This window comes from Rhamphochromis longiceps, linkage group LG1, assembly GCF_057381845.1.
Source record: "Rhamphochromis longiceps isolate RC_006_pf linkage group LG1, R_longiceps_female_GT1.1, whole genome shotgun sequence".
NCBI classification, from domain to species: Eukaryota; Metazoa; Chordata; class Actinopteri; order Cichliformes; family Cichlidae; genus Rhamphochromis; species Rhamphochromis longiceps.
The window spans coordinates 42,189,143-42,333,321 of record NC_140557.1 but is presented as its reverse complement, the minus strand read 5'-3'; the positions used below and the strand labels follow the sequence as shown (position 1 = coordinate 42,333,321).

Genomic DNA, 144,179 nt, shown 5'->3' with positions numbered 1-144,179 from the left:
TCGTTGCTGCAGCGTTGTTCGCTCCCCACCTGCGTAGGAGGCGGGCCTCTAATCCATTTGATTGGTTAATGCCGTGAAGGGCTCTATTCGACTGGTCTAATGTGTAAAGGGGTTTCTTTGATTGGCAAATTCTTTAAAGCACGTGTGTAAACATTTTAAGGTACTCCATTATCGCAGTTTACGCTGTCTTTTGCGATGGGCCCATCGCGCAGGCTGATATCGTGATGACAATATATTTTCGATTTATTGTGCAGGCCCAATCAGGATGTCCTATAAAACTCCCGCAAAAGCCTTCAGTTGGTCCAAATTGCTGCAGCAAGGTTACTGACAGGGAGAGCATATTTTCCCACACCGACTTTTCTTCACTGATTCCCTATTGAATCCTTAGTTATACTGCAATAGGACTAGGCTAATTTGGGCTTCCCACAATTCACAATTATTTCTTTTTCACTCATACTTTTTTACTCACTATGTGGTTGCAATCTGCATTTAATCATTATTTAATATTAATCTCTGGCTCACTTCCAGTGTGTCTTTTGTCCTGTCTTCCTCCCCTCACCCAAAACAGCTGAGGCAGATAGCCGCCCCTCCCTGAGTCTAATTCTGCCGAAAGTTTCTTCCTTTTAAAATTGAGTTTTTAAGTCCCACTGCCGCCAAAGTGCTTGTTCATTAGAGGTCTTCTGATTGTTGGGACTTTCTCTGTTGTCTCTGTATTATCGTAGGGTCTTTACCTTACAACATAAAGTGCCTTGAGGCAACTGTTGTTTTTATTTGGTGCTATAAATAAAATTGAATTGAACTGAATTTAATTAAAAGGTGAACTAGAGGGGCAATAATTAGACATTTTACAGGTGGAGGCCACTAATAATGCCACGTCAACCAAACCCCCAGACAGTTTTAATTTGTTTGGAATACTAAAAACAAAAAGTTTTATTTCTTGTTATCTATCATCCACCTAGCCCTTACTCAGAAATATTTTCTTAATTCTCAGACTTTTCTAAGGCACATCAACAAATCTACAGCAGAACTGCTGAAAAAGAAGAGGTGTTGAAATGTCCCAGTCAAAGTCAACCTCAACTTGATTGGTATACAATGGTAGAACCTGAACAAATACAATATTAAATGAACCAGACCAAAGTTGTAAAGAGTAATAACCCAAAAATCCTCTACAATGATTTGACAAACTGACAGTTATACAGAAAACAATCACTTGAAGTTATGGTTGGTACAAGTAGTTCCACAAGATATTGAATTATGGTGCAAACTTTGCATTTGAAAAAAAAAACGTGTGCCCCTTCACATTATAGCAGGGTGCAAGATGCCAACAGGCAGGGCCATACATGGAAATATCAACTTCCTCGTTGTATACTACCAATTTTCTGTTCTACAGTTTATCTGAATTATTATGTGAACACTGTTAAACAAAGCGTATACAGAAGGCTTACATGTAAATCAGATATGCATAAGCTCCACTGACAAGTTTGACAGCACTGTTTAGAAGTTTGCCACTGTTAGACAAATGTGCCATGATAGAGGCAATCAGGTTTGGAGCCATTAAATTCCAATAAACAATTGAAAACATTAAAACTACAACTGTTTTTTAATTACCATGAGTACTCAAAGTCACTGAAGTTTTTGGTAGTTCCAAGGTAATGGTTTCAACTATTTATTAACCTGTTTTTAAATAAACGTATGTTTTGTGTTATATTATGCAGTTTATCTTCACATAAGTGTGCAAGGACCTACATTTCCCTGCTTCAAAATATCAGCATCTAAGCTGGTTACTAAGTGAAAAGCTATCAGCATGCCTACCCAGGTCATGTTTTTGCTTTGCTGTACAAATGATTACAAATCAAATTACAGATGAACACGTTTTTGTGATTTTTTTTTAACTAAAGTTTCATTTTTAGTGGAATTTTGAATTGAATCCCTGACTTTGGTTTCCACTGACCATTATTATGTCATTTTGTTATCAATGTACAGAAATTTGAATATTTAATTCATCGAGATGCCATAAGTATTAGAGCATATCCTTATTTCTTTGAGTGGGTTAGTTTTAGTCACTAAAGCCTTTTCATAATATTTTCTATGAATACCACAAATACCACATTACAGAAGCAGAAATGTCAGAGATAAAACTGATCAGCCTGATTGGAAACCATGAGAGAAAGAGCCCCGAGCACACATGGTGAATATACTCTGGCCTATGGATCACCTGAATCTGAAAACAAATTAAAAAAAAGAGAGAAAACTGTAAAAGGAAGCACTGTGTCAAATAATTTAGGGGTGACTGTCTGGAATGAGTCCAATGCATCGCAGAGTTTGACAGATGAGTGAGTGAACATTTGTCATTGATGCTTTCAAAAAGCAGCAACAAACACACAAACTGTTCAATTCAGGCTAAATGAAACATTCATGAATGTTCATTACAGACACCAAAAGGCCTAAAATAGAACAGGTACTAATGAATTCATGAATGTTTGTTCATCAATAGAAAATATGTCTGTTTTTTAAGAAAGATGCTGAAATAGCATTAAAGTTAGTTTGCAGTCTCACACAGATAATATTACACAATTACTTAAGTCAGTTTATCTGTCTTTCACATATTAAACCTGCTTTCATTCATTAATGCAGTCAAAGGGTGAATGTTTCATCTTAGTGATTAAAAACGATCTACCTTGAGTGTAGCCATGGTCAGCTTTACCCTCGGGTAAGCAGCATGTCAGTCTCAAAGTACATACTAGCTTGCTCTTGCCTCCTGTTTCATCACTAATGGAGATCATAATGTACAGACTGAGAAGCTGCAGTCTACAGCTCTCACAGAGATAGCTTGCACAAAAAAGTAACCGAAAATGTTTGGGTTTTTTAGATTAAGTGAATAGCCGGATTTTCAAAAACATTTTAGCCACAACAGCATATAAGAAACATTTTTAATAGATGAAATAAATACTCCATTACATGCATGGTCAAAACACTTGAAAATAATATGGGGAAGTCTGGTAGATAGTGTAAACCCTAGGGCACACACTCACAGCAGCTTTAAAAAAATTCACACACACTGAAAAAAAAAAAAAAAAGCATCTTGACACTCGGCTCACTCTTTCCAATCTCACAAAGCCCATATAATGGAGCAGGTCAGCCAACTATAGGTTCATACTGCGAGGCTACATCCATCATCGAGGCTGGTGTTTTCACTGCAACTGAAAACTGAGGTAAACTTTTCAGGTCTGAAAGCTGCTGTCTGTTGATGAAAGCACATTGTCTGCTGAGCCCAGTTCATACCCAGAGTGGGTGAAGTGGTCCGTTTTGAGCATGGTTTAAGTTAAGTTACATCCAGCGCAACCTCAAAAACCCTGCAGTGGTTGTTTTAGTGCTTTTCTGCATTCTACACACAAATTTTAACCACAAGAACAGGCCCACACAGTGTTCTTCGGATGTTACTCTACACCTGATGAATAGGGATTAACCCAAAGTGAGTCTCTTTGGTACATGAAACAAGACACTGAACCTACATAGCCCCTTCCTAAACTAATTCACAGAATGGGAGTTGACTGGTGGCAGAGTCCTTGGAGAGGAGCGCTCTCTGAGTGCCTGAGTAAGCAGAGTGCAACCATCGGACACGGCGCACGCCGAGTTACGCAGACGCTCACGGTAGTCTGCCATTTTGGAGCTGCTCTCGGGATGCTGGGCAACATCCCTGAGGCCCTGAGTGAGAAGGACACAGGCAGAAACCACACTCATGGCCCCACCTAACACTGCCGTTTGCACCCCCTTTCCTTCGGCAGAGATGCTCGCAGCTCTTCCCAGGAACTGTGGCTCTGTAGCAAACCCAACAAGGGCGCCGACAGCCTGGACGAGAGCAGCACTGAAGAGGATGCATCGATTCCTGGTCAGCTCACTGGGCTGGGTTTTCACCTCCTTCACACACGCCAGGAAGGCCGTGCCACTTGTGCTCATGCTCTTGACGCTCAGCTTGAACTGCTCTTTTGCAAAGCGATCCCTGGACCTCTCGCTGGCCAGTGATGAGATGTCCGTTAGAGTCTTGAGGTTGGTGGAGATGTTCTGAGAGAGCTCGAGGAGGAGCTGTGGGGTGAGGTCTTGCAGGTGAGTGACTCGGAAAACGCTGCAGCTCTGTTCTACTTCATGTCGACAGCGGGTCACCTTGTAGCGATCCACCAGACCCGGAAGGCATTGTTGAGAGCCAGGCGTCTCCACAGATGCCAGGTAGGCAGCATGAGCTGAGCACTCAGTCAAAGACACCACAAGGTTAGTCATCTCCAGGAGGCGGTCCCCTACTTCCGTGAAGCGACCCATGTTGAGCTGGCTCTGGATGTCATGGGTGAGAATGGAGAGCTCTTTAGTGCGGGCAATGACCGTGTCACGGCACTGGTCGAAGGTGTCAGCCACAGCCACACCTTCAGATGTCATGACAGGCCTGGTCTCACTGGACAGCAGGAGGAGGTCAGCCACGAGCTGCATCTTGCCCTTACATGTGTCACAGATGAAGGAGAGCCGCTTCCTCTGCTGCAAACTGCCACCGGGTGTGCTGGTTGATCCCTCACTTGCTGATTTGCCAGAGCCACCACTAGCCATAATAATGAAGGGAGTCAGAGGAAGGGGGAGAGGGTCAAATGGCTCTTATATAAGGGTTCAGATATCTCGTTTTCTGCTGCTACAATGCATTTTACTGTTTAAGACACTTCTCAAATAAAACTAAACTTTTAAATAAGAACTGGCCAAACAGTCTTCCTTAAGTTCCTTCAGAGTTTAGGTTATTAATTGTAAATTACATGTTAAAACACAAGACACGTACGCTCAGTGTAAACATGCGGAAAGAGCAAAACTCAATTACTACATTTACCCCAAATAGTTAACGCATATGTGTCTGTATAAAAGCCTTAAGAATAGGAGTACATGTGAATATATTCTCAGCATTATCTGCCGTAGTTTGTTAGTAAATCTATTACACAAAACACCCAAGAAAAAGCCCTACAACTTTAAAGTAATCAGTGTAACAAGATATACGCTCTTATTTGGAAATGTTAACTTAAATGCCCTGAACAACATAGTCACTATTCTAAGTATAGTCCCAGATTGTTGTGGAGAAAAGGAATTCACAGGCTTCTAAATTAAAAAATACAAACAAAACACACAAACAGCAGTGCCACCAAGGTGCCTTCTAAACGGGAAAGTACACACTGACAAGCCCCTTGTCATCAAGAACATTCCCAAAGTGAATCTCTGCTGATCAGCAAACGTCAAATTTCCTTCCTTGGTGCTTTTTTTTTTTTTTTCTTTCAAAGAAGACGTCACCTCAGCAATGAACGGGTGCCTTTTGAGTTTTCTCTCTTTCTCGCTCTCTCTGTTTTTTAACTTCAGGATATCATTTTGTGGCCATTCGCGTCACAGCAAATAGCCAGAAAAAGCACCGAGATCTTGGCCGACTTGTTCCCACCGAGTGTGGCGTTCTCATGCTGGTTACAATCGGGGAACCACCCGGCAAGCTGTTCTGGTCAGTGGAAGGACTGGAGTTATCCTCCAACACCATCATTTCACGGGTCCTCCCGAGTAAAATTCACCGAAAATGCCACTGTCCAGGAAGAAGAAGCCTCTCAGTCCACTTTCAACCTCTTCTTTTTCAATCCGAGCGCTGGGTTATAAGATAGCGACTGCTCCGGTCCTCTCGACTCCATATGCATCGTCCGTCAGTCCGCCCTCCACGTCCTCCTCCGCGTCTTAACTCGGGACTCGAGAGTGTGTAGCCCCGCATATCCTCTGTGTGCGCTCACTTTTCATATCCATAACAGCCAGTGTTCTCTGAACATATAAATCACTTGTTTTGTAGGTCCACGACACCGAATCCAAACAGCGCAGCAACAAGAAGTGGCCGTTATTCCCAGCGACTGAAAGTAGAGCTGCGCGCTCCCACTACAGTACTATCAGGAAGCAAGGAGGGTGTGGTCGCTTCTGAACGGCTGCTGGACTGAGCAAACTTGTAGCAACGGAACAATACCGGCAGTCCTTCGCGGTTAAGTAATTTAGCACCGTTTATATTTACTAACCTAATGTAGTTTAACATTAACGGAGTCGCGAAAAAAGTTCGTAGTTATACAGTGACCACAGAGTTCCGCGACCTGTTTTACTCTCAGGACTGGCGACTGCTGCCCTGCCATAAGACACCCCTATAAAGTCAAGTGAGGCGCTAGCGCTAGCATAGCGAGCTTCCGAGACCGGAAGCCTTTTATTAAACAAATAAAAGCACAGCTTTTATGCAACAGCATGCAGCCATGACGGCGAGGCCATGGCGTTTGCACTTGTATGGGATAAATAGCTGATTATTTCCTTTTAAAAAAAAGATGCTTCTTTTATTTTAGTTAAATTACATGTTTTAAGTTGGTTTCAATCAGTGAGTGATTTTAGTTATTTCAATTTATTTCAAGTTATTTTCAATTTTGTATTTAGCATCATTCATCCCAAACACTGAAACTCCTCTGTTGACGCATATTGCTGATTAGTAGAAAGAGGCATTTCACATCTGTTTAATCATAAAAGACAATTGAAAATAAAACATAGCCTCACCAAGGCACAGCAAACTGCACTGAACATATGACAAAAGGCTAATTTCATCATAATGACAAATGCAGACAAACTTTGCTGGGATAGAGAAGGCTCTAAACAAGACGTTTTGAGAAAAATGAACAACATAACTTTTTTAAAAATCAACGATTACAAGGAAACTTTACTGTAAAATTAAGACAGCCTCTGTTGAGGTGCATCGGCCTGTACCTCAACAGCTACAGGCCGATGTCAGAGCCACTGGCCTGTAGCTGTGGAGAGCATCCTCACACAGAACATGACATCGTGGTTTGGGAACAGCTGTGTGAAGGACCAAAAAGCTCTCCAGAGAGTGATCCGTACAGCAGAACGCTGCTGCAGGATTGCTCTCCCCCCGCTTCAGGACACCTACACCAGGAGATGCCGGACTAGAGCAGATACTGAAGGACCCGTCCCATCCTGGCAACAAACTGTTCCAACTTCTGCAATCTGGTAGAAGGTTCCGCATCTTCCGGGCAAGGACAGAGAGACTCAAGAGGAGCTTCTATCCCCAAGCCATCCGTGCCCTAAACACACACACCCGCCCTCTCACATCATCTATAATTGACTGAGTCAGGACTCTTCCAGACACTAAACCAAGGCACAATGTACATTTCAATTCCTTTAATTTTAAATATGTTTATATTGTCTATCCTGTAAAATAGTCAGATGTCTATTCTTATTAATGTACAGAATTCACCTGCTTGCTGCTACTACTGCACATTCACCCAGTGTATATACTATATGTATATATATATATATATATATATATATATATATATATATATATATATATATATATATATATATATATATATATATTAGGGGTGCAACGATATTCGTATCGATATTGAACCGTTCGATACAGTGCTTTCGGTTCGGTACGCATATGTATCGAACAATACAACATTTGTAATTTATTTTATCAACTTTCCTTCTGACGATGCTGTCTGTGTTGAGCGCTCAGTGAATCTGCGTTCGACTACTCCGCCTAGGCTGCACTGTCGAGCGCAGATCCACTGAGCGCTCAACACAGACAGCATAGTCAGAAGGAAGAGCGCAGGGCAAGCTAGCGAGACAGAAGTTAAGCTCTCCTTGCAACATTCAGATCTGGCGTTTGGAATTATTTTGGTTTTCATGTGACGTATGACCCTGAAGGTAAGCGAGTCATGAACTAAAGTAAAACAGTATGTTGGATGTGCCACGCAATGCTCAATTACATGGGTGGGAACTAGTGTGTTAGCGCAGTTAGCTCGTTAACGTGTTGGCCGTCTAGCCCCATGCACGGGACGATCGGCGGTAGCTCGTTAACGGAGATTTGCCGTGTTGTGGCGTTAAGGTCATTTCAACGAGATTAACCTGAAAGCACTAGTGGGAACACAACGAATATGACTGCACATTTACGCCGACATCATCCTAGTGCAAAGACAAAAACAACAAGCATGCTACTAACTTTAGCCGAGTCATTTAGACAGCTGTTAGCACATGATTCTCCTTATGCTGCTGAGAATATAGCCCAGAAGAAGCGGATAGTATAGCTTTTATTTTGGAAAGAGACATTTCTCTGTAATAAACTCTCTTTTCCAAAGATGAGTGATTCCTCAATCAGATACAGGGCTCGCAATATCGCTAGCCCGACGTCCCGGAGCTAGCGATTTTTTCAGTCGGGCTACCAAAATCTATCTCTTCCCTGCCCGTCGGGCTATTGTAGGAAAAATATATGTCAATGCTTTTGCATTCTTTCAGAAATGTAGCTGGGTAATTATGTCATTGGCATCGGTGAGCCACTGTCAATATGTGACATATTGAAGTCGCGTTTGAATTTGCGCTTGTTTTTTTGCTTTCACTTTGCAATGACAGCACTGATCTGTGAGTGATGATAATTTGTGCACCAATTCCTCTGACATCGTCTTATTAATCGTTAGCTTACTATGCAAACATGACAAGTGAAATCTCCCGCAGCTTAAACATGTGAGAGGTTGATCGCGCAGAGAATCGCTGAGCTTATGTGAGTGCGTGTGTAAAAGCAGCAGGATATATATTTTAGTTCTGCTGAGCCAAATAAGACAGGTCAGGGTGAAGAAGTGACAGCCAAAGAAAAGCTTACCACAAAACGGAGAAGTTATGACAAATCAGACTATAAGGCAAAAAGAAAGTGCAGCTTTATGGTTTCATGGACAAAAGAATTTCTGTGGCTGCGATATGACGAGCTAAATAACCAGGGCTGCACATAAGTGGTCCGCAGGTGCGCATTCGCTGTCAAAATAAAAAACACGCACAAGGGTTAGGGTTAAATTTAAAAACTGTACTTTTGAGTTAAAATATATATTTATAATTTTAATAAATGACAAATTAAAAAGGCATGAACATTTTTTTGTATCGAAAAAATATCGAACCGTGACACCAAAGTATCGAACCGAACCGAACCGTGAATTTTGTGTATCGTTGCACCCCTAATATATATATATATATATATATATATATATATATATATATATATATATATATATAAAATGTTCTTCCTCTACCCCCCCCCCAATTTTTTGCACATGTCAAGGAGCGTGTCAGGCTACATTTCACTGTGACATGCATGTGACAAATAAAGAACCTTGAACCTTGAGGTCCTTGGGGCGTGAAGTCTTTGGCACTGGTACAACACAGGAGGTTTTCCAGAGCTGTGGGACTCTCCCCAGCCTCAGACTCAGGTTGAAGAGGTGCTCCATCACACCACACAGTTGGTCTGCGCAGGACCTGACGACCCTTGCGCTGATGCCATCTGGGCCCGCTGCCTTCTTGGCTTTAATCCTCCTCAGTTCCCTCCTAACCTGGGTGGTTGAGAGGGACAGGCTGGAGCCTTGTGTTGAGTGTGTATTGGATGCTGTTGTCGGGGGTGGGGAGGAGTAAACAGGGTGATTAGAGGAGGTGTAAAGTCTCTGAGGTGTCAGAGGTGGAACAGCAGCAGTGGGGGTGGGTGAGTCTGCAGCCGGTGTTGCAGACTGCCTCATGGCTGAATCAAATCTGTTGAAGAAATGATTCAGTTCATTTGCCCATCTCACATCCCTCCCAGGCAGAGAGTTCTGCTGTTTGTGGCCAGAGATGGTTCTGAGGCCTCTCCAGACTTCACCAACGTTGTTTTGCTGAAGCTGGTTCTCCATCTTCTGCCTGTAGCTGTCCTTCCCATTCCTTATCAGTCCCCTCAGCTCTCTCTGCACCCTTTTCAACTCCTCTTTGTCTCTGGATTTGAAGGCCCTCCTCTTCTGCTTCAGGACAGCTTTAATTTCTGGGGTAATCCACGGTTTGTTGTTGGAGAAACACCGCACAGTCCTAGTAGGTACGGTGTTATCCACACAGAAATCAATATAGTCAGTAATGCATGTAGTAAGGCTGTCGATGGCCTCTCCGTGGTCGTCACAGATCACCTCCCACACAGTCGACTCAAAACAATCCTTAAGAGCCTCCTCGCTCTCCTCCGACCATCTCTGCACTGTGTCGGTGGCTCCCTGCGCACTAATGTCCTGTCTGGCTGCTTTTGCAATCAGAATTTTGATCTGAATGCATTGTGGTGCCAAATACATTTTTCTTTTGCAAGAACAGCTATGTAGAATCTCTATAGGCTCCTCTTGTTCATGTGAATATTTTATCTGTTTATTTATTAATTTTTATTTGTGTTATTTCAGTTATTACAATATATGTGATATAGTATGACGATGTCTAAGGCAAGACAGGCAAGAGAGAAAAAGGAGGAGATGGGGGATAGACTAAAAGGATGGAGTACAAATAGAAATGCACAAAGTATTGCTAACTCCTGCACCTGTAAGTGACAAAAATCCAAAAACCATACAGCACCTGGAACACAAAACCTTGGATCACAAAAATGTAAAAATACATAAATCAACAATCTTCTTACCGTGTGTGCGTGTGAGAGAATAAGTGAGTGTATGTTTGTGTGAGAATGAATTCATAATAAAGGTGGGAAGCTGCAGCTCACACCGGTAACGGGTAACTGAGGGAGGAGGCCACACCAGTACATCCAGCCACGCACCCCGGGACCAACAAGCAGCCAAGGAGGGGCAAAAGAGTCCAACGTGGAGCGGTGACCATGTCCCAACGGGACCAAGGTCCAGCAAGCATCACACCCAGGCTTGCACACAAACAAGCCATTTGCTCACTTACTCACTCATTAGACACCCATTAGAGCACTTTGCCCTCGGACTGCGGCCTTACTTGTGGTTCCATGAATTTTATTTTTTAAATTTAATTTATTTTTTGCCTCTCCAGCACTGTAACAATCACAATTATTGTCTGATGGCCAAGAAAAATGCCAGACTGATTTATTTTTCCGAGTGGACCATTATGGCTTTGCCATACTGGAAGTGAGGACACACAAGGAACGCAGCTGACACGAATAACCATAACGAGGCAGGGGAAGCAAGACTGAACAGAATGAACATGAAAACACAAGAGCTTCACAATAAAACAGGAAGCATGATGCAGGAGTGGAGCAGAGGCTGACAAGAGGGAGCGAGGGAACACGAGGGAAAGAGCAGACATGACAGGCTGGGGAAACATGGATAAACCACAAGAAGGCAAAACAAGACAAAGTAAATGGCCTGTATTTGTATAGCGCTTTACTAGTCCCTAAGGACCCCAAAGCGCTTTACACAACCTGTCATACACACATTCACACACTGGGGATGGCAGCTACATTGTAGCACAGCATTGTTTTTCTTGTGACATTACCAATAGATTTGATGTGTCACATGGCCCTCTTCCTATTGAGAAAACAAAAGTTGTATCCAAGATGGCCGACTTCTAAATGGCCACCGTGGTCACCACCCATCTTGAGGAGTTTGCCCCCTCACATATACTAATGTGCCACAAACAGGACTTTAATATCACCAACCATTCCCATGTTATTACGCTGTATCCATATAAATGGTCCACCCTGTAGTTTGGAGCCCAAAGCAGGGTTCAGACGTCATCACCTAAAGAAATTACTTGAACTGCTTTGACTGTTTTAATGCAGTACAGTTGTTTATTTTACTTTACTTTAATGTCGGTCATATGGGTGGTACTTTAAGAGCCATATATTTTATGTTGTTGTTTTTTGTTTATGTAGCTTTAACTGGTTAGTAAGGAATTTTCCAGATTTAGTACCACATACAACGTTGTCCTAACGCAACCTTTGCATCAGAAATTTTGTTCTCTGGTTAAATATTTCATTTAATTCTAGTTATCGTTTTCTCAGGTTGTTGATTACATGTTCTTGTGTGGCAGCATAGGTAGATTCCAATTATCTTTTGTTCTAGTTCTGATACATTTTTTTTCACATTTTACATCCGTTCTCAAAGTGGTTAACAAAGTGTTAACCATTCTAGAGGGGATGGTGAACTAATATCATCTGAAGACTTTTGTGGTTTTAAAAGGGGATTTATGTGGTCTGAGCCCCATTCTGTTAATGCTGTGAGATAAATTCTTTTTGTGTGTGTGTGTTACGACTTTGAGCCCTTCTAATGTAAACCTATAGTTCATCATAGGCTCATCATCATCACATTCTTATGTAGCGCTTTCCTACTCTCCTGGAGTACTCAAAGCGCTCTATACAACACGCCGCATTTACCCCATACATACAAGCAATATTATCTATACGGTAAGTGCTTTTCTAACTATCATTCATATGCATTCATACTTCGATGGATGCATCGGAGAGCAAGTCGGGATTAGTATCTTGCCCAAGGATATTTGGCATGCAAACTGGGGGACCCAGCGATCGAATCACCAACCTTCCAATCAGCATCTGACCTGCTCTACCTCCTGATCTACAGCCACCCTGCAAATACATAACTTCATATATACCCAACCACTAATGGGTTTCATGATGAAGAGATTATCAGTGTTATTCGCCTCACCTCTAAGTAATCATAATAATGTTCGTGATCTGCATGTAAAAGACAATACTATTCCCTAAAAGAATTAAAAACTGCCCAGATGTAAGCTGCCTTGGCAGAGGTTTGCACTCCCAATACTTATTGTTCCATTTACAGCCATCCTATCTCCTTATTTCTTGTGTGTTGTATGAGAGAAATGCAGACTTCCCTATTACAACAGGGTCACTACTTTCACTGGTCTACCTGGAGGAAAACATGTTTCCTTATAAAGAGAAAAGGGCAGCATGCAGATTGTATGGAGGCTGTTTATTCTGAATGATTCTGAATTACTAACATACACAATGTGATAAGAATAAAGTAGATTCATATTTCAGAATACACATGAAATACAAATCTATCTCCTAAATCTGACAGTATTTTTTGTGCAAACCTATTTTCTTGCATAGGATGAGAAAATTTCCATGCAAGTAGTGGTAATGTTACTCTATTTTCTAATTCTCAAAAACATACATCCAAGAATTAAGAATTGTGTAAACAGAAGACTTAAGTTCCTTTCTGCAACTGTCAACTATTTGTCACCAGAGAAATCCAGAGAACAAATTATATAATTAATAAAGTGGTCGGCTTCTGTAGCTGCAAGAAAAGCCCAAACCATCAACTTTCCCTTATCATATTTGGCAGCTGGTATGGAGTTTGCGCTGACATCCAGTGTTTGACCAAATCTATGATCTGACCTTGGAGTGAACTTCCCAGAATGTCCACTCCTGGGAAGATTGCGGCTTAGTGTTCACACATACCTAAAAATCCTCCCAATCAGCAAAGGGTCAAATCTTCTCTTACAATGGTGGTCACATCAAGTGCATTTGATTAGCAAGACCTTTGATTAACTGCTACTCAGTCTAGTCTAATGCCTATTCAAGGTACTTAAGTTTTTCAGAGAACTTTATGCAGTCCTGTGAAAAGTCTCTTTTGATATGACTATATAGTTTAAATGATGATAAAAATCCTTTATAAAAGCCATCCAAACCTACCTGACCGTATGTGAAAAAAAGTTATACCAAGCTGGTATAAAGTGAACCTCAATCTTTATAAGCTTATTGGTATGGCTCTCGACAACAGTCCTATGACTATGTCCACACATGCACAGGGATTCTTCAGAGTTTATTTTGAAAAACCTCAGTTCACATCGAAATGCAAAAACCAAACCCAAACACTGTCAAAAGCAGCTCACAAACATGGTGCAAATTGACCAAAACAAGTAAATGTGCACACTTTTGACATTGTGTGGCAAAATCTTAGTTTTCCCTGTCCACGTCTAAACACAGGATAGTGTTTTCGAACATCTTTACCCTGGCAGCTCCTTCTCCATCAATTGAAGCACCTCATTTTTAATCCAAAACTCCGTTTACATGTGGATATAAATGTTTGTATCTACATTTACCAAAATACCTGTGTGCATGTGGACATGGCCACAGTTTCTCACGCAGTCCCTTGAGAAAATTACAGTGGAACCCCGACTTACGAAATTAATTCGTTCCCGAGGGTCTTTCGTAAGTCGAAAGTTTTCCTAAGTCGAAGCACCCATCGCGCCTTTTGACTGAGGCGATGCTGAACGACAGGCTATAGGCTAATTGCTAACTAGAACAACAAAACGTCGTTCAAGTGGAACAGCGAAGCTCAAGTACAGAAGCCAAGGGGTTGTCACATGATTCGGAAGGAATTGTGGGCATTGTAGGCTCAGCCAATCAGAGCCAGCGGATTTCGTTACTCGGGCATTTTGCTGCAACACGGTCAAAAATGTTGCCGTTCAGTGCCTTTGTAACTTGACTTTTTCGTGAAACGGGGTATTCGTAAGTCGGGGTTCCACTGAAATTGTATAGAGGAACATTGGTGCTGCATATTAACCTACTAAGACCCAAACTCTTTCATGGTATGCATTTTCAATTTCTATTTTGCTATTTGGGCTGATTGGAACCTGATGAATGTAAAAACAAAGAATTACGTGATTTTTTAAAAAAAATTTTTTTTTTTACCTGATTTTTGTTTCGGAGAAAAATGAGACTTGCTTTAAATTTGATAGAACAGTTACAGTATAATGTCCTCGTAAGTGGATGTCAGGCCCTTATAGAGCAAGATTTTGTATTTTGGTCTAGACAACCCAAAATATGACGTCCACATATATGGACGCCAGGTCCTAGGAGGTCGATTAGAAGTTCCCAAGACGAAGGTAGTCGAGAAGGTCCCAAAAGTCTTAGATCCTGAGGGACTTCCAGACAGACAGTTTTATACTTGGCACCAGCAGATTACAGGCACATCATCAGATATCTCTGTTCAGAAGAGTGCAGCAGCAGGAACATTTAAGATTCTGAACAAACTGACTGTCATTCAACAACCAGAGGAGTCAGTGCCCCCCCAACTGCCTCTCAACTGCATGTGCCAATGGCTCTGCACATATAAGTGCCACACTATGTTAAAAATGAAACATCTGTACACTTGTACCACTTCACATAACATACTTCCCAAAAACCTTTTACAGGAAAGACATTTTTTCCTTTTATTTGGGTCAATCAGGAGCTAAAGTACTTTCATTTTTCAGAGTCCACCCAGACCGCTCTACACATGTCTCAGTGTATATACTTCAGAAACACCACCACCACTTGTCCTCACCCCCAATTATCTTTACACATGCACTCAGAGGTCACCTTCAGAATAATTACATCAATACAATACCAGATGAAAAGAGATCCCATATGATCATTAACGTGGCAAATCTTAGACATTACCAAATGCATAAAAAACAAAAAAGAAAACATGAAGGGAAAAAATCACATAATCATTATGCCAGCTTTAGTTTTTGTAAATGTGGAAGTAGAAAGGCAGTTCATATTTTAAAAACATGTCACTGTCTTACAGCTCTGCCCTTTAATATTTTTGTCATTTCATTTAAACAATCTTTCTGCAGTTAACTAAAACTGTTCAGTTCCTAAGCTGGCAAGCTGTTAAGGAAAAAAAACTAATTCAGGGCAAACGAATGCATACAAAAAGCTGACTGTCCAATTCCCAAATCAGGCAATATTGGATTTTTGTTTTATTATCACAACTATGTTCATTTCAGCGCTCCTGAAGCTTTAGAAAAATCTCTTCTGGTCGACTGCGTATGTCTTTCCTGCTGGAAGCTTTCGGAAAAATAAACTGTTGCCTCTGCTCATGTTGCCCTGTAATGAAAAGAGGTAGGAAGTGTTAGTAATAGTCAGTTTACACATAGTTTAATTATTTACATAGCACATTTAATTACAACAGGAGCGTTGACCAAAGTGCTGTACAAGAATAAAACATACATAATGCATGACCGAAAGACAGAACTAGAAAAGAACATTTCTGAAGAAATTCTGGGTGATGCTGCTGGGTCAGTTGTCATCAAACAATCCATGACTGACTCACTACCCTGGCATCGTGATTGCAAATCAGTCGGTAGTACTTCAGAACAAAGGTGCTGTTTTTCTCACCTTTCTTGGAAAGTAGTTGTAGAAGTTAAATGTGCATTAAAAAGTTGACTAATGACAAAAGAAAATTTGGCCACAAACAAATCTGAAAGCCTTTATTCTTGAAATTACTTGAAGAGTGAAATTATGTGTTTTAAATGTCTAAATTCAAGAATCTCAAATAGAAACAGAACATTTGCAAAATATCTGTTGTGTGTCTGTGACAAAGAAGGGAACTGGCATCAAATGAGCAGAAAAAAAATATTTTTAATCCTTAACTGTTATGTAGGTTTTATTTAAAGACTACATGTTAGTGGTAAATGGCCTGTATTTGTATAAGGCTTTACTAGTCCCTAAGGACCCCAAAGCGCTTTACACATCCAGTCATCCACCCATTCACACACACATTCACACACTGGTGATGGCAGCTACATTGTAGCCACAGCCACCCTGGGGCGCACTGACAGAGGCGAGGCTGCCGGACACTGGCGCCACCGGGCCCTCTGACCACCACCAGTAGGCAACGGGTGAAGTGTCTTGCCCAAGGACACAACGACCGAGACTGTCCAAGCCGGGGCTCGAACCGGCAACCTTCTGATTACAAGGCGAACGCCCAACTCTTGAGCCACAATGGCCTAGTGGGGAGATAAAGTGTTAGGACTCCAATTTAAAATAGTGGATGCATATAGGAGAGGGACAGGGAGGAGTCTGTGCTTTGATAGCATTTGTGAGAGAACCATAAATCCCAGCTCAAGAGGAATTACACTGGATGAAAGAGGGCAACAACAGCTACATTTTAAAGTATATATTATACATGTAGACAAAAGGTTTGGGTGGGAAAAAAAGACATATTTTCCAAACTGTTTTTAGAGCAGGTCACATGATCGTGCAGTGGTGGGAAAATTCCATGAAAAATCTAATTTTTCATCAAACTTAAACTGCTCTTGTGGAAAAAAAACATAAAACATATCAAAATATGGCTTTAGTCAATAAAAGTGCAAATTCTTGTGGCCCGTATAATGTTTGAATGACGTCCATGCAGATCCGCACAGAAAGGCCCCGGTGAGATGCTGCAGCCGAACTCAGGACCTTGTTGCTGTGCGGCAACAGTGGTAACTACTAGAGATGGCACGATACCACTTTTTTATGTCCGATACCGATATCATAAATTTGGATATCTGCCGATACCGATATGAATCCGATATAGTGTTTTTTAATAAACAAAACTGTTTTTTAATATCTTGCTGCATTTTGTATAAGTTCATACTCAAGTTTAAAACAACAACTACACTAAAGCTATTCTGTTATACCTGTATGCAAAAAAAATGTTTCATAGTTCAGCAATACTGATCAATCTAATAAACTTAGACCTACACCATCCTCCCTATTCTGGTATTTTAAAGAGTACTTAGCGTAAATATTAAGCAACCTAACTAATAGGGTTCCAACTCCCAGCAACAACAAAAATAAATAAATAAAAAATAGGGAACCACCCCTCACGCTCCACCTCATGATGCTTAATCGACGTAGTCAACCTTAATTTGATGCAGTGTGAAAAAAAATGCACAGAAATCAATTATTTTTCAAGAAATATTAAATAGATTCAACATCTTTCTTCAACAGAGCTGCAGACTGCACAGATGGTACCTTCCCAAAGGAAAAAGTACTATAGCTTACTAGGGTATATATATTAGACTTAATAGTCACTATATACAGTAATGGACTTCTATACATTTTACATCAAATTAAAACTTTGGGTGTCAGATAATTATTTATTAAAAGCTCGACATTTTAAATGAGAATAAGAAAGAAAAGTATGTCTTTGTGCCCCCTTTTCCCTGTTAATGCCCTATCGGCCCCCCTGGCTAAACTTTGCTAGATCCGCCCCTGCACAGTTACCAGCGTCAGCTACGTAGAAAAAGATCCTCGAGTAGAAAGTAATATTAAATACATTCTAACAACAGCTTATCAAGCTTAAACGTGCTGCTGTTGTTCAGCCGCTGGTTTCCTCTTTCTGGTGCAAAGTGGGCCAAAAACAAACCAGAGACACGGACTCACGACAGAAAAGCCGATCAGCTGATCACAGATCAGTTTCATGATTGAAGTAGCAGCAAGAAGAGGCAGTCGCTCCATATATCGGTTGTTAAGCTTAACCCAGGAATGCTTTACAAACATTCAGAGATGGACTTACACACTTGCTTTACTTCTCTTGGGGATAACTTTGTCGGAGATGAAATGCCGGGTTGCTAGCGAAGCTCCAAATGCTCAACCAGACCACCGACAGGTCCCGCATGCCACAGCTGCTCTATCACGTGATGCATACTGCTCCGACGTGCTAACGTTCTGAGGTGAGTTACGGCGTGTTGCAAGTTTTGTCAGGTGCTTTCGTGATATTTAATGGATCGGATTACATTTTTTATTTTTCTCCGATATCCGATCCAGTAATTTAGGTCAGTATCGGACCGATACCGATACGTAATATCGGATCGGTCCATCTCTAGTGTATACTGCACCATGGTCCATTCCAGTAAGTGCATTGTTGAATAGGCACACTTCATAACATCAAGAGGATAATAAAAAGTGTGCTATTGAATTCAACTGAACTCAGATATTTATACATATATAAATATGCTCTGGCAGAACCAGGCTCAGGGAGTGGCAGCCATCTGTTGGTTGGGGGTGAGGGGAAGAAGACAGGACAAAAGACACGTTTCGGAAGAGACAGAAATTAGTAATAATTAAATGCAGGTGGTGTATAAACACATAAGTAAAAAAAAGTGTAAAGAAGAAGGAAGAAAGAAAAAGAAAACATCAATTTCACAGTGAATTACAGGAAGAGTTTTCACTACTGTGAACGATTCATGTGGCAACGGCAAAGCGGCACAATGTGGAGAGACGTTTCTGAACGTGTCACACAAGCTGCCATGCTAACTACCCGATGGGCAGAAACAGCCCGCGAGTTAAAGGCAGGTTTGAGCAAACAGCAGTCTTTTTTCATGAGAACTGTGGAAAACTCCCAAAAAGCCTCATTTAGAGCTACACATTTCTTAATTAAGAAAAAGAAGGCATTTTTAGACGAGAAGGTTTTCAAAGAAGCAATCATGATAATTGCAAAGACTGTGCTTAAAGAGGAGAAATATGGAACTGATGTAATCTCCATTCTCTCCAATGTCCAACTGGGGGCAACTACAATAGTTAGAAGAGTGTCGGCTATGTCCGGGAACTTGGCTGATCAGCTGGACTGGGATCAGGCAAAGTGCAGGTGGTTTAGCATCCAGTGTAACAGTCTGTGGACAGCAGCAGCACAGCTGATGGTCTTCATCTGGATGGTATTTGACGATTTCTCCACAAAAGAAGAACTTCTGACACTACTGTCACCAAAGACAACTATGAGGTCTATGAGGAGTTGACATCTATAACGCTGTGAAGAAAAAGGTACCGGTGGAAAAGCTGGTATCAGTGACCACCGACAGGGCCCCTGCTATGATCAGCCAACATACAGGATTCATCCCTCACTGAAAAGGTGACACGGAGTTCCTAAACTTTATGCTGGGGTACACCGAGTGGACACTTGACCTTTCATTTTAAAGGACATTACTGGGAAACTGAAAGCTGCAAGGCAAAGGTAAGACTGTTGCTGACATAAGTGCTTTAAATGCATTTAAAGCCCAGAGGGACATTTTTCTCTGTGCATTTACAGAGAAAAAAGGTGCTCCACTTCCTCTCTGTGCTGAAAAGATAATGCCTTCTGCATCTGAGACTTTTGACAAAGTTGCAGAAAAGTACTCTTAAGTCATAAACAGGCTTGGACAAGACTTTGAGAACAGGTTTTGGGACCTTGATCAGTTTAAGCCAAGTGTGATGTTCATTTCCAAACCTTTCATGAACGTGGAAACAACGTGCATTGCTCAGTGCGATGCTCAGCTTGGATGCTGGACGGGTGGAAATTGTAACACTGCAAAATGACCTTTACCTCAAAGCCCATCAGGATGAACCAAACTTTCGGTGCCTCGTTGACACAGAAAGTACAGTGGTGTATGCACAGCAGCTGAGAAGGTTGCCAGCCTGTTTGGTTCAACCCATCTTTGTGAATCGTTACTACTGAGCAAATGTTTGAAAGGAGCTGGATTAGTTATATACTTGCCTCTCTGCTAAGATGCATCCAGCAGTCCACCCAGGTGGGATATACTGACGCATAGGGATCTCTGCCTCCAGCAAGCCTAATGAGAAAGTTATAATATGAGTCTGCTTGAATTTAGCAAGTTTGACAGCAGAACATGACGAGCTAACTTACCCACAGTTATTGACAGCCATTATGTTTGACACCAAAACAAAAGGATAGGTGAGCATGCTGGCAAAGAACTGCAAGAAAGAGCATGAACAGCATGAGACTGAGCCACAAACAGCTGCACTGACACTGTCTGTTACACTCACCCCTGTCATCGCCTGAGAGCAGTTCTTGATTTCTCCTGTGTGACTCATCTGTTCAGAAGAAGAGTCACTATTAGTCTGTGTTAGAGCCTCAATTTAAGACTGCTTGACAAAAACCCTCAAGATCTATGTCAGTGCGATACAAAAAAGTAGTTACCTAAACATACAATGAAAAAAATCTAACAAACAAAAGATGGCTGTTGCGTTTTTGCATGCACAAACTTGAATTTCAGGTATTTAGGAAAAAGGTATTTAGATTACAGAAGCCCCTAACTGGAGGACATAGTATACCGAGTCATCAATGGCATATGTATTGATGAGGTGAGCCAGCAGGTTACAAATCCACAGAGAAAGGACATCACCCAGCAGGCGAGGAATCAAACCACTAGGAAAAAGGAAACACAAACAAATAAAGATACACACGCCTTAGATAAAAGAGAAAAAGTAGAGATACTATGATCAAACACTGGGTTGTTTGGAGACTGAAGCCTAACACTGGCTGCAATGATGTTAGCTTAACTCACTCTTTGGCCTGAAGAAAAACAAGAGATACTCAGATATGGTGCTGCAACAATTCACTGAGTATTTCGAATAATTCGACTACAAAAAGTTCTTTGCTTCGATGCGTCGTTAAGGGACCCCTCTGCAGCGCCACTGTTACCATGGAAACTCGAACACGAGCATTTCAGCCACATTTACAACTAAAAACAGACTCAATACAAACGTATTGATTAGCAGTGTGTGAATAATGCCCGACACACACTGATACCACAACAGCAGCAGTGATGATGACGACGCTGGCACAGTCTAACAAAGAGCTGGAGTCTGTTTTACACACTGCGAGGAGCAAAGAGCTCAGCTGAAGAGAACGGGTTTCACATATTCAAAAAAGCAGCGTTGTTTGTGTAATCAGAGTCCTGATCAGCAAACTCTGACGTGATAAAAACAAAGAATATGTGTAGCTGCTTCATTCAGCGCCGTTTGTTTCACACAGCGAAAAATCGACTGTAGCCTCCAGAAGTTGCACAAAAACACGCAGATGAACTGTTAGCTTAGTTTCAGTTGTACAACTTTCTGAATGTTGACACCAACCTTCCTATTTTAAATGAAAGCGAGTACAGGTGGCATTATGTAAAATTAAAGCGTCTTTCACAAGCCAGTAAACTCAGAGCCACTGACCTGAAGGTTGTTAGGTCGTACACCCAATTATCGTTAATATTAATTAATCATAAAATCTTGTTTTCAGCAGCACAATAACTTTACGTCAAAGCACAAGGCAAACTTCAGAATGCTAATGTTTGCTTCACCACATCAGCCTTTAAAGGAGCCACTGAAACCGATTACAGATGAAACAAAAACACTGCAGTTTCTAAAATGAAAACCAACGAGAAATTCACTGTGAAACCTGTGCTTGATCATTTACTATCGCTCGTTGATAAGACAAAAATATTTCTTAGCCAATTAATCGATAGAATAGTCGATAGATTCATGTAATACAAATCAATACTGAGCTGAATAGTCCTGTGAAACTTTATCCAGTGCTGCCTTTGACTCCTTCAGCTGCTACACAACCTCACACAGCACCGCTGCAAACAGGATGTCACACAACTCTCCCACTTACTGAACAGATGAAGTAGTTAATGTCCAGAACACTTTAGGAAGGATTTAAGCAGCCAGCAAGGATCAAATCTGAATAACAGGAAATATTTCATATTGTATCAAATATGGGATCCAGTATTTTCCAGGGGATCTGTTTTGATTCAATTGGATTTCAAGTTCTAGCACTGTGACAACTGATGATCTGCTAATAAGTAACTGCAACAATATCAAGAATGAATGAGCATTTCAGTGCATATGTTGGGAGCCCCGACTTCAGGAAATGAGGCTCAAGGTGCATCAATGCAACAATTGTTGGAAGATGCACTTACATACAAGTAATTTATGTATATTTATGAGAGCAATATTTTTTCAGATTAAAAAAATATATAACAAAAAAAGGCTATAGAATAAACCACTATATAAATGTATGGTTAAAGTCTGAATGCCAATTGTCTGATCATAACGGCGATCTTTCATCTCAAGACGTTAATATGCAAACGGTTTTGTTTTTTTATTATGATCAATGAAGAAAGAAGAAAGAGAGAATTGCCCGTGAACCAAGTTCTCCTGAGACTTGGTGCAAGATTCACTGCAGTGCCGAACACCAGCTAGAAGGCAAGCAAAGGTCTGATGGAGCACCTGATGGATCTTTGTTGTTTTTCATCCATGAACTCGCTCCGTACTCCTTCACGTGATTCTTGCGTAGGTGGTAGAAGAGTTTTCTGGTCCATGTCAGACGGACCAGAAAACCGTACTATGCAAATTATTTCATAGCCAGACCCTGTCCATGCTACAGAGGGAGCCCCTCGTCTAGGAATAAGGTCCTCAGTTTGTTTTGACTGGTCTGTTTGAGCCGCCTGCTTCTGCCTCAGTTTTACTGGCCATGGTTGTTCTCTGTGCCTGCATCCACACGGGGACTATAGCACCATTTATAATTACCTCAAAGAAAAAACAGGAATTTGTTTGATGCATATTCTAAAACTTGATGTTGGAGGATGATGTATATTTTCATTATTTCACATTTATTTTTATTGTGAAAAGGTTTATGTGGAAAATAAACACGCGGACGGCGGAACCACACCCTGGGTGTGTTGCTAACAGCAATGCTGTCGCAGTATTTTCAACCTAAGAGAAAGAGAGAACTTTTAAGAAATAAATACAGCCATTACACTGACCATCAAAACCATGCAAAAAATATGGCTGTAAACAGTTTCGAGGTTGTCCAGGCAGGCAGCGACAGACACAGAGGCAACAGCTGAAGCTACAGGATACTGATTAACAAAGCTGTCAAGGACGACACAAGCTCTCAGCATGTCTGTGACAGACCGGACAGGATGTATCTGAAAGGAATAACTCAACATGTGGCCAAACCAGCTTCCCCAAACACTGACTCGTCTCTCTGACAGCAAATTTCTAAATCAGTTTTCCACTCAAACCTTCACACGGTTATTATTAATAATATTATTGTGCAACGTCAGATCTACTCAACACATTCCAACTACCAAACAATAATAAGAATTCAAAAATAGGGATTCACATCTGAAATATGTCATTTTCAGTCTGCACCTGCCCGGCATAAGAGTGCATACCTACTGGAAATCTCACCTTCTACAGCAATGTCGTCTATTTTTGTCTAATTTTATTTTATTCAGGACATGAAAACTGAACCTGTTTGGTTCTAGTTATTGAAAGTAAGCTTGGCGTGGTTTGCTCCTTCAACTCAACCAGGTTCACACGTCTACAAGTCCCTAAAGACTGTCGACATCTACACTACAGAATGTTGACAGTACTGTGGGCGAGTTATTACTGGATTTACTAAGAGGAGGGAAAATCAGTATTAACTGTCATCTAAGCAATCCATGCATGTGCCAGGTGCCTTAATGTGGAAAAAGCTCTTTTCACTGCATTTTCAGACAACCTAAAATACTCCAGACTAGAGCTTTAAAAAGCAACAAATGTGAAAGTCAATTTGTGTTATTGGGGAATTCTGTGTGTACAGACGTCCGAAAAGAACTGTGACTAAAACCTGAAAAACTAGAATATATATAACTTTTCAGTTTGTCATACATACACTACTCAAATGTGTAAAAGAAATGAAAATCATCATCTACAGGACAAAGAACAATGTACAGCATAATGTTATTCACATAGCACTTCCCCTGGCATCCCGAATCATGGCTGAGAGAGACAGAGGTGTATATGGAGATACAATCCTGTCACAAACATTTTACTACCAAAAATAACAATTTATTGCCAGCAAGACAAGATTTAGATTTTTCTGTCATTGTTATAAAAAAAAAAGGAGATAATAATATTACTAAATTACTAATAAAACAGTTTCGGCAACTCCCTCTTTGACGACACACTGAAGGAAGCTTCTTTAGTTTCTACTTCTGCAACAATCTTTTTCTCTTATTGCCCAAGTCATCCACTTAATGTCCAACACAAGTGTCTGTTGTCCTAAAGACTAATAGTGTCACACTTACGCAAAGAAGCCCAGAATGCCTTCTTCTCTGTAGACTGTGATGATGGAATCAAACACCCCACTGAGAACACAATTTTGTAAACGCTTAATAAATCTCATGGCTCTTCTCATTTAGTGTCACAACTAAAATACTGAAATTACCTATATTTGGTTTCTCTTCCAATGAACTGCACCATACATCGCAAAGTGATCACTGAAAAACAAGTCAAGAGAAACATTTCAGACTTCCTAAAGGTATGCAGGCATTATACTGTGCTGAACCACGCTGTACCATGGAAGGGATGTGTGACGATGGTGGCACAGGAGCGGGCAACCATCTCCCTGGTTGTCTGTTGAAAACACACAACAAGTCACTAAAGTTCAAGTATTGATGAATTGTACTATTAATGCATCAACAGCACTATAACAATAGTACTGTAAGTGCAGCTTGTTATTATCATGACTAACAGTTTCCATGTAATATCATCTGTACTCAATTGCAACTTAACTGTATTATGTGAAACCTATATTTTCAGTTTAGTCTAAAGCCTTTGTTTTCAAATACAATACGATTTAGCTTCAAAGTACACTTGTAGTGATCCTTTGTTGTTGTGGTCGCAGCTAGAAAAGGAAAGCAGAAATCATTTTTTAAAGATATTTCCTGATGTAAATAATCGACACATCATTTGGTTTGAAACAAATATGGTAACAACCAATCAGCAGTGAGCTCAGGCTAATACTTGACCTTGATCACGCGACTTGCAACACGTGTTTTCACATTTGTACAATGTTGTGTCACCGAAGCATATTTGTTGGAATTGATTGTGATGCATTGGGTAATCTTCAGAACTTCATTCTGCTCAGTGGCGAGTATGAAAGCGTTAGCAAGCTAACGCTGGTTAACATCAGACTAGCAGCATTTAGTGTGTGCAACTTCAAGTGCTTTACGTTGAAGTTGTGTCCATTCTGTGTATAATTAACATTGTTATTGCCTGAGTTGTATTTGAGCTGTAAATAAAATGCTGCATTTTTCAAAACAAGCCTCCACTGAAGGATGGAGATGCCACAGTTCCAGTTGTTGCTGAGGCAACACACGAGGTTGATGAGATTTTGTCAACATCTTTGAAACCGGAGCTTTGTTCCCACATCCATCACTACAGACATTTTCCACTGTGGTTAGGCTGACAAAGCACAGGCAGGGCCACAACGATCAGTCTGTATCAGACATTCATTAACACACTTGACTAAGACAAACTGTATGTGCAAGCCTTTATGTGCACACTGTAACTGCAGCTGTTTTTCACTATTGATAATTACACCTTGGGCTTCTGCTGCTCCCAGTTCTTCTGCTTTTAGCCAAATGAAGTATTCTTTACGCTTATTAATTAAATATAACCAGTCTTACATTATACTGTGTTGACTAACTGTGTGCTCAGTTTCTTAAAGTATTACTAAAATACTTACTTTATCTCTTTTTCCTTAATAACAGTATTTTGTTTGCCCTTATTAGGTAAAGTGCTTAGACCAGACTTGACTGAAGTCAAGTGTGGCTGTGTAGTGTTGTGATTTAGCTTTGGGATTGCATAGGTCTTACCTCGTTAACAACCTGCTGTAGAGAGCTCTCTTTATCCTTCTGCTGCCCTCCCAGTATCTGGAAATCAGAGAAACCTCAGCGTCACCATCCTGAAAATTATTTTGACACTTTATACCCTTATTAAGAAATCGTGTACAGATGGCCTGAGGAGAGCGATGAGGAGCAACACACAATTCATTTGTTAAGTGGGGTCAGTGTGGGCCAAGGCCAGCATGTTAAAAGTAGCGCTGCATCTGGAGATTATTTTAGTAATAATGTGTTTAACCGATTACTCCAAAGATGAAAAAACAAAACACAGGTCTTTGAAAAATGAACCGTGCATCGGTTTCCATTACAAAATCTGCCAAAACAAACAAAACAAGCCCTGAACCCAGTCATTGAATTTATGTCATAATAAAATTAACGTTTTTGAAGAAAACACTTTCCTAAGTGCAAAAATTGAAAAAAAATCTCAAGTACAGTAATCGTAAAATAAGGTGTGCATGTAAGTTAAACAGAGGTAATAAATAATATTCCCTTTACTCCCTTTAATAGACCCTTTACTGTGTTACTAGGGCGGGGGTCTCTTAAACTCGTAGCATGCAAAAGAGTTGTAACAGCATTGCATCTCCTGATCGAGGTTTGGTGTTTGTTCATGCGTATGTGCTTCGTGTCTTTGCCTGTTTAAGTGCAAATCAGTCAGTTATGCACCTGCGAGCCTTTAAAGGAGTGCAGGGTGGCTGCAATAATGAAAAGCAAGCCTATTCTGAAGCTTGCCTTGGCTTTGATGCAACAGTCTGTGGTTCCTAAAGTGCAGTTTTATTCTTATTAATAATAATAATTAAGGTTCCAGCCTAACAGGTTAGAGTTTTACTGGCCCAGGTACATTTTTATATTGGTATGCTGAAAATACCAATGTTTATATTTTTGAATATTAACACAATTTTATTAATATCATATAATGTTATTTCACTTTGTATCTGAAAAATGTTACACAAGCCTTACAAATAAATACAGTGCACCCCACACCCCCCTTTAGATTCACCTCTGCTTCTCGTAGGCGTCACTGGCTGGCAGTTACGTTCTTTCTTTAGCGAGTAACGACTCGTCGCAGTGTGTATGTGTGTGTGGGCAGACGTATGTTAAACTATGACAGCTTCACTGTCACTTCTGCTGGTGTTATCAGTCTGTTTAAAAGCTGGGGTCTGCATGGGCTTAATGTTGTTGTGCTTTATATTCCTGAATACGATTCTATGGCAAGTCTATTTGTTGTCAGAGATGTGGGTGGACTGCTCACGTTTACATGGTGATGAATACGAGCGGGTCACAAACAAAGTATCAAGACAAAGAATTTTCAACAAGGATATTTTTGAAATAATCGAGTTACTTGAGTTATTCAGTTCATTGCAGCATTTGTTGAAGGCAGCACACATCAACGCAGCGACTCTGCTCTGCCTCAAACGTTTTATTGTAAATTTGTTTTGCTTGTTTTTCTGACAGAATTTTATTTTGAACATGCAAATTTAACTGAAATAACAAAGAGAAAAGAAAAGAACTTAAAAACATCAAGTTTTCATATATATTTCTGTCTGCAGAACGTGTGTGTTTGAAAAGGAGTAGGATGAAGTTTATACTTTTCCTGTTCCTACCCCCTTTTTCAAATGTAATTATTTACACATCAATACTCTGAATTCAACCTTGACTTGACCTCAGCAGCGATGGCGTGCTGTGAGACACCCTGCTTATGCAGTTCAGCAACCTGATCTCGTTCAAAAGAGGAAAACATTTTTGCCATCAGAACATTATAACAGTGTGACTGCCTGACAGCGATCCATATGATCCATGTATTCTAATTTTTGCCTCATAACTTTTGCACTGTCCACTTCCTGCTGTGACAAAACAAATTTCCCACGTGTGGGACTAATAAAGGTTATCTTATCTTATTTTTGCTTAGATTTGGCCTTTTAAAGGCATGTGGACCTAAACCTTTGATCAGCTGTAAAACAGCTTGTTTCAGTTTCAGTGCTGTTGTCAATAAATTGCATGCTCAAAATGTTGTTTTGTCTTACTCCCATTTCCTCTTGTTGCATGTTGAAGCTCTACTTGAAACCTTTTTAAGACCCAACCATGAAAAATATTGTAGGCGCCATCAAGTGGTCAAACTTTTGATTGGGAAAGCATAAAAAAAACAAGAAACATTTAGTGATTTATGGATTTTTCTTGCTATATAATTCCATATATCTTGCTTCATAGATTTGATGTCTTCAGTATGTATCTACAACGTAGAGAGTAGTGAAAATAAAGAGAAACCATTAAATGAGGAGGTGTGTCCAAACCTTTCACTGGTACTGTATATGCATGCCTATGTGCCTGTTCAGAGGTTCTTGGAAAGGACATGTGAGGACTTATCTACATAGTTCAGCTGCTGTATTCCAACCTAACCCCAGCTGTGCATCATTGGGGACATAAAGGAACTAGATATGCACATCCCATAGACTCCTAGTATATGGGATGTGCATATCCATAGTGCATTTCTGCTTCTTCAAAATACCAACTGGATTAATTTGTTTCCTTCTGGCCCCCACTGATCAATCCCATCACTTAGTGGAGGGGGTCGGCTGTAGTCTCGTCTCCCATGCTGCCTTGTAGGACATAGAAGCCTACACACCCACTGCCCTGTTTTACATCCACAACTGCACAGAACAACGATGGACAAAGGAAGCAGATGTTATCAGAAGAGACTATGGATGACCAGGGATGTCCGTTTATGAGAGACCGTAACACTGCCCTTATGTTTAGAAGAGAAGGAATTACATTAAATATAGACAGATAGATAATTATACATTATGTATTCTCTTCCTACATAAGTGCTTTCTAACATTCAAACTCCTTTGGATGCATCAGAGAGCAACTTGAGGTTAGTATCTTGCCCACTGACATTTGGCATGCAGACTGGAGCACACAGGGATCGAACCACCAACCTTCAAATTAGTAGGTGACCTGCTCTACCACCTGAGCTACCTGAGCTACAGCCACCCCTGTGCCAAATCCAACCTAAAGAAAGATATCAAGAAAGATATCAGAGGCAAAAGCAGAATATCGGAGGAAGACTGAGGGACATTTCAGAGAGAAAGTCCCAACAGCATCAAGATCTAAAAGTGAGCAGTGATATGCCAACTCTGGGCGTTCTGGCTATCAGTGGTTAGGTGCTATTTCAGGGTGGTTATGTTGCATCCTTGGACAGTCAAACACTGCCATGAGCTGGCACTGAGTCAATCACTTCTCATAGAACTGCAGGCACCTGGTCTACGATGGCATTCAGGTTGTACATACAACATCAAGGCTTTTGATCTTTTATTGCATAACTGTCATGTTAACTTCATCCCCATGTGAATGTGACTTTCTGCATTCACATTTGTTCCATGTCACGTTCAACTTACGTTAACCATACTTAATAGTCACAAATATTTGTATGTATATGACAAACTTTTGATCAAGTGACTACTAATATGGAATTAAGACTGAAAAAGATGCGGAAGCCTGGCAGAAACGACCAGTTAAATGTAATGCTTCCAGCTTCCAGTCTGCTCTTTACCTGCCCTTCGTACAGACAGCAAACCTTTAAAATATAAAAGTTTAAACAAACTGGTTAAATGATACATGTTGCTGAAGGCTGATGGCAGCTGTCCTATTTTTACATGGAAACGATACTTTCAGTAAACAGAGGTGAACCATGGGGTGTAGCACGGTATATTAACGTCCCGGGGCTAGCGATATCTCCGGTGGGGGACCAAAATCTATCTCAGCCCCGCCCGTCATGCTATATGACAGCCGGACGGGCGATTTTGCGAGCCCGGTTGAATAGTGCATTCATTAAATTACATTCATATTTAAAAAATAAAAATAAAAGCTTTTTTCACAAGCCAATAAAAATGTGTATCGGCCAGTAAACTCTGAACCACCGACCTGCTGGTTGTTAGGTTGGACACTTAGTTATTATTAATATTAATTAATGTCTGCAGCATCATAAGGCCTGTTTTCAGCAATATAAAAACTTCTTATTAATGTCAGTTAGCCTTCAGAATGACAGTTATGGTAAATATTTTACGCGTTAGTTTAGATTGCGTATATATCTTATTTTATTTGACTTTCACTGTACTTTATTATTATTTATATCGATTATTTATATATTTTTGCATTTGTGAAAACGCATTATTTAAAAAAACAACAACAACAAAACCATATGACATGTAAATACAATCAAAGGGTTTAGTTTTTGTTTAGTGGTGTCTTTTTGACAGATTGCTCATTAATACGGCAAAAGGATTTCTTATCTGATTACTCGATTAATCAATGGAATAATCAATCGATTATTAAATTTACTATATTTTACAAATTTTTCTACCACATTTATTTTCAAAAATAACCTGAAAACAGTATTAGATGCTCTGCTATAAGTGATGCAGGCAATACAGTGCACATTGTCTGTTAAAGTTCTCAGAAGTGAAAGAACAACAGATTTTAACATAGAAATGCAGGAAGTGCTGCTGCACAGGAAAAGGATGAAGGGGCCAAACTGCTGCATTTTACGGGGAGTCAGTGAACTTATCATACTGTGACTACAAACAAGATCAGAAACAAAAACTTACCTGTGGGGTGCCTTGTTCTTGACATTTCTGGAAGAGGATAGAGGTTATCAAGCTGCCAGAATGAACAGTTTCAGTTACACTTACAACACAGATGGCAAGAAACTGAGTCCCAGCACATAGCTCATTTATGAAGGCCATTAGTATGCATCACAAATGATTGAAATAAATGACCACCTAAAAACATTCAAAGAAAAGACTGGACAGAAACTGGCTGTTTGATCACATCTTTCTGTGGCAAACCCATCTATTCAGCTTACCTGTGCAACTTTGCTGTGTACGAGTGTGCCAATGGTGCCTGCACAAAGCCTCGGACCAAGTCCTTTGAAAAGACCAGCTCTTCCATCAATCTTAATGATGTGTTTTGCTGAAACATTTAGTCCAGAGCAGGACACAGTGTAAATAGTGGTAAAACTACAAAGGTAAATATCCACATACAATCGTTCAAAGCACAGTAATACTATTACCAACTCCATTTATAAAAATATCAAGAATCAAACTTGCCATAAGCAAACAGTCCAGGTAGCTGGTAGACTTGTCTTCCAAATAAATTCCTACCCAGGGTGGGACGGAGTGGCTCATGTCCTACCTGATAACACACACACAACACCAAAAACAATGAGAGGGTACCATAGGAGGGGGCAAGCATTGACTTTATGTATCCTAGAGAAATACAGCAAAACACCAAAAACACCTGGAAACACTAAAAGCAAGTCGAGTTGCCCGAGGTTCACAGAATTTACAGAAAAATGTTACATTTTTGTGATTTATATCGTTGTCAGAACGGTAAATATCTTAGACCGTGATATGAGATTATGGTCATAGTGCACAGCCCTGAGCTTGATATCTGCTCTGGTGCCTTTTACCAATACATACAGACTTGGATTATTTGCACAGAGCCAGGAAGGACTGTGTCCAGTACTGAATGGTGCTGTGGAGAGACAGACCATGGAGACAGACAGAACACATCACATGCTTTATAGCAAGAAGACAGACAGACAAATCTTTATTTTTTTTACTGATGATGTTGACTTTTGATTCACTTATTTGGTTATTTTTCTTTTACAAAACTATGTTTCCTGAGATCACATAAGTTTGACAGGGCACCAGTGTGTGCGCTGTGCTGCATTCATATATTTAGCACACAGTTGATGATTAGCCGACTGCCACAAATATGGACACGGTATACACAAGGCAGACAACTGTTAGCGTCTAGTAAAACTGTCGCTCCGTATGACTCATTCTGTCATTAAGATCTACATGCAGCTATTTCTGGTTTTAAGCAAACGTCCCCGGAGCTCTGCTGGTGCTCGTTATTTTCATGTTTTTCAGGAGCTAAAGGCATCGAGCTAGCAGTATTCGTAACTGAGAAGCAAACAGCATACATTTCTCCCGATGACAAACTTGTGAATATACACGGTGTGTTGAAGACATCAGTGTAAAACACTACGTTGGAGCTAATCAGCTGGCAGCTAACTGGCGGTGATCTCTAGCAGTTCAACAACTTAACGCCGCTGGCTTTCTTGGAAAATAAGCCATGTATGAACTGTGTACAATTACGTCTGTAGAACACAGATTGTTTTTATTCAGTCTGCGCACAGAATATAAATGAAGCAGGGTAACATTGCAGTTAATTATTAACTTTCGATTAACACACGGATTCCGCCTATTGCACAGCAACGAGGAAGCAGAAGGTCACAGGGACAACAGACGGGACAACCATGTGGCTGATCCTATTACTGGGACAGTTCCTGCTATATTCTCAAATAAATAGTTATCAAGACTTATTAATGTCTCTGTGTGTGCTACAAACCTACTAATCTACTGGTAAACGAGGCAATACACTGTGAAAATGAATGACAATTTCCTCTTCTAGTAAGATACTAGCGAGAGTTACAGTATTTACAACGATAAGTACAGAGTGTCTGAATCAGGCCCGGGAAGGAAACGTAACAGAATCTGTCCAAACTCTCACGTCTTACCTGGATCAGGACTTTAATGTACATCAAAGGATGGGAGAGCACAGTAAGCCCTGATCCCAATAACACTTGACCACAAACATCCGCCATTTTTGGAGCGTCGATAGAGACCGGAAGTTCTCCTATTTCGTTTTGCTTCTGAGAGCAGATAACGTCCGTGGAAAAAAACACTGCCATCTAATGTTTATAAGAGATATGACAACGATGTCCTTCGTTCTGAGACCATGTTCAAGTCTGAGGCAGCCCAGTGTTGCAGGCCAGGTCCGTTGCGTCTGCTATGAAAGGTTAGTGAGAGTTAATACTTGTACAGCTGCAGTTATAATGGATTGCATTTATATAGCGCTTTTCTAGGCACCCAAAGCGCTTTACAATGCCACTATTCATTCACTCTCACATTCATACACTGGTGGAGGCAGCTAGAGTTGTAGCCACAGCTGCCCTGGGGCAGACTGACAGAAGCAAGGCTGTCATGTTGGCCATCGGCCCCTCTGGCCAACACCAGTAGGCGGCAGGTGAAGCGTCTCGCCCAAGGACACAACGACCAGGACAGAGAGCCCAGGGATCGAACCGGCGACCTTCCGGTTACAGATGCGATTCCCAACCCACTGAGCCACGGTCGCCCACGGTTATTGTGTGTGTGTGTGTGTGTGTGTGTGTGTGTGTGTGTGTGTATATATATATATATATATATATATATATATATATATATATATATATATATATATATATATATATATATATATATATATATATATATATATATTATTTATATTTACCCTTTTTAATTTTTCATATTTATTTCCTATCTTATTCATAGCTTTTTTCTTTAGGTCACGAGCAGTTGTCTAAGCATTTCACTGCATATCGTACTGTGTATGACTGTGTACGTGACAAATAAAATTTGAATTTGAATTTCTATAGACGTGTGTAAAACTGGCTGGTGACGATGAGAGAACGTGAAATTCATGTTTGTAGAGCAGTGGGAAGGCTCAAAAAAATACTGGGAAGCCCCCACTGGAGGTAGAAAAAAAGCACACCAAGCCCAGTGTGTTTTTACCCAGCTCTGTCCTAACTTTGCTATCAAAATAAAGGCCCTAAAAATACATACATAAATAATTTTGTAATGTGGAGCTGAAGGGAAATTGCTACACATTAATTCATTTTGCTGTCCCGGGTGCCTGGGACAGTAGAAAACAAAATCACAAGGGTACAGCATTAAACAACATACAAAATATACAAAGAATATAAGATATACATTTCAACCATGGAGATCTCTCATGAATGTACTCATCATATACTTTTCAACAGTATTAATAACAGTCTGTCCACTTATGGGTCATTAACGGGGTCTAGACTGCTCTTTATCACACTCACTTGTCAATAGCTGACTATGGACAGGGACATTTGGATATACATTTCTGCATTCACCATTTGTGCTAGAAAAAAGGAATTTCTTATACTCACTATAATACACTACCAGTCAAAAGTTTGGACACACCTTCTCATACAATGTTTTTACTACTTTCTACATTACAGGTACATACTGAAGACATCAAATATATGAAGTAAGATATATATAGAATGTAGCAAAGAAAACATTGATAAACAACTCTAAATATATCTTATATTCCTAACAGTAGCCCCCCTTTGCTTTGTTGACAGAACTGCAAACCCTCGGCGTTCTCTCGGTGAGCTTTATGATGTAGTCACCTGAAATGGCTTTCACTTCACAGGTGCAAAGCCCGATTTGACAACTGTTACAATTCATATTTATGGCAAGAACCAATCAGCTACGTAAAGAGAAATGACAGTCCATCATTACTTTAAGAACTGAAGGTCAGTCAGTCTGGAAATTGCTAAAACTTTGAATGTGTCCCCAAGTGCAGTAGCAAAAACCATCAAGCGCTATGACAAAAGTGGCTCACATGAGGACCGCCCCAGGAAAGAAAGACCAAGTGTCACCTCTGGTGCTGAGGATAAATTCATCCAAATCACCAGCACCTCTGGTTAAAGTCCAGATACAGTGGGGCAAAAAAGTATTTAGTCAGCCACCGATTGTGCAAGTTCCCCCACTTAAAATGATGACAGAGGTCAGTAATTTGCACCAGAGGTACACTTCAACTGTGAGAGACAGAATGTGGAAAAATAAATCCATGAATCCACATGGTAGGATTTGTAAAGAATTTATTCGTAAATCAGGGTGGAAAATAAGTATTTGGTCAATAACAAAAATACAACTCAATACTTTGTAACATAACCTTTGTTGGCAATAACAGAGGTCAAACGTTTACTATAGGTCTTTACCAGGTTTGCACACACAGTAGCTGGTATTTTGGCCCATTCCTCCATGCAGATCTTCTCGAGAGCAGTGATGTTTTGGGGCTGTCGCCGAGCAACACGGACTTTCAACTCCCGCCACAGATTTTCTATGGGGTTGAGGTCTGGAGACTGGCTAGGCCACTCCAGGACTTTCAAATGCTTCTTACGGAGCCACTCCTTTGTTGCCCGGGCGGTGTGTTTTGGATCATTGTCATGTTGGAAGACCCAGCCTCGTTTCATCTTCAAAGTTCTCACTGATGGAAGGAGGTTTTGGCTCAAAATCTCACGATACATGGCCCCATTCATTCTGTCCTTAACACGGATCAGTCGTCCTGTCCCCTTGGCAGAAAAACAGCCCCATAGCATGATGTTTCCACCCCCATGCTTCACAGTAGGTATGGTGTTCTTGGGATGCAACTCAGTATTCTTCTTCCTCCAAACACGACGAGTTGAGTTTATACCAAAAAGTTCTACTTTGGTTTCATCTGACCACATGACATTCTCCCAATCCTCTGCTGTATCATCCATGTGCTCTCTGGCAAACTTCAGACGGGCCTGGACATGCACTGGCTTCAGCAGCGGAACACGTCTGGCACTGCGGGATTTGATTCCCTGCCGTTGTAGTGTGTTACTGATGGTGACCTTTGTTACTTTGGTCCCAGCTCTCTGCAGGTCATTCACCAGGTCCCCCCGTGTGGTTCTGGGATCTTTGCTCACCGTTCTCATGATCATTTTGACCCCACGGGATGAGATCTTGCGTGGAGCCCCAGATGGAGGGAGATTATCAGTGGTCTTGTATGTCTTCCATTTTCTGATGATTGCTCCCACAGTTGATTTTTTCACACCAAGCTGCTTGCCTATTGTAGATTCACTCTTCCCAGTCTGGTGCAGGTCTACAATACTTTTCCTGGTGTCCTTCGAAAGCTCTTTGGTCTTGGCCATGGCGGCGTTTGGAGTCTGACTGTTTGAGGCTGTGGACAGGTGTCTTTTATACAGATGATGAGTTCAAACAGGTGCCATTCATACAGGTAACGAGTGGGGGACAGAAAAGCTTCTTACAGAAGACGTTACAGGTCTGTGAGAGCCAGAGATTTTCCTTGTTTGAGGTGACCAAATACTTATTTTCCACCCTGATTTACGAATAAATTCTTTACAAATCCTACCATGTGGATTCATGGATTTTTTTTTCACATTCTGTCTCTCACAGTTGAAGTGTACCTCTGGTGCAAATTACTGACCTCTGTCATCATTTTAAGTGGGGGAACTTGCACAATCGGTGGCTGACTAAATACTTTTTTGCCCCACTGTAAATGCAGTAGCAGACAGATCTTTGCATTAACTGTTCAGAGGAGACTGTGCGAATCAGACCTTTATTGACAAATAGCTGGTAAAAACCACTACTAAGGAAAACCAACAAGCAGAAGACGTGCACATTATTCATTTTAGGGAAATATTGCAATTGAAAATGCAAGTACTGTGGAGATAATCACAAAATAGAGCATGTTATATTACCCTTTCAGAAGTATGACTAAGAAAGAAGACAAAACCTAAATAGAATTAAACTGAAAGTAGATTTAATTGATTTACTTAGAAATAACTCAAGAAGTAACAGTTATCAGGCAAATTTTAATAACGTTAGGCAAGCACATTTATATGACAACATGTAATCCTTAAGTGACATTCTGGTTCAACCACAAATAATTACCACTGGTTTAGCTCAGTGGAGTGAGAAGGCAACAAGCTTCAGTCATATGGTGCACGGCTGAGAGCACCATACGACCCACGTCACTTTGCTGAAAAAGGCTGATAAAAAATAAAAACAGTGAGAAGAAGCACCTGGGTACAGTGGCACAACAGCACAAGCTTCAGCATGAGGGGTTATTGTTGGCATTGCTGTGATTCTTATACATGGTACACTCTTATGCAAACTGTTTTTGTGCCTTCTTGCAGTTTAATTCGAGGTTTATAAACTGTCTTGCTAGTGTTAACCTAGCTTTCGTATCCCTGATGCTCTGTGTGCATAATGCTCCCTTTCAAACCCTGTTGTTTAAAAAAATAAACCCTACAGCTTTAAAACCCTATAAAAGTCTCTCAGTGAAATTTACTGTTGCTGGTTTGAAATGGAAAAGTGACAAGAAGTGCATTTTCTGGAAGTTGCCGCCTTGTTGCCACTGTTAGGTGGTGTTGTGTTCTTCTTTAGAGAGAGAAGATGAATATGCTCAAATTATAAGTTTTCACAATTTATTATCAAACATTTTCAAATTAGTTTTAGATGGCACCATGGACCGCCACCTTTCAGAAACATGAGACAAAGGATGCCTCATGCAAGCAGGAAACACTTTTATTGTATGTGGTGAAATACAGAATCCCAAAGGGTTGACTCTGTTCATCTGGACGTAGCGTTTTAAGTGGGAGAAACATTTTGTCACTCATGCAAGTGACTTCTTCGGTCTCAGCTGACTGAACGTGTACATGGAAGAAATGGAGGCTATGTGGGCTTCATGGCGACATCATGATGGGTGAAAATCAAATCTCAGGACGTACCGCAATTAACGGATCACATTAACTAGGAGGACCAACACATCAAATTCACCAGGGATGATATGAAAAGTTGCAGTTTGCCTTCTTAGACTGTGAGATTTTCCATTTAAATGTTAATGTATACCATAAACCTATACACATACAGATACATACATACATACAGTATTTAAGGTTTGAGTGTAAACATCCACTGGAGCACAAACTGGGTGTCATCAAGATGCTACAACATAGAGCGAACACCATCCCCATTACATCGAGAAGGCCCTGAGTAAATGTGGTTATCCCAACTGAGCTAAACCGGCGCCCTCTGTGGCATTTAAACTCCAAAACACCATGAGTGCCATGTTTTATACATCAGGGAAACCAAATAACCTCTGGCTAAGGGGATGGTGCAACACAGAAGAGCTAACTTGTCAGGCCAGGACTTTGAAAGCCTGTGGAGACGCTTTCAGTGATGAGGATGTAACATCCAGGACAGGGAGGAACACTGGTTTGAGTGGGGAGTCAAGGAGGCCAGTTATGTGAAAAGGGAAAGACCATCTCTGAATCGATGAGGGGGCCTAAGGGTTCATCTGTCACCATCTTACAATGCTGTGATTGCAGCCATTCCCCAACTCTCTGTGAATGGGACTCATGGCCATTGATCAGTGGTCTTTGATCAATGGTTGTTGATCAGTGGTCATGACAATTTGCATATTAATGGTCAAGGAACTGACATCACACCTCATTGTTCCTTCAGTGGGCTGGTTTCAGTCATTGTGCAAATGTGCTGTTTATAAGTTTGGGGAAACCTGCAGTCAGCTGAGACTGAAGAAGGCAGAGTGACGAAACGTTTCTCCCACTGAAAAGTTACGTTCAGATGAACAGAATCAACCTATTGGGATTTACTTGGATTACTGAGCATTCATGAAGACATAAAATACACAATGTTAATGTGATTGGTCAGAAAGTTGGGTGAAAACCGCAGTTTCCCTTATTTGGTTTGAAATAAATCCATAACCCAGCTGAAAGCCTCTTGCTGCTCCTTGGTATCCTTCACAGGTGTGATGCTGGACCAAAAAGGTCTTTCTCCCTTAGACCTGTTTCACGGGTCCCAAAAAGTTGATAATATTCTCCCATGTCTCTAATAATAGTAGTTACTGGATGTTACAGGCCATTAGCCTTAGGTCAGTGGTCAACTGGAAATGATGACGCAATTGTTACAGAGGGAAAGAAAACAAAAAAACCTTTTAACCCATGGGAGGAAATCTCCTATGTCAATATCCTCCCTCCAGTTTCTTTGATCTCATCCTCACTTTCCAGGACCCCCACCATACTCCAACAATGGCATCTGAAGTTGTGTATTTAAGAATGAAAGTGGAGCACAAAATACCAAATACTGAACAAAAACTTCCCCTCAGGAGCATGTCTAAGAACTTCCTATTCTATATCACCATCAGTGATGTGCCATATGTGCCTTATCATGTTCCTCTTTTGCTTTTTAATGTAGGACCTTTATTGCGTCATTATTTAGGAGTTGTGCTCCTGGGATATGTGGAGACCAATCCTCCTTTTCCCCACATCTTCCAGACGTAATCCAGTGTTTTTCTAATTTTCCCCTTTTCTCCTTAATAGTAATTGAGAAACTTTCTGGCAGAAACTTGGTCTTGTTAGGAGAGATGTCATCCATTTCTAGAAATCTGGTTAAATTTATTAATCCCTCCAAAACGGGACTATTCAAAGTTGAGACCAGGAAGCAGATGTTCAGTCTTACATGCCTCTCTGCAGCTTCTCTCCTCCTGTTATCCCCCAAAAGCACCATCCCATTAGAAACATACAAAAACAAACTAAAAACCAGCAAAAAAAAAAAGTGTCTTAAACATAAAAAAATCACAAAGAACAATACAGCATCCCCAGCGGCACCAAAGCGTAAAACAGTGAAATGTGATTTATTAAACATTAAGTCTCTCTCTTCCAAGTCTCTGTTAGCACAGGAATTAAAAATTGATCAACAAATCAATTTACTCTGCCATACAGAAATCTGGTTACAGCAGGATGATTATGTTAGCTTAAATGGATCAAGACCCCTGAGTCACACTATCAGAATCCCCAAAGCAGAAGCTGAGGGGGTGGTGTGGCACCAATATTCCACACCAACTTATTAATCAACCAAAGACCCAGACAGACTTCATTCATTTGAAAGCCTCTACCACCACCCTAGCTGCCACCTATCATCCACCTGGGCCTTACGCGGAGTTTCTGTCTGATTTCCGTCCACCTTCTTATGCCTCCACTCATCCTCCTTCATGTTTGTGTTCATGTTTGCTGTTTAGTAGTTTAGTTTGTCCCAGTATAGAGTCGTTTTTGTTCCATTTTGCCATTTTTCACATTTTGCTTTACTCTACAATAAACCACCTTCACATCTCAGCAAGTGCCTGCATTTGGATCCTCATTTATTTTCTCCACACGGCTCATCCCATTCGCTGTGACAGTGACGGTGTTTTCAGATCCAGTGACAGTATGCAGTACAGTGCAGCCATCTGAAAAGAGGTATCAGAGAGGCCAAGGCAGTGCACAAGAGGAATATTGAAGACCACTTAACAACAATTTGCGACAGGTATGGCAGGGAATTTAGCACCTAACAAACTACAAGCCTGGCAAAACCATGATGACTGAGGGCAACATGGCACTTGCAGAGGAGCTGCACAACTTCTTTGCACACTTAGAGGTGAAGGAATCAGAGGCAGCCGTAGCTCAAACATCGAACGGCAGCAGCAGCCCAAGCCTCGTGGTGCAGGAATATGAGGTGAGGTGCACACTGAGGGCTGTGAACGCATGGAGTTTTCTCCAAGCATGACATCCCAGTGTATTTCAGACCCAGCAACATGCTCAGACAGAGACTGGTTCACCCGAAAGACAAAACGCCAAAACACAGACTTAACAATGTGGTGTATGCTGTACAGTGCAGCGAGGAATGCCCAGACCTCTACATTGGAGAGACCAAACAGCCACTTCACAAGCGCATGGCACAACACAGAACAGCCACCTCCACAGGACAAGACTCAGCAGTCCATCTGCATCTTAAGGATAAAGGTCACTCTTTCGAGGATGCCAATGTTCACATTTTGGACAGAGAGGACAGATGGTTTGAAAGAGGAGTGAAAGAAGCATCTATGTCCACTGTGAGCGACCATCTTTGAACAGAGGCGGGGGTTTACGACACCAACTCTCTGCCATCTATAATCCAGTTTTGAGATCCTTCCCAGACGCCTTAACGCCCACTCACATCCTGGGCCATCTGACCTCAGGAATTCGCATGATAAGGTGGGGCCAGGTTTCACAATGAACACACCCGAAACTCTGGCTGATTGGGACCCACACCCAGTTTCCCACCTTGGCTCAGGCGATTAGAGGATCATCAGGGGTCCTTTTGTCCCTCTGTGGGGGGAAACTCCCACTAGGTTTATATCTGGGACTCTCCACCATTTGACCTTAGAACTGAAGAAGCTTCTCGGATGAGAGGTGAAACGTCTTCAAGCAACTTAAAGAAGTCCAGACGCTTTTCTTTCCAAGCTCCTTTGACCAGCCTGATTAATATAAATGTCACTGACAGTTGCTAATATATTGGAAAACCAAAATACTTACCACTGAGTTGATGTCTTTCTGTCCAACAGCAGGAGTGCTGGTCCCGATACTCAAAGACTGTCATGGATCGCTGCGTGGCAGGCGGGAGGAGGACCCAATCGCAAGATTCACAAACACGGGGATGAACTCAAAAGCAGCTTTATTGCTGACAGGCAGAACATAGGAAATACAGAACTCAACTAAACTGGGAATCAATAAACTAACACTCGTAGGGAGACACAGGGAATCCACACAGCAATGAGGGAGAACGCGACGCCGAACAGAGGGAGACGCAGACAGAAATACACAGAGGGTTAACGAGGAAAGTGGGAACACACGGGGAACACAGCTGACACAGATAACCATAACGAGACAGGGCGGGGTGAACATAACACTGACGGGAGACGGGCAGAGTCAAACAGGAAGTACAGAGGTTCAGACAGGAGGAGAGAGAGCACGGGGAAAACACAGACATAACGGGCTGGGGAAACATGGAATAAAACATAAGGAGAGACGAGGGCTCACAGATACACAGAGGGGCACACAGGGGGTAAAAACCACGAAGGGAAAACACTTAGGGAACAACACAACAGGGCAACTCAGGAAACATGGCCTAAATAGGGAACAAAATACAAACATACAAGAAAACTAAGAATACTGGGCCAACATGGCCCAGGACCATGACAAAGACAGTAAGAAGCAAGCAGAGGGAGAAAAAACAGAATTTTTTTATAAGCTGATTTGATCCTTAATGTCTGTGAAATCATAATAACTTACAACACAGAAGGTCAATGTAGACCCCATACAACCAAATTAGACGAACACAGGGGTGGGCAATTCCAGGCTTCGAGGGCCGGTGTCCTGCAGGTTTTAGATCTCACCTTGGGTCAACACACCTGAATCACATGATTAGTTCATTACCAGGCCTCTGGAGAACTTCAGGACATGTTGAGGAGCTAATTTAGCCATTTAAATCAGCTGTGTTGGTTCAAGGACACATCTAAACCTGCAGGCACACCGGCCCTCGAGGCCCGGAGTAGCCCACCCCTGGACTAACACATATAGTATTAAAAACACCATCTACTACTGTGTCTGAATGTGCGGTATTAACACTGTCAGTTTAGGCCTAAAGAGATATGTGTTTAAAAAAAGACCACCTAATTTAAATATAATCATTACATGCTTGTTAAAAGCTAACTTCCAATATATAAGGTTTCTCATAAGCAAAATGACCAGATCTAACATATGGCAGGGTTTATATGTAACATCTGGGGCGATCGTGGCTCAAGAGTTGGGTGTTCGTCTTGTTTCCTTGGGCAAGACGCTTCACCTACCGCCTACTGGTGTTCTGTCAGTCTGCCCCAGGGCAGCTGTGGCTACAACTATAGTTGCCTCCACCAGTGTGTGAATGTGAGAGTGAATGTAAAGCGCTTTGAGGGGTCCCGAAAAGCGCTATATAAATGCAATCCATTAACATAATGTTTCTAGTCACTCCCGATACATGCTCGATAAAATGGGAGGAGCAAAAACACATCCCGGAATTTTTCGCGTTCTCGGCTTCATGTATACTTTGAATTGAAACAGTAGGTCTCCGAGGTATCACAAGTCCATGAGAACACAAGTACAACAATTATACGCATACACAGGCTCCGACAACTGCGATCCTACTTTTCCCCAGATTACCCTTTCTGGGTCACAAAATAAACTTTTAAGATATTTTCAGGCAAGAACGTAGCTGTGTAATGCTCAAATATCTACTTAATTTATCAAAATGTGGCTCAGGAAACAGATTTTATGTGGTACACGGCGCTCAGCAATCTGTCAAAAAATGTTTTGGTACGACTTTGGTAAGCGACGGAGCTGCAGCGCTTGATGGATTGTTGGAGCATTACGGCTACTGTAGTCTGGAGCCTCGCAGAGTAACACGTACTCTGCTTCAACGTAATATTACCGTACTGTGTGTATAAGGACCACAAATGGCACCTGTTCAGAGACACGGTTACGAAGCAGATTTCAAACTCCAGGCTGTCAGTCACACAGTGGAACTTGGGAACAGAGCAGCTGTGAAATCTGTCTCTTTGTTATTATGCTCAGCGTCTGTTAGTTTACATTTTGACTGCACAATTGTGAGCTCTTTGTTATGCACAAAAACAACATTGTTTTCTTTTATTTATGGAGCATTATTATGTAATAAATGCTGATAATTTATTTCTGAGTAATGTTTTCATGTACATCTACGCTGTATGTTAATAAAAGTGCCTGTGTGAGATCTGGGACACAGCTTTGACTAAGAACTCTCTTAGTGACGTGGCATTTTCAAAACACATCTTTCATCCTTCTGCACTGAGAAGCTAAATTTCGAGCTTACTTGGTTTTTCTAAGTTAAGACAACTCAAATAAATTGAGCTGATCAGTGTTTTTGCATAAAAAGTACTGGTAACTTATTCAAATTGAGTTCTAATAACAAATTGATAAAAAAAAATTGAGTTCAGCCTATTTAATATTTTTAATTAAACACAATATTAGATTTTACAGTGTAGGTGGAGTTTGCATGTTCTCCCCGTGTTTGCATGGGTTTTCCCTGAGTAATAATATCAAAGTGCAATAAACATTCACTCTTTATTTATTTATTTATTAAGTCATTCCTTTACCTTTCTTTTTTGCTCATACATTTCTTCCACTTAAAAAAAATCCCCTTTAACTTACTGTGTTGTTTTGTTAGTGTGTTGTGTTGTGTTTTGTGGCGTTTAGTTGTGCATATTGCTGACGCGGGACAGTTTCCAAGTTTATTGTACTATTGTACTGGGTATGACTGTGCAATGACAATAAAGAGTTATCTTATCTTGAAGGGTAAAGTGTAGTTATGGTCAGTAAGACTAGAACATTGCAGTATAATGCAGTTGATAAGGGCGACATGGACAGTTGCCCAGGGCGGCATTGTGGTGGGGGTGGCATCACGGGAATCGGCAAAAAACAAAAAGTTGCTCGTACTCATGCTGCCCCGACAACATGCCAGCGCATTTGGGGGATATCATAGGCACCGATTGGTTTTCTATCGCCCATTTGCTGGGAGTAAGGGCGCCCTCCATCCAAATTTAGATAAGGTGCAGTTTTTTAAAATTGTGCATGAAGTCGCAGGACTTTGTGATCACGGGTGAGGTGCGCCTGCTGCTTGCGGCACAGGGAGGAGAGGGGCAGGATGACGGGGGATTCTCTGGATGGCTGAAGCGGCATCCAATAACCAACTCGTGAAATAAAACAAAATAAAAACGAACCAACAAACACGAAAACACCAGACATTATGATACACACTTATAATTTGCACTAATGTTTTTTCAAATTCTATACGCGAAAAGAGAGCACGAGAGCCCTCGGTGCGCCTGCTCGCTGCTGTGCTGAAATCAAAGTAAACTTTATTGTCATCTCTGCTATATACTGCTATATTGGGGTCATCTGAAAGCAATTGTCTATAGTGTGAAGATACGAGATGTGCAGCACCTGAAACTACGGATACTGGATGCCTGTGCTGGCATTTCTCCTGCGGTGTTGCTATCAGTGTGTGAAGAGTGGGAGAAGAGGGTTGCATTGACAATCCAACACAATGGGCAGCACATTGAACACATTTTATAAGTGGTCAGAAACTTGTAAATAACTCATGAAAGAATAAAGTTACATTGAAACCAAGCACACCATTGTTTTTCTTGTGACATTACCAATAAGTCTGATGTGTCACATGGCCCTCTTCCTATTGGAAAAACAAAAGTTGTATCCAAGATGGCCGACTTCTAAATGGCCACCATGGTCACCACCCATCTTGAGGAGTTTGCCCCCTCACATATACTAATGTGCCACAAACAGGACTTTAACATATCACCAACCATTCCCATGTTATTACAGTGTATCCATATAAATGGCCCACCCTGTCTGTCTGTCTTGCATATATATATATATATATATATATATATATATATATATATATATATATATATATATATATATATATATATATATATATATATATATAGGCAAGAATACCAGAGGCGAAAAACACCAGCTACTGGTAGACAGAACAGTCAGCCGAGACTGCAAGACCAGACTGACCAACCTGTGCACTGCCTGGATTGATTACAAGAAGGCCTATGACTCAATGCCCCACAGCTGGATACTGGAATGCCTAGAATTGTACAAGATCAATGGGACCCTAAGAGCCTTCATCAGGAACTCAATGGGGATGTGGCGTACAACACTAGAGGCCAACTCCAAGCCCATAGCACAAGTCACCATCAAGTGCAGGATCTACCAAGGAGATGCTCTGTCCCCACTGCTGTTCTGCATAGGCCTGAACCCCCTCAGTGAGATCATTAACAAGACTGGCTACGGATACGACTACGGAACGGAGCAGTTGTCAGCCACCTCCTGTACATGGATGACATCAAGCTGTATGCCAAGAGTGAACGAGACATCGATTCACTGATCCACACTACCAGGATATACAGCAATGACATCGGGATGTCATTTGGGCTGGAGAAGTGTAGTCGGATGGTAACAAAGAGAGGGAAGGTAGTCAGAACTGAGGGGATTGAACTACCAGAAGGCAACATTGCAGACATAGAGGACAGTTACAAGTACCTGGGGATCCCGCAGGCAAATGGGAACCATGAAGAGGCCGCTAGAAAAGCTGCAACCACCAAGTGCCTGCAGAGGGTCAGGCAAGTCCTGAGGAGTCAGCTGAATGGTAAGAACAAGATCCGGGCCATCAACACGTACGCCCTGCCCGTGATCAGGTACCCTGCTGGGGTAATAGGCTGGCCAAAGGAGGAGATAGAAGCCACTGACATAAAGACAAGAAAGCTCCTTACCATGCATGGAGGGTTTCACCCCAAGTCCAGCACCCTGAGGCTGTACGCTAAGCGGAAGGAAGGGGGCCGGGGACTGGTGAGTGTCAGCACCACAGTCCAGGATGAGACAACGAACATCCAAGAATACATTGGGAAGATGGCCCCAACTGACCGAGTGCTCAGTGAATACCTCAGGCAGCAGAAACCCAAGAAAGAGGAGGGAGACGAGGAACCATCATGGAAGGACAGGCCCCTGCACGGTATGTACCACCGGCAGATAGAGGAGGTGGCTGATATCCAGAAATCCTACCAGTGGCTGGACAAAGCTGGACTGAAAGACAGCACAGAGGCACTAATCATGGCAGCACAAGAACAAGCTCTGAGCACAAGATCCATAGAGGCTGGGGTCTATCACAGCAGGCCAGACCCCAGGTGCAGGCTGTGTAAAGATGCCCCAGAGACAATCCAGCACATAACAGCAGGGTGCAAGATGCTAGCAGGCAAGGCATACATGGAACGCCATAACCAAGTGGCCGGCATAGTGTACAGGAACATCTGTGCCGAGTATAACCTGGAAGTCCCGAGGTCAAAATGGGAGATGCCCCCAAGGGTGGTGGAGAATGACCGAGCTAAGATCCTGTGGGACTTCCAGATACAGACGGACAAAATGGTGGTGGCTAACCAACCGGACATAGTGGTGGTAGACAAACAGAAGAAGACGGCCGTAGTGATCGATGTAGCGGTTCTGAATGACAGCAATATCAGGAAGAAGGAACACGAGAAGCTGGAGAAATACCAAGGGCTCAGAGAAGAGCTCGAGAGGATGTGGAGGGTGAAGGTGACGGTGGTCCCCGTGGTAATCGGAGCACTAGGTGCGGTGACTCCCAAGCTAGGCGAGTGGCTCCAGCAGATCCCGGGAATAACATCGGAGATCTCTGTCCAGAAGAGCGCAGTCCTGGGAACAGCTAAGATACTGCGCAGGACCCTCAAGCTCCCAGGCCTCTGGTAGAGGACCCGAGCTTGAAGGATAAACCGCCCGCAGGGGCGTGCTGGGTGTTTTTATATATATATATATATATATATATATATATATATATATATATATATATATAGGCAAGAATACCAGAGGCGAAAAACACCAGCTACTGGTAGACAGAACAGTCAGCCGAGACTGCAAGACCAGACTGACCAACCTGTGCACTGCCTGGATTGATTACAAGAAGGCCTATGACTCAATGCCCCACAGCTGGATACTGGAATGCCTAGAATTGTACAAGATCAATGGGACCCTAAGAGCCTTCATCAGGAACTCAATGGGGATGTGGCGTACAACACTAGAGGCCAACTCCAAGCCCATAGCACAAGTCACCATCAAGTGCAGGATCTACCAAGGAGATGCTCTGTCCCCACTGCTGTTCTGCATAGGCCTGAACCCCCTCAGTGAGATCATTAACAAGACTGGCTACGGATACGACTACGGAACGGAGCAGTTGTCAGCCACCTCCTGTACATGGATGACATCAAGCTGTATGCCAAGAGTGAACGAGACATCGATTCACTGATCCACACTACCAGGATATACAGCAATGACATCGGGATGTCATTTGGGCTGGAGAAGTGTAGTCGGATGGTAACAAAGAGAGGGAAGGTAGTCAGAACTGAGGGGATTGAACTACCAGAAGGCAACATTGCAGACATAGAGGACAGTTACAAGTACCTGGGGATCCCGCAGGCAAATGGGAACCATGAAGAGGCCGCTAGAAAAGCTGCAACCACCAAGTGCCTGCAGAGGGTCAGGCAAGTCCTGAGGAGTCAGCTGAATGGTAAGAACAAGATCCGGGCCATCAACACGTACGCCCTGCCCGTGATCAGGTACCCTGCTGGGGTAATAGGCTGGCCAAAGGAGGAGATAGAAGCCACTGACATAAAGACAAGAAAGCTCCTTACCATGCATGGAGGGTTTCACCCCAAGTCCAGCACCCTGAGGCTGTACGCTAAGTGGAAGGAAGGGGGCCGGGGACTGGTGAGTGTCAGCACCACAGTCCAGGATGAGACAACGAACATCCAAGAATACATTGGGAAGATGGCCCCAACTGACCGAGTGCTCAGTGAATACCTCAGGCAGCAGAAACCCAAGAAAGAGGAGGGAGACGAGGAACCATCATGGAAGGACAGGCCCCTGCACGGTATGTACCACCGGCAGATAGAGGAGGTGGCTGATATCCAGAAATCCTACCAGTGGCTGGACAAAGCTGGACTGAAAGACAGCACAGAGGCACTAATCATGGCAGCACAAGAACAAGCTCTGAGCACAAGATCCATAGAGGCTGGGGTCTATCACAGCAGGCCAGACCCCAGGTGCAGGCTGTGTAAAGATGCCCCAGAGACAATCCAGCACATAACAGCAGGGTGCAAGATGCTAGCAGGCAAGGCATACATGGAACGCCATAACCAAGTGGCCGGCATAGTGTACAGGAACATCTGTGCCGAGTATAACCTGGAAGTCCCGAGGTCAAAATGGGAGATGCCCCCAAGGGTGGTGGAGAATGACCGAGCTAAGATCCTGTGGGACTTCCAGATACAGACGGACAAAATGGTGGTGGCTAACCAACCGGACATAGTGGTGGTAGACAAACAGAAGAAGACGGCCGTAGTGATCGATGTAGCGGTTCTGAATGACAGCAATATCAGGAAGAAGGAACACGAGAAGCTGGAGAAATACCAAGGGCTCAGAGAAGAGCTCGAGAGGATGTGGAGGGTGAAGGTGACGGTGGTCCCCGTGGTAATCGGAGCACTAGGTGCGGTGACTCCCAAGCTAGGCGAGTGGCTCCAGCAGATCCCGGGAATAACATCGGAGATCTCTGTCCAGAAGAGCGCAGTCCTGGGAACAGCTAAGATACTGCGCAGGACCCTCAAGCTCCCAGGCCTCTGGTAGAGGACCCGAGCTTGAAGGATAAACCGCCCGCAGGGGCGTGCTGGGTGTTTTATATATATGGACCGGCTGCTTCCAAATAGAGCCCATTTCATTCATAATGTTATGAATGAAATGGGCTCTAATCAGCTAATCAGAAGGTCGGTGGTTCGATCCCAGGCTGCATCCTGGCTGCATGCCAAATGTCCTTGGGCTAAGATACTAACCCCATGTTTGCCTACTGGTGGTGGTCAGAGGGCCTGGTGGCGCCTGTGTCCGGCAGCCTCGCCTCTGTCAGTGCGCCTCAGGGTGGCTGTGGCTACAATGTAGCTTGCTATCGCCAGTGTGTGAATGTGTGTGTGAATGGGTGAATGACTGAATGTAGTGTAAAGCGCTTTGGGGTCCTATGGACTAGAAAAGCGCTATACAAATGCAGGCCATTTACCATTTACCAATGTTATAAATCCAAGCCCATAATGTATTCATGATTTGAATCCTGGGTTGTGCGAAATCCCAGAAATAAACCCTTAACAAAGCAAATCTGTGAACTAAGGTTTAGATTTATAAGGTCATGTTGTGGTGATCCTCGGGTTGTGGGATGGGTGTTCATACTGGAGTGCAAAATTAAAACCAATGGAAAATGGACAAGAAAAGTTCAAAGCCATCAGGTTCTCAGTTTAGAAAAAAGAGAAAAGAAGAGGAGGAGAAACGAGCAAAAGATACAGGTAAGCAGATGTGTCATTGGATAATGGCAGGTCATCTATCCTGAAACAATCAGAATCAGAATCGGAATACTTTATTAATCCCTAAGGAAATTATGTGGGTTACAATTACTCCAAGAAGAAATTGTAGAAATAGCAACAGTAACAGACTAAACTCCAAACAATACATTATGTTACAGATTTTACACATTTAAGAAATAGCACTAATATATACAGATCACTCAATTATAAATATCAAGGATTAACAGAGGTGATTATAAATAAATATCAAGAAAATTTACAAGAATATTACAGAATAGAAAAGAACGTGTATAAAAAGTGTATCTTTTGCAGTGTTTACAGTGCATTAGATGGAGGAGTGGTACAGGGAGATGGCCACGGGCAGGAATGATTTCCTGTGTCGGTCAGTGGTGCTTTTTGGTAATCTCAGTCTCTCACTGGACGTGCTCCTGTGAGTAGCCAAGCCTTCATGGAATGGGTGGGAGGTATTATCCATGATTATCCTTATCTTGGACAACATTCGCCTCTCAGACACCACCCTAACAGAGTCCAGCTCCATCCCCACAACATTACCGGCATTGTGGATCAGTTTATTTAGTCTGTTGGCATCTGTGACCCTCAACCTGCTGCCCCAGCATGCAACAACATAGAGGATAGCACTGGCCACAACAGGGATACAAGAAGATAACATTAATTAGTAGTGATAGTGAAAAAAAAAAATTAGTAGTGATAGTGAAAACTTTTGTTTACGTTTGTTTGCCACTTTCCTTTGTAGCTTACTGAATCTTTTGGACTGTGTTCAGCACAATATTAATTAGTCAGTGTCAATTGTTGATTTGTCCTATTCTCATTGTATGATGAATTATGATGGCTGTTTGTTAGTCGTTTGCTGTTTGTTATGGGGGGAGGGGGGGGGCAGAGAGAGTGCTCGCCCAGGTCGCCAAACAGCCTTGGACCGCCACTGAATGCATTCCATTCATTTGTGGATCAGGTGTGACTCTTCACCTTCTGTAGTAACTGAAAAATCTTGAAGGTGGTTTGGCTAGAGTGGGTCTATTGCCCACTCCAACGCAGTAGGTGGCGGTAAAGCACTGTAACACTGGTTGTCACATGACATATATAAAAAAACAAGCAGGAAGAGGAGGTCTTTCGAAGGGTAAACATCCGTTGTAGTGGACAGTATATGTTGTTTTGTTTTTCAACGCCGCAAGCTTGTGATTTAAGAAAAAATAGAAAATCCCGATAAAGAGGAGACGACATGGCAACTACCATCAGCACCCAGAGGGGACAGGTAGCGACCTCGGTGTTTGTCTAGTTTGTTCGCACTGGCACGCACACAGCTAGGCGTTGCTCTGGATTGTAGTTCTGGTTCATTAAATGATCAAGAAAGAGTTGCACAGCACGGACACTAGCTTAGCATTCAATACCCGTCATTCAAAACGTCGACGAAAGTAATTAACGGATAAGCGTTAGCTTAGGTAGCTAATAGCAACTCAAGGATTAAGCTGCCAGGATAGCAACTCTGACGTGTTCCGTGTTACACAACAAACGATAAAGAACAGTTTCACTCCCGTGCTTCAGATCTGGGAAGCTGAATTCCAGTTTCTGTGTTGCTGCTTAGAGGACCCCGGATGTTTTGTGATTACAAAGAGTCAGAAAAAATTAAGCCTTTGATTTGTGGTGAGCTGATCTAATGATTACTCAGAAACCGACTAATTACAAGTTAATGAAGTTCTGAGACTTGAGCAAAACGGTGTTCACGTCCAATATTTTCCACGTGCTAGCATTACGTTAAAATGTTGGAAGAAAGGCTAGATAAACATATTAAAGGCATGGTTTACGTCTTTTAAACTCACAAAATCCTAAAAAGTCCTGCTCTTAGCGACAATAAGTTTCGCATCATTTTCTGTGTTTATTCGGGTAGATGAAGACAAACTGATTTACCCCACTATGTCTTGCAGTTTTTTAATGCTACATTCTTTGCTCCTTCTCTCTTGTACAGTTTCACTCGTGGAAGACAGAAAGTGAGAGATATAGTCGGCTGTAATGACTGGGGAAAAAGACTCATGCTTGAACACTGCTAGCAGCATTTGCACCCACTGAGTGAATTCATTTGGATTGGTCAGAGCAGTAAAAAGATCCGTCATTATATAGTTAGAATTTGTTGGACAAAGTTTTCTGTCTGTAAACCACCACATTGGATTTTAAATCGGACAATATGTGATCAGAATGCATACCTTAAGTTTTAATTCTGGAGTTTTTACCAAAAATTTTGGAATTAATTGTTTAGACAGGTTAAATGGGTCCTGTTGCATTGTTATTACGTGACAAATAAAGCAGCCATGATATCTGAAGTTGATTCAGAGTGAAGAATTTTGTATTCCGTAACTTTTCATTTCATTTTCATTTCATTTTTATTTATTTCACACTTGGTACTACAAATCAAACAAAACAACCACATCTTCTATCAACAAAACACAACAACCATGTGTGAAAAGGAGCAGGAAGAAGAAAATATTCTTATTAAACCCTGCCCCCTATCTACCATCGAACTTATATCACCGATGGGCACCAAAAATCAGGAACAAACTAATATTGACATTTCTCTCCGGTCGAATCCCAAACCAACATCACATTCATTCGCATTCTTCATACTGAGTTATCGTTTTAAACATATAACACTTTTTAAAACATTGTAGATTTATACAATTCTTTAAATTATAATGAAGTGAATTCCACAGTCTTATACCCCTAACCGTTGTGCTCATTAATCTTTGTGTAGTCCTGGCTAACTGATGTTTAAAATAAAATTTCCTTCTATTCTCTTCTCCCCTTGAACACATCAAAAATACTCTTTGTAACTTAAAAGGCAAAATATTATTTTTAGCCTTAAACATAATTAATAATGTCCGTAATTTCACTAAATCTCCTAATTTTAATAATTTTGATTCTATAAATAATTTGTTTGTATGTTCTCTATATTTAACATTATGAATTATTCATATGACTTTCTTCTGTAATAGGTTTAAAGGTTTTATGGTATTCTCATATGTATTCCCCCAAACTTCAACACAATAGTTGATATATGAAAAAAACAAAGAAAAATATAAAATACGCATTGTTTTATAATTTAATAAATCTCTTATACTACCCAAAATATAAATACTTTTGACCATTTTCTTTCTAATATGTTCAATATGAGATTTCCATGTCAAATTCTCATCCACTATTACACCCAAAAAACGAAATTCAGTAACTCTTTCAATCAATTCTTCCTCTATAAACATAATGACTTTATCCTCCTTTACACGATTGCCAAATATCATATATTTCGTTTTTGTCAGATTCAAAGATAATTTATTTACATCAAACCATTTTTTTATTCTTAACATCTCAGAAGTCATAATTTCAACCAAGTCTTTCAAATTCTCTCCAGAGCAATAAAAATTTGTGTCATCTGCAAATAAAATCGAATTTAACCTTTTAGATACGTCACAAATATCATTAATATATAAATTAAAGAGTTTAGGTCCCAAAATAGAACCTTGAGGAACACCACATACAATCTTCAGTCTTTCAGAAGTATTGCCAAAATAATAAACATATTGCAACCTATTCTCTAAATAACTCATTAACCAATTCAATGCTACTCCTCTCACTCCATGGTTATACAATTTAGAAATCAAAATAGAATGTTGTATCGTATCAAAAGCTTTTTTTAAATCAACAAATACTCCCACTGTGTATTTATTATTATGTGTTGCAGATGAAATATCTTCAATAAAAGTCAACAACGCTAATGCCGTTGACCTATTTTTACGAAATCCAAATTGGTTTTCATGTATTAGTTGATATTTTTCAATAAAACTATCAAGTCTTTGTGCAAAGAGTTTTTCTAGCAATTTTGAAAACTGTGATAAAAGAGACACTGGCCTATAATTGTTAAAACTATGCTTATCTCCTGATTTATATAATGGTATTACTTTTGCCACTTTCATTCTGTCAGGGAATACTCCTGACTGTAGCGAAAGATTAAAAATATAACAAAGAGGAGTACTTATACAATCTATTGTCTTTTTAATTATGACCATGTCTATACCTTCACAATCAGTAGATTTTTTATTTTTACAATTTTTTACGATTGCTACTATTTCTTTTATGGTAGTATCGGCTAAGAATATGGAATTAACCATTCTATTATCACCTATCCAGACTTCCTCATCTCCTGGATCATCATTTTTCCTGATTAGATTTGCTAAGGTAGGTCCAACATTTACAAAAAAAGAATTGAATTCGTTTGCTACTTCGGTCTTATCTTTAACAACTTGATTATTATTAATAAAATAATTAGGCCGAACTATGGGTGTGTTCTTATTACCCAATACCTCTTTAAAAATATTCCAAATGCCCTTAATATTATTTTTGTTTTCCTGAAAAACTTTATTATAGTAATCTTTCTTAGCTTTCCTCAATATTAATACCAACTTATTTTTATATAGTTTATATTTCATTTCCGCATTTTTAGTTCTATATATTATATACTCCCTATATAAATTATTTTTCTTTTTACACGCATTTGCAAGACCCTTAGTTATCCAAGGTTTCATATTTATATTCTTTTTCTTATGCTTAAATGATATCAATGGACAATGTTTATCATACAAGGCCAAATATATATTTAGAAATACTCCGTATGCAATGTTGACCTCATTAACATAAACCTCCTTCCAGTCCGTTTCCATGAGATCTTGTCTAAACCTATTAATTGCTTCATCATTTCTTAACCTTCTATAACTCACAAAACTAGCTTCTTTCTTTCTTTTCATATTTAAATCGAAAATAAAAAAGACTGGTAGATGATCGCTTATATCATTTATGATGAGGCCACTTTCAATATTATTCTCCAAACTATTAATAAAAATATGATCAATTAGTGTTTCTGATTTATCCGTTATTCTACTCGGCTTTATAATTAAAGGATAAAATCCTTTACCATATAATAATTCAAAAAAATCTGACGAAGCCTTATCATTTGTCACTTTACAAAGATCAATATTATAATCACCACACAAACATACAGTCTTATTTCCCTTAACCTTACTCAATAAATTTTCTACTGCTTCTGTAAATAACTCAATCTGTGATCCCGGTTTCCTATATATACACGTTACAATTATATTACTTCTCTTTTCTATATCCAATTCTACTGTCACAGACTCCATTAAATCATCCATAACAACAGACATACATTCAACTTTTTTACATTTCAAATCACAATTAACGAAAAGTGCCACCCCTCCTGCCTTTGTCTTAATTCTATTCACAAAGTACAAATCGTATCCTTCAATACAAAAATTACAACCCTTATTCTCATCTAACCATGTTTCAGACAGAGCAATTATTTGAAACTTGCCTCTCAGACTATACAGAAAATCTTCAATCGAAGCAAAACTTCTATAAAGACTTCTGCAGTTAATATGAATTAAAGAAAATGTATTGGCTATATCAACCTTATCCCTGAATTGCTCCTCTGTAAAATAATCACATGTGACATTAATTGTATTAAGCACATTCCTTTCAGGGTCAATACCTACTTCAAAATCATATAATTTATAATCTGTGTCGTCAACCATAATGCATAAATTATTCTAGCGCTATCTATTACCTCATAAGAAAGAGAAGGAAACAAAAAAGAGAAAAGAAGGAGAAAAAAAAAAAAAACTGAAAAAGGAAAGAAAAGATCCTAAGCAATCTCACATTCATTTATCAACATATTTTAAAGTCCGTTGATCTTGTTATCTTCCATATCCAATTTTACAATTTCCTTTTCACTGTAATTGTGAATATGAAACCCAAGAGATGTCAGATGACAGCAAGGAAGGCTGTCACGAGGCTATTATGCAGAACAAACAAACTAAAGCATGTGGTGATGTTTGTGACATCACGCATGTCATTGATTGTCATTCATTGATTGAAAGGATTTTCAACTGTAGTGGTCTAGATAACTACAAAAACTGAGTCTCTCTACAACAAGTGATGGACCTAAGTGTAGCTAACTAAAATTCAGCAGCATCACCAAGATGTCTTCCAAGTGAGCCATACATATAAATCAACACCTCTCAAACAATTTCAACAAAAGTTAAAAAACCCCCAAACCAAAAAACCAAAAGTCTCATCATGACTCACTTAATTGACTGTAGGTTGTACCTGCTAGTTAGAGTTCAAATTAGCATGCTGATATGTAAAACACGATTAAGTCCACCAACCCTCATTTGAATACGGGTGTCTAAGAATGTAACGTTAACCGAAGTCCTGCTTGTAGACGGGACTCTTGCAGTAACCTAGAAATACCTCTGGGGACTTTTTCGGGTAGTACTTTTGAAGCATTATCTAAATTAACTTACGTTTCTGTCGTCACTAGTACATCACCAGTCAAATAAGATAAAAACTGCTTCAAATATTTATTGACTTTGCCCCAAAATAAGGTTACAGTACCATATTTACCGCACTATAAGGCGCACCAGATTATAAAGCGCACTGTTGAAGACTGGCTCTGTTTTCATACATAAGGCGCATCGTATTATATGACGCATTAAGACAAACAAAACAGTCAGATAACTTGACCTTTATTAAGCTCATTCACAGTAACTCTTAACACTGTTAAGCTGTAACACATTAAATATTGAAAAATACACTTACTTTTTCCAGTACATTCAACTTCCACAATTCCCTCAAACTCTTCACCTTCCGTGTCTGAGTTACGGTAAACAGCTGGGCAATTTCAGCATCAAGCATGCCCGGATCCCTCTCATTATTGTCTGAATCAGTCTTGTTGTTGTTACTTAGCTGTTCAGTGATTATTCCAGCCTTCGTGAAAGCTCGGACGACACTTGAGACTGATGTTTTGTGCATTTTATGTTCAATAAAGGTATTTGTTGTGCCTGAAAATGAACAAATAAATGAATGAATGAATGAATGATACCTTAGCCCAAGCATCCACGATCCATTGGCAGGTAGCGGCGTAACTTGCTCGGCGTTGCCTCCCTGTTTTGGTGAATGTGTGTTCGCCTTCTGTCATCCAATGCTCCCACGCAGCTCGTAATTTAACTTTGAACAACCAATATCTAGTGGTTGGAGTTCTTTGGTTAATCCACCCGGAATGACGGCAAGCTCCGAATTAGTTTGCTTCACTTGGGTTTTGACAGCCTCGGTGAGATGGGCGCGCATGGAGTCGTAGATCAAAAGAGACGGAGATTTGTGGAAAAAGCCACCCGGTCTCTTGACATGAACTCAAACACTCGCTCATCTTCTCCTCGTCCATCCAGCCCTTTGAGTTAGCCTTGACGATGACGCCGGCCGGAAACTTTTCTTTTGGTAAAGTCTTCCTCTTGAAAATGACCATGGGTGGTAGTTTCTGGCCATTAGCTTGGCAGCCCAGAACTACAGTGAAGGATGACTTCTCGTTCCCTGTGGTGCATATAGATACCGTACTGGTCCCTGTTTTCTCAACAGTACGGTTCACGGGGATGTCAAAGGTGAGGAGGACCTCGTCCATGCTAGTGATGTGTTCTGGCCGGATCTTCTTTTCAGTGATCTCATTCTGGCAGTAGGTGCTGAAAATGGCCAACTTTTCTTTGTAATCGTTTGGCAGTTGCTGTGAGACTTTAGTTCTTGTGCGGATTGAGAGATTATGCCTTTTCATCAAACGGAAGCACCAAGAAGGTCCCCCTCGAAAGTCGCTGATCTGCATGTCATGTGCTGCCGCTGTTGCCTTGAGTCGAATAGAGACTGTAGAGACACTTCTGCCTGCTGTTCTCTGTTCAATAACCCACTGTTCAATTTTGTCCTCTAACTGCGGCCATCGCGCCGTGTTCCCTCGGAAACTCCTTTTGGTCTTCTTTACTTGTTTTAGGTCATCTTCTTGCTTCCTCCACTTGCGCACCATCGACTCATTAATGCCGAATTATGTCACAGCTGCTCTATTTCCATTTTCTTCTGCATAACTAATTGCTCGAAGGTTAAAATACGCTTAAATATGCCATTTTGGAGTCGTTATACACACACAACACGGGAATGTTGTGTTGAAGCACAGTACGTATTACTCTGCGAGGCTCCTGGCAACGGTCCTCTAAAAAAAATTTTGACAGATTTTTGAGCACAGTGTGCCACATAAAACCGGTTCGAGGTCAGTAAGCACAAACCAAAATTCATCCATAAGGCGCACCAGATTATAAGGCGCACTGTCGATTTTTGTGAAGATTTAAGGATTTTACGTGCGCCTTATAGTGCGGTAAATACGGTATATATATTTTTTACATTTACATACAAAGACCTGAATGAATATACTCTATAAAGACCTCATAATACTATATTTTCTCAATAGAGCACTTTCCTCTCCTTATTTGTGGTTCTGAGAGATTTCAAAAGTAGAAATGGGGGAGAGCTTCTAGCTTACTTGACCCTCTCCTGTGGAACCAGCTCTGAGTTTGTAGTCAGGGTTGGATCACCCTGCTAGAGTACTTCATTTGTTTTCCACTTGTTCTCCTCTTCGCCTTCATCTTAGTTTCAATAAGCACTTCATTTATCCCATATTTAAGTTATATGGCAATACTACATACTGCATGTCAGTAACTTTTGGTTTCTCTCTTCCATAGATTGTTTTTTGTTCTTTTCTCTCTCTCAAAAAATACATACAATGTTAAATAATTTGCATGAATTAGTATCTCTCTTAGTACAGCACCAAGCAATCCTCTCTTCCTCCAGCCCCCTTTATGCTGGTTTTTCTGGGTAAAACTTAAACCAGTTTTTTGCTTTCAGGTGTATATTGGGGAGCTTCCACAGGATTTTCTGCGAATCACTCCCACTCAGCAGCAGCAGCAGGTCCAGCTGGATGCGCAGGCAGCCAGGCAGCTGCAGTATGGAGGCTCCATAAGCACTGTAGGACGACTTAGCATTACAGTGGTCCAGGTGAGCACAGCTTCACTATTAGAAGTACAACTGGATGTCATTTCAGTATTTGTACCATTGTGGATAAAATATACACACCAACAGCTTGTTCTTTTATGTTACACATAAAAGCTTCTTGTTTAGTTTGTTAAGTTCTAAATTTTAACTGAAAAGTCATTATAGCAAAAGTGCCACAAATTCTTTATAACTAGGGATGGGTATTGATAAGATTTTAACGATTCCGATTCCATTTTCAATTCTGTTTAACGATTCGATTCTTTATCGATTCTTATTTTTAAAAAAGGAGAACACTAAAGTCAATTAGCTTAGAACTTTGTTTTATATCTTCTCTTTGAACAAGAGACAAATTTAGGAGTAACATGGCCTTACAAACCCAACAGTGAGGTCTTAAGAGATCCAGCCTACGGCTCTTCAATGGGGTGTCACAGGGTCCCCAGGAAAAAAAATGTAAATGTAAAATAATAAAATAAATATTCTCCTGTAGCAATAACAAAGTGTAACATAAATTATTCTGTAGCAATTACACAAGAATATCCAGTAATGTCCCTGCCTACAATTAAACACATTCACTTACCAAAGTGAAATCGGGGGCATCTGCTGTGGCAAACGGGTGCAAGCCTTTGACCACAAACTGAGTCACTGCTCGGTGACATTCGTCTATCCTGGCCTGAAAGGAGACGCTACCGGTAGACTGCAGCGAGAACTGCCAGCATCTGAGCCAGACTCTGTCTCATCATGGTCACTAAATGCACAGTAATGGCAGGTTTGTAATAAGGCAGATCGCGCTAACATAATATGCACTGTTAGTTGATTATTTACGTGCCGCATTAACGGGAGAGGACGTGCAAACGTTACCGCTGCTGCTGGGTTGAGATTCACGAGTCCGGAGCGGAATTAAAAACACGACATTCCTTTAAGGTCATCGCGTGTTTTGTGAGCAAATGCTTTTGCATATTCGTAGTGTTTCCTCCCTTAAATGAAATATCTACTTTGCAAGTATTGCAAGTTGCCCTGTTGTCATCCGTTCTCGTAAAGTATAACCAAACTTTTGAGCATTTGAGCCACTGGCGCCGTGTTTCCTGCCAGGTAAATGACGCTCCGCGACGTGGTGACGTCATTCGGGGCGACTGGAATCGATAAGGGAATCGTTTGCAAAAATGGCAAACGATTCCAAGGAATTGAAACAGTGGGAACCGGTTCTCAACAAGAACCGATTTTCGATACCCATCCCTATTTATAACAAACTGTTATTTTTTTGGATCTTCATCCATATTCTATGTGCTAGTTAACAGACAGGTTTATTTTGTTTCCTCCTTGTTGAACTAGTCTAATGCAGAGGTCAGTTCACTAACCCAGTGGTGGCGTGGAAATCTTTTTTGTCTTTCATGTAGTTCATGTTTTATGTCTGAAAAACCTTTTGGTTAAAAAGTTCCTCAGACCCCAGGAAGAGTAGCTTCTGCTATTACAGGAGCTAATGGGGATCTTGATAAACTAAACTAAGTTTTAGTTAGTGTTTATGTTTTTGTGTGTAACTTAGATTAAACACAGGAGTACACGTGCTAGCTATACTGTAATACACAAATCTTAAATTAATCAGTTAATTGAAGCCACCTGTCTTGTTTTATTGTGTAGGCCAAACTGGCTAAAAACTATGGTATGACCCGAATGGATCCATACTGTAGAATCAGACTGGGCTATGCTGTCTATGAGACACCAACTGCTCATAATGGAGCCAAAAACCCACGCTGGAACAAGGTGATCCAGTGCACGGTGCCTCCTGGGGTTGACTCTTTCTACTTGGAGATCTTTGATGAGGTGAGGAGGTCACAGAGCTTCTCTTCTGAATGGTTAGACATGGGCACAGCTTTTCAAAGATTAGCTCTATAGGGTCTTCTTCTTTGTTTTCTTCTTTTTTTTCATTTTATCTATTTGTCTGTTTCATTTTAACATTATCATATTGTGCAAGTAAGTGGACTGGTTCTTATATAGCACTTTTCTACTCTACCTGAGTACTCAAAGCGGTTTAAAACATGTTTCTATTCATCCGTTCATAGAAGCACTTTTTTAATCTTAAGTGCTTTGTAACAGTCACACTCTGATGTGGGTGTGACTGTTACAAACTGTTACAAACTGTTACAAACTGTTACATTGGAGGGCAACTTGCGGTTAGTATCTTGCCCAAGGATATTTGCCATGCAGATTGGAGCAGCTAGGGATTAAACCACCAACCTTTCAGGTTAGTAGATGAGCCAAGCATACATACCTGGTATGCTCAGGCTGTTAACCTAGTCTGACCCTGCTTAGCTTCCGAGATCAGATGAGATTGGGCATGCTCAAGGTAGTATGGCCAAAAGCTGTGAAATATGGCAATAACAGAGCTGACAGTCAGAGGAAAAAAACAAAAGGACAGAAAGAAAAAAGAAGCGGGGAGAAAATAGGAGGAATATAAGAAGAAGATGGAACACAATTAGAACAACATAATGGGTCGGGCATCGGTTTAGCTCACTGGAATGAGCAGGGGAGCATATGCAGCAAAGCTGGGAGCGGCCAGACCAGGTTCGAGTCCGACCTGAGACCCTCTGCTGCATGTCTTCCCCTCTCTCTTTCCCTCATTGTCCCTATCAAACCTAAAGCCATATATATATATATATATATATATATATATATATATATATATATATATATATATATATAAGATCAAAGTAGCACGGAGGGAGGTTAGCCAACTAACGGAGTTGCAGCAAGGTGCGACAAATAAGGTGCCTAAGAAATACAGCAAGCTGTCCATACCTGAGGCCTTGGAAACTGCCAAGCAAAGACTCACAGCCTTGGCCAGCCGCTTGAGGAGGTACACCAGAGAGATAGAAGGCAGGAGAATAAACCAGCTGTTCTCCACAGAACCAGCAAAGGTGTACTCTCAGTGGCAAGGGAACAATAAGAGAACAGCACCACCAAGGCTGGAGACGGAGCAATACTGGAAGAGCATATGGGAGAAGGATGCAACCCATAACGGCAATGCTCAGTGGCTAGAGGATCTGAGGGCAGACCACAGCGACCTCCCTGAACAGGGTCCAGTAACCATCACAGTGGCAGATATCCAAGAAAGGGTCTCCAGTATGAAGAGTTGGACAGCACCAGGGCCCGACATGGTTCACGCCTACTGGCTGAAGAAGCTGACTGCACTCCACGAGCATCTGGCAGCACAAATGAACCAGCTGCTAATTAACGAGAGACACCCGGAATGGCTAACTGAAGGCCAGACGGTCCTGATCCCCAAGGACCCCAAGAAGGGACCGGTCCCCTCCAACTACCGACCAATAACCTGCCTCAGTACTACATGGAAGCTCCTGTCAGGCATCATATCGGCTAAGATGAACAGGCACATGGGTCAATACATGAGCGGGACACAGAAAGGAATTGGCAAGAATACCAGAGGCGCAAAACACCAGCTACTGGTAGACAGGACAGTCAGCCGAGACTGCAAGACCAGACTGACCAACCTGTGCACTGCCTGGATTGATTACAAGAAGGCCTATGACTCAATGCCCCACAGCTGGATACTGGAATGCCTAGAATTGTACAAGATCAATGGGACCCTAAGAGCCTTCATCAGGAACTCAATGGGGATGTGGCGTACAACACTAGAGGCCAACTCCAAGCCCATAGCACAAGTCACCATCAAGTGCGGGATCTACCAAGCAGATGCTCTGTCCCCACTGCTGTTCTGCATAGGCCTGAACCCCCTCAGTGAGATCATTAACAAGACTGGCTACGGATACCGACTACGGAACGGAGCAGTTGTCAGCCACCTCCTGTACATGGATGACATCAAGCTGTATGCCAAGAGTGAACGAGACATCGATTCACTGATCCACACTACCAGGCTATACAGCAATGACATTGGAATGTCGTTCGGACTGGAGAAGTGTAGTCGGATGGTAACAAAGAGAGGGAAGGTAGTCAGAACTGAGGGGATTGAACTACCAGAAGGCAACATTGCAGACATAGAGGACAGTTACAAGTACCTGGGGATCCCGCAGGCAAATGGGAACCATGAAGAGGCCGCTAGAAAAGCTGCAACCACCAAGTACCTGCAGAGGGTCAGGCAAGTCCTGAGGAGTCAGCTGAATGGTAAGAACAAGATCCGGGCCATCAACACGTACGCCCTGCCCGTGATCAGGTACCCTGCTGGGGTAATAGGCTGGCCAAAGGAGGAGATAGAAGCCACTGACATAAAGACAAGAAAGCTCCTTACCATGCATGGAGGGTTTCACCCCAAGTCCAGCACCCTGAGGCTGTACGCTAAGCGGAAGGAAGGGGGCCGGGGACTGGTGAGTGTCAGCACCACAGTCCAGGATGAGACAACGAACATCCAAGAATACATTGGGAAGATGGCCCCAACTGACCGAGTGCTCAGTGAATACCTCAGGCAGCAGAAACCCAAGAAAGAGGAGGGAGACGAGGAACCATCATGGAAGGACAGGCCCCTGCACGGTATGTACCACCGGCAGATAGAGGAGGTGGCTGATATCCAGAAATCCTACCAGTGGCTGGACAAAGCTGGACTGAAAGACAGCACAGAGGCACTAATCATGGCAGCACAAGAACAAGCACTGAGCACAAGATCCATAGAGGCTGGGGTCTATCACACCAGGCAAGACCCCAGGTGCAGTCTGTGTAAAGATGCCCCAGAGACAATCCAGCACATAACAGCAGGGTGCAAGATGCTAGCAGGCAAGGCATACATGGAACGCCATAACCAAGTGGCCGGCATAGTGTACAGGAACATCTGTGCCGAGTATAACCTGGAAGTCCCGAGGTCAAAATGGGAGATGCCCCCAAGGGTGGTGGAGAATGACCGAGCTAAGATCCTGTGGGACTTCCAGATACAGACGGACAAAATGGTGGTGGCTAACCAACCGGACATAGTGGTGGTAGACAAACAGAAGAAGACGGCCGTAGTGATCGATGTAGCGGTTCCGAATGACAGCAATATCAGGAAGAAGGAACACGAGAAGCTGGAGAAATACCAAGGGCTCAGAGAAGAGCTCGAGAGGATGTGGAGGGTGAAGGTAACGGTGGTCCCCGTGGTAATCGGAGCACTAGGTGCGGTGACTCCCAAGCTAGGCGAGTGGCTCCAGCAGATCCCGGGAACAACATCGGAGATCTCTGTCCAGAAGAGCGCAGTCCTGGGAACAGCTAAGATACTGCGCAGGACCCTCAAGCTCCCAGGCCTCTGGTAGAGGACCCGAGCTTGAAGGATAAACCGCCCGCAGGGGCGTGCTGGGTGTTTTACTTTTTTTATAAGAAAAACATAATAGGTCATCCACTGGTGCACCTGTACGGTATCATCCAAAAAACAAACTGCATTTGTAAGAGAAAATCCAATGCAATGCGATTTAAAAACAGCTACTTCAACATCCTCCAATAAAGCACAGTACTATACAAAATATGCAAGAAAACTCTTCCTTCTAAAGGTGAAAGAAATTGTTTGTCTTTTACCACTTGGAGGCAGAAACACATTGTTGAGTACGAGCAGGCTACAAAGGTGGAGGTTAGCAGTTGGTAATGTGCTAGCCAAGTAAACACAGCTCTGTGGAGGTTACAGGAATACTCCTCTAGCTCTACGTATGTCAGGGGGGTGAAATGGTGGATGGAAATTACTTTTGAATAACCCTAATATTTTTTTCAGTTTTATTATGTGACAGTATTGTGAACGCTACTAAAAAGTTACAAGGTTATTTGTTAAGCAGTAATTTTTTTACTTAAGATTTCCAGGGGAAAACTATCTGGGCTGCTTTTATGCTTAGATTTTATTTGCATAGTATTCCTGGACATAATGCCGTGTCAGTGCTATTACAATTCTCCTAGCTCCTTGTTTCTGTAGTTTCACCCTTCAAATGAGGAAATGTGTTGTCAAGGATGGACAAAGTAAATGAAACTACAGTTGAAACTATGTTTTCTTACATTCTGTCTCTATCAACAGTGCATATTTATTGATGATATAGGGTGTAATCATAAGGTTCAGGGAAAAGGCCTACAAAATCTAAAGATCCTGTTCTAATGCGCCTCTGGACCATCTTCAGCATGACTCTTACCTTTTAGATCTCTCGGGGGAAGTTCTGTTATGTCCCTTTGTACTTGTTCTTGTACTTCTTTTTTTGTTCTTCTGAAATACGTGCTGGATGTTCTCCAAACTGCTTGGCACTAACAAGAGACCCCACTCTCACCGCCAGTTATGATCCATTATCACAAAATGTAGTCAATTTGAAACAGAAGTTGAAAGTTTATCTGCTTGAGGTTGAGGTCTATGGTGAAATTACATCAGCTCATCAGTGACTGGCAGTTTTTCTTTTAATTAATTAATTTTTTAACGATGGCTGCCCCTCACTGAGCCTAGTTCTGCTGGAGGTTTCTTTGTGTTAAAAGGGAGTTTTTCCTTCACCAAGGAAAAACCAAGTGCTCGCTCATAAGCGGTTGTCTAGTCGTTGGGTTTTCTTGTAGGGTCTTTACCTTACAGCAGGGGTGCCCAATCCCGGTCCTCGAGAGCTACCGTCCTGCAGCTTTTAGATGCATCCTTGTTCCCACACACCTGAATCAAATGAATGGCTTGTTATCAGGCCTTTGCCAAACACGATGGCATGCTGAAGAGGTAATCAAACCATTTGATTCAGCTGTGTTGGAGTAGGGATGCATCTAAAAGCTGCAGGATAGTAGCTCTCGAGGACCGGGATTGGGCAGCCCTGCCTTACAGTATAAGGTGCCTTAAACTGTTGTTGATATTTGGTGCCAAACAAGCTTGAAGGAGAGACGGCTAAATTTAAATCAGGCAAGCTGTTTGTTATGGGCCTCTTCCCAGAACGTTTTGGTCACATCTTATATTCTGAGCTGAACTGTTGTGTGAATTGTTTTCATACTCTGGTAATTTCCTTGTCTTAAAGCCTTACAAATGAAGAAACCGTTGAATTTGAACTCTGCTGTTAATGATCCAGCAGTATACATTTGCATTTATCCACTGACCTGATAATTGTTTCCATGTGTTGATGTACAGAGAGCATTTTCTATGGATGACAGGATAGCATGGACACATGTCACCATCCCTGAAGGCCTAAGGGAGGGCAGAGTGGTGGATGAGTGGTTCAGCCTGAGTGGACGGCAGGGTGACGACAAGGAGGGCATGATCAACCTGGTTATGTCTTTTGCTGTGAGGACATTTACACGCACCCTTCATCAGATAAGATGGAAAGTGCATCACACGTCTGTGTGTTAAATCACAGATTGAGTTTTGGTTATGCTGTTACTATGGATCCACAGTCGGTTTATTATTCCCGGAAGTATTTGGACAATGACAAAGTTTCCATAAATTGTTTTGTATAGTGTAACAAAACTAATCTTGAAAGCTTGGAACATGATAGCCTGTAATATCTATTATTCATTTTGATTTAGTTTTAAGGAAAAGGCTTTCAAAATGATCAAGTGTTGCTTCACTGTCAGGAAATATCTTGAAAACCATCTTTCATTTCTGTTTCATTTATTTCCATGAAGTGAAATTGTTAACCCTGTCTTTGTGCCAGTCTTTACCAGCAGGAATGATGACTCAGCCTGTCGTCTTTATGCCATCTGTATATCAACAAGGAGTAGGATACGTGCCCATCACAGGTCAGTCAGTGAAACCTTGTATCTAATAAGTTAAAAGCTGGTTCTTGTATAAGCAGTGTCATCTGTGTTCCTAGGAGTTCCTGCGGTCTACAACCAGGGCATGATGCCTATGGCAGTGCCAACTACCATGCCAGCAATTGGGAACCAGGGCCTACCATGCACTGAGCAGGACCTTAAGGCTCTGCAGGACATGTTCCCCAACCTGGATAAAGAGGTGGTTCGCACTGTACTGGACGCACAGCAAGGCAACAAGGATGCTGCCATCAACTCTCTGCTGCAGATGGCTGAGGAGCTCTAACTATACAAGACAGTCTGATACCAGACATGCTAACAGATGCATGCATTCACAGTGAAAGTAGTCTATATACAGAGCTCCACCCCTTCTCTTATAGACATGTTTATAGTCCTCCCACAGTAATATACTCTCACACACTGCAGCAGCAGCCGAGTTCCCAAAAGAGCTTTGTTTCCAGTTCAAATAAGGTCCCTAGAGCTTAAACACAACTCTGCTCCCAAGTTCTGACAGTCATTTTGGTATAGCCACTCAGTGGGTGTTCTACCCTCTAATCACAGGATTGGATTTTCACAGTGCACCAAATATTTCTGTTGATGCTTTTGTAAACAGTTTGTTTTGCACCTGCCATAACTGCAGCAAATCACAACCTCCTGTATTATTGGTATCTGTAAAGTGTGTAGTGCATTTCAAATTATTCATTGTGTATATATAGAGAAATGTATGCAGTAATAATAATGAGTGAATGACTACCCTGGTTAGAAGAACTCTTTTGTCCACTGTGAGTCATTTCTAACAAAGTTAATATAGGTTTACCATCACTAAGTCAGGACATGAAGGTTTTATGTGCAGTTACCTTCCAAATGAGTTTGAAGATGTCACTTTGCTACTGATATCTGAATGGAGGACAACAGTATGACATCTGCAGAGGTTTTAAGACCCACAATGCTCCTTGGTGACTGTATATTCTAATCTTAAGTCTTCTATTCACACCTGTAACCTGCCAACATTTTGTCTGCCAAAGTTCTTCTCCATGAGACTGTCAGTCTGCAAAACTCTTAATGTTGAAAGTGCAGTGGTGTCATGTGATTCTGTTATCTCAGTGTAATACACATCTTTCAGTCCAGGAACTTTGGTATTCCATTGGTGTTTACTGATTTCAGAATATTCAGAATATTTATGATTCAGCATGAATTGCAGTCACATGTCACTAGACAAGAACAAGTAGTGCACATGTTTTTGCTACCTATGAAGCGCCTTGAGGCGACCTTTGTTGTGATTCGGCGCTATATAAATAAAATTGAATTGAATTGAATGTTTTTAAGTGAGAAGGTGATTTAGAAGCCAGCCGATAGCAGATGTAATGGAAATGGAATATAACATTTCTGTAAGATTGTTCCCTTCGCAATGTCAAATTTGTCTTCAAAAAGTCTTAAACCTCCATGTTTTTCAAACTTTTATGTTCAATCCCCACAAAGACTTGGTGTAAATGTTCATGTTGCAGAAAGACTTTAATGTTCATCACCAAGAAAAGACAGTTTACATCACAGTGGTATGTTGTGATACAGAAAAGGAGCATTTGTTTAACCAGAGATAAGAAAATGAGGCACACTCAGTGTCGAGGTGGTCGAGCCATTGTAAAGCATTTAAGTTACTGATGATCAGCGTCTCCTGCGGCGCTGTGGTTTGGGCGTTGTCCCTTCCACGCATTCTGTTTTGCTGCACTGGCATGACTGAACCATGGTGTAGCTGTGCTGCAGCTTAGACCCATCAGCACAGGTAAGCTCCACCTGCTCCACACTTGTGGTGGCTTCTTGGCAGCACTCGCAATTGTGTACCATTGTGTTGGCTTCCATAGAGTACCTGAACACACACACAGAGAAAGACCAGTTAATGAAGTCTGCACTAGTTACAGTAACTAATCAACAGAAAAATCTGAATGTTCTGTACAATGCCTAATCCTGAGTGGGTGATGTTTAAAGATGATCATTACTTTATTGTTGCACTCATATATACTAGTTCTTATTCATTATTCATGAGTTTGCCTACAGCAGATAAATAATAGTGTATTCTTTGGTATGCAATGAAAACAGTGAACATGTAGCAGCCAGTTAAGGGAAATGAAGGCGCTCTCGGTTAAATTTCAAATAATAGACTCACATGGAGAAACTGTCACAGTGTCCAGCGCAATATGTGATGTTAACTGGCTGTGCGCTCTTGCAGTTGTTCAGTTCAAGGATTCTCTGCTCCTTCTGGGTCTTACACAGACTTATATTGCCTGGAACATATAACAACAGTTGCACACTCACGTGAGGCACATTTTTAAACTTTGTTCTTAACATGTATTTAGTTATTTAGTTTGATGGCTTACAGGTTGGGCAGCACCCACTGGCATCTGTTGTTTCAGTGCCCTGGAGGAGGAAGACATTTCATGTTGTGTGAAATATTCAGCAGTAAAATGCAAAATCCACCAATCTGATCTGTAAAAGTCTAATAAACTCACAGGTTCACAGTCCAAGGGGTTAAAGGGAGGACAAGTAGCCTTGGTTTCCTTGGTAACAAGCTGTCCGTTGAGCTTCTCACAGGTATATTGCACACATTTGTCATTAGGAGGTGTGTAAGAGCTGTTGACCTGTAAAACCATGTAAAACAGCAATTCTGGCTCAAAACACAGGGTACCTGTGTGTCATCTCATTTCAAAAAGACTTTTTTGGCTTTGAATTTATAAGCTTTTGTTTTTTAGGTCCTAAATTGCTGATTAGTTTTTAAGAACGAAAAAGAAAGGAGTCCTGCTGTGGTGCTTCTAATGCTAGCATTTATTCGCTGTTGGCTGCAGTACTGACCTCAATAACATGCACCGTCACGTTGTCAGGTGTGGTGAAAATACAGTCCATCTGAACACATGTTCCACAACACTTTCCTGGTTCAGTCTGATATTCATAACCCTGCGAAAGAGTGAGATATGAGGAGTGAGAGAGCTTTGTAAGGAAAGAAGTATGTGTGTGTTTGTGTAGACCTGGGGATGCTGGAATATGCTTCACTGTGGCTGAATTAAAACATGTCTGCATGTGAAGGACCACTTATCACAAATGCTTGAATACAGTTGTTGCTAAGGGGGCACAGCCAGTTAGTAGGTTGAAGGGCCAATGACTTTTTAGCATCGTCAGGCATTCTTTTCTTTTCATTATTGAAAAACTGTATTTAATATTTACTTAAGTTATTTTTATCTAATTTAAAAATGTATTTGACTACCTGAAACATCTAAGTGTGACAAGTATGTAAAAACCTAAGAAATCAGTAAAGGGCTAAAAAGGTTTCATCATTACTATTTGCACAACAAAATGAAAGAAGAAAGCCAGTATATAAAGGATAAGTTAAACACTTATGTACTTAGAGGCTAACTTATTTGTTAATGATGCCTTCATAAAGTTCTTAAAGAGTAGCATTTCAAAATCCACAGTGCTTAATAACATTTAGTTCATTTTCTGAAACGTACTTTTAATTCTTCTCTCACCTTAAAGGTATAAAGGCCAACTTTCTATTGGACGGCTCCACCTCATTAAGAAAACATTTGAACAACAGACGGGTGGTGTTTCTATGTGCCCAGTAAACGTTGTGCACCTGAGTGATATTAGTGATATCCAATGTCAGTGACATCATAGCGAGTTACTACTAAAATAAATAGCAGAAATGCTGTTTAGAGAAGTCTGAAGGATTGCGTGTGCATACATATGTGGCCTCATTATTTGAAGCTACAGTTGTGTTTAATGTAACATAGCAACACCATTTCAGCAATGAACATTATTTTCTATTGCAGAAAATAAGAATAGCTCTGCTTCAGTGTTTTGTTTTGGAGTTTTTTTAACCAAGTTTCACAAAGCTGTTCATTTCAATTCACATCTAAGGTTCTAGTTTTTTGGTGCTATTGTTCTGGACCTTATACTGCGATTTGCTCAGGCTGGCTTGCTGGTGTGAAGTGTGGGGCGATGATTCCTCTTTATGATGTAATGAATGTGTCGTGCGAGTTGGCATGTGAATGAGCTTACAGCAGAACAGTTTTCGTTGCAGACGACAGGTTTGCAGATAACGATGTTCAGCTTGGTGACAGGATCCATTTCGGGGCCACAGTAACATTCCTGGCAGGGCCCGGGTGTAAACGACTCTGACGTTGTTGATATTTCTCCAGCTCCTGATGGTGTTGTTGTTGTTACTGATGCTTGTTCTACAATTGATTGTGCTTCTGGTGCTTCCAGCGGGGGTTCTGATAGTGTGTCTGGTGTTGGGATCTTGGTACCAGGCTAAAGAATTGTATGTTATATATTATATTAATTGCTTCAAGGAATATTTCATACCTCTATATCTATTTTAAGCCTTATCGTAATGATGAGTATAAAACAAAGTTCAGCACAGAGAGAGTTAGCTGGCTTGACAAAATCTAAAACACCAGTCAAAGATAACATATATAAGGGGGTGTTTTACATGTCAACTGAGCACTCCCTAGTCCAATCAAAGATCGTATCAGTGAAGTGAGTAATAGAGATCTATAAAGAACATAAAAATTGACATAAAAAAAACACTTTTCCAACAAATAGGAGAGACTGGTGATTTCATCGCCACAAGTGCGGTAAAATTAACTCAAGCTATAAGCACTTCATGCGGTCTCCGTGCTGCTGTTTATTTCTACCTGCACATTAGAACCCTATCACTTTGAACTGCAGGGCTGAATACACGTTAAAGCTACTTGGTGTGTTCAGCTGTGACACTCTTCCATGTGAAGTTTTGCCTACAAATGTAACTGATTTACTTGCTTTCCAATAGCTGCGATTGAAATGAAGACCTAACCATCCATCTGAATACATACATTCCAGCGAAAGAGCCTCACACAATTTTCACTGTTGTAACTTTACAGCTGGGCTTCATTCAGTTTTCAGTCAGGCACAGTTTAAAAAGTTGAATATACTGATGTAAGTCATACATACATCAAGTGCAGGATGCTGCAGTATGCTGCACTTTGTTATGTGTATAATTCAGGACAACAGATGGTTCTTGTTTAGTGTATTAGGGAAAACCACTTCTTGTTTCCAGAGTTTGAACTGTGTGCTTACCTTGTATTCAGTCATGTTATAGACACATACACCTTTAGGAACTGCAGACACAAAGAGACATGGGTTTAGTTAACATTCACACATATGCATTGATGATCTGTTGTAGTTGACATTGTACTAGACTCCATCCATTTATTCATTCACTTCACAGGCTGATGGATTAGAGTGACATACCACAGTTGTAGGATAGGCAACAGGTGCCATTGGTAATGCTCAGTTGGAAGCCCAGCAAGCACGTGGGAGGAGGAGGACACAGGTTTACGTTGCATTCTGTTGCAAAAGGAACGAGAACTTGTCAGAATGTGATGATGAAGATTTGCACAACTTTCCATTTGATAACAATAACTTGAAGAACCAGGAAAGCAACTGTTTACATGATTTAGTACAAGCTGGGAAGGGACTTTGCTGAGCCAAGCTCTCTTTTAATTTAATTCAATGAAATGAAATTACATTTTATTTATATAGCTCCAAAACACAAAAACAGTTGCCCCAGGGCACTTTATGTTGCAAGGGTAAGACTTTACAATATTGCAAGGTCTTACCCCAACAGTCAGATAACCCCTATGAGCAAGCACTTTGCTGACAGTGGGAGGAAAAACTTCCTTTTAACAGGAAGAAGAACCAGCCTCAGGGAAGGGCTTATATCTGCTGTGACTAGCTGCGGGTGAGAGGAGAAAGACAGGACCAAACACAAGCTGTACAAGAGACCCAAAGATTAATAATAACTAATGATTAAATGTAAAGTGGTGTATGAAAGTGTATACCTTCCATTTAACTTTTAAATATCTTACGAACAACAAGTAAGCCAGCAGTCTGAGAGTGAAGGACTGTGTTGACCTGTATTGACATTAGTACTGTGACCTCAGTACAGTACCTTGGTACTGTGAGGTCCACACATACTCATATGTGCCATTGCCAGAAGGTTGGTTGTGTATTCCAGCACAGTGGAAGGGCTGGACAGGGCCATAGAAGGTCCTTAACCCATGAGTAGGACCGGTATCTTCTACTCAAGACTTATGATGACACCCGGACTGCCGGACTAGCATTGGGATGAAATCCTTGGATCTATTATCAGACCCTGGTGCACAACGATGAACAGGCTCATGTGGATGCAGATAGTTCCTCAAGGATAAAGGAATTAATATCATTGAATGGCTTCTAGGATTACCTGACTAAGTCCCATATAACGCCTCTACAACATTACGCTTTGGTCCATCCAACACCACCAGGTTGCACTTTAGACTGTCCAAGAACTCAGTTATACCCTAATACAGACCTGGGAGGAGTCCCTCAGGACACAGTCGGTGATCCACTACCCTGCACCGTTAAGTGCTTGGCATTTCCCATCATGGTGTCCCCCAGGAGATCCCACAGGAGACCATCTATATATCTGACATTGCCAGATTTAAGCACATGGGCAAACAACTAAATATCATTTTGAGTTGCTGCTAAGAAATTTTACAAAATGGACTAGCCTGCCACATATTTTTTTCACTTTGATTTTTGGGGTGTCTTTGAATTAAGCCCTATGTAGGTTGATAATCTCCATTTTCATCAAATAATATGACACGCTTTTAGTCGTAGAACATTCATCTATATCAGTTGAGAAAAGCAGCGTGATCGTTGTCCCTGAGATCTGATGTTTGTTCCAAAACATTGTAATCAACAGATTAATGTGAATGTAGTCTTTTTTTTTCTAAACAACCATGTGATGATTTCAAAGAACAGCAATAAGTACATTGGCACAAGCTCTACCGATCTTGATTTTTCTGTGATTTTGAGTTTTCGTTTTCATTATTATTCACTGACTGAGATGGAGATTTCAATCACACAGAACCAAGCTGCCTCTGAAAAGCAAACAGAAATGCAAATGTGCATATTTTCCATTAAGCTAAATAACTACGTTATGAATGTGCCAGGCATGAGACTACCTCCAGGTGTTATCTGGCATATTAGGCTCAGAAGGTGGAGTGGGTTGTCCACGAACCAGAAGGTTGTTGGATTGATACCTTACTCTTCTAGTTTGAGTATTCAAGTATCCTAAGTTGCCGCTGATGCATCCAATGGAGTGTGTGTGTAAATGTCAGAAAGCACAGAGGGATGAAAGTGCTGCGTGAATAATGTCTGTGATCGACTGGACGAGTCTTGTAACAAAAACGCTTTGAGATGAAATTTGAGCATAAAGACAGTACTAGTCCCAGGAAAGGCAATTTTCATCAGTGTCAGTCATCCATTTGTGTGATATCAACGGCAAGACATTGTTTAAAGCTAGTTCAAAGACACTAAAACTGACCACATGACTGTGTTGTGCAGCAGTTCACTGTATTGTTGACCAGTTGCTGGCCAGGCTCGCTGCAGTTAGGACTTTGTACAGACTGGCACTGAACAGGCTCACACTGGACGCTCATGGAGTCCTTGTCACAAACACAGGTTTGACAGTCACTTGTCCAAGTCTCGCCCAGCTGTTTAAAAGAAACACACCGATTCAGATTCACACATCTTATTCATTGTTAAGAAGGCATGAACATAAGAGCAGAGTTCTCACCTGTTTGGGTTTTCCATCAGGTCCAACACAGGCTGAAAGGCAATCACAGACAGTAGCAGGTGATGTTTGGGAGAAAAATATTTCAAAGCCCAGCAAAATAGCGTTCTGCAGAATCTGGTCTTACCACAGGTGTCAACACATATGTCATGTACTGTGTTGAATAATGTGGTACCATGAGGACAGAAACAACCTTCCTTAGTGTTGTTACTGGATGCCACTGTTTGGTATGCCGTGTTGTATCTGATGAGAGAAAATGAATTAGCCCATCAAAAATAGAGATTGGGCTAATCTTGATTAAAAATATATATATATATTTAATTAATCCTACTATCAAAATATTCCATATCCCCCCCAGAAAATACACATCACTAAATTCATCAGGGTCATTAAACAAACAAAAGTTCTTCACACTGATATGGTTTACGCTACCCGTTGTTGCATGTAGGCTCTACGGATGGACCACAGGGCATGTACACTTTGTTGCTTGGACACTTGTGCTCTGAAAGATGGAAGTATGTTAAGAGCACATTGTTCAGAACTGCAAAAACCAAATAACCAAAAAATCAACTGTATGGATATAATATGTATATCTCACCACAGAGCCCATTGGTAGCATTTCTCCAATCGATACAGATTCCTTCATTAGAACATTCAGTGGCATAAGCCTCCAGACTGCAGCAGCTGTTTTTGCCAAGATTGCAAGTGTCAAAGACACATGATGTCACAAATGGTCCTGGAGGTACAACTTTGTGGCATGGTGCAAATAAACTAGAAGACATACAAGCCAGAGTGTATCAGGAAAATGATTATTCACAAAATGTGTACAAACATTCATACATCATATAATGACTAAAAACGTCCATATATGTAATAGGCCAGTTACTTGTCTCAGTGCTATCGCTTAGCTTATAAACTTCGTACAAAAAGTGAAGAAACTAGTGTTCGGTCAATTATTTCTTTGTTTTTGTTTTTGGTAAAAGGACTGGATAGTGCTTTTACCAAAACAAAAACAAAATTGGTGAGTGGAATGGACAGTGCTTGTCTACTCTACCTAAGCACTCGTGCCTCATAATGTACAACACCCCTCATCCAGACAAGCACTTTTCTTCCTATGTGTGTTAAGTGTTTTCAATCTAACATTCACATGGATCTGATGGATGCATCAGTGAGCAACTTGAGGTCAATATCTTACCCGAGGATATTTGGCATAGAGACTGGAGGAGCCAGGGATCAAACCACCTAACTTTCAATTAGGAGTTGACCTGCTCTACCTCCTGAGCTACAACCACCCAGACTGCTGCTCTGCCCACAAATGTGGGCTCTTTACAAATGTGGTACCATTTTATAAAGCTTGGCCTTCAATTTGGAGACGGTACTAAACCTCTACAAACCACTGTAGCAGGGTCCATGCTCACAGTTGTTTTTGATCAAGCACCAATAAGGTAACCAGAAGCTGAAAACCAGTCAATAGAGTTTGCTGTAAGGCATTTGTAGAGAAGATTTGGCAAGTTTTTCATGGGCGCATACACTAAAGTCAGTGGCTCCATTTAAGGAGAAATAAACAGGCTTTAAAACATTATGATTTATACCATACCATCTATATTTATAAAGCACTTTAACATAAAACCAGAGTTCACAAAGTGCTGTACATATGCAAATAGCATAAGCAAAGTAAAAATAAAATTAAAATACGATAAAATAAGATAAAATGAAATAAATAACTAAAATAAAATAAAACATGTTCAAACAAATTGAGTCAATCCCCTTAAACAAAGGCTTCAGTGAATAAATATGTTTTGAGAAGAGTCTTAAACTTTATTTATTGGCAAGAAGCACTGTTACGACAAAGAAATACCATGTCCTTCCTTTTTGTGTTAATTTCAGTTATATCAATAACCAGTTATAGATTATAAAAGCTCCTCCCATTAAATTTTCTTCTTTTTATTTTTTATAAGTATTTCCCTAATGCTGTTAAACAGAGTAAGGCAGCTTTTCCAAATATCCTGGTTTAATTTTTGATGCTGACATTATTTTATGTGCACACAGAAACAAAATATGGTAAGAGTTATTTCATCTAGAATTGATGAATTTGTGGAACTTTTTTAGAGAGTGAGGAAGGTAACTGAAGAAGAAATACACAGTGCATCATGGGAATCCCCGGCAGCCTACGTCTATTGCAGCATAACTAAGGGAGGATTCAGGGTCACCTGGTCCAGCCCTAACTATATGCTGTAGCAAAAAGGAAAGTTTGAAGCCTAATCTTGAAAGTAGAGATAGTGTCTGTCTCCTGAATCCAAACTGGAAGCTGGTTCCACAGAAGAGGGGCCTGAAAACTGAAGGCTCTGCCTCCCATTCTACTTTTAAATACTCTAGGAACAACAAGTAGGCCTGCAGAGCGAGAGCGAAGTGCTCTAATAGGGTGATCTGGTACTACAAGGTCACTAAGATAAGATGGGGCCTGATTATTTAAGACCTTGTATGTGAGGAGCAGGATTTTGAATCCTGGATTTAACAGGAAGCCAAAACAGGAGAAATCTGCTCTCTCTTTCTAGTCCCTGTCAGGACTCTTGCTGCAGCATTTTGGATCAGCTGAAGGCTTTTCAGGGAGTTTTTTGGACTTCCTGATAATAATGAATTACAGTCGTCCAGCCTGGAAGTAATAAATGCATGAACTAGTGTTTCAGCGTCACTCTGAGGCAAATTGTATCTATTTAATAGATCAGATTGGAATGGATGACTGGAGAACTGTTTACTAGGAACAGAACTTGGCTAAGTCATTCAGTACTGTCTCAGTTTCGTCTTCATCTGTATGCTCTGCCACTTTATGATACATACTATTGATTTAGGATATTTGCAGCGCTCCTTCACAGGCTGTCAACTTGACAATCAAACTGGAAAGAAAATACCATTATACCACATTCCCCAAATCATTCTGTTCTACATGTGCAGAATAAGTACATTTTTCTATCTACCAAAATGAAAAGTATAACGAGTTTGCTGAACAGTTTGTGGTTCTCTTTACCTGGTAGTTAGTAGATCACAGACAGCAGGTTCACAAACAGGTGGTGTTGAGTGTGAGGGCTTTGATGTGGTTCTGGGTGTTGGTGGGGTTGTGGGGATAACGCAGGGTGTATGTGGGACCTGCCACTTGCCTGCAGTGTCTGAGCAACTTCCCACCTGGCCATTTGGAGAACGGCATTCATTGCTCTGGGAGTTGTCACAGGTACCTAGTAAAGGAAAAGCAGCAGAATGAAGCCTGAGCAGTAGCCTAAGAAAGAAACTTATTATATGATCAATATCAAAGTTATGTAGGCATACCTGCATACTTACATACTTCTTTTTCTTATCTAAGCTTCACTCTAATTAAATTTACAGTTTGTTCAAGACATGTACAGATATTTCTTTAAATGGGAAATTAGTTAACATTTCAGTACAAACATAATTTTTAGCGGCAATCAAAATGTTTTATACCCACTACAGCTCAAACGTTTTAGAACACCCCAATTTTTCCAGTTTTTTATTGAAAATTATGCAGTTTAATGTCTCACTGCACTCTGAAATTAAAGCATAGTACAAAATGACCAAAATGTACTAAACTTTTGTCCAGTCAGAACAGCTGGACACCCCTGTGGCACTCTTTCTACAATAGAAATCAAATATTGTTCAGAAGTTCTTCCCATATCTGTTGCAGAAGTTCCCATAAATGAGGCACTGCTTGGTTGCTTTGCTTTGTCTCTTCTGTCCAGTTCATCCCAAACCAGCTCGATGGGGTTTAAGTCTGGAGACTGTGGTGTATGCTCAACAGCATACAAAGATGCTGCATGATCAACCAAAGATTTCAAATTTGGATTCATCAGTCCAAAATACCTTCTTCCAGTCTTCAGTGGTCCAACAGCAGTTGTTAATGGCCCAGACAAGCCTCTTTGTCTTATTCTGGCATCTTAGCGATGGCTTTCTTGCTGCAAGCTCAAAGTCTTCTCTTCACAGTTGAAACTGGGACTTCCTTACCACGACCACTATTAGGCTGTGCTTGAAGCTGTTGTCCTGCGAGCCACCAATCACACAAGCTGTTAACTCTCCGAAACTCTGATTCATTTGTGGCTTTGGGTCTGCCAGACCTCTTCCTGCCAGAGTTTGTTTCTGAGTGCCTTTTGATGGTGAAGGAAACTGTACTCACTGACACCTTGACATTCTTCCTAATTTCTCTGTAGATAAAAGACCTAACCTTTTTAGTGTTAAGATGGTCTGTCTCTTCCATTGTTAATTGCATTTTTTGTAGCAACCCACTACTTTCTGCAGTACAATATTGTTCAACTGATGCTGACGAGGGTATGGTACCACAGTGTATTCCAACACTGCTTTTATGCAGACAGAGGGGGTTGTAAGCATTCCAGAAAAGTTGGAACACCTGTAGCAATTAGTAGCACCAGCTTTGCAGAACAGCTTTAAATTGTTAACTCATGTTCTGTTCCCTGAAAAGGGCCTTTTTGGATAATTCTGAAATGGACGTAATTTTTCAGTTTTGAGTAACCTTATGTTTTTTTAACCTCTGGCAGTTCACCACTTACCTTTGTACCATTTCAAGCAATTCATTGGACCTGAATGACATGAATTGCAATAAAAAACTGGAAAAATTGGGGTTTCTAAAACTTTTTTTTTAAGTATATAACTTTGTTTGTATTGCATTTTTAATTTCTCTTGGTATTTGGGATTAGTTAGATGTGTGAAGTTTAAAAAAATCATGACTCTCAGCTGGAACTGCAGTAAAACAAGGTGAGGAGTTTAATGATATGCAGCAGGAATTACAAAACTATAGCTATAACGGGCTTCAGTATACCAGAGAATTGGTATTGGTCTGAAACTGAAGCTTAGTTCCAGACTTAGTTCAACTAAGGCCCGAGGGCGCGATACGGCAAGCCTCGCCTCTGTCAGTCTGTCCCAGGGCAGCTGTGGCTACAACTGTAGCCTCCACCAGTGTGTGAATGTGAGAGTGAATAGTGGAACTGTAAAGTGCTTTGAGGGCGTTGAAAAGCGCTATATAAATGCAGTCCATTATTATTATTATTAACCAAAGTGTGCTGAGGCTGTCTCACCTTCTAGATTGGATATGGATTAGAGTTAAATTTGATTGCAAGTGGCCAAGGAATCTTTTCTATTATTAATATTTGGCTTATTAATGGTCATTGTTTAGACCTGGGTTAAAGATTGGGAGAAGTATTCTCTAACTCACCACATTGTCCCTCTGTGTTTCCTTCAAAGAGGGAGTAGGGAAGGTCAATGCTGAATGAAGAGCCTGAATAGACTATTTTTGCACTGATGTCTTGTAACTCCAATGTGGTGATTATATCTGTGCTAGTAATGCGCAGGACAGAATTGCTATAGGCAGGATAGATCTTTTGCTGATTGACAAACACCTGTAGGTAACAACACAATTTACATTAAAAAATAGTGTGAAACAAGCATCATACTCATTTGAAAGATTAACCATTAGATCAGCTTTCGCTTGGTCAAATTGAATTATTGCTTACCACATTAGTTGGTATTCCTGAAGACATCAGCTGAGTCAAAACCACTTTGAAAGATTTATATGTAACAGTAAGAACCTTGGGACAGAATGTACTGCTTGATGGATCACAATCACGGTTAACTACAACAGTCAGGTTATATTTAGCAATAATCTCTTTGACCAGGTAGTAAGAGCAATTCTCATTGAAATTGTAGGATTCTCCATCAAATGTTAAGTAGTGGGATCCACACCAGACACTGCACACACCTGCAGGGTGAAAAGAATCATGTATAGAAATGTCAAGTAATAACTGGAACAGGAAAAATAGACAAGCGTCATAAGTTAACAAAAGACCATAGATCTGCCTAAACAGTCAGAATGCAGGCTGATCTAATTTTATTTATAAAGAACATTTAATACAAGGTTGGCCAAAGTGCTGTAGATAAAACAGAGTATTGCACAGTAATGTAAAAACTTCACTATATGGACACGTGCCCACTCACAACAATAAATATGCCACAAAAAGACGATAGACAATAACAGCCTAAATAACTAGCAACAACATGAAGGGTATTCATGGCCATTGATCAGCGGTGGCTTTTCATGTATTTACAAGCCTCAAGGCTCTGACACAAGATTATCTGCAGTATATCAAAGAGACAGATTTCATATTGTGTATTTATATACACCATAAGTACAGTGTATATTTTGCTGTGTATTTATAATATACATTATTAAGCTTACATCGACATTCATAGTGAGGGCAGCATCCGTCATCATCAGAGATCTTAGCAGCACTGCGTCCATTGGTGCAGATGGGCTGCTGCATAGTAGGACAGACTGTTGGCATCGTTATAATCTTCCCATTAATGCACGTAGCTGTGGTGCAGTTGCCGGCATCCCAGGACTCTCCATTCTGAACAAGTATTGACAAACAAAAGATGATTTAGGAGATCATGGGTTTGTTTAAAATACACTGTCTTTCAAGTAAATTGTCATAATCTCATTTAGGTTTATAATTATTCTTATCCCAGACATATGCTCTTTTATTTAGTAATTTATTGCATTTTGCACATATCTAAAATATATGTTTATTTATTTTTGGAAGTTTTTGATCCACTTTTTACATTTGTAAATCTGTGAAGTAACAGTAAAGCTGAAGTCACCAGATTATTATTAATATGTGAAAGAACCCCCACAGGTACAGAACATGCTAACAAAGAGCCCCAAGTTGTTGTCAAACCAGAAACATTCATCCTGTGAAGCAGCTGTGCTAACCACTGCTCCATTCAGCCACTGTGTTTCATTTCTGCATTATATGTTTTTTTCAGCTTAGCGCAGTGGTTCCCAAACTGTTTTTGCTGGGCCCCCCTTTGTTTTAGAAGAAAAATGTTGCCCCCCCCCCCCCAACACGCAAACACATCCTCCCACCACACAGACTCATATTTTGCTTTCAAACTCCATTGCTGTTTATTTCACATCTCGACTCTGGTCCGATTTCACATACTAACTCTTTTACGCTATGTCCACACCTACACGGTCATTTTTGAAAACGCAGCTGTTTCTATGCGTTTGGGCTTTTCGTCCACACGTAAATGGCGTTTCAAATCACCGAAAACTGCGATTTTTTAACTTTTAACTCCATTTTTGTTCGTCACGCAACGTCAAAGGTATGCGCCTTTTTTCACATCAGGCTGTGCGCAACGTTATTGTTTACATGAGATGAATTGCAGAATGATAGAGACAAAATACTGTTAATCTGACTGTCTGCAGGTTTTACACACAGTTACTGTCCCTCCATTTACAAAGGCAGAGGCGTCACGGTGTGATTATTTTACATGTAGTTGTTTTTTTCCTGTGTAATAATGTTCAACATTGCTGTCAATACATTTTTCAAAAAATGCCTCTCTGTGCAAAATGGGTTCAAAAACATAAACAGCTGTGGGATCCTGTTTGTCTGTGATTTGAACCGAGGGGAATAAATCATGGCAGGATCAGCCTGATGTTATTTGCATCCCACTGTAACTTTATAAAGAGCAAAATGTCAGGAGTAGTTAATCATTATAAGAAGTGTTTGTAAACTAAAAATCAAGAATGTAGGATACTGTTTGTCCGTGATTTGGAGAGCCCAACGCGCGGGGAGATCTACCTCGGCACTTGTGCAGGTGAAGCCAAAGAGAAGATATGCTTCACCATGTTTTCTAGTTTTTGGCTTGGAAGGGAGTTGGTTTGGAAACATATTTGGCGATGTTTCATCTCCTGCTTTGTGTTTGTATGGAAGCCCCGTTAAAAACCTGTCAATTATGCTAGCAGTATCCAAACGTTCTTTTTTTTTCTCTCTTTTCATACCGCGCCCCCCCTGCAATGGCTCTGTGCCCCCCCTAGGGGGTGGGCCCCACACTTTGGGAACCTCTGGCTTAGAGCATGGCTGTACACAGTGGTGCACTAAGGTAGGCCTATTATCAGCAAATCAACACCATGGACTTGGAATTACTAAATGGTCTATTGTGGATCTACACTCTACAGCCTCTCAACTGGTATTCACCAAGGCATCACAGTGGTAAATGACAAAAATAGATATAGCTATTATTGCAGTCAGGTTCAGGGTGTCACACCAGCACCAAAGTGGTATTTAACAAAAAGCCCATACATTGCCCTCACTCAATAAATAATAAAAACATATGTAATCATGTCACACCTGTCTCGGTGGATACACATCATTGCAGACATTTTGAGTAGATGAAGTTATTGATGTACTTGAAGTAAAGGAGGCAGGACTAGTTGTTGTCAGAGGTACTGAGCTGGAAATTGTGGCCTTTGTAGTAGTGCTGAATACTGTAGTTGTAGAGTGTGCAGTAGTGGGCACACTTGGTGTCACAGGACAAGGACTGGACTGTGTCTCAATTTCACAAGATGCATTGCAAAATGCAGCATAACACCACCCTAACCCATCAGTGACATTGTACACAAAGTCCCCTGTGAAAAAACAAACAAAAACAAAACACAGATAATTAAACAAGCGCTGTACTGGTATCCAACTGGACAGGCTGGATGCGTATGTGTGTGTCAAATTAACAGTTTTTGTTATGTCCATTTCTAACTAAAGACTGATATGCTTTTTCTTCATGAACAGCTCTGGGATTTAGAACAATATGCATTCAAATAAGAACTTCAGATGAGAATATAAAACTCTAAATTTGAGGTAAGATAATGGATGAAAACAACATTAAGGGACTTAATGACCAATATACAGTGACATACTGTGCAGAAAGTTCCCCAATTCCCTATGAAACCCATGTTGGTTTTTGTGGAGACCATTCAGAAAGCCAGACATGCAGTAACATGCAGCTGAAGTTACAATGTCACCTGCTCTGGCCCCAGGAATAGAATTATCTATAGTAGTTGGGGTTTACCATCACGACTCTAAAAATAGTTAGAAATAACCTAATTTTTTCCTTGAAAAGACTGTTGCCAAGTGGGTAAGGTAAAGGTGTACCAAGGGTTATGTTTTGGACTACACATCTTCCTCACAATCAACTGTTTTCCTGGATGCTTTGGGAGAACCTGCTATACGACGGCTAACTGGGTCTAAACTTGAAATTTAAAACAAGAACAGAGGTGTCCTAACAACATGTGTTCAGAATTAAAGAAAAATAAAATGATAACAAAAATGAAAGAGAAACCTACCAGCATGATGCGAAGCTCCATTGACAATGCATACACATCGTGTCGAGGTTGTATTAAGGGGTGATGAAGAAGCAGCTGTGGTTGTGGTTACACTGGGGCTTACACTAGTTGCGTAAACAGTCGTGCTGCCTGGAACAGTCTCTGTTGTAGGAGTAAAAGAAGTTGTACCTCTAGATGTTGAGGGTAAAATGGTTGTGTTTAAAACAGAAGGATTTGAAATTGCAGTTGAAGAAAACGATGATCCTGTTATGACAACTAAGGTTGATGCAGTTGTGGTAGAGGATGTTGTTGGTACCGATGTAACTATTTTTGGTGTTTTTGTTGTCATAACTGTGGCTGTTGTGGATTCAAATGCTGTTGTCTCTGCAGGTGTTGTAGTTGTTCCTTCAGTGGTAGTGAAAGGCCCAGATGTAATTTCAGTACTCACAGATGGTTTTGATGTAACTATGGTGGATCCTTGACCTGTTGTTTCAACATGTGGAGTTGTGGTCGTGGTTTCAACAACAGTTGTGGTAGAGGATGTTGTTGGTCCCGATGTAACTATTTTTGGTGTTTTTGTTGTCATAACTGTGGCTGTTGTGGATTCAAATGCTGTTGTCTCTGCAGGTGTTGTAGCTGTTCCTTCAGTGGTAGTGAAAGGCCCAGATGTAATTTCAGTACTCACAGATGGTTTTGATGTAACCGTGGTGGATCCTTGACCTGTTGTTTCAACATGTGGAGTTGTGGTCGTGGTTTCAACAACAGCTGTGGTAGAGGATGTTGTTGGTCCCGATGTAACTATTTTTGGCGTTTTTGTTGTCATAACTGTGGCTGTTGTGGATTCAAATGCTGTTGTCTCTGTGGGTGTTGTAGTTGTTCCTTCAGTGGTAGTGAAAGGCCCAGATGTAATTTCAGTACTCACAGATGGTTTTGATGTAACTATGGTGGATCCTTGACCTGTTGTTTCAACATGTGGAGTTGTGGTCGTGGTTTCAACAACAGTTGTGGTAGAGGATGTTGTTGGTCCCGATGTGACTATTTTTGGTGTTTTTGTTGTCATAACTGTGGCTGTTGTGGATTCAAATGCTGTTGTCTCTGTGGGTGTTGTAGCTGTTCCTTCAGTGGTAGTGAAAGGCCCAGATGTAATTTCAGTACTCACAGATGGTTTTGATGTAACTATGGTGGATCCTTGACCTGTTGTTTCAACATGTGGAGTTGTGGTCGTGGTTTCAACAACAGTTGTGGTAGAGGATGTTGTTGGTCCCGATGTGACTATTTTTGGTGTTTTTGTTGTCATAACTGTGGCTGTTGTGGATTCAAATGCTGTTGTCTCTGCAGGTGTTGTAGCTGTTCCTTCAGTGGTAGTGAAAGGCCCAGATGTAATTTCAGTACTCACAGATGGTTTTGATGTAACAGTTGTGGATCCTTGACCTGTTGTTTCAACATGTGGAGTTGTGGTCGTGGTTTCAACAACAGTTGTGGTAGAGGATGTTGTTGGTCCCGATGTAACTATTTTTGGTGTTTTTGTTGTCATAACTGTGGCTGTTGTGGATTCAAATGCTGTTGTCTCTGCAGGTGTTGTAGCTGTTCCTTTAGTGGTAGTGAAAGGCCCAGATGTAATTTCAGTACTCACAGATGGTTTTGATGTAACAGTTGTGGATCCTTGACCTGTTGTTTCAACATGTGGAGTTGTGGTCGTGGTTTCAACAACAGTTGTGGTAGAGGATGTTGTTGGTCCCGATGTAACTATTTTTGGTGTTTTTGTTGTCATAACTGTGGCTGTTGTGGATTCAAATGCTGTTGTCTCTGCAGGTGTTGTAGCTGTTCCTTCAGTGGTAGTGAAAGGCCCAGATGTAATTTCAGTACTCACAGATGGTTTTGATGTAACCGTTGTGGATCCTTGACCTGTTGTTTCAACATGTGGAGTTGTGGTCGTGGTTTCAACAACAGTTGTGGTAGAGGATGTTGTTGGTCCCGATGTGACTATTTTTGGTGTTTTTGTTGTCATAACTGTGGCTGTTGTGGATTCAAATGCTGTTGTCTCTGCAGGTGTTGTAGCTGTTCCTTCAGTGGTAGTGAAAGGCCCAGATGTAATTTCAGTACTCACAGATGGTTTTGATGTAACTATGGTGGATCCTTGACCTGTTGTTTCAACATGTGGACTTGTGGTCGTGGTTTCAACAACAGTTGTGGTAGAGGATGTTGTTGGTCCCGATGTAACTATTTTTGGCGTTTTTGTTGTCATAACTGTGGCTGTTGTGGATTCAAATGCTGTTGTCTCTGCAGGTGTTGTAGCTGTTCCTTTAGTGGTAGTGAAAGGCCCAGATGTAATTTCAGTACTCACAGATGGTTTTGATGTAACCGTTGTGGATCCTTGACCTGTTGTTTCAACATATGGAGTTGTGGTCGTGGTTTCAACAACAGCTGTGGTAGAGGATGTTGTTGGTCCCGATGTAACTATTTTTGGTGTTTTTGTTGTCATAACTGTGGCTGTTGTGGATTCAAATGCTGTTGTCTCTGCAGGTGTTGTAGCTGTTCCTTCAGTGGTAGTGAAAGGCCCAGATGTAATTTCAGTACTCACAGATGGTTTTGATGTAACCGTTGTGGATCCTTGACCTGTTGTTTCAGCATATGGACTTGTGGTCGTGGTTTCAACAACAGTTGTGGTAGAGGATGTTGTTGGTCCCGATGTAACTATTTTTGGTGTTTTTGTTGTCATAACTGTGGCTGTTGTGGATTCAAATGCTGTTGTCTCTGTGGGTGTTGTAGCTGTTCCTTCAGTGGTAGTGAAAGGCCCAGATGTAATTTCAGTACTCACAGATGGTTTTGATGTAACTATGGTGGATCCTTGACCTGTTGTTTCAACATATGGAGTTGTGGTCGTGGTTTCAACAACAGCTGTGGTAGAGGATGTTGTTGGTCCCGATGTGACTATTTTTGGTGTTTTTGTTGTCATAACTGTGGCTGTTGTGGATTCAAATGCTGTTGTCTCTGCAGGTGTTGTAGCTGTTCCTTCAGTGGTAGTGAAAGGCCCAGATGTAATTTCAGTACTCACAGATGGTTTTGATGTAACCGTGGTGGATCCTTGACCTGTTGTTTCAACATGTGGAGTTGTGGTCGTGGTTTCAACAACAGCTGTGGTAGAGGATGTTGTTGGTCCCGATGTAACTATTTTTGGTGTTTTTGTTGTCATAACTGTGGCTGTTGTGGATTCAAATGCTGTTGTCTCTGTGGGTGTTGTAGCTGTTCCTTCAGTGGTAGTGAAAGGCCCAGATGTAATTTCAGTACTCACAGATGGTTTTGATGTAACTATGGTGGATCCTTGACCTGTTGTTTCAACATATGGAGTTGTGGTCGTGGTTTCAACAACAGTTGTGGTAGAGGATGTTGTTGGTCCCGATGTAACTATTTTTGGTGTTTTTGTTGTCATAACTGTGGCTGTTGTGGATTCAAATGCTGTTGTCTCTGTGGGTGTTGTAGCTGTTCCTTCAGTGGTAGTGAAAGGCCCAGATGTAATTTCAGTACTCACAGATGGTTTTGATGTAACTATGGTGGATCCTTGACCTGTTGTTTCAACATATGGAGTTGTGGTTTTGGTTTCAACAACAGCTGTGGTAGAGGATGTTGTTGGTCCCGATGTAACTATTTTTGGTGTTTTTGTTGTCATAACTGTGGCTGTTGTGGATTCAAATGCTGTTGTCTCTGTGGGTGTTGTAGCTGTTCCTTCAGTGGTAGTGAAAGGCCCAGATGTAATTTCAGTACTCACAGATGGTTTTGATGTAACCGTGGTGGATCCTTGACCTGTTGTTTCAACATGTGGACTTGTGGTCGTGGTTTCAACAACAGCTGTGGTAGAGGATGTTGTTGGTCCCGATGTGACTATTTTTGGTGTTTTTGTTGTCATAACTGTGGCTGTTGTGGATTCAAATGCTGTTGTCTCTGCAGGTGTTGTAGCTGTTCCTTTAGTGGTAGTGAAAGGCCCAGATGTAATTTCAGTACTCACAGATGGTTTTGATGTAACTATGGTGGATCCTTGACCTGTTGTTTCAACATGTGGAGTTGTGGTCGTGGTTTCAACAACAGTTGTGGTAGAGGATGTTGTTGGTCCCGATGTAACTATTTTTGGTGTTTTTGTTGTCATAACTGTGGCTGTTGTGGATTCAAATGCTGTTGTCTCTGCAGGTGTTGTAGCTGTTCCTTCAGTGGTAGTGAAAGGCCCAGATGTAATTTCAGTACTCACAGATGGTTTTGATGTAACCGTGGTGGATCCTTGACCTGTTGTTTCAACATGTGGAGTTGTGGTTTTGGTTTCAACAACAGCTGTGGTAGAGGATGTTGTTGGTCCCGATGTAACTATTTTTGGTGTTTTTGTTGTCATAACTGTGGCTGTTGTGGATTCAAATGCTGTTGTCTCTGCAGGTGTTGTAGCTGTTCCTTTAGTGGTAGTGAAAGGCCCAGATGTAATTTCAGTACTCACAGATGGTTTTGATGTAACAGTTGTGGATCCTTGACCTGTTGTTTCAACATGTGGAGTTGTGGTCGTGGTTTCAACAACAGCTGTGGTAGAGGATGTTGTTGGTCCCGATGTAACTATTTTTGGTGTTTTTGTTGTCATAACTGTGGCTGTTGTGGATTCAAATGCTGTTGTCTCTGCAGGTGTTGTAGCTGTTCCTTCAGTGGTAGTGAAAGGCCCAGATGTAATTTCAGTACTCACAGATGGTTTTGATGTAACCGTGGTGGATCCTTGACCTGTTGTTTCAACATGTGGACTTGTGGTCGTGGTTTCAATAACAGCTGTGGTAGAGGATGTTGTTGGTCCCGATGTGACTATTTTTGGTGTTTTTGTTGTCATAACTGTGGCTGTTGTGGATTCAAATGCTGTTGTCTCTGCAGGTGTTGTAGCTGTTCCTTTAGTGGTAGTGAAAGGCCCAGATGTAATTTCAGTACTCACAGATGGTTTTGATGTAACTATGGTGGATCCTTGACCTGTTGTTTCAACATGTGGAGTTGTGGTCGTGGTTTCAACAACAGTTGTGGTAGAGGATGTTGTTGGTCCCGATGTAACTATTTTTGGTGTTTTTGTTGTCATAACTGTGGCTGTTGTGGATTCAAATGCTGTTGTCTCTGCAGGTGTTGTAGCTGTTCCTTCAGTGGTAGTGAAAGGCCCAGATGTAATTTCAGTACTCACAGATGGTTTTGATGTAACAGTTGTGGATCCTTGACCTGTTGTTTCAACATGTGGAGTTGTGGTTTTGGTTTCAACAACAGCTGTGGTAGAGGATGTTGTTGGTCCCGATGTAACTATTTTTGGTGTTTTTGTTGTCATAACTGTGGCTGTTGTGGATTCAAATGCTGTTGTCTCTGCAGGTGTTGTAGCTGTTCCTTCAGTGGTAGTGAAAGGCCCAGATGTAATTTCAGTACTCACAGATGGTTTTGATGTAACTATGGTGGATCCTTGACCTGTTGTTTCAACATATGGAGTTGTGGTCGTGGTTTCAACAACAGCTTTGGTAGAGGATGTTGTTGGTCCCGATGTAACTATTTTTGGTGTTTTTGTTGTCATAACTGTGGCTGTTGTGGATTCAAATGCTGTTGTCTCTGCAGGTGTTGTAGCTGTTCCTTCAGTGGTAGTGAAAGGCCCAGATGTAATTTCAGTACTCACAGATGGTTTTGATGTAACCGTGGTGGATCCTTGACCTGTTGTTTCAACATGTGGACTTGTGGTCGTGGTTTCAACAACAGCTGTGGTAGAGGATGTTGTTGGTCCCGATGTGACTATTTTTGGTGTTTTTGTTGTCATAACTGTGGCTGTTGTGGATTCAAATGCTGTTGTCTCTGCAGGTGTTGTAGCTGTTCCTTCAGTGGTAGTGAAAGGCCCAGATGTAATTTCAGTACTCACAGATGGTTTTGATGTAACAGTTGTGGATCCTTGACCTGTTGTTTCAACATGTGGAGTTGTGGTTTTGGTTTCAACAACAGCTGTGGTAGAGGATGTTGTTGGTCCCGATGTAACTATTTTTGGTGTTTTTGTTGTCATAACTGTGGCTGTTGTGGATTCAAATGCTGTTGTCTCTGTGGGTGTTGTAGCTGTTCCTTCAGTGGTAGTGAAAGGCCCAGATGTAATTTCAGTACTCACAGATGGTTTTGATGTAACTATGGTGGATCCTTGACCTGTTGTTTCAACATATGGACTTGTGGTCGTGGTTTCAACAACAGTTGTGGTAGAGGATGTTGTTGGTCCCGATGTGACTATTTTTGGTGTTTTTGTTGTCATAACTGTGGCTGTTGTGGATTCAAATGCTGTTGTCTCTGCAGGTGTTGTAGCTGTTCCTTCAGTGGTAGTGAAAGGCCCAGATGTAATTTCAGTACTCACAGATGGTTTTGATGTAACAGTTGTGGATCCTTGACCTGTTGTTTCAACATGTGGAGTTGTGGTCGTGGTTTCAACAACAGCTGTGGTAGAGGATGTTGTTGGTCCCGATGTAACTATTTTTGGTGTTTTTGTTGTCATAACTGTGGCTGTTGTGGATTCAAATGCTGTTGTCTCTGCAGGTGTTGTAGCTGTTCCTTCAGTGGTAGTGAAAGGCCCAGATGTAATTTCAGTACTCACAGATGGTTTTGATGTAACAGTTGTGGATCCTTGACCTGTTGTTTCAACATGTGGAGTTGTGGTCGTGGTTTCAACAACAGCTGTGGTAGAGGATGTTGTTGGTCCCGATGTAACTATTTTTGGTGTTTTTGTTGTCATAACTGTGGCTGTTGTGGATTCAAATGCTGTTGTCTCTGCAGGTGTTGTAGCTGTTCCTTCAGTGGTAGTGAAAGGCCCAGATGTAATTTCAGTACTCACAGATGGTTTTGATGTAACCGTGGTGGATCCTTGACCTGTTGTTTCAACATGGGGACTTGTGGTCGTGGTTTCAACAACAGCTGTGGTAGAGGATGTTGTTGGTCCCGATGTAACTATTTTTGGTGTTTTTGTTGTCATAACTGTGGCTGTTGTGGATTCAAATGCTGTTGTCTCTGCAGGTGTTGTAGTTGTTCCTTTAGTGGTAGTGAAAGGCCCAGATGTAATTTCAGTACTCACAGATGGTTTTGATGTAACCGTTGTGGATCCTTGACCTGTTGTTTCAACATGTGGAGTTGTGGTCGTGGTTTCAACAACAGCTGTGGTAGAGGATGTTGTTGGTCCCGATGTAACTATTTTTGGTGTTTTTGTTGTCATAACTGTGGCTGTTGTGGATTCAAATGCTGTTGTCTCTGTGGGTGTTGTAGCTGTTCCTTTAGTGGTAGTGAAAGGCCCAGATGTAATTTCAGTACTCACAGATGGTTTTGATGTAACCGTGGTGGATCCTTGACCTGTTGTTTCAACATGTGGACTTGTGGTCGTGGTTTCAACAACAGCTGTGGTAGAGGATGTTGTTGGTCCCGATGTAACTATTTTTGGTGTTTTTGTTGTCATAACTGTGGCTGTTGTGGATTCAAATGCTGTTGTCTCTGCAGGTGTTGTAGCTGTTCCTTCAGTGGTAGTGAAAGGCCCAGATGTAATTTCAGTACTCACAGATGGTTTTGATGTAACTATGGTGGATCCTTGACCTGTTGTTTCAACATGTGGAGTTGTGGTCGTGGTTTCAACAACAGTTGTGGTAGAGGATGTTGTTGGTCCCGATGTAACTATTTTTGGTGTTTTTGTTGTCATAACTGTGGCTGTTGTGGATTCAAATGCTGTTGTCTCTGCAGGTGTTGTAGCTGTTCCTTCAGTGGTAGTGAAAGGCCCAGATGTAATTTCAGTACTCACAGATGGTTTTGATGTAACAGTTGTGGATCCTTGACCTGTTGTTTCAACATGTGGAGTTGTGGTTTTGGTTTCAACAACAGCTGTGGTAGAGGATGTTGTTGGTCCCGATGTAACTATTTTTGGTGTTTTTGTTGTCATAACTGTGGCTGTTGTGGATTCAAATGCTGTTGTCTCTGCAGGTGTTGTAGTTGTTCCTTCAGTGGTAGTGAAAGGCCCAGATGTAATTTCAGTACTCACAGATGGTTTTGATGTAACCGTGGTGGATCCTTGACCTGTTGTTTCAACATGTGGAGTTGTGGTCGTGGTTTCAACAACAGCTGTGGTAGAGGATGTTGTTGGTCCCGATGTAACTATTTTTGGTGTTTTTGTTGTCATAACTGTGGCTGTTGTGGATTCAAATGCTGTTGTCTCTGTGGGTGTTGTAGCTGTTCCTTCAGTGGTAGTGAAAGGCCCAGATGTAATTTCAGTACTCACAGATGGTTTTGATGTAACTATGGTGGATCCTTGACCTGTTGTTTCAACATGTGGAGTTGTGGTTTTGGTTTCAACAACAGTTGTGGTAGAGGATGTTGTTGGTCCCGATGTAACTATTTTTGGTGTTTTTGTTGTCATAACTGTGGCTGTTGTGGATTCAAATGCTGTTGTCTCTGCAGGTGTTGTAGCTGTTCCTTCAGTGGTAGTGAAAGGCCCAGATGTAATTTCAGTACTCACAGATGGTTTTGATGTAACTATGGTGGATCCTTGACCTGTTGTTTCAACATGTGGAGTTGTGGTCGTGGTTTCAACAACAGTTGTGGTAGAGGATGTTGTTGGTCCCGATGTAACTATTTTTGGTGTTTTTGTTGTCATAACTGTGGCTGTTGTGGATTCAAATGCTGTTGTCTCTGCAGGTGTTGTAGCTGTTCCTTCAGTGGTAGTGAAAGGCCCAGATGTAATTTCAGTACTCACAGATGGTTTTGATGTAACTATGGTGGATCCTTGACCTGTTGTTTCAACATGTGGAGTTGTGGTTTTGGTTTCAACAACAGTTGTGGTAGAGGATGTTGTTGGTCCCGATGTGACTATTTTTGGTGTTTTTGTTGTCATAACTGTGGCTGTTGTGGATTCAAATGCTGTTGTCTCTGTGGGTGTTGTAGCTGTTCCTTTAGTGGTAGTGAAAGGCCCAGATGTAATTTCAGTACTCACAGATGGTTTTGATGTAACCGTGGTGGATCCTTGACCTGTTGTTTCAACATGTGGAGTTGTGGTCGTGGTTTCAACAACAGCTGTGGTAGAGGATGTTGTTGGTCCCGATGTGACTATTTTTGGTGTTTTTGTTGTCATAACTGTGGCTGTTGTGGATTCAAATGCTGTTGTCTCTGCAGGTGTTGTAGCTGTTCCTTCAGTGGTAGTGAAAGGCCCAGATGTAATTTCAGTACTCACAGATGGTTTTGATGTAACTATGGTGGATCCTTGACCTGTTGTTTCAACATGTGGAGTTGTGGTTTTGGTTTCAACAACAGTTGTGGTAGAGGATGTTGTTGGTCCCGATGTAACTATTTTTGGTGTTTTTGTTGTCATAACTGTGGCTGTTGTGGATTCAAATGCTGTTGTCTCTGCAGGTGTTGTAGCTGTTCCTTTAGTGTTAGTGAAAGGCCCAGATGTAATTTCAGTACTCACAGATGGTTTTGATGTAACAGTTGTGGATCCTTGACCTGTTGTTTCAACATGTGGAGTTGTGGTCGTGGTTTCAACAACAGCTTTGGTAGAGGATGTTGTTGGTCCCGATGTAACTATTTTTGGTGTTTTTGTTGTCATAACTGTGGCTGTTGTGGATTCAAATGCTGTTGTCTCTGTGGGTGTTGTAGCTGTTCCTTCAGTGGTAGTGAAAGGCCCAGATGTAATTTCAGTACTCACAGATGGTTTTGATGTAACCGTGGTGGATCCTTGACCTGTTGTTTCAACATGTGGACTTGTGGTCGTGGTTTCAACAACAGCTGTGGTAGAGGATGTTGTTGGTCCCGATGTGACTATTTTTGGTGTTTTTGTTGTCATAACTGTGGCTGTTGTGGATTCAAATGCTGTTGTCTCTGCAGGTGTTGTAGCTGTTCCTTTAGTGGTAGTGAAAGGCCCAGATGTAATTTCAGTACTCACAGATGGTTTTGATGTAACAGTTGTGGATCCTTGACCTGTTGTTTCAACATGTGGAGTTGTGGTTTTGGTTTCAACAACAGCTGTGGTAGAGGATGTTGTTGGTCCCGATGTAACTATTTTTGGTGTTTTTGTTGTCATAACTGTGGCTGTTGTGGATTCAAATGCTGTTGTCTCTGTGGGTGTTGTAGCTGTTCCTTCAGTGGTAGTGAAAGGCCCAGATGTAATTTCAGTACTCACAGATGGTTTTGATGTAACTATGGTGGATCCTTGACCTGTTGTTTCAACATATGGACTTGTGGTCGTGGTTTCAACAACAGTTGTGGTAGAGGATGTTGTTGGTCCCGATGTGACTATTTTTGGTGTTTTTGTTGTCATAACTGTGGCTGTTGTGGATTCAAATGCTGTTGTCTCTGCAGGTGTTGTAGCTGTTCCTTCAGTGGTAGTGAAAGGCCCAGATGTAATTTCAGTACTCACAGATGGTTTTGATGTAACTATGGTGGATCCTTGACCTGTTGTTTCAACATGTGGAGTTGTGGTTTTGGTTTCAACAACAGCTGTGGTAGAGGATGTTGTTGGTCCCGATGTGACTATTTTTGGTGTTTTTGTTGTCATAACTGTGGCTGTTGTGGATTCAAATGCTGTTGTCTCTGCAGGTGTTGTAGCTGTTCCTTCAGTGGTAGTGAAAGGCCCAGATGTAATTTCAGTACTCACAGATGGTTTTGATGTAACTATGGTGGATCCTTGACCTGTTGTTTCAACATGTGGACTTGTGGTCGTGGTTTCAACAACAGCTGTGGTAGAGGATGTTGTTGGTCCCGATGTAACTATTTTTGGTGTTTTTGTTGTCATAACTGTGGCTGTTGTGGATTCAAATGCTGTTGTCTCTGCAGGTGTTGTAGCTGTTCCTTCAGTGGTAGTGAAAGGCCCAGATGTAATTTCAGTACTCACAGATGGTTTTGATGTAACAGTTGTGGATCCTTGACCTGTTGTTTCAACATGTGGAGTTGTGGTCGTGGTTTCAACAACAGTTGTGGTAGAGGATGTTGTTGGTCCCGATGTAACTATTTTTGGTGTTTTTGTTGTCATAACTGTGGCTGTTGTGGATTCAAATGCTGTTGTCTCTGCAGGTGTTGTAGCTGTTCCTTCAGTGGTAGTGAAAGGCCCAGATGTAATTTCAGTACTCACAGATGGTTTTGATGTAACAGTTGTGGATCCTTGACCTGTTGTTTCAACATGTGGAGTTGTGGTCGTGGTTTCAACAACAGCTGTGGTAGAGGATGTTGTTGGTCCCGATGTAACTATTTTTGGTGTTTTTGTTGTCATAACTGTGGCTGTTGTGGATTCAAATGCTGTTGTCTCTGCAGGTGTTGTAGCTGTTCCTTCAGTGGTAGTGAAAGGCCCAGATGTAATTTCAGTACTCACAGATGGTTTTGATGTAACAGTTGTGGATCCTTGACCTGTTGTTTCAACATGTGGAGTTGTGGTCGTGGTTTCAACAACAGCTGTGGTAGAGGATGTTGTTGGTCCCGATGTAACTATTTTTGGTGTTTTTGTTGTCATAACTGTGGCTGTTGTGGATTCAAATGCTGTTGTCTCTGCAGGTGTTGTAGTTGTTCCTTCAGTGGTAGTGAAAGGCCCAGATGTAATTTCAGTACTCACAGATGGTTTTGATGTAACCGTGGTGGATCCTTGACCTGTTGTTTCAACATGGGGACTTGTGGTCGTGGTTTCAACAACAGCTGTGGTAGAGGATGTTGTTGGTCCCGATGTAACTATTTTTGGTGTTTTTGTTGTCATAACTGTGGCTGTTGTGGATTCAAATGCTGTTGTCTCTGCAGGTGTTGTAGTTGTTCCTTTAGTGGTAGTGAAAGGCCCAGATGTAATTTCAGTACTCACAGATGGTTTTGATGTAACAGTTGTGGATCCTTGACCTGTTGTTTCAACATGTGGACTTGTGGTCGTGGTTTCAACAACAGTTGTGGTAGAGGATGTTGTTGGTCCCGATGTGACTATTTTTGGTGTTTTTGTTGTCATAACTGTGGCTGTTGTGGATTCAAATGCTGTTGTCTCTGCAGGTGTTGTAGCTGTTCCTTCAGTGGTAGTGAAAGGCCCAGATGTAATTTCAGTACTCACAGATGGTTTTGATGTAACCGTGGTGGATCCTTGACCTGTTGTTTCAACATGTGGAGTTGTGGTCGTGGTTTCAACAACAGTTGTGGTAGAGGATGTTGTTGGTCCCGATGTAACTATTTTTGGTGTTTTTGTTGTCATAACTGTGGCTGTTGTGGATTCAAATGCTGTTGTCTCTGCAGGTGTTGTAGCTGTTCCTTCAGTGGTAGTGAAAGGCCCAGATGTAATTTCAGTACTCACAGATGGTTTTGATGTAACAGTTGTGGATCCTTGACCTGTTGTTTCAACATGTGGAGTTGTGGTCGTGGTTTCAACAACAGCTGTGGTAGAGGATGTTGTTGGTCCCGATGTAACTATTTTTGGTGTTTTTGTTGTCATAACTGTGGCTGTTGTGGATTCAAATGCTGTTGTCTCTGCAGGTGTTGTAGTTGTTCCTTCAGTGGTAGTGAAAGGCCCAGATGTAATTTCAGTACTCACAGATGGTTTTGATGTAACCGTGGTGGATCCTTGACCTGTTGTTTCAACATGGGGACTTGTGGTCGTGGTTTCAACAACAGCTGTGGTAGAGGATGTTGTTGGTCCCGATGTAACTATTTTTGGTGTTTTTGTTGTCATAACTGTGGCTGTTGTGGATTCAAATGCTGTTGTCTCTGCAGGTGTTGTAGTTGTTCCTTTAGTGGTAGTGAAAGGCCCAGATGTAATTTCAGTACTCACAGATGGTTTTGATGTAACTATGGTGGATCCTTGACCTGTTGTTTCAACATGTGGAGTTGTGGTTTTGGTTTCAACAACAGTTGTGGTAGAGGATGTTGTTGGTCCCGATGTAACTATTTTTGGTGTTTTTGTTGTCATAACTGTGGCTGTTGTGGATTCAAATGCTGTTGTCTCTGCAGGTGTTGTAGCTGTTCCTTTAGTGGTAGTGAAAGGCCCAGATGTAATTTCAGTACTCACAGATGGTTTTGATGTAACAGTTGTGGATCCTTGACCTGTTGTTTCAACATGTGGAGTTGTGGTCGTGGTTTCAACAACAGCTGTGGTAGAGGATGTTGTTGGTCCCGATGTAACTATTTTTGGTGTTTTTGTTGTCATAACTGTGGCTGTTGTGGATTCAAATGCTGTTGTCTCTGCAGGTGTTGTAGTTGTTCCTTCAGTGGTAGTGAAAGGCCCAGATGTAATTTCAGTACTCACAGATGGTTTTGATGTAACCGTGGTGGATCCTTGACCTGTTGTTTCAACATATGGAGTTGTGGTCGTGGTTTCAACAACAGCTGTGGTAGAGGATGTTGTTGGTCCCGATGTAACTATTTTTGGTGTTTTTGTTGTCATAACTGTGGCTGTTGTGGATTCAAATGCTGTTGTCTCTGCAGGTGTTGTAGCTGTTCCTTCAGTGGTAGTGAAAGGCCCAGATGTAATTTCAGTACTCACAGATGGTTTTGATGTAACTATGGTGGATCCTTGACCTGTTGTTTCAACATGTGGACTTGTGGTCGTGGTTTCAACAACAGTTGTGGTAGAGGATGTTGTTGGTCCCGATGTAACTATTTTTGGTGTTTTTGTTGTCATAACTGTGGCTGTTGTGGATTCAAATGCTGTTGTCTCTGTGGGTGTTGTAGCTGTTCCTTTAGTGGTAGTGAAAGGCCCAGATGTAATTTCAGTACTCACAGATGGTTTTGATGTAACTATGGTGGATCCTTGACCTGTTGTTTCAACATATGGACTTGTGGTCGTGGTTTCAACAACAGTTGTGGTAGAGGATGTTGTTGGTCCCGATGTGACTATTTTTGGTGTTTTTGTTGTCATAACTGTGGCTGTTGTGGATTCAAATGCTGTTGTCTCTGCAGGTGTTGTAGCTGTTCCTTCAGTGGTAGTGAAAGGCCCAGATGTAATTTCAGTACTCACAGATGGTTTTGATGTAACTATGGTGGATCCTTGACCTGTTGTTTCAACATGTGGAGTTGTGGTTTTGGTTTCAACAACAGCTGTGGTAGAGGATGTTGTTGGTCCCGATGTGACTATTTTTGGTGTTTTTGTTGTCATAACTGTGGCTGTTGTGGATTCAAATGCTGTTGTCTCTGCAGGTGTTGTAGCTGTTCCTTCAGTGGTAGTGAAAGGCCCAGATGTAATTTCAGTACTCACAGATGGTTTTGATGTAACTATGGTGGATCCTTGACCTGTTGTTTCAACATGTGGACTTGTGGTCGTGGTTTCAACAACAGCTGTGGTAGAGGATGTTGTTGGTCCCGATGTAACTATTTTTGGTGTTTTTGTTGTCATAACTGTGGCTGTTGTGGATTCAAATGCTGTTGTCTCTGCAGGTGTTGTAGCTGTTCCTTCAGTGGTAGTGAAAGGCCCAGATGTAATTTCAGTACTCACAGATGGTTTTGATGTAACAGTTGTGGATCCTTGACCTGTTGTTTCAACATGTGGAGTTGTGGTCGTGGTTTCAACAACAGTTGTGGTAGAGGATGTTGTTGGTCCCGATGTAACTATTTTTGGTGTTTTTGTTGTCATAACTGTGGCTGTTGTGGATTCAAATGCTGTTGTCTCTGCAGGTGTTGTAGCTGTTCCTTCAGTGGTAGTGAAAGGCCCAGATGTAATTTCAGTACTCACAGATGGTTTTGATGTAACAGTTGTGGATCCTTGACCTGTTGTTTCAACATGTGGAGTTGTGGTCGTGGTTTCAACAACAGCTGTGGTAGAGGATGTTGTTGGTCCCGATGTAACTATTTTTGGTGTTTTTGTTGTCATAACTGTGGCTGTTGTGGATTCAAATGCTGTTGTCTCTGCAGGTGTTGTAGCTGTTCCTTCAGTGGTAGTGAAAGGCCCAGATGTAATTTCAGTACTCACAGATGGTTTTGATGTAACAGTTGTGGATCCTTGACCTGTTGTTTCAACATGTGGAGTTGTGGTCGTGGTTTCAACAACAGCTGTGGTAGAGGATGTTGTTGGTCCCGATGTAACTATTTTTGGTGTTTTTGTTGTCATAACTGTGGCTGTTGTGGATTCAAATGCTGTTGTCTCTGCAGGTGTTGTAGTTGTTCCTTCAGTGGTAGTGAAAGGCCCAGATGTAATTTCAGTACTCACAGATGGTTTTGATGTAACCGTGGTGGATCCTTGACCTGTTGTTTCAACATGGGGACTTGTGGTCGTGGTTTCAACAACAGCTGTGGTAGAGGATGTTGTTGGTCCCGATGTAACTATTTTTGGTGTTTTTGTTGTCATAACTGTGGCTGTTGTGGATTCAAATGCTGTTGTCTCTGCAGGTGTTGTAGTTGTTCCTTTAGTGGTAGTGAAAGGCCCAGATGTAATTTCAGTACTCACAGATGGTTTTGATGTAACAGTTGTGGATCCTTGACCTGTTGTTTCAACATGTGGACTTGTGGTCGTGGTTTCAACAACAGTTGTGGTAGAGGATGTTGTTGGTCCCGATGTGACTATTTTTGGTGTTTTTGTTGTCATAACTGTGGCTGTTGTGGATTCAAATGCTGTTGTCTCTGCAGGTGTTGTAGCTGTTCCTTCAGTGGTAGTGAAAGGCCCAGATGTAATTTCAGTACTCACAGATGGTTTTGATGTAACCGTGGTGGATCCTTGACCTGTTGTTTCAACATGTGGAGTTGTGGTCGTGGTTTCAACAACAGTTGTGGTAGAGGATGTTGTTGGTCCCGATGTAACTATTTTTGGTGTTTTTGTTGTCATAACTGTGGCTGTTGTGGATTCAAATGCTGTTGTCTCTGCAGGTGTTGTAGCTGTTCCTTCAGTGGTAGTGAAAGGCCCAGATGTAATTTCAGTACTCACAGATGGTTTTGATGTAACAGTTGTGGATCCTTGACCTGTTGTTTCAACATGTGGAGTTGTGGTCGTGGTTTCAACAACAGCTGTGGTAGAGGATGTTGTTGGTCCCGATGTAACTATTTTTGGTGTTTTTGTTGTCATAACTGTGGCTGTTGTGGATTCAAATGCTGTTGTCTCTGCAGGTGTTGTAGTTGTTCCTTCAGTGGTAGTGAAAGGCCCAGATGTAATTTCAGTACTCACAGATGGTTTTGATGTAACCGTGGTGGATCCTTGACCTGTTGTTTCAACATGGGGACTTGTGGTCGTGGTTTCAACAACAGCTGTGGTAGAGGATGTTGTTGGTCCCGATGTAACTATTTTTGGTGTTTTTGTTGTCATAACTGTGGCTGTTGTGGATTCAAATGCTGTTGTCTCTGCAGGTGTTGTAGTTGTTCCTTTAGTGGTAGTGAAAGGCCCAGATGTAATTTCAGTACTCACAGATGGTTTTGATGTAACTATGGTGGATCCTTGACCTGTTGTTTCAACATGTGGAGTTGTGGTTTTGGTTTCAACAACAGTTGTGGTAGAGGATGTTGTTGGTCCCGATGTAACTATTTTTGGTGTTTTTGTTGTCATAACTGTGGCTGTTGTGGATTCAAATGCTGTTGTCTCTGCAGGTGTTGTAGCTGTTCCTTTAGTGGTAGTGAAAGGCCCAGATGTAATTTCAGTACTCACAGATGGTTTTGATGTAACAGTTGTGGATCCTTGACCTGTTGTTTCAACATGTGGAGTTGTGGTCGTGGTTTCAACAACAGCTGTGGTAGAGGATGTTGTTGGTCCCGATGTAACTATTTTTGGTGTTTTTGTTGTCATAACTGTGGCTGTTGTGGATTCAAATGCTGTTGTCTCTGCAGGTGTTGTAGTTGTTCCTTCAGTGGTAGTGAAAGGCCCAGATGTAATTTCAGTACTCACAGATGGTTTTGATGTAACCGTGGTGGATCCTTGACCTGTTGTTTCAACATATGGAGTTGTGGTCGTGGTTTCAACAACAGCTGTGGTAGAGGATGTTGTTGGTCCCGATGTAACTATTTTTGGTGTTTTTGTTGTCATAACTGTGGCTGTTGTGGATTCAAATGCTGTTGTCTCTGCAGGTGTTGTAGCTGTTCCTTCAGTGGTAGTGAAAGGCCCAGATGTAATTTCAGTACTCACAGATGGTTTTGATGTAACTATGGTGGATCCTTGACCTGTTGTTTCAACATGTGGACTTGTGGTCGTGGTTTCAACAACAGTTGTGGTAGAGGATGTTGTTGGTCCCGATGTAACTATTTTTGGTGTTTTTGTTGTCATAACTGTGGCTGTTGTGGATTCAAATGCTGTTGTCTCTGTGGGTGTTGTAGCTGTTCCTTTAGTGGTAGTGAAAGGCCCAGATGTAATTTCAGTACTCACAGATGGTTTTGATGTAACCGTTGTGGATCCTTGACCTGTTGTTTCAACATGTGGAGTTGTGGTTTTGGTTTCAACAACAGCTGTGGTAGAGGATGTTGTTGGTCCCGATGTAACTATTTTTGGCGTTTTTGTTGTCATAACTGTGGCTGTTGTGGATTCAAATGCTGTTGTCTCTGCAGGTGTTGTAGTTGTTCCTTCAGTGGTAGTGAAAGGCCCAGATGTAATTTCAGTACTCACAGATGGTTTTGATGTAACTATGGTGGATCCTTGACCTGTTGTTTCAACATGTGGACTTGTGGTCGTGGTTTCAACAACAGCTGTGGTAGAGGATGTTGTTGGTCCCGATGTAACTATTTTTGGTGTTTTTGTTGTCATAACTGTGGCTGTTGTGGATTCAAATGCTGTTGTCTCTGCAGGTGTTGTAGCTGTTCCTTCAGTGGTAGTGAAAGGCCCAGATGTAATTTCAGTACTCACAGATGGTTTTGATGTAACTATGGTGGATCCTTGACCTGTTGTTTCAACATGTGGAGTTGTGGTCGTGGTTTCAACAACAGCTGTGGTAGAGGATGTTGTTGGTCCCGATGTAACTATTTTTGGTGTTTTTGTTGTCATAACTGTGGCTGTTGTGGATTCAAATGCTGTTGTCTCTGTGGGTGTTGTAGCTGTTCCTTTAGTGGTAGTGAAAGGCCCAGATGTAATTTCAGTACTCACAGATGGTTTTGATGTAACCGTGGTGGATCCTTGACCTGTTGTTTCAACATGTGGACTTGTGGTCGTGGTTTCAACAACAGCTGTGGTAGAGGATGTTGTTGGTCCCGATGTAACTATTTTTGGTGTTTTTGTTGTCATAACTGTGGCTGTTGTGGATTCAAATGCTGTTGTCTCTGCAGGTGTTGTAGCTGTTCCTTTAGTGGTAGTGAAAGGCCCAGATGTAATTTCAGTACTCACAGATGGTTTTGATGTAACTATGGTGGATCCTTGACCTGTTGTTTCAACATGTGGAGTTGTGGTCGTGGTTTCAACAACAGTTGTGGTAGAGGATGTTGTTGGTCCCGATGTAACTATTTTTGGTGTTTTTGTTGTCATAACTGTGGCTGTTGTGGATTCAAATGCTGTTGTCTCTGCAGGTGTTGTAGCTGTTCCTTCAGTGGTAGTGAAAGGCCCAGATGTAATTTCAGTACTCACAGATGGTTTTGATGTAACAGTTGTGGATCCTTGACCTGTTGTTTCAACATGTGGAGTTGTGGTTTTGGTTTCAACAACAGCTGTGGTAGAGGATGTTGTTGGTCCCGATGTAACTATTTTTGGTGTTTTTGTTGTCATAACTGTGGCTGTTGTGGATTCAAATGCTGTTGTCTCTGCAGGTGTTGTAGTTGTTCCTTTAGTGGTAGTGAAAGGCCCAGATGTAATTTCAGTACTCACAGATGGTTTTGATGTAACCGTGGTGGATCCTTGACCTGTTGTTTCAACATGTGGACTTGTGGTCGTGGTTTCAACAACAGCTGTGGTAGAGGATGTTGTTGGTCCCGATGTAACTATTTTTGGTGTTTTTGTTGTCATAACTGTGGCTGTTGTGGATTCAAATGCTGTTGTCTCTGCAGGTGTTGTAGTTGTTCCTTTAGTGGTAGTGAAAGGCCCAGATGTAATTTCAGTACTCACAGATGGTTTTGATGTAACCGTGGTGGATCCTTGACCTGTTGTTTCAACATGTGGACTTGTGGTCGTGGTTTCAACAACAGCTGTGGTAGAGGATGTTGTTGGTCCCGATGTAACTATTTTTGGTGTTTTTGTTGTCATAACTGTGGCTGTTGTGGATTCAAATGCTGTTGTCTCTGTGGGTGTTGTAGCTGTTCCTTCAGTGGTAGTGAAAGGCCCAGATGTAATTTCAGTACTCACAGATGGTTTTGATGTAACTATGGTGGATCCTTGACCTGTTGTTTCAACATGTGGAGTTGTGGTTTTGGTTTCAACAACAGCTGTGGTAGAGGATGTTGTTGGTCCCGATGTAACTATTTTTGGTGTTTTTGTTGTCATAACTGTGGCTGTTGTGGATTCAAATGCTGTTGTCTCTGCAGGTGTTGTAGCTGTTCCTTCAGTGGTAGTGAAAGGCCCAGATGTAATTTCAGTACTCACAGATGGTTTTGATGTAACTATGGTGGATCCTTGACCTGTTGTTTCAACATGTGGAGTTGTGGTCGTGGTTTCAACAACAGCTTTGGTAGAGGATGTTGTTGGTCCCGATGTAACTATTTTTGGTGTTTTTGTTGTCATAACTGTGGCTGTTGTGGATTCAAATGCTGTTGTCTCTGTGGGTGTTGTAGCTGTTCCTTCAGTGGTAGTGAAAGGCCCAGATGTAATTTCAGTACTCACAGATGGTTTTGATGTAACTATGGTGGATCCTTGACCTGTTGTTTCAACATGTGGACTTGTGGTCGTGGTTTCAACAACAGCTGTGGTAGAGGATGTTGTTGGTCCCGATGTAACTATTTTTGGTGTTTTTGTTGTCATAACTGTGGCTGTTGTGGATTCAAATGCTGTTGTCTCTGCAGGTGTTGTAGCTGTTCCTTCAGTGGTAGTGAAAGGCCCAGATGTAATTTCAGTACTCACAGATGGTTTTGATGTAACTATGGTGGATCCTTGACCTGTTGTTTCAACATGTGGACTTGTGGTCGTGGTTTCAACAACAGCTGTGGTAGAGGATGTTGTTGGTCCCGATGTAACTATTTTTGGTGTTTTTGTTGTCATAACTGTGGCTGTTGTGGATTCAAATGCTGTTGTCTCTGCAGGTGTTGTAGCTGTTCCTTTAGTGGTAGTGAAAGGCCCAGATGTAATTTCAGTACTCACAGATGGTTTTGATGTAACCGTGGTGGATCCTTGACCTGTTGTTTCAACATGTGGAGTTGTGGTTTTGGTTTCAACAACAGCTGTGGTAGAGGATGTTGTTGGTCCCGATGTAACTATTTTTGGTGTTTTTGTTGTCATAACTGTGGCTGTTGTGGATTCAAATGCTGTTGTCTCTGTGGGTGTTGTAGCTGTTCCTTCAGTGGTAGTGAAAGGCCCAGATGTAATTTCAGTACTCACAGATGGTTTTGATGTAACTATGGTGGATCCTTGACCTGTTGTTTCAACATGTGGAGTTGTGGTCGTGGTTTCAACAACAGTTGTGGTAGAGGATGTTGTTGGTCCCGATGTGTTTTTGGTCACACTGGGGTTTACACTTGTTGCGTAAACAGTCGTGCTGCCTGGAAGTGTCTCTGTTATGGGAGCAATAGAAGTTGAACCTCTAGATGTTGAAGGTGAAATAGTTGTGTTTAAAACAGAAGGATTTGTAATTACAGTTGAGGAAAATGATGATCCAGTTACAACAACTGAGGTTGATGCAGATGTGGTAGAGGATGTTGTTGGTCCCGATGTAACTATTTTTGGTGTTTTTGTTGTCATAACTGTGGCTGTTGTGGATTCAAATGCTGTTGTCTCTGTGGGTGTTGTAGCTGTTCCTTTAGTGGTAGTGAAAGGCCCAGATGTAATTTCAGTACTCACAGATGGTTTTGATGTAACTATGGTGGATCCTTGACCTGTTGTTTCAACATATGGAGTTGTGGTCATGGTTTCAACAAAAGCTGTGGTAGAGGATGTTGTTGGTCCCGATGTGACTATTTTTGGCGTTTTTGTTGTCATAACTGTGGCTGTTGTGGATTCAAATGCTGTTGTCTCTTCAGGTGTTGTAGTTGTTCCTTCAGTGGTAGTGAAAGGCCCAGATGTAATTTCTGTTATTTCTGGTTTGGTCAGTTTTGCCGATGTGGTTTCAAATTCAAATGTAGTATTTAATGGAGATGTAGTACTAATAACTGTGACAAAATACAATGACATGACATTAAAACATGCATATACTTCCATAATACAATTCAATTTTCTCAATATTTCTCAATACTCTATCTATATCTTTGAGAAATCATCAGTTTAATACCTGAAGTGGTGTTTAGTATTGTACTAAACGTAAATGGAGTTGTTGTTGGCCCAGCTGTTGTGGTAATAAAGCAGGGGTATATGCTCCTTGTTACAATTCCATTCTCTGCACACTCAGCTGTGATGCAGTTTCCTAGGCCATCAGTTGTGTTGTAGATATTGTCCCCATAGTTGTACATTTTTCCATTAATGATGCATGTACAATCTACAAGTAAAACATTTTGTCTTTTTGTAAATACAAATTAATTCATATACATTTATTATATTATATATAATAAATTAAATTTGAAAATAAATGTTTTTTTCAATTTGCCAAGCAATAGATTTATAGCATAGCTTTACAAGCTTATAGTATACTTACAGTTAACACTGTAGTTACATTGTATCCCCGACATTGTACATAAGCTTGAAAGAAAACAACGTTGTGGTTATTTCATTTGTGTCTGGTTATACACTCACTGTGGCATGTTAAACATCACATTTACTTCTCAATAACTGTATATTTCACATACAGTGCCATGAGAAAGTTTTTGCCTTCTTTCTACTTCCTTTTTTTCAGATCATTGAAATAATAGAGTAATAAAATATTTACATTTACCTAGTCCTTTGCCCATGTCAAAGTGCAGCAGGTTAAATGATCTTAAAAAGTGATTCATCAGGCCAAAATCTGAAGAATTACCTGAGAAACAACTTTATCATATACAATTCTAAAAAGGGTTACAAAGCCACTATGACAGCCCTTATCCATACACAATGAAAACTTGAACCAGCAGTGAACCTTCCCGGGAGTATAGAGGATTTTTGTTTCACACAAACAGTTTGTCCCTAAAGTTATGTGAAAGACTCCAGTAAGAGGAATCGGAAAGTGGGCAAATACTTTTTAATGGCACCGTGTATTATATTTTATATACTTACATCAAAAGACCACATGTTGAATTCTACGTGCATCATTATGTACTGTGTGCTAAAATGGATGGAATGATGAATCTTGTGTGAGACATACCAGGTGTAGCAGTTCTCTGATGGAACCTTTTCACCAATGTTGTAATGGTTGCCTTGGTCATCATAGCATCCACACTGGTCCCCGGAAACGCACTTCATAGTGTCTTCATCAAAGTAGGGTTGGTTCGGGGGACACTGTGGATAGCAGCCTACGATATTTTAAAATAGTGGTTAACTTGAGTAAATTTACAAGTACAATACATGCAAAGCTTTTTTGTAAACATTTCACAATTTGCCTCTCCTTCACCTATCATGCTCCAATCCTGGGTAAACGATGCGGGACAGACATGTTCACACTTTTCAGTACACTTCTTTATTGCAGCTGTTGACTTACGCACGTGGCTGCAGCTTTTCAGCTACAGCCTACACACAACAACAACAACAACAACAACCACAACCACAACCACAAAAGGACTTAGTTCATTCTGTTTTAAGCCGGAACACCAGCAAGGTGTGATTGCTGCTCATATACATCCGCCTCCCCCGCAGCCATGCCGCAGACCACGCCCTGCCACAGCTCTGCAGTCAAAAACAGGCTTACTACAGCCACTAAGAGTGAATAGTATTGAACCCTCACTAAATTATATATTTTTCATCTCTGTTCACAAGTCTCTGGATTTCTTTTTTATAAGACTAAAACTGGACTGTATTTTTCCATGTTTGGCAATGTTCACATTCTGTTTAACTTGTTGCTTTTTTGAAGAAGTGGTGTAGACTAAGGAAGCTGTCTCGTGACAAAAGTTACAAATAGTTGTTTGAAATGAAAGTTGCTTGTTTAAAACAAAAATTACTGAAGGATTCATTGTGAATGAGTTCATTATCTAAATACAGTTGCAGGTAGGCTTTTCTGTCATTGTTTTGTTTAGATGGGATGTGAAAATATTCCTTCCTGCCATGTGGGGAATGATGTAAAAAGCTTGTGAACCACTGTGTCATAGGCAGGGATACGGTCTGTTGTTCTGTTGACTTAAGCTCCACATTTAAAACAAAAATAAAGAGTCCACAAAGTGGCATATCAATACTGTGCCTAATGTACCTTCCAGGTTGGTGATGAGTGACGAGCAGTTTCCAGATGGATTCCTACATGTTTTCATGCAATTAGCTCCACAAGGCTTATAGTGCCACTCACATTCACCAGGTGAATTATAGTAGTCACAGAAAATAGCTGCAAGAAACAAAACCATTGCTTATTAGACTTGTAGAGCATTGATGATGTTTTTCCTTCCCACTGTCACCAAAGTGCTTGCTCATAGGGGGTCATAAGATTGTTGGGTTTTTCTCTGTATCTATTATTGTACGATCTACTGTACAATATAAAGCGCCTTGAGGCGACTGTTGTTGTGATTTGGCGCTATATAAATAAAGTTGAATTGAATTGAATTGAATTACATTAATCAGACTTACGACAAAACTTTGGAGTCCTCCATGCAATGCAGGTCCCAGCTTCATTACAGGCTTTAGCATATGCAGCCACCGCAGTACAGAGACATTCGCAGTCCCCACCAGTGTCACAAGCACAGGAGTCTCTCACACAGGAATCAAAATATGGACCAGGGTCAACCTAGAACACATACAGTAATACACTACCAGTCAGTTTCACAGAACCCCACTTCCAGTTTTTTTATTGAAATTCAGACAGTTCAATTATTCCTTTTACTCTGTAAGCATAGAACAAATAAACAATTCAAGTTAAAAAAGAATCATGCAATCCATTTTTAACCACAATGTATTCAGGGGTACAGATTGAGGAACTGTCCTTTTGCCTCCTCAATACTGTACAAAGATCATAGACTTCGGATTTTGATTCATTACTCCATAACACCTTCTTCCAGTTTTCATTAGTCCATTGACAATGTTTCACAGCTCAGGTAAACCTCTTTAAACCTCTTTTTCTTATTCTGAAATCTTAGCATTGGTTCTGTTGCTGCAACTTGACCAGTGTTGGTCAATTACTTGAAAAAAGTAATCAGTAACTAATTACTGATTACTTCCCCAAAAAAGTAATCCTGTTACTTTACTGATTACTTATTTTCAAAAGTAATTAATTACTTAGTTACTTAGTTACTTTTTAAAAACACGATTTACAACCTGAGTAGGTGATAGAGCGATAGATCTTTCAGCCCAATTCTACTTTTTCTGCATAATCCATCATACAAAATGTAATCAAATGGAAAAGTCTCTTTTTAAAACTTGTTTTATTAGTTTTAATCTTTTAACTTTATGCATGAAGCAAAAATTTAATTATCTGCAACATTCTCTGACTGGAAGAAATTAGTTTAACATTTAAACCTATTTTCTGCACATTCCAGCTCATAAAATAAAATATTTTTGTGTTTACACTCAGTCTTTCAAATAGATGCAAGTAAAACACAGCAGAAAATAAATAAAGTCAAAGACTCAGCGGTCCTGTTGCTCTATTTTCACCTGTAAAGCAGGAGTGGGGCAGGCGGAGGTTTACCCTGGTGCAGGTGTGCCGCGGTCAGTGGAAGAATCCGCGAGTTTCTCTGTGAGTTTCCCATTACGTCGTAGCTACTCGGTGCTTGTTTGGAAGTTTAGGGGTTTTTTTCGCTGTAAAAAGAAGTTTTCTTCCCACGCACAGCGGACACTAATGTTTTTGTCACTTTTTATGGAATCAAACTCAAAGTAAGGTCAGTACTTCCACGCTTTAAACGCTGCACGCTCATACTCTCTCCCACTCTCGATATGTGATGCACTGTTGATCTGCACACAGCTGTTGTCACCAACGTCGCACTCGCTTACGTCACTGTCGTGAGACATTCTCGCAAAAAATCACGGTTTTAGTAACGCAGTAACGCAGCGTTCCTACGGGAAAGTAACGGTAATCTAATTACCGTTTTTGCAATAGTAATCCCTTACTTTACTCGTTACTTGAAAAAAGTAATCAGATTACAGTAACGCGTTACTGCCCATCTCTGAACTTGACCTGTCAGTTGAAGTTGAGGCTTGCTTACTATGACCACAATTAAGCTCTGCTTCTAGCTCAGAAACTTGTCTTCTGACTCTGTTGAGGTTTTGGTTCTAGTAGACTTTTCCCCTGTTTCTGATTGCCTTTTGAAGATGAAGGACACTTGGCATCTTAATTTCTTTGTAGGAAAGATTTACACCTTTTCTCACCATTTTTATAGCAACACACAACTTTCTGCCCAAATCCTGAGGGTGTGGTGCCACAATGTGCTCCAACACTACCTTTATGTAGACATACGCAGGTTTAAGTTATCGCCCACTACTCTGGATTATTCCCACAGTCTAAAGACATGTAATTAGTGGGATTAGGTTAACTGGTGATAGGTGGGGTAGGTTCCAGGCCCCCCACGACCTTGAATAGATAAGTGGAAGAGAATGCATGGGCGGATGGATATCACATATCGTGTCTATTAGGTAAACATTCCTAAATGCCAGACATTAAGATAAAAGAACAAAGAGCTCATAGGGGAAATTAAAGTGCATATTCTTTTGTGCATTTTTGTGTGTGTGTATCCATTTCTGTATATTTGCTACCACCAAACATACTGACCTTTGAATGACAGCTCTGGAAGGTGACACTTGTGATGATACTGCACTGTTTTTGAGACCAGGCTGCCCGGTAGCGATTTGAGGCACAGGGATCACTGATTAGCTCTGCACTGGGGCAACTAGATGAAACTTTCCAGCTGTTACCAAATTGTAGAACATCTGCTACTATTTCCTGGGAGCGTGTGGTGAAGTCATTCTTACTGTTACCATCATAGTTTCCACACAGACCACAGACCTGACCCTAAGAGGAAAGGAAGCAGTGGTACAAATTAAAGCCCTCGTTTTAATGCTTTTTTTTAATTACAGTGATATCACAATTATTAATACGTATGAGTATCAATAATTGTGTAATTGTATTTCTATTTGTACTGACTACTAAATTTCTGTTATTGTGAAATTCTTAATATTAACTTTCTTAAGCAATTATACTTCAACAGTAAAAAGAAGTAACTGTCAATCCAGATGTGCAGAAGTTATTTCTTTTACCTGGAACTGTGGACTGATTGTAATGAAAAGACTGGTCTTCTGGTCCCACATGAGAACAAGTCCAGGCTTGATTGTCACCACTATGTAAATGCCCATTTTTTGTACCTGAAGCGCCTGGATAGTGCCCTTTACCACTTGTAAATTGTCATCTTTAAGCTGGAATTCATTATCCTGTGGGTTACAGCAGCAATGAATAAAACAGGAATTTTATTTTTGTAGAATTTAAGCTACCTGGAAACCATATATGTGCAACAAACCTGAAAAGCTGAAAGCTCTTTTGTTTTTTCAAAAGATTTCAAAAAATTGAATCTAAAAACAGTTAAATTATACAACCTTTAATTGATTCTGTAGTTTCTTTTTCTAGTATTAATTGTGCAATTTTAATATTGTTGGTGAAGAGTTCTTAAAACATTTTACTCTACATTCACTCTACATTTTGCAGTCATTATTTTTGAAAATGAGCACAACTGAAGGATTTTGTGTTTACCCCCAAGAAGATCTTGATGGTCTTAGAACAGGTGGTTCCTGTTGTTCCACATGGAACATTTTCAGTAATAATTCTGAAGCTTCCATTGCCATTATAGGTGCCACAGAAGTCCTGAGCAAAGCACAGTGCATGCAATTACTGGATACCAGTGTTAAAGTTAGAATCCTTAAGAGTTGCATAAAATCGATTTACTGATAAAAATGTTGATGTGCCTCTTTCTGTTCTGGTAAAGTAATATACAAGAAACAGTAGCCAGAGTGAGCTTTACAATGAAGAGCTGCAGAAGAAAGATGGTACAACAGTGTGTTGCCAAATCTACCAAGGCTACAAAGTTTTCATTTTTAACTTTTAGCAACCTTACTTGTAGAAGTGTGTATTCGCACTGTCCACTGAAGTCGAACCTCTTATCGTCAAAGGTGACGTAGTGACCATCTCCATAGATTCCACAAACAGCATCACACGTCTCGTTGGTACATGTGAACTTCCTTCCACTGCAGGAACTGGGGAGAAACACATACAGCCGACAAAAACTATTAAATTAATTTCAAAATATTTGTAATATCTGTGTAATCAAGAATACAAAATACAAAAAAAAAAAAAAAAAAACCCACAAAAAAACCCGCTGGTGATTAATTAACTACCTACCTTTATGTTTTTACAAATATAATTAAAACAACTTTTTCTATTCAAACATTTGAAAAGTACAGTGTATTTGGTGAAAACACTGCCAAATTGTATCATTTAAACCCTGATTATTCCTGAATTAGTGTTATTTTACAAGATGGGGGGAAACTTCTCACTTGTATTGGCCAAACAAGTATAAGTGCAATGACAAAATTAGTAGAGACATAACAGCAAATATAGCTGAATAGTGAAAATATAGTGACGTTTTTATTTAGTAAACAAGTTTTATAATAGAAACCCAACTCCCAAAAAGTTGGGACACCTTGCAAACGTAAATAAAATGTAAATAAAAATGATTTGCAAATCTCAGAAAGTCATACCTTTTTCACAGTAGACCATAGAAAACATGAAATGTTTGAATAAATGAAAAGGTCATTTTAAATTTGATGGCAGCAACACGTTGCACAACAGCTTGGACAGAGTGTTGTTTACTACTGTGTATCATCCATCCCCTCTTCTTTTAAAAGCAATTTGCAAATGTCTGGGAACCAAGACCATCCCTTGGACTTTTGGAGGACGAATGTCTGATATTGAATTCTAGCAGTTCAACAATCTTGGATTTTCTTTGTCATATTTTTCATTCATGTTTTCAAGTGTAATTTCTGGAATGCACGCAGGCTAGACCCGTAGCCAGAGCCTCCTACTACAGAGCTATACTGTTGTTCCAGATGCAGTATAAGGTTTAGCATTGTTTTGCTGAAATATGCAAGGTCTTGCTGAAAAAGACATCTTTTTGTTTTTTTGTTTTTTAAGAGATGAAGGCATTTGGACTGAGTCCTGATAACTTAGTTGCCTCTAGTGTGAAGAAGACAGTAGCCATTTTATTTTGTGGAAAACAAAAGAATTGGAAGTTTTGATTTATCAGACAACAGAACAGTTTTCCACTTTTGTAGTTTCTTATTATTCATTTTAAGCATGTTAGTGACATGTTGCCAATTAAACTACCTAATTGCAAAATGTTTCTCCAGCTGTTATTTTAGTACAACTTACTTTTTCAGTCTTGCATTGCCTTATCACACAAACATTCATGCAGTGCTTTTTATTTATATCCAAACTCATTTAACACACCCTCAGCTGAATGCACTGGGGGCAACTTTGGGTTTTTTCCCAAAGATTCTTTGATTGGATTGATCTCCAGATATTTTGATTGGTAGAAAACCTGCTCTGACACGTGAGCCTTGGCAGCAGTGGCGGCTGTGTCTCAAACAAGTACTATGAGAAACAAGTCACCTATTTAACTGACGTTCTTTATTGTAGTGGAAATATGTATAAATTCTTCTTATAACCTATATACTGCTGTTGAATATTTAAATATACATCTTTGTATGCTTGTAAAGAAATGTACAAACCAGGTATTGCAATCCACTGTCAGTGTCTCTCCAGGCTGGTAGACTTGTCCATTGTGCACACATGGACAGCTGGTCTCATTGACGCAGCCTCCTGCTCCATCTGACAACAGCCCATCTGGGCATATGCAGCCTGATGTACAGCCTGTGTGGATCTGTATCCAACCAGAGTGAAAAATGAAAGGAGAGAGTAAGTCAAGCAAGACCTGTGCATGTACTGCACATTTAAGCACACAGCCAAACTGGCACAACTGTGCTGTACTTACACAAGCCATGTCAGCGGTGCTGCAGCTCTTTTGACATTCAGTGCCAGTAGCCCCAGGTTGAGCAGTGGAGCAGTCAAAGTACACCATGGGATATTCGCATTGTGGTGAACCTAATGGTAAACCTGGGAACAAAATATAACAGCTTCACATTCATAGTTTTATTGTCATTGTGAATTTATTTACAGTTCACTGAGTGAAAACTTCATAATATGAAAGAGAACTGAAGATGTTTGGCTACTAATTTTATCAAACAAATTAACGACAATAGCATTTAATCTGTGTGCATAATGTTAATTACGGTGCCTACTTAGTAGCTGTGTTCCTCCAGAGCAGCTGAGAATGCCTTGTCTGCAGACACTGTGAGAACAATTATGAGGGAACATGAGAAATACTTTTATATGACATAATATCCTCAGTCATTCTTTAACCGTGTAGTTTCTTATTATTCTTTTTGTTATTTAAAATGTTCATGGGCAAAAAACATCCTAGTTGTACTGGTGCATTCACAACATGAATTTATAGAATGGAACAACATTTTTCCTCTAACTTGCAAGTCAATGCTTTGTAGTTGGTATATATACAGAATACGGCTTCCAGCATCCTGTGTTCCCCAGTTCAATATTCGTTTAATCCTCCTGTTTTGTTCGGAGCAAACACGTCCCTGCCATTAACACGTGTCATATTGAGTGAATACAAATCTATTAGCTGAGCTTCACTTTGTTTTTACAGCAAATTAACTTTAGCAAATGAACATTTTAGATTGGTGATGGTAAACATAAAAATCCAAGAAAGTTGATTCTGTTCTAGCACCGCTGATTAAGAATGGTCAGTTGGTCAATTTCATGGTCATTATGATGCAAAATCTCATGACCATGGCCATGAGTACTATCCATAGAGAGTTGGGGACTGGAAAAAACATAAATAGCACATTTGCATTATGACTAAAAGTAGCAAACATTGCTAAACCTGCAGTCAGCTGAGACTGAAGAAGTTACTCGGATGAGTGACAAAATATTTCTTCCACTGAAAACATGTCCAGAAGAACAGAATCAACCTTTGAAAATTTCCTTACCTGAATGATTCAGCATGAATTAAGAAAAATTAGTTGGCGTTATTTACCATGTGCTGCCATCTTTACTGATAGTCTGTCCAGGAGGAACAATAATGCCTTCAGCATAGCAGGGACAGCTTTCACGGGCTACACACTGGCCTTCCTCATTCATGTAAGTTCCTTCAGAACAGCCACAGCCATCCACTGTGGTGAAGTTGACCTGACAAGAGTAGTCAGTCTGGCCGAGGGAACGGCAGGTACGCCCACAGCTGGTCATGTTGTAGTTATACACAGTTTCTGCTGCACATGATGTGCTGAATGTCTCTGTTATGAGAGATATGAGATGTTTATACAATGAGCCAACAGTTCAGTTCAATTTAATTCAATTCAAATGTTGCAAAAATGAATCAAACACAGATGATTTAGTAAGATTTGTTGTATTCAAATGACCTGCTACTTCTGCCATTATTTAAAATAGATACCAAAATATGTGCCATAGCTGTGGTACTGGAGACAAGAACTGTTCATGTAGTACGAATGGCATGGAAAGATGTCTGGTGGGTTAACACCATAACACAGACATGGTGTCAGCAGCTGACCCATGCGACAATGTGATGGTAATAATAACATTTATATTAACCCAAATAATTTAGAGTTTCCTCAAATTGTGACTGCTGCTGCTGACTTTAATTTACAGGGGCTCTGACACATTTAATTGTCATGGTCATCGAGGTACAATATTCCTGTGAGTTTAGCACTAACGTTGTTGATTTAGCACAGATTATTCGATTATTTTACATATAAGTGTACTCCAATTGCAGTATGAATGCTGAAAACTGAATTGTTTGAGTTGAATTGTTGTAACTGCTCAATCTTTGCTGAAATCGTTGAAGCTGGCAGGCTGACCGTTTTTAGATGAGCTGAAAGCTGAAGAATATATCCAAATAAGCTGACAAATAATGAATGTTTATCTGAAATTGATGCGAAAACTGATACATTGCATTATTACATTTAAGAAGTGAATCTAAAAAAACTGTAGATGACTTAATGATTAGACTCAAGGATCTTAAATGAAAAGCCAGCATATTTTCACATGTTTGAGGGTTTTTATTTTTTAAAAAGCTCTTTATTTGATGTGCTTGAAATGATATTTAAACAAAAATTTAAAGACAAGGACTGATTAAAGTAAGTTTTAAAAAATTTCTAATGATCCAGTCAATGAAGAGCTCATTCAAATTTCATGAAATTCGAATCCACAAATGAAAAATAGACCTAAAGTGTAATCAACAAATCAGAATGACCTATTATTCTCATACATTGATTGCTGGTATAGAATCAGTCTGTGGGAAATTGCTGTTAAATTTCCCTTTTTGAACCTGTCGATAAACTGCTTCCAAATACAAAACCAGAACTCATATCATAATACTTTTTTAAAAATAAGGACCAAGGACTTCTTCGACATGACAGTGGGTCTCTCCGCATTTAATCATTAGTAATCATCAATCTCTGCTGCTCTACCACAGCATGTCTTTTGTCCGGTCTTCCTCCCCTCACCTCAGCCAGTCACGGCGGATGGCCCCGCCCCTCCCTGACCCTGGTTCTGTTGGAGGTTTCTTCCTATTAAAAGGGAGTTTTTCCCTCCCACTGTCGCCAAAGCATTTGCCCATAGGGGGTCGTGTGATTGTTATTTTGTCCTCTGTTGTATTATTGTAGGATTTTCATTTCCAATCCGGTCTACCTTACAATAAAAAGCACTTGAGGTGACTCTTGTTGTGATTTGGCACTTACAATATAAAACTGAATTGAATTAAATTGAATTAAAAATTGGGTTGTGGGGCCAATCTAAAAACAAAAGGGTTCAGTCCTGTTGTCGAGAAAACCCCCTCACTAAAAACACAATGTGCTTCAGCGAGCATTGGCACATCATGTCAAGAAGAAGAAGACAAATGGTCCTATGTTTTGAATGTAAAATCATGCCTGTGGACACAGCAGCAGTTGAAAGAGAACATGTTCAGATAAATATGTTGTTTGAACCCGTGTTTCTCTTTTGAAGGATGCTTAGTGTTTTACTTACCACAGATGGTTTTCCTCCAGCCACTGATGTGGACTCCTGCTGCTGAGCAGGCATAGACATATGAGGAAACTGCAGCACACATGCAGTCCTCACTTTTTTCACAGTTACAGGTGTCATACATACAGTTCTGTCAAAAGAGTATTCATGAAACGATTAACAAGAGTTCAGCTGCAAAGTTCTCATTAAAACTTTGCATGTACAGACCTACATCTTTATATGTGCTGGGGCTAACAACAGCGTGGCAGGGAGCAAATACTCCCTCGGGATCAGTTAATTTGGAGCACCAGAAATCAGCATATTTCTCTAAAACACAGAAACATTCAGAATTAAACTTGTTATATATCATCTGTTGTTCAATAAAATCTTGAAAAACAGCAAGGAAGTATGGTATTTTTCATATAACATAATAACTTTTATAAGATAAAACATAATAATACAGGAGTTTTATCTGTACCTGTGAGGATGTTGTTGTTACAAGGGTCTCCAAAATGTGATATAATGTCTGGGCAGCTGGCTCTGGTTTTCCATGCATTTGCAAATGCAGCAGCAGTGCCTTCCACCAGCCCACTTGTCACTCTAAAGTCGTCACTCATGATGTCGTTGAAGTTTCCACATAAACCTTTCAAATAAGAAGTTCCACAGTTACACAGATTCCAGACGTTCCAGACACTAACAATAATGTGGAGACATACCAGAGGTGGTTCCTGTGAGGGACCTGTCAGCTGAAATGAACAGCTGCATTATGGGAGACAGCTGAATCATCAGTTGTATGCCCACTGTGGTGCTTACAAGGATGTAGAAGGAAGATGGCTTAAAGACTCTCAGATCAGCTGTAGAGGTCAGAAGACATGAAAAATGTAGCAATTAATTCAAACACAAACATACAAACGTCAATGACGCAGATAAATAAATACAACTAATGAGTGTGGTGCTTTTGTTCCAATTCTTTATTACATATTTTGTAGTGAGTTGAACAAAATTCTTTTGCAAATACTAATTTTGCTGGCCCTTAGCTTATGTAAATTGAAAGTCACGTTCAAGCACGTTCAATTTACCTGTGATAAATTGTCAAGTAAGACAAATTGAATGTCACATAAAACAAAAGCAAACAAAGAATGCATTAAATGATTATATAAGTACTTGGATTTCTAATAAACCTATAGTGAGGGTGCGTTGGGACTGCCTGACAGAAGGCTCTGTCTGTGAGGTGGCAGCTTTCCAAGGTAGGCTGAGAACATTGAGTCTGAATCAACAATGTTCAGCATCTCCATTGTTGAGGCTGCTGCAAAAAGTTGCAGCTGCGAGGTGGTGCCTGTCATGGTGGTAATCCTTTAGCCAGACTGTAGACACCTGAGCAAAGGGAGCTTTCAAGCTGAAGGTGTCCACAGGTTAGCCTGTGGGGACTTTGGAGGAAGCAGAGCGAAGCGGGCTGCCGCTGCAGTACACCGGTCTTTCGTGGTGAAGAGAGAGCTTAGTGTGAAAGCAAAGCTGCCGATTTACTGGTTGATCTATGTCCCTACCCTCACCCGTAGTCACCAGCTTTGGGTAGTGAACAAAAGAATGTGACTGCAGATAGAATTTGCTTTCTCCAAAGAGTGGCTGGGCTCCCTACTGGCAGGAGGCTGATGGGGTAGGCACACTGGAGAGATTACATTTGTCTGCTGGCCCAGGAACACCTTGGCGTTCCTTTAGATAGGTTGGAGAAGGGGGATAGGGAGAAGGAGGCCTAGGTTTCTCTGCTTAGGCTGGAAAACCCTCAACCCGGGGTCAGAAGAAGGCAGGAGGCAGAAGAAAACGGATGGATGAATGGGTGTTTTTTTAAAAACATTTATTACTGAGGAAAATGTGCATACATAGACTATGATCATTATATTAAGAAGATGTGTTTACTATATGTGGACAGTGAAATGTGAGATAACTTACCTGTAAACAGTGGAAGCTGAGAATGAATCTGGTTCACATAGACCTGCCCAGATGCCTGAACTTTAACAACCTGTCATTTTGCAGAAAGATACATTTTAGACACACCAGGATTTGCAAATTCTTATTGGTGAGAAAAAGCACAAGATTTTGTGAGATCTGGATTTTTTTCAGACACAAGGAGTAATGATGATGTTTTTATGCCTGCAGCTTACCACAGAATTGCTGCCTAAGGCCAAAGTTACAGTTCTGAGGCAAGTCTTTGTGTCACTTTGCCCGCACTTGACCAGATCCACCAGCACAGTGTAGGACAAACCATTACTGTCCTGCAGAGCACATCAAAACAAAACATGTAATCAGTCACCAAAAAAAAAAAACATTACACTACACATGTATGTACTCAAATCATATTATTATATTAGCATATTATTTTCTGATGGTGCATCCGGTTTAAGATGCTGCTGTTATGTGTATGTGGAGAAGGACTAGCAGTGAGTATCACCTTAGCTAGAACATAGGAGCAATCGCCATGAAATGTGTAGACTTTTCCATCAAAGGTGTTAACATGAGCTCCTCCTTTGACAGAACAGATTCCTGGACAGTTTGTCTCTGTACAACTCCACTGACCGCTTTCACATACACTGTCAAGACACACACACATTTCATTTATGTATTAAAAATTATTAATATGGTCAAATATTCATATAACTGCTTTAGTAACACACTGCATTACATTTTCTACTATGTCTTAAAATAAACTCACTAACGTTTGTAAAACTTTAAAAAGGTAAAAATGTCACATAAATGTACAAACTGTAAATGTGAGGAGACTGCTAAAACATTCTTACTTGCAGTACCTCCGACGTACACAATAATTTTGTGGGAGATTGTAATTGTGTAACTTAGAAATGGCTTTAACACTTAATCATCCTATCAAAGGTACTCTTAGATTCATGTCTTTACCATTTCTAGTATCACATACACAATAAAAATGTTTTATTTTCATTTTTTTAACTCTGCAACAAAGTGGCACAAATTCATTTTACCAGGATCCACAGTGGTGCGAGTAGGACTCTCCTGGCTTGTAGATTTCGTTGTTGTGCAGACATGGACACTGAGAGACTGCGATACATCCGCTGTTACCAATATCATCAAAGACCATCCCTGAGAAAGAGACGCAAAAAATATATATTTATATATATATATATCCATAGGTCCCTCATCCTATTCACGTAACCCCTTCCGCCAGGGTTACTTGCGTAGTAGCATTCCAACAACGCCCTGTTTTCGTCTCTTGCCCACCGATGCCTTCTTGTTCCAGTAGCCCACTTCTCGTCAGGGTGCCCTGGTTCCTCAACACCTGACGCGGACCTTGTTGATCCGGGCGACGTCCGAGCCAGCATGCCTTCATATTTATCTATTTAAAACAGGCCTGGCCCGGATCCGGCATCAAGCTGGCACTTCTGACTGAGTGGTGTCATGGCAGGGTGTATGTCAACCAGATGTGCGCCAGGTCTGGCAACGACGTCACTCTTTATGTGATGGCATGCCATATCTGGCCCGATTATGGTTTGGTTTATGTGGCCCAGGCCCATAGAAAACAGCTCTGGCCGGGATCCGGCATCAAGCTGGCACTTCTGACCGATGGTTGTTATGGCAGGGAGTATGTCAACCAGATGTGGGCCAGGTCTGGCAATGATGCACTACTTATGTTTCTGTTTTCCTATTTTAGTTAGAAGACCCAAATGCCATGTTGCAATACTATACTACTATGGTAGCCGACGTTTCAAATGCAGGTTTGACAGATTTGTGAGTTTACACTTTATCCAAAACCTAGTGAGGGTTTACTCATCCACACATGGGCCAGCAAAGGGCCACCAGTGTGTCTGCAACTGGCCTTGTGCTGGCCCATGTGTAGGCCAGATCTGGGCCCCCAAAGGGCCGTCATTCTTTGTGGTATGTAGGTCAAGTGTAAGCAAATTGTGTGGGCCAGATCGGGACCATACCAATTTTGCTATTTGGGAAAGGTCTCAAATATCACTACATGTAGGGGGGTTGGTTTTTTTCTACTGTTGTCATCCCTTTCTCTCTTCTGGTCCACTTGTCAACCAATCAACATTTGGCAGAATGCAAAGTAGTGTGTGGTCGAAACTCTCTCCCCTCTCTGTCCTACTGAAATCGTGTCTGCCGATGGACACAATTGTGGGACCATAAAACAATCTTTATCTGTTGGATATGTGTGGTACATTGTGTTTCAAGTTCCCAGTCAGAATATTTATCTGGAATGCCACCTCAACTCAGAAAATCCAAAAACTCAAAACAAAGAAATAAAAAAATAAAAAAATTGGAGCAACCCTACCAACCCTAAGTTAAAAATCAAAGATGGTGGCAGTGAACATAAACAGTGGTGAAACTTTTAATCTGTACTGCCACTGGTATCTAATTGTGACTTGCTAAATAATCCATACACAGAGTGCTTATCAGGTTCTATCATAAATGTGATACCATGGTGTTTTTAAGCACAAAAGAGGTATTATGCTATATTGCTAGTGATGCATGAATGGCTCAATCCAAGAAGCAAAACAAACCCTGCTTTTTTTTTATCTTCTGACTTCATTAAAGGGATGTGCTGACTCAGGAGCGACGTGGCTCCCGAGTTCCGACATCTGAGATCCGAATTATGCAGTTTTAGTTTTGTGTGAACAACCTGGCTGCGACTGCCCAGAATACTTTGCAATTGTTTTCTCTCTGAGAGACAGAAAGCAAGAGATGGAGTGCAAAAGGAGTGTGGATATACCAGCAGGGCAGCTGCAGCCATCATGACAATGGCTGTCACATGTCTGGCTGGCCTGAGGGGTGGAACAGCTGTCAGGACATGAACTGCTACATTCCAAGAACACCATGTTGTATGGACATTTCTTGTCTGTGGACAAAAGTTTTTCAATGTCAATTAAAGAATTTTGCAAAGTATAAGGAAAAAACACTGCCTATGATGGAGACCCAGAACTGTAAATGTTGCACCCTTACAGCAAAATGTATCGTTCCTCCATTCTTGGGGTTTGCCACCTGCATGGATGCACTGTCTGGAGAACTCTGAAAGTGTTTTGCAGAGGACAAAAGTAGTGTTGTCTGTAGAGTTGCACGTGTCCACCATACAGGCTTTACTAAAGGATTCCACGTCAAGAATGTTTTGGCAATCAACAAAGGGATCACTGGAGAAAGTCTGGTCACAGAATTGCTGAAAAAGAAGTCAGTCAGTTAAAAAAATACATACTGCCAATCATTTTTAGAAGCCTACAGTTTGAACCCTCAAGGTAGCAAGGTAACATCTGTTTGAGTTTACAATAACAGTGCGTTGAAAAAGTGTTCATACCCCTTGAACTTTTTCACATTTTTGTTACAACCACAAACATGTCACAGTTTTCAGATTTTAATTTGCTTAAAATTTTGAAAACCGTGCATCATTTCCATACCACTGCACAATTATGAGATTCTCTGTATTGGTCTATCACAGAAAATCTTAATGAAAACATTTTGGTTTGTGGTTGTAAGGTGACAACATTTCCAAGAGTTTAAGGGGTATGAGTACTATAATACTATATATATATATACTATATACTATAATACTATTAAGAGAGCAGTGCAAATCAGTGCAAATCAATAATATAAATGCATTATAACACAGTATAAATCTAAGAACAATAGCTGCATTAAAGACATTTGTGTGTTATCATATGCCTGACAGATGTTGTCACCTGGCACAGAATGAAGAGTTATTATACAGGTTTATGAAGGATTGTAAAAATTATTTCGTGGGTTGAATTAGTCTGTGGGAGAAGGTCTGCTGGGTTAGGGTTAAATAAACACACTCTTACTACTATACTCCGCACGTCTGAGGCAGCTGCAGTGCAATATTAAATAGTCTCTGTATTACTGCTACTGTTTTGCTTTTACATTTTTACTTTACTTTGTATTTTTAATCACAGGTGTATATATAACATGTTGCAATGTTTCACAGTGGCACTTTAACCTTGTTGTTTATTTGTTGTTTTCTGTAGACTGTATAAATAGTATAACTACTTGTCATCACAGTAACAGTTTTAGTGAAGATAGCATTAGTTAAACTACAAGAATGTCTTTAAGATATAAAGAACTTAATGACCTCTAATTTCCTGCTTCTCAATTCAGATAGAAACTAGTTCACGCACAGTGCAGTAAGAGTTCTGACAGGGTAAAGGCTCCGGTCCATTCGCACCAGAACCTCTCGCCATAAGAACAGTTTCTTCCCCTCTGCTGTTGGACACATGAACAATAACCGTATGACTGTTCCCACCACTAACACATGACCCTACGCTGTGTTCACTGCATCATTCCATGTTTGGCACTGATCACCACCTGCACTCATGTATATATCATGTATATATCTATCTACTTAGCACTTTTAATTCTTATTCTCATTTTTATTTTCATGTCCATTTAAGCTTAATTTATAACAGTATTTATAACAGTATGTTTGCACTGAAGCACCGCAGCAATTTCCTAATGTTGTAAACCCGCTCAACATTTGGCAATAAAACCCTTTCTGATTCTGATTCTGATTCTGATTCTAAAGAATCAGATAACATATTTCTCCAATACCAGCTTATCTTCATTGGCTCCCTGTTAAATCCAGAGTCAAAGTTAAAATTGAATCTTCCCTTTGCTATCCTGCTTTGGGCCTAGGCTGCTGGTGGCTTTCCATGATACACTGTTTCCGCATTCACCTCTTTTACCCATTATGTTTTTATAATAATAATGGATTGCATTTATATAGCGCTTTTCGGGGCCCTCAAAGCGCTTTACAATACCACTATTCATTCACTCTCACATTCATACACTGGTGGAGGCAGCTACAGTTGTAGCCACAGCTGCCCTGGGGCAGACTGACAGAAGCGAGGCTGCCGTATCGCGCCATCGACCCCTCTGGTCATCACCAGTAGGCGGTAGGGTAAAGTGTGTTGCCCAAGGACACAACGACCAGGACAGAGAGCATGGGGATTGAGCCGGCGACCTTCCGGTTACAGATGCGCTACCCAACCCCCTGAGCCCTCTTACACAGTGTGTCTTTATGTCGTCTTCTGCCCCTCACCCCTGAGGTGAGGCCGGATGACTGACCCTGCTAATGGTTTCTTCCTGTTAAAAAGGGAGCTTTTTCTTCTCACTGTCACCAAGTACTTGCTCTCAGGCAGTCATCTGATTATTGGAGTTTCTCCATATTACTGAAGGCTCTTAAACTTACAATATAAAGCACCTATTGATTTTGTATAATTAAAACTGAATTTAATTTAACAGTGTTGAAAATGAGAAATAGTGAAGACTCACCTTATCACCACAGCTCGGGACTGGGTTGATGTCAGTCTCCTCACAGTACTCTGTGGGGCCATTTATCTTCCAGGTCTCAGCATAGTCCACCACAGACACTGGGGTTCCTGTAGTACAGCACAGTCACAATAAAATGATCATGAAGCTTATTGGGGGGCTTCTTCATTACGTATTCTATTTCATAATGAACCAAAAAGGTCACAGGTCTGCATCTAGACTTTCAGTACAGAACTATGCTATTTAAAAATGGGGAAAATTATGCTAATTGAATGACAGTATATGTTGCTCCAAATCTAATAAATATAAGTCAGTATTATAGGGGCCCTCGTAGATGTGTAAGCTAAGACGTTTCCAATGTGCACTAACCCCCATGTAGATTTTTTCAAAAAGAAATTCACTTTTTTTTTTCATCAAACCGAAGCATTTCAGGATCCTTTAAAATTGCATTTATGGATGCAGCAACTAATGGTGGTCAATGACAAATGGTTTTGAAAACCTATGCAATCATTTCTGCTACACAATTATGCCTATTTTCAGTGTGCACGCTTTTGAAAAGGGGCTGAAGATCGCAACTATTCAATATTGTTGACTGTGATTTGTGCACAGAGAATTGTTGAACTATTTGCCTTTGTAGTCTTTCATAGAGTGGAGCTCCTCCCTGTCTTTACTTCTGAATGACTGTGAACTTTTTTGAAAAGTTGCTGCTAACATTAAAAGAAACCAGTGGTGTTCTCTCAGGACAAGCAAGGTGAACAGTGACTGACTTGTCAAATCTAGAGATCATTAAAAGGGACAAAAAAAGGCTATTTCTCTCCTCTCTCTCAGCTTATTCCATGCTCACAAAGTGTAACGTCTCTGCCTTATGAGCATGTCCATCTTGCTTAAGGATACTTGATCTCCACAACTTGAGAGTGGGGCAACGTTTTCCCCCCTTGTGTTTTCTCACATCCACATTGTGGATAGACAGTAACATTTTAGAACATTTTAGAACATTTTAGAACACGGTCTGCGAATAAGGCTTAAGTACCCTGTAATTACGTGCAATTTGCAGGCAACAAGTCATTCTTTCTGCAGGAAACAATGACACAATTATAGACTGTAAGACCTGCGACTAAAGTGCGGGTAACCTGTAGGAAATGTGTTAATCAATACTTAATACTTATTTTATTAGTCTTTCTTTAGTCACCTAAATACAATAAAAAATATACAAAAATTGGCATTCACGTGTATTTACAGTTTTTGTATTTATAAGAACAGTTTATTCAAACAACACCTTAAAATAAATGCATAAAAAGCATAAAAATAAATGTTCCACCTAGTTTATTTACTTTATTTCAAAAAGGTTATGTGTTCATTTTTAGGTGTGTAGAAATGACAACCATGTCATTTATATATATTTTTATGTAATACTAGTGTAATTTCCCAATGCAACACAGTATTTTATTTTATTTCATATAGTATGTTGTTTTATTTTATTTTATCTTATTCCATGCTATTGTTTTTCTTATTTTTTGCTGTAACTTTGTACTGTCCCCTTTCTGCCATGACCAAACAAAAAGTGTGGGACTAATAAAGGTTTATCTTATCTTATCCTATATGTCACCCTAATCACTCTTTCCAAAAAAAAGATTTTCTTGTTTTATTTTATTTTCTTGTTTGGTTTTCTCTCAAAATGTTTTCCTCCTGATTATTTCATTGTAGGATCTGGAAAGAACCGTGAAGCAGAACAGCGGCGTTATCAGTAGGTGTGGTTTTCCTAGCTAATGGTCTGCAATGTTTTTCCCCTGTTTGTAAAATGCTAAAACTTTATGTACATGTCTTTGCTTTGTTTAAAAAATGATAATAATTGGACCTTAACTATACTCAGACATTTCAACGCAGCTTTAAACAGACTGAATGTGTTTATTTTGTCTTTCTTCTTTTAGAGACTGCCCTTGATCACTTAATGCACAGGTACAAATGTATTATGAAAAGACACCAGAAGCTGTGAAACTGTTCAAGAGACACTTAAGTATGACAGTGTGAACAGGACAACCCTGTCACATATCACTGTTGAGGTACAGTGTGTGCAATGCATTAAAAATATATATATTTAGGAAGTTATTGCACTATCTGTCTTGCTGTCTTGTAAAATATTATACACAAAAGCCATGTCCACACTTTTAATTTTTAACAGTCTGAGGTCATTTTGGACATTTGTTCACAAAGAAAAAAAACTTGCAAATATCATGTGTTTCAGGGTGTAAGTATTGTTTTGTCTGCTAATGTATTTCTAAAGCTAATATTTTAAGGGTTAAGGAATAGTTTCATGTCCTTGTTTTTAATTAAAGTTTAATGAAAACAACTCACATTGTTTCCATCATTATAGGCACAGATGAGCCTATGCTATGACTGTAAATATCAATGTATGATTTCAAATAAGAAATGAAGAAAAGTGTTTATCTATGTATCATTTTATATGTAATATATAAAGAGTTGAATACTGAAACATCCATTAGGCACAAAATTAGTTATGTAATCAGTACTTACTGAGTAAGTAATACTTACTCAGTATTTACTTAGCAGGATTCTTAAAATTACTTACAGTACAATTTACACCTCTTTCCCTGTAAAATACCTAGAAGTTAGACGAGATTAAGCGACTCCACAATACACCCCGCTCCCCAGAAAGTACAGGGTACGGTGTAATTGTAAAAAAAAAAAAAATCTGCAAAACCCTGACTTGTTGCCTGCAAACTGCACGTAATTACAGGGTACATGCACGTTATTTGCAGTTTGTGTTATAATAACTACAGACTACATTAGACTACCTCCTGAAATATTACAATTATCTTACCATCATTCAGGAATTCATTGGATATGCCATCAAAGTTTCCACACAGTCCACATGTCTGAGTCCGATATTTCTCATCTATTTCAATCTGTGAAGATAATCAATTACACAATAGGTAACTGGCAAAATCACAAGACAGGACAATATTAATTGAACTCCAATATATGGCATTCTTTCCTTGTAATCCATTAAAAGGTTAAAGTAGGACATTCACATGACAATTTGTCTGCATTCTGAGATCATCTGAATAGCAGGATGAAAACCAGAACAAACAGCTTGTAGAACTAAGGGGTCATATATAGATAAGAATCGGAAGGAGCATATTTGGAGGCGACGTCCCTCTCCTCACATCCTGATAATTTATCTCCAATAAACAGCCAGTCAGCTAATTTATTTTTGTATGTGAGAGAAGGCTTCATACATCAAGGGAGTCGTCCAGGTTCCAGATTGCCTTTATTCCCAGATTAGCTTCAACAGAGATACTAGATGCGGTCCCCTTGACAGTCACTCCTGATTTACTGAATGGAAGAGATTCCCTGGTGCAAACAAAGAGTGATATTTTAAAAATGAGTGTAAAAATTAAAACAAATTCACATTACCCTTGTACTGCTGCTCTTTAGTTATACAAATCAGTCATTAACAGACCAGACAGACCCCTAACCCCACTGCCACAGAATATTGCTAGGGCTTTGTTTGAGCATTTGAAAGGACAAGATAGTGTCCTATGGAGGGATATTGTAGATTTGCAGGTTGCAGCGGATGCTTACATTTAGGTTGAGTGCTGCTGTCATTAAAGCAGAATAAATCTCATATTAAGATGGTACAATGCTGAAAATGTAAACAGATACAATTGGACCTACGTTTGATATTGGATTCTGACTCCTGCACCCCCCTGAATATATAGTAGTTAAAGTTACTGAAATATTCTTGGAAAAATGTCAGTACAGTTGATAGGTCTTTCCCGAACTTACATCTTGCCATTGACAAGCACTGAGTTGTTAGAGAGCTCCACCTCAGATCCTTCCAGCATCATGATGATTTTGCTGATTGTGGGGATGTTGTTGACTAAGCGCCGCCGCATCTGGATATTAAAGTTTTCATAGCTGTCCTTGCATTGTATTGCAAGGACATGGTTACAACTCGAATTCAGCTGGAAGAAATCGCCATCAAAGGTTTTGAAGTGATAGTATCCCCAAGTTGTGCACACTCGGCCAATGTGGGATGCATTAGCTATAAAATTAATAAATTAATAAATTACAAATTCTTTTTGAGAAATCGTTTTAAATTTACATGAAGACCTGAAGAAAAAATAACCATATTGGACATTTGCAAACTTACCTGAAGTCATGGTCAGTGTGTTTGTAGAAGGAGCAGTGGTCACTGTAGTAAAGACAAAAAAAGGTATTTATTCATTTAGATGTAGGAAATTAGAAATTATCAACTGACAATTCACTGATATGAAACTCAAATACTCAAACTGAAGATTGCCAAGACAGTTAACTGTTGCAGATATCCCAGAACCGTATGTACTCTTTAACACCAGAAATGGCTTCAGTAGATTTAACCAAGATTGTCTGCAGCAAACTGCATTACAGTTTCTAATTAATGTGTTGAAGCTATGAAATAAATTCTATATAAACCAACCCAAGCATGATATAATGTATCTAAATTTACATCATCAGTTGGGATTCACATGAATGATCAAAGTAAATATGACTCTCTGTCCTCTTCCCAATATCTTATAGCACATCCATTGAGTGTGAAATTCTAATATTTCCAGCACATCATTTACCATTCTGAGTAAGTGAGTCGACTATCAGCGTCAGATAGATGAGCCATGATATCAATTCAAGCCCTTTGGCCCCCATGTTGGTCAGGAGGACTAACACTACAGACGATAGGATTCACCTGGGGAACAAGCTCCTTTATAATGCGCCTCTGAAGGTGGAGCTACATTGCATCATATTTCATATTGAAGCAAATCATCAAGTATGTTTACTCAGCAAACATCATCCCCACCACCATACCGAGCAGCTTCTTCACTCTATATACTTCCAACTAACTATATAAAAACAGGAGGTTCTGATGGTTACAGTCCTGGCATTGCTTGACTCTCAGTGCACTAAGACATGAACAAGCCAGAAAACAGAGGGGAAACCGAATTGGTCTAACGGTTTAAATAGTTTATCTGTGCTATTTGGTTAACAACTAAAATAATTATCTGGTATTGAAAAAGTCAGTCCTGACATGAAACAAGTTAAACTAAGCTTAACAACACCTGGAATACAATACTGATCTACGCTTTGCTCCTGACATTAACCCAATCACCCAAACATCTAACACAGAATATACATTGTAAACTGCATAATGCAGATGCACCTTTTTTAGAAGTAGTAGCATTCTCGCTAATACAACTGTTTTTGGAACGTCTGTAGATAAAAATTTAATTACTGGTGCCACACATTTTGGCATCATATACAGCTCGGTCCATATCTTTCGAAAATGACTCATTTTAGTCATTTTTGTCTCTGGACACCACCGAGAATTTGAATCAGACAATAAAGCTACGACTAAAGTACAGACCTTAAATCAAGTGAAGGTTGTTCGAGAATTATTTGGACAGATAAAATCAAGGGTAGGAAGAGAAAACTATGGAAAAGAAAAAGCACAGCTTATAATCTTAAATCTACCACATCAGTTTTCAAAACATAGTGAAGGTAAAATTAAGGCACAGACATGTGGAACTGCATCATTGGTCTCTATTGATGATTTGAGTGCTGTTAGAAGTAGGAGGGTGAAATCTCCGCTCAGATTCAGCCAAATGCTCCAAGACCGATTGGGCAGTGCTTCATAGTGCAAAACATGTTCCCAACATATATTCCAAAAGTAACCCAAAAGTTCTTAAAGCAAATAAATAGGATATGCTTCAACAGAAAATGCAGAGATGAGTTCTTTATGGTACTTTCTGCACTAGTGTGTGCAAGTAAACATTTAGCTCAGCTAACAGTGGAAGATAAAGGTAAGTCCTTCGCTAGTAATGAAAGCTAGAAGACTGCACCACATTTTGCTTTATGATAAATCGGCACACAGTTTTGTCATGGATATACAACATGTCAACTGACCCCTGGACAGCTGGTTGTCCACATACGTCTGATTCATGGAATCATCCTATATAGAGGTCCATCTGTCTCAAACAGGTTATAAAACAACAGTACACAGATCAAAAATAGAGTTTTCTTTCAAGAAAACACTTAACAGTCAAATGTAATGGTTGCTGTTTTTATAGTCAAAATGTTATTTTTCAGATGTTTACAGTGTTGAGGGCAGCAGTTGCCAATTTAAATTTAGATCAGTGATGCTGTTCACTTTTTACTGGCTAGGGCTTGGAAGGCTGTTCTGATGTAACATCTGCTTAGATGATGTTCATGTCAATTGGTTAAATCCACAGATAGCAGTGAACCTCATAACAGCAGTAGCATCAGTCACCTGATCACATGCTGAAAGAAAATCTGCAGCAGTAGTAGTAATACATTGTAAGAAGGGTGGGAATCTCAGGTGGAGGAATATCTGGTGTAGAGCTGCAGCATAGGTCCCTTTGAAATAAGCCAAAATTTATTAATTTTATATTTTTGCTGTCAACCTCATTAAATAATGTTTTAATGACATTGGAAGTTTTAATAGCCTATTAAGCCTGCTGAATTTTACCAGGGAATTTTAAATAAACTTTATCACCCACATGTTTCTGAATAACAACTTTTTATGGTAGTAAATAATAGCAAACCTAACTATGTTGCACTTTCAGTGATTTTTTATCAGTGGGTTTTTCAGTTTGCAAGATACTGCAATATCTAGCGGTCCGCACCCCTCCCTTAGAAAAAAGGTAAAACAATATGGCACATTGTTCAGGTGCAAACATGACGAGTGTTGCTTTAAGGAGGAGAAGGATTTTGGACTTAATGTGGGAACCCTGTGTAAATAAGTGACAGTGACTCAGCTAACCCCGTCCAGGATATGCATCCTGTGGTCTATTTTTAATAAACTCACTTTCTTTTCTAACTAGAGTGTGTAGGTTGTGTCACTAGAGATGGTATTATTAAAAGTTCACATGCCATTAATTAACTCACAGAAAAAAACATGTTGTTGCATTCAGAGAATTCCTGAGCATCTATCCTTTTTTATTGTAATTTCAGCCGTTTATTTAGACTTTTTCTTGATAAATTTGACAGTCAGTGTGATCATCTTTAAGATCCTTTTACTTCTTCTTCATATAAGGTCAGCCAGACATGAGTATACTGAAGCTCTTATACTGAAGCTCTTATACTGAAGCTCTTCTTTTAATTGTTTCTGTCATTGTTTATTTATTTTTGTTAATCTAGATAAAGTGAATAAAGTCATTTTGTGTTGGCTCCCTCTGTTGTAGAGTATTGCTTCCTGTTCCTGTTACAACACACATTGGTGTTTTCGTGTTGGTTATCTGTGTTGACAATTGAATTACTGTTCGGACTACTAAAAACTCCCTGAAAAGCCTTCAGCCAATACAAAATGCTGCAGCAAGAGTCCTGACAGGGACTAGAAAGAGAGAGCAGATTTCTCCTGTTTTGGCTTCCTGTTAAATCCAGAATTCAAAATCCTGCTCCTCACATACAAGGTCTTAAATAATCAGGCCCCATCTTATCTTAATGACCTTGTAGTACCATATCACCCTATTAGAGCACTTCGCTCTCGCTCTGCAGGCCTACTTGTTGTTCCTAGAGTATTTAAAAGTAGAATGGGAGGCAGAGCCTTCAGTTTTCAGGCCCCTCTTCTGTGGAACCAGCTTCCAGTTTGGATTCAGGAGACAGACACTATCTCTACTTTCAAGATTAGGCTTCAAACTTTCCTTTTTGCTAAAGCATATAGTTAGGGCTGGACCAGGTGACCCTGAATCCTCCGTTGGTTATGCTGCAATAGACGTAGGCTGCCGGGGACTCATTATATGCTAATAGACCTCTCTGCATTTAATCATTACTTGTTAATATTTGTCTCTCTTCCACAGTATGTCTTATGTTCTGTCTTCCTACCCTCATCCCAACTGGTAGCAGCAGATGGGCCTGGTTCTGCTCGAGGTTTCTTTTATTGTGATCTCTGTTACAGTGTTACTGTTTTTTAAGAGACATGTTTTCATTGTGTTGCATGAAAGACGTTGAGTGTGTCTTGAGGGGGTTAGTCACCAGAGCTGGAGAGTGAGTTATTCAGGAGAATTCTCCACAGCATTAACTGCCCTGTGACTGTACCACCTTAATAAACTATGGTTAAGGCAAATCGTCTTGTGCTTAAGAGTCTACGTGTAAGTTACAGAATATATGTTCAGTGCAGGTAGATATATAGTGTGTGTAGTTATATAGGTATACATGTCATCCAAAAATCCACAACATTCCCTCCTGTGATACCTAGAGGTACCACATCAAAACCCCCATGAACACTAATCCACACAACACACACATAATACAAAGATGGATTATATGGCACCATATGTGAAAATGAAAATAATACAATTAAACAATTAATTCCCCGTGTTGGACTTCAACTTGGTCAGTAAGCAAGCAATTTATTTATATAGCACTTCCAGAACAGTTCTGTACACTTGACATGCCAGAAATGATAAATTGAATAAGTTTAAGAAAATAAAGATGAAAAAAGATCATAATTAAAATGACATTTAAAATAATAAAATTAGCACAAATAGCAAAAACATAAAATAGTATAAAATGATAATTAGAATTACATATAAAACAATAAAATCAGGGTCATACTGTGTCATATGTCAAGGAGTAAAAATGGGTTTTAAGTCGTGTTTTAGAATTTTAAAACTGAACTCTAGAATATACAGGCAACCGATGGATTGAAGCAAGGATGGGAGTTATGTGTTCTCTTTTACGGGTTCTGGTTAAAAGTCGTGCAGCAGCACTTTGGACTCCAACATATAGTGTGTTACAGTAATCCAAACGAGATGAAATAAAAGCATGGATTACTATTTCAAAATGCGGCCTAAAAACTGGACTTGACAGTAGCCCTAATATGACTGTCCAATTAAAATCAGTGTCCGTCTTGGTCAGGTGCAGCTTCTTTTTCTAAACACATTTCTTAGTGTGGGCTATGAAATGTCACTTCAATGTTGACAGTTTCTGCAGACAGCTTCAAGCTTTACTCAGCTTGTTTCCCCCTTTCAGTCTCATATTTCAAACACTTTATGAGCCAGAGAAAAGTTTCTCTTGGTGCTTCTTGACTGCTGGATCTTGCATAGCTCCAAAGAATACTAGCGACAACTTGGTCCTGCTCTTGATTTAGCTCAGTGTCTGCGATGGATAGCAGTTGATCTTGCACATTCCATCATTTAGGAGCAGGTTTTGGCACTGGATCGCTCCACATGGGCTGTAGGATCTGCACTAGATTCAAGGGCTGTTGGATGTGTCGTTGTTTGGCTGTCTGGAACAGTCTGTTTCACTTCGTTGTCCCCTCACACCCGTGATCAGATTGCCGGCAGCTGCTCCAGGACCTCTGCATCTCCGCCTGTTATTCAGATGCTGTTTCTACCTGTAGAAAAATACCCTTGCAGACTGCATTAGTTGTGTTCACAGTTCCCACTGTACCTTTACAGGCACTTTATGAGGGCTTATCTATGGACCTCTGTGAGTCCTGTTAGTTCGTGACTGCATGCACCTTAGTACCAAAGTTAGTATTTGTACCCAATCGACCTACTCATCACTCTCCTTAGCAACGTCACCAACTGCTTTATTTGGTGAAGGCCTTTGAAATGTTTGTCCCAAAAGCTGTTATAGATAGAAAACTTTACTAGATACCTCCTAAACTGATAGCTACGTAAAGAAAAGTAAAGCTGCCACAAGAGTACCTGGAGTAGCTCACTTAGCTAGCTTGTCTTTATTTAGCTGTTAAGCTGTCAGTTTCCCGGTGACCTGGACATTTAATCACAGTCACAGCACTAGGGAGCTTTAGGGCAACTACTTGCTGAGTACTTGTCTCTTTGTTCCTAAATACTATTAAGGCACATGTCACATATACAGTATATGCTGAATCTGGATAAACATTAAATCTGTTACATGCTGCTAATTCATAATTCATCATTAGTACTTTTAGCTCTAGATGTTGTGTTGCTGGCTGAATGGCTGATCAAACTCCCACTCCTCTATAACAGCAGAATCTGACTTTTCAAAGCTAAGTTAGACAATGTTGGCAGTAGTTAAACCATCACTCAAAAACCATCTCCTGACCAGTGGTCCTAGCCAACTATAGGCCAATCTCCAACATTCTTTTTATCTCAAAAATCTCAACTGGAGCAGTTGTATAAAAAAAACGTAAACATCTGCAAAGGAAATGGTTAATTTAAAGATATTCAGTCAGGTTTCAGAGCTCATCACAGCACAGAAACAGCTTCTGTTGACCATAATATGTTATTAGAGTGATCAGAGCATCCTGCAGGCATTACAGATACTGCCCTGCAGTGGTTCAAATCAGACTCCAGTTTGTTAATGCAAACACAGAATCCCCTCACACACACATGACTAGCCATTGAGCTTCACAAGGTCCTACTCCAGGACCAGTTCTGTTTACATTACACATGCCTCCTTTAGGTAACACCACATAAGGCACAACATACCTCTGCAATACTGATGACACCCTCCATCTCATCTATGCATGAGAGGTTCACTGACAACACACACCAGTCAGTCAACCTGCAGGAATGCCTCCAGAAAACAAAGATATGGATGACCACCTTTTGCTCCTAAACGTAGATAACACTGAGTTTATTGTACGCTGTCCTAAAAAATCTTAGACATATATGGTAACTAACCAGATACTCTGGATGGCATTACATTGGCCTCCAGTAACACTGTGAGGTTTCTTGGAGTCATTTAAACCACAGTATGGACTCCAATGCACATATTGATGATTGCCTTCTTCCAATTCTGCACAAGATAAGATAAGATAAGATAAGATAAGATAAGATAAGATAAGACAAAAAACAAACTAAAAACCAGCAACAAACAACTTAAACATAAACAATTACAAAGAAAGAACAATAAAGTATCCACATCTGAACCAAAGAGTAAAACAGTGAAATGTGGATTATTAAATATTAGGTCTCTCTCCTCCAAGTCTCTGTTAGTACATGACTTAATAATTGATCAACAAATTGATTTACTCTGCCTTACAGAAACCTGGTTGCAGCAGGATGATTATGTTAGTTTAAATGAATCAACACCCCCGAGTCATTCTAACTACCAGAAACCTCGAAGCACAGGCCGAGGGGGAGGTGTGGCAGCAATTTTTCACACCAGCCTATTAATTAATGAAAGACCAAGACAGACTTTTAATTCATTTGAAAGCCTGATGCTTAACATTCTCCACCCCAGCTGTGAAACTCAGAAACCAGTCTTACTTGTTATCATCTATCGTCCACCTGGGCCTTACACAGAGTTTCTGTCTGATTTCTCAGACTTTATATCTAATTTAGTTCTGAGCTCAGATAAAATAATTATTGTGGGTGATTTTAACATCCATGTAGATGCTAAAAATGACAGCCTCAACATGGCATTTAATCTGTTATTAGACTCAATTGGTTTCTCTCAAAATGTAAAAGAACCCACCCACCACTTTAATCACACTCTAGATCTTGTTTTAACATATGGCATAGAAACTGAACATTTAACAGTGTTTCCTGAAAACCCTCTCCTGTCTGATCATTTCCTGATAACATTTACTTTTACAATAATTGATTACACAGCGGTGAAGAGTAGACTTTATCAAAGTAGATGTCTTTCTGAAAGCGCTGTAACTAAGTTTAAGAATATAATCCACCCACTGTTATCATCTCCAATGCCCTGTACCAACACAGAGCAAAGCAGCTATCTGAACGCTACCCCAACAGAGGTCGATTATCTTGTTAATAATTTCACCTCCTCACTACGTACGACTCTGGATACTGTAGCTCCTGTGAAAACTAAGGTCTCAAATCAGAAGTACCTGACTCCGTGGTATAATTCTCAAACACGTACTTTAAAGCTGATAAATCGTAAGCTGGAGAGGAAATGGCGTGTCACAAATCTAGAGGATCATCATTTAGCCTGGAGAAATAGTTTGCTGCTTTATAAGAAAGCCCTCCGCAAAGCCAGAACATCTTACTATTCATCACTGATTGAAGAAAATAAGAACAACCCCAGGTTTCTCTTCAGCTCTGTAGCCAGGCTGACAAAAAGTCAGAGCTCTTTTGAGCCAACCATCCCTTTAACGTTAACTAGTAATGACTTCATGAACTTCTTCACAAATAAAATTTTTATCATTAGAGAAAAAATTACCAGTAATCATCCCACAGATGTAATATTATCTACAGCTACTCTTAGTACCATTGATATTAAGTTAGACTCTTTTTCTCCAATTGATCTTTCTGAGTTAACTTCAATAATTACTTCCTCCAAACCATCAACGTGTCTTTTAGACCCCATTCCTACAAAACTGCTCAAAGAAGTCCTGCCATTAATTAATTCTTCGATCTTAAATATGATCAACCTATCTCTAATAATGGGCTATGTACCACAGGCCTTCAAGCTGGCTGTAGTTAAACCTTTACTCAAAAAGCCATCTCTAGACCCAGCAGTCTTAGCTAATTATAGGCCAATCTCCAACCTTCCTTTCATATCAAAAATCCTTGAAAGAGTAGTTGTCAAACAGCTAACAGATCATCTGCAGAGGCTTGTTTGAAGAGTTTCAGTCAGGTTTCAGAGCTCATCACAGCACAGAAACAGCTTTAGTGAAGGTTACAAATGATCTTCTTATGGCCTCTGACAGTGGACTCATCTCTGTGCTTGTCCTGCTAGACCTCAGTGCAGCATTCGATACTGTCGACCATAATATCCTATTAGAGCGATTAGAACATGCTGTAGGTATTACAGGTACTGCACTGCAGTGGTTTGTATCATATCTATCTAATAGACTCCAGTTTGTGCATGTAAATGGAGAGTCCTCTTCACACACTGAGGTTAATTATGGAGTTCCACAGGTTCAGTGCTAGGACCAATTCTGTTTACATTATACATGCTTCCCTTAGGCAGCATCATTAGAAGACATAGCATACATTTTCACTGCTATGCAGATGACACCCAGCTCTATCTGTCCATGAAGCCAGATAACACACACCAATTAGTTAAACTGCAGGAATGTCTTAAAGACATAAAGACCTGGATGGCCGCTAACTTTCTGCTTCTTAATTCAGATAAAACTGAGGTTATTGTACTCGGCCCTGAAAATCTTAGAAATATGGTATCTAATCAGATTCTTACTCTGGATGGCATTACCTTGGCCTCCAGTAACGCGGTGAGGAACCTTGGAGTCATTTTTGACCAGGACATGTCCTTCAACGCACATATTAAACAAATATGTAAGACTGCTTTCTTCCATTTGCGCAACATCTCTAAAATTAGAAATATCCTGTCTCAGAGTGACGCTGAAAAACTAGTTCATGCATTTATTACTTCCAGGCTGGACGACTGTAATTCATTATTATCAGGATGTCCAAAAAACTCACTGAAAAGCCTTCAGCTAATCCAAAATGCTGCAGCAAGAGTCCTGACAGGGACTAGAAAGAGAGAGCAGATTTCTCCTGTTTTGGCTTCCTGTTAAATCCAGAATTCAAAATCCTGCTCCTCACATACAAGGTCTTAAATAATCAGGCCCATCTTATCTTAATGACCTTGTAGTACCATATCACCCTATTAGAGCGCTCCGCTCTCGCTCTGCAGGCCTACTTGTTGTTCCTAGAGTATTTAAAAGTAGAATGGGAGGCAGAGCCTTCAGTTTTCAGGCCCCTCTTCTGTGGAACCAGCTTCCAGTTTGGATTCGGGAGACAGACACTATCTCTACTTTTAAGATTAGGCTTAAAACTTTCCTTTTTGCTAAAGCATATAGTTAGGGCTGGACCAGGTGACCCTGAATCCTCCGTTGGTTATGCTGCAATAGATGTAGGCTGCCGGGGGATTCCCATGATGCATTGAGTTTTTCCTTTCCAGTCACCTTTCTCGCTCACTATGTATTAACAGACCTCTCTGCATTGAATCATATCTGTTATTAACCTCTGTCTCTCTTCCACAGCATGTCTTTATCTTGTCTTCCTTCTCTCACCCCAACCGGTCGCAGCAGATGGCCCCGCCCCTCCCTGAGCCTGGTTCTGCCGGAGGTTTCTTCCTGTTAAAAGGGAGTTTTTCCTTCCCACTGTCGCCAAAGTGCTTGCTCATAGGGGGTCATATGATTGTTGGGTTTTTCTCTGTATCTATGAAGCGCCTTGAGGCGACTTTTGTTGTGATTTGGCGCTATATAAATAAAATTGAATTGAATTGAATAAGATAAGATAGAACTTTATTAATCCCTCGGGTGGGTTCCTCTGCACTATCACGACACTTAGAAACATCCTGTCCCAGAGTGGCGTTGAAACATGAGTTCATGCATTTATTACTTCTAGGCTGACCAACTGTCCTTTGTTATTATCTGGATGTCATACAAACTCCTTGAAAAGCATTTAATTGATTTCATTTGTTATAGCATAAACATTGATAGGAACTAGAACAATAGAGTATATTTCTGCTATTGGCTTCTATTCACTGACTCCTTGTTAACCCTCCTGCCATCCTTTAAAAAACTCACACCCATCACCCTAGGGACCATTCTCAGCCACGCCATAAAAAGACCATATATCCATATTTTATTCCACTTTAAATTAGCCAACCTTGTAAAACTACTTCTCCCTGAAATATTCATGTAAAGTTTTAATTATATTTTCGTTGTTTTAACCCTTCAAATCCCAGTGCTATTACATGAGCGCCCTGTGTTATAAGCCCCAAAAACCAAAAAACGAAACTAAATATTTCCACAAAAAACCAGTTGAAGTAATATGTGATTGTCATTATAAGTAGGCCTTTAGATGGACCAAAGATTGGCACCAACATACATTTTGACCTGCCATTATTTTTTTTGCATTTTTTTTGCAATTTAAAAATTAAAACTTCAAGGCCCTGAGTCTTCATTGACATCCAAGAAAAGAAGAAAAAATAAAATCATATGATGATAATTTGGGGTTGAAAAATAGCGTTTATAATGGAAGTCAATGGGCAGAAAATGGTCCCCAGGGTGATGGGTGTGGGGATTTCTGCTGCTCAGCCATTTTAGGCTGATTTAAGGAATTCACACTGGAATATTAACATTGACAGGTAAAAACTATCCTGTGGCAAGTTTGGTTATATTCCACTGAACACAGTGGAAATGGCAGCCATTTAACACATAGCAGTGGCACAAAAAGGTCCCAAGAAGGCAGGAAGGTTAAATCTGTAATTTAATTTCAACATCCTGCTCCTATAGTACTATATCTCTCCATTATAACACTTCACCCTCAAACTTCAGGCTTACTAGAATATTTAAAAGTAGAATGGGAAGATGGGCCTCTAGTTTTTAGGTATCTCTTTGGGGTTATTATTAGTTATTATCAATCTCTGGTTCTCTTCCACAGCATCTCCTTCTCATTCTCTTCGTTTGCAGCAGATGGCCACTCCCCCCTGTGCCTAGTTCTGCTGGATGTTTCTTCCTGTTAAAATGGAGTTCCTTCTTCCCCCGTTCTCCAAAGTTAATGCTAATAGGGGGTCAGAAAATTGATTGTGGTTTTTTAATGTTTTATTATTGTAGTTAACCCTTGCATTATAAAGCGCCTAGAGATGACAGGTGTTGTGACTTTGTGCTGTTTAACCTTGAGTTGAATACAATACAACATGACACCCTTTGTTTTTAAAGTAAAGTAGCCATAGAAAAGCTAAAATAGCTGTGTTGCACTAATCATACAAATGTTCTCAGTCATTTCAGTTTATAGAAAATAATCATGGACCTTGTTACATATTTGGGCGGTGGACTCCAAGGCAGACAAATTACTTCACACCCCATTTTCCTCAACTTGAAATAATACATGTAATTGCTTTTATGTTTATAATACACCTGGATGGCCATGATAAACACTGAGACCTCCTGACAAACAAATAGTACAAATAGCAGGGTAAAAAGTCTACTTCAACAGTTTTTGTATTGTAATAGGTCAATAGCCGCTCACTTATAGAGGTTTAATCATGCTACATTAACCCTGCCTTACCTTAATCTTCTCAGTTTGCCCCATACCAATGAAATGTTCTCCCTTTCCTCTTGATTGCCGAGTGCCCGGTCAGACTTCATGTCCCTCAGTGGTTCAAACTCTACCTCTGCACACTGTAACTAGAATAGAGTTATTTAATCAAGCAGATTTTGATACAATATGCATTTGGGCAATTTATGAAATTTCCGCTTGTGGGACTAATAAAGGTATATCAAATCAAATCAGTCCACAGACAACTGGACCCTGCAACATACGGGAAAGAAAATTTAGGCCCTGTTTTTCTAATTTGGGGATTGCTCACAGTTTTTATATGGGAGGAGCTTTTGGCCTCTTTCCCTCCAAATTGTCTGAATTTAGATTTTATCCTAAATTGTTTTGTTGGTTTATTTGTTGGCAGAGTTATCAGTTTAGCTCTGGTAAGCTTGATGTATCCCCCATTTGCTAATACAGTTAAGATAATGACAATATGCTTCTCAGTTTCTTTCACCTCCACACTGCATTCATTGATCTTTTTTCTTCCTTTTGAAAGGAACTACAAATTGCTCACACACTGAATTACAGCACTGTGGATGGTTTAGTGCTGCAAGTAGCATCCTATTAACTAATGCTTTCTATTAGCATCAATACATGAGCAGAGGTAGCTGCCACTACTCTAAATGTAGCAGCACTGAAAAAGATAAAAGATAGATTATTTGACATATCTGTATACAGATTCATACCTTTGCACACATTTACACCCACCCCCAAGAGAGACATACCTGGGTCAGAAAGAGCAGATGTCTAAATTTCCCATTTCTTTAGAAAGTATGGTGCTACTGGGGGTCCTGAGTTTCATCAGTACCCCAGCTTTTAGTAAATCCCCATGTGTACGTCTCATCCCTTCAATAATGCGATGTTCATTAGGTGTCATTTCTGGATTAATACTTTCTTTAAGTTTAGTTTATACAACTATACTAATTTACCTGCCCCGTGTCTAACTGGGGTTTAATCCTGTCTGTGTATTTGTTCTAGTGTCAATAAGAGGCATGTCTGTGCCTTTTACCTATTGAACTGTTCCTAAACCTTCAATAATATTTTAATGTAAGAGTGTTAGTAATGAATATGTCTTTAATGATCTCCTGTCTAATGTTTACATCTGGCCTAATTCCTATTATTTGTGTTCTTTTCCTATTGGGAGAGTAACACAAGGGGTGGAGCCCAGGGATTTAAACGCATTCGTTTGTTGGGAGCATTACTGATGTAGTTGTTTCATTTGGTCAACTGCAGATATCACACATAGTTAGGTGATAGTTCTTCCCCCTTTAGTCTGCAACTTATTTGTCCATGCTGACTTCAGAGCATGTTGATCCTTTTTCTGAGCAAGAATCCTGACATTCCTTCACTGTCCAAATGTATTTAACTTGTTTTTTGGCAGCAATAAACATGACAGTTTACTTCTTTTAATTTAAGACATGTTTTATTTTAATTAAGTGTAAAACTTTTTTATTTAATGCAAAATTATATTTTGTTTTAATTTACTTTCAAATTCTTCAGTTGCTGAATGGGCTGCATAGTTTTCATATTGCATAGTTCAGAATAGCTGTAATTGTACCAGATGGTTGCATTCAGTTAAGTTGGACTAGACTGTAATACAAACCGTTCAGTTTGTCAACAATAAAACTGAACTGAGAGAAAGACTGAGTGTGAGACTTTGTTATTAGATAAAATGAATATTGATAAAGTTTACCTTTATGTACAGAATCTGAATATCGCAAAATATTTTTTAAAAATTGCAATAATATCATATTGTGTGTTAAGTATTGTGATAATATCGTATCGTGGGATGTATGGTGATTCCCACCTCTACCGAAGTCCATGTACTGAAGATTTCTCTTGACAGTTGTTATCGTGCTGCCCACATTCAGAGGTAGACTGTGCTGGCTCTTAGAGGACACAAAACGTTGCTCCGCAGCTGGTTAATGAATACGTCAGCTAACTAAAAGTGTGTTTTCATACACTTTTCCAGCCCTCGGCCGTTACAGTCTTTCATTAGCCTCAAGGAGATGGAGCAGCCTCTATCTCAGCTTTATGTGGATCTTCCCTTGGACGTCCCCTTACTGCATGAAAGCCCAGGAACTCTCTGAAATTCCTAGGCTTTCCTGCATGACAACCATTGGATGTCGTCATCTGGCTAACTCCTCCACTCCACCTTTCCACAGGCCTTATTGGTGGCATAGGCCTTCAGAGTGCCAGTGTTGCTCCTTTCCACAGGCTTTTGGCCTGCTGTCTTTCACTGGTGATCTGTGTTTCTCCCCCTCAGTTGGTGAGCTCCTTCATCTGTGAGGAGTTATTCCTTTTTCTTCATAACAGGAGAGTCATTGTTTTGAGTGTGTGCATACATCAGTTCGTAAGTAACTGTTTCATTTGTTCCAGTTTTTCTTTTCTGAGCTTGACCTCATGTTACTGTCTTTAATCTTATCCTCTTCTTTGAATTCTCCTATATAGCTTACTATATAGCTAGCTCTCACTTACAGTTTTCCCTCTTTCACCCACAGCTTTCTTTGTCCCACACACTTAACAGCTCCTTAAACTGACTTCCTACATCTCTGACTTTCTCATGTTTTACTTTCTTCTTGTCTAAGCCATAATCACTTTTCTGATATCATTTTACTTCCAAAGGCTCAACTTTAGATTTTTGCATTTTTGATCCATGTGTTTTATTTTTAATTACCAGCTTTTAGTGGAAAAAAGGCTATGTCATCCCCTCCAAACGCTGTTCTTGTGTACCTCCACCAACTGCACGATGCACACTGCTTATTCAGGGAACTTTGTGTGTTTTTTACTGGCAGCATGATTTATACCATATCTGCTGAATTTAATTTTTCGTTTAGGATCAAACAAGATGGTAGGGGCTTTATTATTATAAATAATGTTCTGCTTTTCTGCTGAACTTTCTCGTAAAGTGACAAGATGCAGCTGACCCTGTAACCATTCAAAACCCTGATTCCTGAAATAATTGCAGAAGAATTGCCATAATACGTATTGAACTTGACAAATTAAAAGAAATAATCATTCAATAGTAATTTTGCATATGTGAGTTTTAATTGCATTGGATTTGCTAAAGACAGCATTTCGCAAATTAGTCCTTAAACATATAAAGTGCTATTTTTTTATTCTTTTACTTTCTTGGCCATTAAAAGTCACTCTGATATTGCTGGACTCAAAAATTAAACACTTCCTCCTTCATTCGCACTCAAATAGATCAGCTAGGAACATGGGGTTAGTATCTTGCCCAAGGATACTTGGCATGTAGATTGGAGCCAACCGGGCTCAAACCACCAACCCTGGTTGGTAGGTGACCTGCTCTACCACCTGAGCTACAGCCACTGTTAAGTCTAATTGTTGAATGTTGCCATTGTGTTTCTTAAATTTGTACAGTCTTAGTTCAAGCAGTAGGATCAAAGCCATTCCTTTGATCCTGACCACCTCTCCAACCACTCTGTGCTGGGGGAGGTTTTATTGTAGATACATCCTATCTGAAAGATCTGTTTCTTTTGATGTAAACTTCCTGGGTTTACGACCCTTTGGTCAGCAGGAGGTCTGACACACATACACACACACACACACACACATTCTCACATAACACACACACACACATTCTCACATAACACACACACACACACTCTTACAGAGGTTCACACATATACATACAAATGCTTTGTCTCAGAACCAAGGGGGCGTGGCTTTGTTCTGACGTGTTTTGTGTGAACTGTGTCTCAATAAAAAGGGCAGCAAGGGAGGTCGTGGTCGAGGTCATTTTCGTGGTGGACACAGGCAAGTGTTTGATCGATCGACTGTCTTGTTTTCTTCATGATGAATAAGTCTCTAGAATTAGCGGGGCTTGTGGAAACACAGACCCAACACCACCCACTTTGGCAAAAAAATGTCGGCTTTCATTCATCTAGACTGTCTTTGCCGGTGGACCCTCAGATTCCCACTGGGAATCCCAAGTCCCCGCGTTACTTGCTAGGAATTTATCACCATATATCCCAAAGGCCTAAACAGCCCATCTACCTTGTAATTCATTTGGTTAACCTAGTTATCCTTTGTCAATTTATCAACCTGAATGAATGACTAGGTCTCCAGCCATATCCACCTAAAGGGGCCTACGTATACCTTACTTTTTGTCACTTCATCACTTCAACTTCCTCTACTTCACAATGCCTATTCTTCAGCCTTGACACTTTAGAATAGCGGGAAAATAAAAAACAAACTCCCCCAACACAGCCCTGGAGTCCAACTCAAGCACAGGGCAGAGCAACCTTTACACAGATACCCACATTCACACACACAGCGCTCACCCGCACTCCTCAGCGGTTCACACAAGAGCTAGTTACAGGAAACACACACACACACATATGAAGCAGCATTAAACTTTGCTCATTCAGTTTCTGTAACTAACATTATTTATTACAGTGTAACACTTTTTTTTTAAATAACAGTAACCCTTTGATTAAAGTCCTTTTCAAGGGTAGGTGTAATCTACTTGGTGCCTAGGTGGGAATCCCCCTTCTGCACTCAGACAACACCAACATTCTGCAGAAAAAAACGTTGCTTACGTTACGTAACGGCCACGTGGTGTCCTTTGATGCGCAAAAGCTTTTGACGTTCCAAAAAGCTCCCAGCAATCACCTTAATTCCTTGTCTCTTCGTGGTCGCCAATTTTTGTTGCAAATTTTAAAGCCAACATGACAACCTCATCCCACCAACGATGTGGAGATCCAGCTTTTTTAGATCCAACTGAAATCCTTCACTCAAAAAGAAACTCTGGAAAAGAGTAGAATTCTTGGAATAGAGTTTAATACACTGAATCGTATGGACAGCAAGAAAGTACATACAAAGAATAGCAAGACAACACTTAGCAAAGCAAGCAAAGTAAACCCCAGGTTGTAGGGCCTTAAGCACAGACAGCAGAGGCCTACAGAGAGAGATGGAAAGAGAAAAGCCCTGGGGTGTCCTCTGGTCCCTTAATATAGGGACCAATAACCCTGCCCCCTGCTGCTGGGTAACTTTACACTTGTCCTCCAGCCAAAAAAAGGAGGTGCAGGGTCAGGTACCAGCAAAAGGTCCTGGCCCAGGGCCGGTCAGGACTCTGGCTAATGGCCATGCGTAGAGGGGCACCCTTTGATTAAACCCTTGCGTTGGCTTATCACAATATGTAATGACACGGGCAAACGTTGCATTGTGTTAGTCCCTGGAGCGAAGTGAATTATTCAGGAGAACTCACCCCAGCATTAACTGCCCTGTTACTGTACCATCTTAATAAAGCATGGTGAAGGCAAAATGTCTTGTGCTACATGAAAGTTACAGTATATATGTTTAGTGCAAATCTATAGATTATAGTCTATATAGTTAGTGTATATAATGCATGTAGTTATATAGGTATACATGTCATCCAAAAATCCACAACAGAAAGCAGTGCCAATGACAGTTAAGCTAGATTAAATTAAGTTAATCAACATTTGGACAGTGACAATACTTTTGTCTCTGTACATCCCCAAATAAATATTTGAAATAATAGTACAAAAAATATGATATCACTTTTTTTAAAACAAATTACAGCCATTGTTGATATATGAACTTCCTCAAGTCTGCATGCCATGGACTTCACCAGAGCAGAGATTCTT

At 40.6% G+C, this 144,179-nt stretch overlaps 5 protein-coding genes across 7 annotated transcripts; 1 reads left to right on the top strand and 4 right to left on the bottom strand.

The window, feature by feature from the left end:
- Positions 1-2,916: 2,916 nt before the first annotated feature.
- Positions 2,917-6,214, bottom strand: tlnrd1 (talin rod domain containing 1). The gene has a single exon (XM_085409785.1). It carries the CDS (start codon positions 4,591-4,593, stop codon positions 3,529-3,531), a length of 1,065 nt encoding a protein of 354 aa, XP_085265911.1. The 5' UTR covers positions 4,594-6,214; the 3' UTR covers positions 2,917-3,528.
- Positions 6,215-6,795: 581 nt separating this feature from the next.
- Positions 6,796-10,169, bottom strand: LOC146679256 (uncharacterized). Its single transcript, XM_085406981.1, has 2 exons — positions 9,210-10,169; positions 6,796-7,121 (listed from the first exon to the last, which is right to left on the bottom strand). Exons 1-2 carry the CDS (start codon positions 10,167-10,169, stop codon positions 6,984-6,986), a joined length of 1,098 nt encoding a protein of 365 aa, XP_085263107.1. The 3' UTR covers positions 6,796-6,983.
- Positions 10,170-15,010: 4,841 nt separating this feature from the next.
- On the bottom strand, positions 15,011-32,792 carry mtch2 (mitochondrial carrier homolog 2). Of its 2 annotated transcripts, none has more exons than XM_085409772.1 (13): positions 32,660-32,792; positions 31,182-31,266; positions 30,938-31,044; positions 30,681-30,732; positions 26,053-26,109; positions 24,751-24,808; positions 24,621-24,672; positions 24,481-24,540; positions 20,687-20,780; positions 20,399-20,446; positions 20,259-20,326; positions 20,109-20,184; positions 15,011-15,697 (listed from the first exon to the last, which is right to left on the bottom strand). In XM_085409772.1, exons 2-13 carry the CDS (start codon positions 31,257-31,259, stop codon positions 15,611-15,613), a joined length of 837 nt encoding a protein of 278 aa, XP_085265898.1. In that variant the 5' UTR covers positions 31,260-31,266; positions 32,660-32,792; the 3' UTR covers positions 15,011-15,610. The 2 variants fall into 2 exon arrangements, with proteins under 2 accessions (XP_085265898.1, XP_085265890.1); XM_085409764.1 differs by having other exon boundaries at positions 30,681-30,707; positions 32,660-32,786.
- A 17,934-nt stretch (positions 32,793-50,726) lies between these two features.
- tollip (toll interacting protein) lies at positions 50,727-67,544 on the top strand. Of its 2 annotated transcripts, XM_085409870.1 has the most exons (7): positions 50,739-50,881; positions 53,803-53,850; positions 58,408-58,557; positions 60,190-60,372; positions 65,609-65,761; positions 66,132-66,216; positions 66,291-67,544. In XM_085409870.1, exons 1-7 carry the CDS (start codon positions 50,849-50,851, stop codon positions 66,512-66,514), a joined length of 876 nt encoding a protein of 291 aa, XP_085265996.1. In that variant the 5' UTR covers positions 50,739-50,848; the 3' UTR covers positions 66,515-67,544. The 2 variants fall into 2 exon arrangements, with proteins under 2 accessions (XP_085266006.1, XP_085265996.1); XM_085409880.1 differs by lacking the exon at positions 53,803-53,850 and having other exon boundaries at positions 50,727-50,881.
- A 127-nt stretch (positions 67,545-67,671) lies between these two features.
- On the bottom strand, positions 67,672-127,204 carry LOC146679253 (uncharacterized). The gene is made up of 64 exons (XM_085406967.1): positions 127,129-127,204; positions 126,675-126,716; positions 126,308-126,566; positions 125,758-125,872; positions 125,340-125,424; positions 122,504-122,610; positions 120,170-120,380; positions 119,940-120,065; positions 118,189-118,306; positions 117,645-117,783; positions 117,358-117,468; positions 117,146-117,215; positions 115,915-116,052; positions 115,677-115,841; positions 115,431-115,525; positions 115,223-115,349; positions 113,217-113,472; positions 112,405-112,454; positions 112,098-112,207; positions 111,835-111,986; positions 110,163-110,301; positions 109,802-109,912; positions 109,315-109,485; positions 108,830-109,069; positions 106,699-106,855; positions 106,331-106,459; positions 105,296-105,443; positions 104,654-104,697; positions 104,294-104,497; positions 103,915-104,174; positions 102,049-103,050; positions 101,914-101,942; positions 101,677-101,803; positions 99,850-101,391; positions 99,616-99,650; positions 92,506-92,540; positions 91,078-92,381; positions 89,614-90,726; positions 89,185-89,304; positions 87,715-88,830; positions 86,341-87,408; positions 85,867-86,130; positions 85,681-85,687; positions 85,396-85,508; positions 83,073-83,436; positions 82,084-82,361; positions 80,130-80,301; positions 79,408-79,652; positions 79,110-79,293; positions 76,902-77,106; positions 74,475-74,647; positions 74,309-74,378; positions 74,004-74,119; positions 73,880-73,911; positions 73,628-73,796; positions 71,509-71,604; positions 71,335-71,375; positions 70,456-70,527; positions 70,276-70,389; positions 69,073-69,174; positions 68,733-68,861; positions 68,601-68,640; positions 68,390-68,507; positions 67,672-68,092 (listed from the first exon to the last, which is right to left on the bottom strand). The coding sequence occupies exons 1-64, from the start codon at positions 127,202-127,204 to the stop codon at positions 67,891-67,893; spliced, it is 14,952 nt and encodes a 4,983-aa protein (XP_085263093.1). The 3' UTR covers positions 67,672-67,890.
- Positions 127,205-144,179: the final 16,975 nt, after the last annotated feature.

What these genes read in the sequence shown, in the direction of transcription:
- LOC146679253 (XM_085406967.1), bottom strand. Translation starts at nt 127,204, where the DNA reads ATGGGGGCCAAAGGGCTTGAATTGATATCATGGCTCATCTATCTGACG. An exon ending in TGGCTGCAGCTGCCCTGCTG is followed by an intron (nt 118,307 to 119,939) that starts GTATATCCACAC and finishes TCTCTTTCTCAG; the next exon opens with GGATGGTCTTTGATGATATT. An exon ending in TCAGCTTCCACTGTTTACAG is followed by an intron (nt 116,053 to 117,145) that starts GTAAGTTATCTC and finishes TGACCTCTACAG; the next exon opens with CTGATCTGAGAGTCTTTAAG.
- mtch2 (XM_085409764.1), bottom strand. Translation starts at nt 32,746, where the DNA reads ATGGCGGATGTTTGTGGTCAAGTGTTATTGGGATCAGGGCTTACTGTG. An exon ending in ACATTAAAGTCCTGATCCAG is followed by an intron (nt 31,267 to 32,659) that starts GTAAGACGTGAG and finishes GTGTGTTATCAG; the next exon opens with GTAGGACATGAGCCACTCCG. An exon ending in GGCATTCTGGGCTTCTTTGC is followed by an intron (nt 20,781 to 24,480) that starts GTAAGTGTGACA and finishes CCTTTTTCCTAG; the next exon opens with TGGTTTGATTCCTCGCCTGC.
- tlnrd1 (XM_085409785.1), bottom strand. Translation starts at nt 4,593, where the DNA reads ATGGCTAGTGGTGGCTCTGGCAAATCAGCAAGTGAGGGATCAACCAGC.
- LOC146679256 (XM_085406981.1), bottom strand. Translation starts at nt 10,169, where the DNA reads ATGTATTTGGCACCACAATGCATTCAGATCAAAATTCTGATTGCAAAA. An exon ending in CACGCCCCAAGGACCTCAAG is followed by an intron (nt 7,122 to 9,209) that starts GTTCAAGGTTCT and finishes GTGTGTGTTTAG; the next exon opens with GGCACGGATGGCTTGGGGAT.
- tollip (XM_085409870.1), top strand. Translation starts at nt 50,849, where the DNA reads ATGGCAACTACCATCAGCACCCAGAGGGGACAG. An exon ending in TCAGCACCCAGAGGGGACAG is followed by an intron (nt 50,882 to 53,802) that starts GTAGCGACCTCG and finishes TCACCTATCCAG; the next exon opens with ACTTCCTCATCTCCTGGATC. An exon ending in ACTTGGAGATCTTTGATGAG is followed by an intron (nt 60,373 to 65,608) that starts GTGAGGAGGTCA and finishes GTTGATGTACAG; the next exon opens with AGAGCATTTTCTATGGATGA.